At 33.0% G+C, this 144,179-nt stretch overlaps 6 protein-coding genes across 10 annotated transcripts; all 6 read left to right on the forward strand.

Annotated features, from left to right (window-relative positions):
- Positions 1 to 8,952: 8,952 nt before the first annotated feature.
- On the forward strand, positions 8,953 to 77,565 carry LOC137822699 (serine/threonine-protein kinase ATM). Of its 5 annotated transcripts, XM_068627644.1 has the most exons (78): positions 8,953 to 9,227; positions 9,671 to 9,779; positions 9,906 to 10,049; positions 12,154 to 12,315; positions 12,420 to 12,615; positions 12,701 to 12,857; positions 12,951 to 13,090; positions 13,214 to 13,301; positions 14,537 to 14,640; positions 18,149 to 18,247; positions 18,875 to 18,931; positions 19,125 to 19,209; positions 20,570 to 20,644; positions 22,508 to 22,549; positions 22,616 to 22,686; positions 23,524 to 23,572; positions 25,545 to 25,616; positions 25,774 to 25,929; positions 26,021 to 26,110; positions 26,187 to 26,374; positions 27,560 to 28,157; positions 28,286 to 28,357; positions 28,447 to 28,608; positions 30,657 to 30,779; positions 31,198 to 31,325; positions 31,550 to 31,706; positions 31,900 to 31,946; positions 32,016 to 32,079; positions 33,517 to 33,591; positions 37,167 to 37,286; positions 37,727 to 37,912; positions 38,527 to 38,648; positions 38,736 to 38,805; positions 38,917 to 39,044; positions 39,180 to 39,321; positions 39,438 to 39,575; positions 39,664 to 39,762; positions 39,859 to 39,905; positions 48,366 to 48,558; positions 48,659 to 48,880; positions 49,013 to 49,084; positions 52,122 to 52,191; positions 53,115 to 53,232; positions 53,374 to 53,497; positions 53,719 to 53,856; positions 56,685 to 56,795; positions 56,903 to 56,950; positions 57,043 to 57,147; positions 57,350 to 57,436; positions 57,805 to 58,235; positions 60,345 to 60,411; positions 60,486 to 60,560; positions 61,532 to 61,654; positions 61,782 to 61,946; positions 62,499 to 62,597; positions 63,689 to 63,840; positions 63,940 to 64,141; positions 65,511 to 65,558; positions 65,623 to 65,706; positions 67,263 to 67,346; positions 68,988 to 69,068; positions 69,181 to 69,270; positions 69,353 to 69,415; positions 69,652 to 69,792; positions 69,874 to 69,930; positions 70,068 to 70,127; positions 71,632 to 71,726; positions 71,819 to 71,927; positions 73,361 to 73,450; positions 73,995 to 74,074; positions 74,380 to 74,458; positions 75,276 to 75,322; positions 75,400 to 75,499; positions 75,865 to 75,996; positions 76,079 to 76,213; positions 76,300 to 76,365; positions 76,668 to 76,811; positions 77,185 to 77,565. In XM_068627644.1, exons 1-78 carry the CDS (start codon positions 9,153 to 9,155, stop codon positions 77,260 to 77,262), a joined length of 9,102 nt encoding a protein of 3,033 aa, XP_068483745.1. In that variant the 5' UTR covers positions 8,953 to 9,152; the 3' UTR covers positions 77,263 to 77,565. The 5 variants fall into 5 exon arrangements, 3 of the variants coding, with proteins under 3 accessions (XP_068483745.1, XP_068483746.1, XP_068483747.1); XM_068627645.1 differs by lacking the exon at positions 67,263 to 67,346; XM_068627646.1 differs by lacking the exons at positions 61,532 to 61,654; positions 61,782 to 61,946; positions 62,499 to 62,597.
- A 6,014-nt stretch (positions 77,566 to 83,579) lies between these two features.
- Positions 83,580 to 86,312, forward strand: LOC137822349 (serine/threonine-protein kinase ATM-like). The gene is made up of 6 exons (XM_068627233.1): positions 83,580 to 83,583; positions 84,238 to 84,326; positions 84,861 to 84,940; positions 85,243 to 85,321; positions 86,099 to 86,144; positions 86,221 to 86,312. The coding sequence occupies exons 1-6, from the start codon at positions 83,580 to 83,582 to the stop codon at positions 86,310 to 86,312; spliced, it is 390 nt and encodes a 129-aa protein (XP_068483334.1).
- A 6,275-nt stretch (positions 86,313 to 92,587) lies between these two features.
- Positions 92,588 to 99,187, forward strand: LOC137822700 (serine/threonine-protein kinase ATM-like). Its single transcript, XM_068627647.1, has 13 exons — positions 92,588 to 92,638; positions 93,257 to 93,351; positions 93,444 to 93,552; positions 94,982 to 95,071; positions 95,614 to 95,693; positions 95,999 to 96,077; positions 96,895 to 96,941; positions 97,019 to 97,118; positions 97,486 to 97,617; positions 97,700 to 97,834; positions 97,921 to 97,986; positions 98,289 to 98,432; positions 98,807 to 99,187. Exons 1-13 carry the CDS (start codon positions 92,603 to 92,605, stop codon positions 98,882 to 98,884), a joined length of 1,191 nt encoding a protein of 396 aa, XP_068483748.1. The 5' UTR covers positions 92,588 to 92,602; the 3' UTR covers positions 98,885 to 99,187.
- A 4,314-nt stretch (positions 99,188 to 103,501) lies between these two features.
- On the forward strand, positions 103,502 to 110,111 carry LOC137822021 (serine/threonine-protein kinase ATM-like). Its single transcript, XM_068626901.1, has 13 exons — positions 103,502 to 103,552; positions 104,175 to 104,269; positions 104,362 to 104,470; positions 105,904 to 105,993; positions 106,538 to 106,617; positions 106,923 to 107,001; positions 107,819 to 107,865; positions 107,943 to 108,042; positions 108,410 to 108,541; positions 108,624 to 108,758; positions 108,845 to 108,910; positions 109,213 to 109,356; positions 109,731 to 110,111. The coding sequence occupies exons 1-13, from the start codon at positions 103,517 to 103,519 to the stop codon at positions 109,806 to 109,808; spliced, it is 1,191 nt and encodes a 396-aa protein (XP_068483002.1). The 5' UTR covers positions 103,502 to 103,516; the 3' UTR covers positions 109,809 to 110,111.
- Positions 110,112 to 116,408: 6,297 nt separating this feature from the next.
- LOC137822523 (probable inactive poly [ADP-ribose] polymerase SRO5) lies at positions 116,409 to 119,397 on the forward strand. The gene is made up of 5 exons (XM_068627420.1): positions 116,409 to 117,121; positions 117,459 to 117,697; positions 117,803 to 117,939; positions 118,022 to 118,117; positions 119,075 to 119,397. The coding sequence occupies exons 1-5, from the start codon at positions 116,427 to 116,429 to the stop codon at positions 119,135 to 119,137; spliced, it is 1,230 nt and encodes a 409-aa protein (XP_068483521.1). The 5' UTR covers positions 116,409 to 116,426; the 3' UTR covers positions 119,138 to 119,397.
- A 7,481-nt stretch (positions 119,398 to 126,878) lies between these two features.
- Positions 126,879 to 128,238, forward strand: LOC137821840 (uncharacterized). Its single transcript, XM_068626615.1, has one exon. It carries the CDS (start codon positions 127,160 to 127,162, stop codon positions 128,015 to 128,017), a length of 858 nt encoding a protein of 285 aa, XP_068482716.1. The 5' UTR covers positions 126,879 to 127,159; the 3' UTR covers positions 128,018 to 128,238.
- Positions 128,239 to 144,179: the final 15,941 nt, after the last annotated feature.

Raw genomic sequence — 144,179 nt, forward strand, 5'->3', positions numbered from 1 at the left:
TAAAAAATATTTTTTTTCCTGAAATATGGACTCACTTTACAATTGGAAATTATATTATGTCACATCAAATCTGTAAACTAATGTCTTTTAATGAAAAATTGTTAAAATAACATTTTTTAAAACAATATTGCTCAATATAAAATAATTTTAGAAGTTCCCACGACATCCCTATTGTATTTGAGAAATGTTGCTAGTAGAATAACTTTTACAAATAAAAAGAGAAAATACTAATAAAAGGAATTATCTAAGTTACTCTAACCAAAAATAGAATTAAGCCAATCTCGCTCAAAATTATTAGAGAAATAATAGTTACAACCCAATAATAAAATAAAGTACATTGTAGAAATAGGCCAACACTTTAAATGTGATTTACTTAACTTTATTTTTGTTTGGGGTAAGTTAGACAAGTCTATAAAATAAATATGAATGTAATAAATAATGTGATGAAGAAGAAAAATACTTGTTTTGTTTCTCATACGTATTTTATTTCAAATTTAACCATGTGTGGTGGAAAAGGTAAAGATAAAAAAAAATGTTAATGTATTGTATTAGTTGTATTTATATAGAATTTAAGAAAATACAATCACTACTCATCTATATATCTATTGTACAGGCACACATTTAAAATAAGATGTTGTTATCTCTTAAGTAAGACAAATTTTTTAAAACACTACAAGAAAATTATAGCTCAATATTGGTAAAAAAAAAATGGATGCAAGGGAAAGGTAATAGACACTTAAGTGTTGTGTGTTGTCCTAGGAGTGAACACTAAAATCTTATAAGGTAATTCATTATTGTCGTCATTTGAAGTGATCCGTCAGTATTTTATTTTATTTTATAAGCATTCACTTAGAGTGAATTTGACCCAAATTACTTATTTTTTATCCGTCTAACGTGAAATTGGTCGACACTATTTACATCCCTCTTTTAATCTAACACTTGTCTCTAATCGTTAATCCATGTTTTTCTTGTAATGTCAGTCTAATACATAACTACTAATCTGACTCTTTCGTATCTTAACTCAAATTTTAACCTTGACAACACATTTATTTTTTTTAGTTAATTTCTTACATTATTAAAATATCACCTTTATTAATTATAGATTTTTTAGTATATATATAAGTTTATAACTATTTTTAGTGTAGATATTTTATTTTTGCAATTACATACAACATTTTGATTACTTCTTTTAATAAAAGTTGTTACTTTTATTTTGGCAACAATCTTTTTAGCATCTAAGAAGATGCGGACACACACATATTATATTTCTACTAATATAAATAAAGACAAGGAATGTCTCTCTTGACATGAATCATATTTCATCGACAATGATATAGCATTAAGCTTCTAAACCATATATATAAGAATAGATTTATGTGGTCCGCGTTATGATCTTGGTCAAAAATTGGAACGCTAATACCTCGTTATGGGTGCAGTCACTTTGGTTCTTTAGGTCCACCATGAGAGTTCTTTTGTGTCCATCTCAAAGTTTTCCTTTCATATGTACAGCAATGATGCATGCAAGAGAACAAAATTAAAAGGCCCTTAGAAGACCAATATTATTCATTCCTTGTTATAAAAAGTTTGGCATTATAGCACCACATATAATTCCGGATCCCGCTGCCAATAATTGCAATCAATATATTACGGAGAAGTACATTAATTCTTGGGTCCAGTGTGAGCTCTAAAGTAAAATACTCTCCACAGTTCAAAGCAAGATCTGTGTCTAGTCCAAATAATTGTCTGGTCCTGGTGTACTCATAGGGAAGCAAAAAACCACTTACACTCTCATTCTTTACATGTTTTTAGTTCTTCCATTTACTTATATTTTTAGATACTGCGTTAAATATTTTTTTACACAAATAACCTAAAATTCAGATAAAGTTATATATTTAGCATAAAAGTGAAATACAAAATAGTTAATGGGTTATTCATAACCAAATTTTATTTACCTTATGAGGAAATTAATCATCAAATATAAAAAAAATAAAAATGAGATCCATGTGGCTATTGATTGGTGTTTCTGTGTTGGAACTTGGCACCCACATAGGTTAACAAACCATGTGAAACTAGGCACCTTACCTAATGTGTAGAGAAAGAAAATTGAGTGCTTACCTAATCGAAGGCACAAACATATAAAATGGATACTAACAAACGTATACACGCATGCGCGACACTGCAACGTTTGACTGCGGCGCGCAACGAAATGGGAAAGAGATCTGAAACAAATTCTTATGGCATTTGATTATTTTGTACGACCAGAATCTACGAGACGGTGTGAGTGTGGACTATTTTTCTCAGTTTGAACCTTGTGTTCTTCATTGGTTGTCGTTCCATGATTTGTTCTCTGGCTAGCAATAGCTAAGCGAGAATGATTAGTGGTTATGATATTATTATTAAAGAAAATGCAGTCCCTTTGGGGACCCACCTACCCGACCACTTATATCCCTTTAAGATTTCCCTCCAATGGCACAGTCGTTTTCTAGTTAGATATTGTTCTGTCTTCTTCGGTGGGCTTTTGGATTGAAGATTGAATAATAAATTTTATTTTAGTTATCAGTAAAATTGGATGTATCAGATCAACTTTATTTCAAATAAAAAGTTATTAATTTATTTGGATTCACTAAAGATTTAACTAAAATTTTGATTCAATATGATCTATTTAGTTAATAAAAATATATTTAATACATTTATTAACATTTTGTATATTTAGATATGGATATTCAATTCATTCATAAAAATAGTAATATTTTTAAGAAATTGAAAATATATTTTTTAAGAAAATCAAAATTAAATTTTAAAACAATTTTAAACATATTTTTTAAAACATTTTTAAAAATGTAAATTTAAATAAAAAAAAATTGGTTGATAAGTTCATATATAATTATATATAAAAAAATTGTATGTAATTACATACAGGTTATTTCTATTCAATGTTCTCACACTGCACCAACTTTTTTGTACAATCCTTCACAATGAAACAATTTTCATATTGTACTATTATAAATAAAGAATTAAGATAATACAAAGGAAAAAAAAAAAGGAAGGCAAAGGATGAGAAAAAAAATTTCTTTTATTTTTTTTTTTCTTACTTATATCAAAGTAAAGAGTCTGAATATATACGAGTAGTATAATCAGTTTAGGTCTAATTAAAGAGACATCATGTAAAAAAAAAGTCAATAAATGTTAGAATAAGAAAAGACAAATTAAAGGCTAGACGTAAGTACAAAAGAAACAATTAAGAATTAGAAAAGACAAAATTAATATTAGTTTCCTTCTAGAAGCCTTGTATCCATATCCTTTGTTACTATATATGAGACCCAACTTGGAACAAATATTCTTGAAAGATTAAGGAATTAAGACTTTGGTATAAATGTCATCAAATTGCTTTGTGGTAGAAATGGGAAGCAAATGTATCAGACTCTTCTTCAATTTGTCCCTAACAATTTGACAATCTATTTTTATGTCATGAAACACTAGATTTGTTGCAATGCATCTTTCTGAGTCATTGTCACAACATAAAAGAGATGGTTGCTCAAAAGGATCTTTGAAATCTAGAAAAAGAAAAGTTAGTCATTGAATTTCACATGTAACTGGTAATTGCCTTGTATTTAACTTCCCAAAAACTCTTTAATATTGTTCCTTACTTCTTTTATTTAAAGGATATGAGGGAATTCTCAAGATACACACTAAAATCAGTCACTGATTGTCTCGAATCACTACAGGTGTCCAAAACACTATCACAAAAGGCTTTTAAATGAGCAAAAGTGTTGGAAGAGAAAAATAAACTAAAACTTGAAGTTCCTTTAATATATCCGAGAATTCTAATTGTTGCATTATATAGTGAGCAATTGTAAGCTTAGCAAGAAATTGAGAAAGTTGTTGCACAAAAAAGGTTATGTCAGGTCGGGTATTAATGAGATACATAAGTCTTCCAATCAATCTTCCATAGGCTTGAACATTTGTGAAAGGAACAATTCAGTAAAAGATAATTTTGCATGATTATCAATTAGAGTGGGTGCAGGTTTGCAGGCTAAAAGACTTGCATCTGTTAACAATTCTAGCTCATATTTCCTTTGTTTCATCATTATCCCTTTCTTACTTCTTGTTATTTCAAGACCAAGAAAATATCTTAAATTCCCAAGATCCTTATCTTGAATGTTTGATTCAAGGCTTGTTTGATTCGCTCAATCTCCTCCTTATTATTTCCTGTCAATATTATATCATCCATATGTTGGGTTTAATAGTGCCAAAGTTCAAGAGGGAGGGTGAATTGACCTTTTAAAACTTTCTCGCAGAAACAGTGTTTAACACAGTTTACAAAAAATAAATCGATTTATGTGAAAATGAACATATTTATTTCAGCACTGTTTTTGTTTGAAAAGCCTTTATACAACAAGGTTAATCACAAGATTATGCAGATAGATTTTCCAGATGCACACACACTGATATTAGAACGAAAACCAATGAAACACAAAACAGCAAACTTCAATTTCAAGCAAGTGATTAAGGTTCAATTGATAGCATGCCAATTAATTGAGTAACCTTTACAATCAACCTGTTCCAGTGACTTTTAACAAACTATGAGTGTTCTTCTTGATATCAAACAGTTTTTCAGAAATTAAGAACAATGCTTCACAGAACAGCAAACTTCAATTTTAAGCAATTGTTTAAGGTTTAATTAATAGCTTTGACAATTTCTTGAGCAACCTATCACAGTCAATCTGTTCTAGTGGCTTTTAACAAATTTTATATGTTCTTATCAGAATCAAACAACTTTTTCAGAAATTAAGAACAGTATGAAACGAGCCCAGAAAAAACAGATTTATTAATGAATGAACAAATTTATTTCTTTGCTGTTTTATCAATTATGCAGACTTAATTGCAGAGATTGAGAGAGAATGAACACAAGGCAGTTATACTGGTTCACTCAACTGAGCTACATCCAGTCTTCACCTAAAACCAAGGTGAAATTCACTAAATCACAGTACAAACAAACACAATTCCCACTGTTCTTGAAACCTACAAGAACTTAGGTACTCTTGCTGAAAAACCTATTTCAGCTCACACACACTCTTCAAGAAAACCTATCAAGAAGAGTGTTCAACCAAACTGTTACAAGAAATGAAAAGTGAAACGACTACACCTGATTGAGGATACAAAGATCTGCCTTAAACCAGTAGGCAAGATTGCTAGAACAGTAGCAGCACCTCACACCAAGCTTTTGGAACCAAACCAAGAACAAACACTTTGTGATTTTCGAAATCTTTGAAGAACAAATGCTAATCCTTTGTAAACTTTTAATTCTCTGCTGTCAAAACTTGTTTTTGCAAATGTATGAACGACGTTTAAACTCAGAAACAAGTTTTCATTTTATAGAAAACCAACTTATAACAGAATTTTGAAAAATAGTTAAAGCTGTTATAAAATGAACAGATTGAAAATAAAATGAACAGATTTATTTTCAAAAGCAGTTAGAGAATTTGTTAAGTGAGGAGACTTAGTCAACCATTCTGGTGCTGAGAGAAAACTGAAAATCGTTTAAGCTTGACATGGCATCAGAGACAAAAAGAATCTATTCATTTACAGATGAACAGATTTATTTTTCAAAACGAAAACAGAAAAGCTTAACTATTTGAAACACAGTCATTTTGAAAGATAGAAGACTTAGTCAAAATACATGATGCACAAAATCTAATTTTCACAAGACTTAGCCAAGGCATCAGTGTAAAAAATGAATCTGTTTATTTAGAAAATAACAAATTTATTTTTATGTAGTAAACGTGTTTTTTTGTAAAACATGTGAAAAACAGTTTAAGAAATCTTATGCTTGTTCTTATCACATGGCCAGTGGTTATGAGGTGAGTTACTCAGCAAAAAGCCCACTCTTAGACAACATCTAAGCACTACCTAAGACACACTTAAAGCAAAGCAAAATACACATGAAATGTACATAAAAGTCTTCATCATGAAATGTACACTCAATCTATGTACACACTTGAAGGGGCAGCAACCATCTTCAACACCATATACACAAATAATGTTGTAAAAGATCATTCAGAAGAACTAATAAACAATGAATGATTATTCATAGATTGAGTATATCCCATAGAAAGCAAAAAGGATGATAGTTTGGCAAACCGCTTTCCGTTGGCTTGCTTAAGGTCATATAAAGGTTTTTTTTAATTTACAAACTTGTCCTGGTTGAATAGAAGTCAATCCAGGAGGAGCAACCATGTATACATCTTCTTTCAACTCTCCATGTAAAAATGCCTTGTTTATGTCTAATTGTTTCAATTCCCAATTATAGATAGAAGCTAGATAAAGAAGCAACCTTATGATGGTCATCTTTGTTACTGGAGAGAAAGTATCAAGATATTTAATGCCTTTTGTTTATGTGTATCCCTTTACTACCAGCCTTGTTTTATACCTTTCAATTGTCCCATTAGCCTTATATTTTATTTGAATATCTATTTGCAACCTATGAATGACTCGTGATCAAAAATTTTTATCACCTACTGGACACAATTAATTAGACAGTAAACAAAATTTGATCATGAATGTTAGAACTGTTATTTTCATTGCTAGTATTTTGAACCCTTTGATATGGAAAAAACATTTTCATAAAAGACAACATCTCTAGACACAAAAATTTCTTTAGATTGAATATTCAACAGAACACATCCTGTTGTCCCCCTTTTAAAACAAAAAAAAACACATTTTGATGCCCTTTGATCAAATTTTTGTTTGTTTGTTGACAAAGTGTTATCATAGCACAAACATCAAAATACCTTATCAATTAAAATTTGTTGCAGTTTGGTAAAACATTTCATAGGAGAAGAATAATTTAGAATAGGCGTTGGAAGCATGTTTATAATATGCGCAACATGTATCGCAGAGTATGACCAATAAATTTTAGGTAAATGAAATTGTATCTTGAGAGCTCTTGTTATATTTAATATATGATCATGTTTCCTTTCAACTATGCTATTTTTTTTGTGGAGTATTGACACATGAAAATCTTTTTTGTTCTGCAAAATGACAAACATCACAAACAATTGATTTGTTATATTTAACAAAAGAAAATTTAGTCATTATAACATCTATACATTTGTTAGAAACATGTCCTAATTGAAAATGCCAAAGGGTTTGTAGATCACTAGCACTGACATTAACATTATTGATGATATGTCCATATTTGATGGGTTTGATTTGAAGTTTTTGTTAAGATGGGATCCTGAATATATAAAGTCTATCTTGCATATTAGTTGAACCAATTAATTTCAAGGAGTTCTTGTCCTAAATGTGACAACCATTAGAGTCAAAGGTAAGAGCACAAGATAAATTATCAATCAATTTTGCTACTGGAAGAAGATTAAAATTGAAACAAGGAATATACATAACATTGTCTATGACAAGATTTTGAATGAGAAAAATAGTGACTTGATTTCCATTTGGTAATTTGATATAAATAGGATTAATTTGATGATATGAAGTGAAATGAGTTAAGGATGAACAAATGTGATCAGTAGCACCACTATCAATCCAAGAACTGAAGGAAGAAAGAATTTTATTAACAGATTGTGTTGTCACGTTGGAAGGAATAATAAAGACTTGATTAGAAATATTGCCACTAGGCTTGGACCATTGTAAGAGAGCTAACAATGTGTGATATTGCTCAGGAGTAAAACCAATTTATTGAGATTGCACTTTTGTCTTTGAACTAACATGGTAAGGAGAACACAAATTTTGTGAGGGATCAACAACTTCACTAATGAGTAAATGTAGCAACCAGAGCTCTTCAAAGCTCTAATACCATATTATAAATAAAGAAGGAAAAAAAGGAAGACAAAGGATATGAGAAAGATTTTTTCTTCTATTTTCTTTTCTTTGCTTAAATCAAAGTAAAGAGTTTGAATATATACAAGCAATACACTCATTCAAGGTCTAGTGAAATAGATATAATGTAAAATAAAAGCCAATAAATGCTAGAATAAGAAAAGACAAATTAAAGGCTAGACATAAGTACAAAAAAGAAACAAGTAAAAATTAGAAAAGACAAAATTAATATTAGCTTCCTTAAAGAAGCCTTGTATCCATATCCTTTGTTAGCCTCTGCAAGCTGGGGGGACACATATTGATGAGACCCAACTTGAAACAAATATTTTTTAAAGATTGAGGACTTAAGACTTTGGTATAAATGTCATCCAATTGCTCTGTGGTAGAAATGAGAAACAAATGTATGAGACTCTTCAATTTTTCCCTAACAATGTTACAATCTATTCTATGTCATGAAACACTGGATTTGCTGCAATGTATCTTGCTGATTCATTGTCACGATATAAAAAAGATGATTGCTCAAAAGGAACTTTGAAATCTACAATTTTGCTTAAATGATTGATTGAATGATATATTTATCAAGAATTAATTGCTTGAAAAGCTTGAGAGTTAACTTGCTTCCTTTTATTGTTTTATAATCTCTACTTTATTTGTTCTGCACAACAATTTCAACCCCATTTTTTTCATTGTTATTTCTAACACTTTTGACTGCAGATAAGTTTTGAATATTGATTTAAATGAATTTAATATTGGATTTGTTGGGAGACAACATAAGATCATCCGATCATAATTGCATAGTTTTAATTTTTAATTTTTAATAAAGTCAATGGAGTAATTTTAATAAAGTCAATGGAGTAATTTTAATAATACAAATTTAGAGAATTTAAAATGTTACATTGTTAAAGGAATTTAATTAATATAATTTAAACTTTATTCTTAACAATTGTAATAATCTATGCCTAAGTGCAGTTAAAAGTCAAGGAATTTAGGATGCATTACAAATCTTCTTGTGTTTCATTTCAACCAATAAAATAAATTTGCAATTAAGCCAAATTTTAGATAGAGGTAATTTTAACCTACAACAAATAAAACCGTTTGAAACGTTAAACCGGTGCTGGTACCGAAACCCTTAATCGATCCATTTCTCTCCTCTAGTTTCAAAACAGTCCACTGAAAGGCGTGACCCTGCAGACTAAAACCCTTTCGTTTTCTTTTCCCGCCACATCTCTCAACGCCTAAAACCCCACTCCTACATTACCCTATCTACTTCCATTCCTCAGACTAGATGTGTAACCGTTGAGCGCGTAGCGATCATGGCGAAAGTCACTTCCAGAGACGTTCAAGAGATTGTGGAAAAACTCTCATCTGATAAAGTCAAAGCTCGCGAAGTCATTTTCCTTTCTCCAACTCTCTACTTTCCTTCGTTTTGTTGCTCTTTAATCGGCGATTTTGAATGGGAAAAGAACCTTCCTGTTAATGTTATGCATGTAGCGAAAAATTGAATTTAGTGTCGATATTATTGTTTTCGATCAAGAAATCTGTCTCGTGAATGGCTAATAGTTGCATTAATTTGAACTAGAGTAGTAGAGAAAGATCGTCTTAGCAAGTAGTTGTTATTGTTATAGCTTTTCTCTTTGAGTTCTACTTCTAAAAAAATTGGAACATTCTGGATAAAGAATGTTCATAACATTTAGCCTGTTTGTCAAGTAGATATTATTACACATTTTTTTATGATTGTGTTGGAATTTATTTATTGGTTTTATGAATTCTCTCTTTTGTGTACGTCCTGAGGACTGTGTTATTCAGTGGTATTGTTTTTGTATGTCAACAGGAAGGGATTAAGTTGTTAAACACTTGGTTAGAAGGAGAAAGGTCATATAACTTCTGTAAATTTATTGGACTGAATACTGCAAAGCTTAGACCAGATGAAATTCCTCACAGTAAGATTTTGTTTTCAAGTTAATTTTACAAGCATTGGTAGATGCAATATTTTCAATATTATCCAAGCCAAGATGTATGGTGTACACTTTTGATTGATTTGTTTATTTTAAATTTTTGTGGTGCAGCTGAAACATGGCCTTTTCTTGTTTCTTTACTTATTAAATCTGCATCAGCGGAAATATCCTCAAGTAAGCGGAGAAATCCAAAAGTGATATATGCGAAGACTCTTAGAATTGTTGTTCAACGTGCAGAGGATGGCAAGTGTTCAGGTCAGTCGGAGGTAGTTTAGTTCTGTAATGCTTGTTCTTTTGTCCGCTTTTGATTGTAAACAAACAATAGAATAAGAAGATTAATTAAAAATTAATTGTGTCCAGTAGGTGATAAAAAATTGTGAAAAGAAAAATAAATGATTTTTAGACACCAATGGTGACCACGAGTGTAAGACATCCTCTTTTTTTTGTTAAAATGAGATTGTGAACGTTTTTCTCCTCATTAACTGAATAATTCTTCAGGTTATAATACCCACTTTAGATATTTTTCTTTTCTTTTTTTTTCCTGTCTAGTCTTCAATAATATTTAATATTGGCCTGAGTAGGGAATTATTCTTTTCAGTGATACCCATTTTAGTATCGTAATGTTTCTTGGAATTTCACTTTTAGAAACTAAAATGATAGGAGGAAATATTGTGTTCTATATTTCCTTGATACTCACTCCCTTGAGACCTATCTTTTTAGGGACTAAAGTAAAAACTTTAGACTACATCTTTGAATGTCCTTGTGAACCAAGAATTAAAAAGAGAAGAAAAGAAAGGTTTTTATTGAGTAGAATGAAAAGAACAAGAAATAGGAGAGCACTATCTACCTCGAGGCCTTTCCCTTCACAAAGAGCCAATGCTCAATCTACAAAAGTCACCCCCTCCCCCTCTCCTTCTTTCCTATTTATATCTAACACCTCAAGTAACAGACTCCTGAATATTCTAACTAATTTCTCTTCTTTGTGTATCCTAACAATACACTCCTCCAAAAATCAACCTTGTCCTCAAGATGGAATAGTGAAAGCTTGATCCTGTGGCTCATCATTGCGATCTTTATCTACCCTTCTTGTTATGATACTGTCCTATCATAGGTAGGGAACCCACTGACTACTGCATGCAAATTCTGGCCTAGAGGCTTGGGTGGTGGTGGGATGAGCGAGGTTTTTGTATTAAAGTCTCCAAAGGAACAAGAAATAAGGAAAGCACTCTCTCCTTCAAGGGCTTCCCCTTCACAAATAACTAATGCTCAATCTACAAAATGCACCCCCTCCCCCTTTCCTTCTTCCCTATTTATATCTAACTAACACCTCAAGTAACAAACTCAAATATCCTAACTAATTTATGTTCTCTGTGTATTTGAACAGTCCTTCAATCCTATTGTTTTAAATTATAATCTAAAAGTAATTCCACAAACATGTGAGGAACTAATAGGCGGAGAAATTGTTTACTAACAAAATTTCAAATAATATTTGATTGTGGACATAGTCAAACTTAGGAGGAAGTCCAACAAGTGCAAGAACCATATAAAATTTCCACAGTATTCAAGATGTTTGTCTGCATCAATAGTGAAAGACACGAGGGCTTCAAAGTCAACAACTAAGGATCGAGCTTATCAAGATAGGCTTGTATAGTTTTACAAAAATAAGGTTGAAGACAATGCTGTAAAGACAATGAACGTCATTGGAATAAAGTTTTTTGGATTTGTTCTCGACATCATAACAGGTAGTAAAAATTTGGTATTGGGGTTGCAATTTGCCATGAATGGAGAACCAAAGAACGCTACTCAAAGAGGTATCAATTTGCTTCCATCAGGCTTGATTAGATTTGGGAATATCTATGGCTTGTTTGGTCAAGTGGTTTTAGACCTCAGAGCCACAACGGGAAAATAGCAGCCCAGGAGCTGTTGTTGCATGTGTTGATTGGTTTTTCACATGGAATCAATGGAATAGTGGTAAAAGTCACTGTAGAAGCGGTATTTGAGTGGGAGTTGTTGTAATTCATAGGATACACAAATACAATATTTTTTTTATAGAATAACTTCTATGCAAACAAATACAATTTTCAAGGATTCATTTACATGAAAATTTTAATCAGGGACCTATCAGCTAACACCCTTATCTTTCGGGGACCATTTTGGGTATTTACTCATTTTTATTACTTGTATGGAAATAACATAATTATTTATCACTTAATAATTGTTTGACACTTTTGAGGCTTTATTTTAATATCTTTTTTTTAATAGCCATCTAAATAACAAGCAAAAATATAGGAACATTAATCTTATATTTATACAGTGAATTTTGCTCCTTTTAATTATTTGTTTTTCCTTTTATTTTTAGGAAAAATGTTACCATTGTCATCTGTAGTTAAACTACTTTTTAATCATGTTTGGGATGTCCTGAGCAATGTCCTAAGCTTTCAGTCTGAATATGGCATTATCCTTCGGCATCTATTGTCAGTTAGGGATTATAGTTTCCAGATGAGGAGGCGTGTTTACTGCAGTAAGTTTTCTGTAAACTTAAGGTTTGCATTATCTCCACATCTCATCAACAATACCAGTTTAATTTTCTCACCCTCTTTTTTAATCAAATTGTTTTGTCTCTAGATCTGATGTTTCTGTACATTGAGAAAGTTGAAACCAGCTTGAGTGGAAAAAATATTAGCAATTGTACTTCCAAGGAGGAGGTCTTCCGTTATATCTTGACGCTTCATTCTCTTTTAAAATATCCCCCTGGGGACTACCCTGATAACGTAAGAGAAAACATTGTGAAGGGTTTTGTTAGAATATGTTCATTCATCAGGTATTTCCACTGCACTTCATTATTTTTTTTTTTCTATTATTCTTATCTGCTAGAGTGCAATACCATTTCTTTTTTACTTTTTCAGGGATGAGAGCAAGATAGCACGCAAACTTGTTGAGTGTATAAATACATATTTATTAAATGATGGTCCAAATTTAGGCTTACTGTTGCTTGAAATTCATAATGCCCTGCAACAGTTTGTGTTCCACTGTTGGCTGACAACACATGATCGCGTTCTTAAGGTCTCTTGCAATTGCCTTTTAAAGCAAATAGTAGCTTAAGTTATGAAATGTTTTCAAATTTTTCAAATTGTTCTATTAATGTTTCTGTTGCAGGATTCACTTGTGTTCTATGCAAGGATACAGTTGAGTTTAATGAGAGGTGCTGCTGATAGATGCTTATTGGTAGAACAGCTTTTGGATGTGATTTGTAAGGATCTTGACCAAGGTAGCATGTCTAGTACTTCAATGCTGCGGTATGTATTTCTAACAAGTTGATGTGCTTTTAGTGTTTGATTGGATATTTTAGTGTTTTACAGAAACATAATAAACTTTATAATGATGTTGTCCATGATGATCTTATTGACCTTTCTACTCAGGGGTGATGGAAATAAAGATGATAAATTAGGAGCTCTGAGTAGCTCACAATGTGGATTGGTGGAACTTGCAGCAGTTCTATTTTATAGGGTAGTTTCTAGAAACTCAGCTGTCAATCCCTAGATTTAGTATTTAAGTTTTTGATTTCAATTCTAGAGAATTTATATATCTTATCTCTGCCACTATGTTGATTGATTCTGACATAATTATTTAATTCCGTAAGAGCAAGAGTAGTCATGGTCTTTCTTATGGTTGCTTTTTTCCTTTATGTTTTTACATGGTTTGCTTGATGAATGTTACTTTTGCTGGTATATTGTGGAGCAGTTTCTAATTGTTTGTTTGAGAGGATTGAATAAAAACAAGGAGGCCAAAATCTTAAGGGTGTGTAGTTTTTTGCAGTGCCCTTGTGTGATTAATTGGAGCAGAATGCTTGCAATAGTATGAGCTCCCTCCCTCTTTGCCACTAGATTTTCCTTGACATTGTATTGTCTTTGTTGATATCTCTGGTTTTCTGCTAATGGTTTTTATAGAAGTTTCTTTCTCTGATATTGTTAGGGATATTTCTCTCTTGTTTTTCACAATTCACTTGTAATCTACTTGTTTCTGTTAGACAGTTATTACTGCCAGAGACAGTTAGCTATAACTGACACATGTCAGTGGTAATCCTCTGACCTTACATAGGACTTATGTTACCGAGGATCATCACCTTTGTATCAATTCAGTTTAGGTCAACAATATCAGAGTTGATTTTGTCTACTCAACTCTTGTCAAATCTGAATAGCTATGTAGATAAGCTGGTCAGCCTTCTTGTATAGCCCTTTATTTTCCTTATTATTTATACTTCTCTTTTGTATTTTATCCTTTCTCAATCTGGTGGGTTGACATAGTGTTTAGTTACTCTGCACTCATACGTTGTAGGGACAATGTATGTAGCGCATAACCCGTATTCAATATCCTACGTGTGAAATCTTGTTGGGTCAGCGACAATTATAGCATTACGAGTGGGATTAATCTTTGGTTAGGTTGGGAGAAACGAGTGGCAGAGCAAAAAAATGGATTGCCTTTTTCTCTCCCTACTCCCTAATTTTACTTAGTGTCATTTGCTTTTGTTGTTGGGATGATCCTTTTAGTTTGGCAGACTTTCTTGCTTGGGCTACTATTAATGTTTTCATTCAATAGAATACAACCATTCTGCCATTTATATAGAGTTATTTTTTATGTGATGTCCAGTAACGTTTATTGGTTGATAAACTGCCATGTACTAATTTTCATTTATTTTCTCCCCTATAAAATTTTCATACCGCTGGCTAATTATTATTCCTCAGGCATGCCTCAATACAACCAGATCTTCATTAAGTGAAAAACGGGTTAAGAGGGAGCCTGCTGCTATGATCCTGAGGGAGGCACTCATGCAAGGCAAATGGCTATGGTAATTTATAACACATTCTGTATTATGCCATGCTAGCACAGACTATTATATTTTTGTTCCTCTCTGTTAAGTACTTTTTTTTTACCTTATCTTTTTTAACTATTTTCTTCCCCTTTTCCTATAATAGTTGTCATTCTATCATAAAAGTCAATCATTTTGGAAAACTTCTATTTTTTAGTTGTTCTTTATACCAGTAAAATTTTGCTTTGGGTTTGGGTCTTCTCCATCTGTTGATCTCTGTCTTCTGTCTACTCGTATGTTCTCCTTAGAATATTTAGCTTTTCTTAACCAGATATATGTTTGATGGCAGAACAACTAATAAACAATATTATACATGTGCGTTATTGGTCTTATAGCATGTACAAGACCATTTTGTACTTTTTTGTGCACTCAATCTTTGATATATAATATATTCATAATATTGGAAGTTTTGTTGTGCTTAGGCCTTGAGCACAGACAATGAATTGATGCACTGACTTGTGTTTTATACTATACTATGCTTAGATTGTTTGGAAGCCTGGTGTTCTGATTTGGCTCTCAAATTTATCAGTTTAAACCTTGAACTTATGGTATCATGCAACTTAATTTGTGGGCTTATGGTTTCAAAGAGGTTAAAGGATTCCATGTTTTTGCTGAAATTACAGAGCTAGCAAGCAAATGAATTGAAAATTAAATTTTAGACCTGGGACTTAATCGCCATTTTTTTGTAAACACTCTTAGTTTAGGTAAAAATTAACCTTTTTAGTTGCTGCTCCATGAAAAGTTATGCTCTCAACTTTCCCTCATTTACTTATAAATTTTTTCAAGTTCTTAACGATGAAATAAAATCTGATGTATTAGGATGATGTTATTTGTTTGTATTATTATGCATTTGATTATTATCAATTGCTTTATCTACTTATACCATTTTTGTAGAAATGGAAATGTAGAGAGAAAAATGACTGGTCATGATGGCAATTGTGACTGGTTGGTCATAAAATGTGTAATGGAGCAATTATAAGACTTCAGAATGGAAATATAATTTTTTTTTCTAAGAGAGCTAATTATCTCTTAGCTGATCCATTCATATGTATGATTCTTATATCGGTACAATACAAAAAAGATACGATAATCTACACATAAGTGCTAGATAGGTAATACAAAGAGAGTTAACCTATTCTAACAAGTCAACCCCCTTCACATAAGTTAAGAAATTTTGACATCGCCTTTCAAGTTCGAGCATATAAATTGTATATACCAAGCTTGGAAATTGTAAATTGATTTTTGAGGTCCTCTTATGGATTTAGTCAAAATATTTGCAAGGTGATTATCGGAGTTGACAAATTTCGTGCAAATTTCCTTGGACAACAACTTCTACTTAGCAAAATGAAAATCAATATATATATGTTTGGTTCTCTCATGAAATACAAGATTGGAAGCAATGTGAATAGCTGTTTGGATGACATAGTAAATGCTCATTTGTTGTATCTTATAAAATTTCTGCACTTGAAGGAATTGTTCACAAGTTAGTGATGCCATCGACCTACATTGAGCTTCGACACTAGATCGAGCAGCCACATTCTGTTTCTTGTCTTTTTAAGAAATAATATTGTCTCCATTGAAATCACTATAATGCGAGTCTGTAAATAATTCCGTTCAATGAATATCACAATACCCAATTATATAAGTATTTCCTTATGTTCATGGAGCATTCTCTGTCTTGGAGCCTATCCGTGGATGCAAATGACAACACTCCAACTATTAAGGCAAGAAGGTTGAATAAACCGATTAACCACTCCAACTACAATAGACAAGTTAGGTCTAGTAATAGTTAGGTCATTAAGTTTCCCAACAAGTCTTCAGTATCTCTCTGGGTCTGAGAATGACTCATTATACTCTGCCTTTAATTTCTGATTTGGATTCAATGGACCATCCATAGGTCTACAATCAATCACACTTGTTTCTTTTAGAATATCTACGTCATTTTTCTGTGAAGCAACTATACCTTTTTTTGATTGGGTTGCTTCAATACCCAAAAAATACTTTAGATATCCAAAATCTTTGGTTTGAAAATGATTGCATAGATGCTTCTTGACTTGAGAAATTTTAGTGTCTCCATTCCCTATAATAACCATATCATCAACCCACAATTAAGAACACATATTTCTTTGAAGAGGTATGACAATAAAAGACTGAATGACTTGCTTCACATTTCAGCCCAAAAGTTATACAATGTGGTTGAATTTGCTAAACTAAGAACCAAGACATTGTTTAAGATGATAGAGAAATCAATACATTTGACAAACTAACCCATACTCTCTCTAAGCAACAAATCCAAGAGGTTAATCTATGTAAATTTCCTCATTAAGATTACCTTTAAGATAAACATTTTTGATATCCAACTGGTGGAAGAGCCATTAACGAATGAAGACCATGGCAAAGAAAAGTTGAACAACGATAATTTGCGTATAGGAGAAAAGTTGTTACCATAAAGAAGACAATATATTTTTTGTGTGTACCCTTTGAGAACTAGTATTGCTTTAAGGCGGTCAATTTGATGATCTAGTCTAAGATTTACAACAAAAACCACGCTTACTGTTGGAGATCTCACATCGACTAGAGATTAGGACATTTCATAGTATTTAAGTGGGTCCAAACCTCACTTTGTAAGCCGGTTTTATAAGGTTGAGTTAGACTTAAAGTGTACTTTTTAATATGGTATCAGAGCCATTTCGAGCTTATCCTAGTGATTTCTTGTTGGGCTTATCAGGTCACCCGCTATTTGGCTGTTATCAGACCACCCATAATATATAATCCCACGCATGAGTTGGTAGCTTCAACGTGAGGGGGTGTGTTGAAAATCCCACTTTCACTAGAGATTAGGACATTTCATAGTATATAAGTGGGTGACAATATAAATACGTCTTCTTTCACTATTCAATCTTGTCAAATGATGTTTTACTGTCATCCTCTGAAAAGTAAATGCTGACTAAGATAAGTAAAAGTTTGCCATTAAGCTTTGCTAAAGTAATTATGGAGGATCCAAAAATGGAGTGGAGAAATCTAGAAACAACTATTAGATCATAAAAGGAGAGGATAGGGGTAGAAAAGGAAACCTGCAAGGTGTTCAGGTTGGGTTGTAGTAGTGAAATGAGGTATAAGGGTTGGAACAAAGACAATCCAATGTTTGTGGATAGGATTAGGTATTTATTACAAATTTACCATAAATAAAAATGTAATGTTTTAGTAGAAATTGAATTGTTTTTTCACATTACTCTTTTCTTAGTGTTTAAGTTATTAGCTTTTTAAACAATTTTGGGTTTACTCCATTTGTTGTCATTTTATCTGATCTTTTATTATATTTGATCTTATTCTAGAATGTATTTTCCCCAGTAAAGTCCTTGATGGTATCGTTAGGCAGAAATCAATTTTGTTGTGACGTATTCTATTAATAGAAATTATTCTTTTTTTTTTTGAGATTTAAAGTAGCATTGTTGTGGTAAAATCTGATGAAGGATCTATGGTGTAGGAATGCTGCATTTTGTTGCCTGACTCGCAACTTCCATACCCGCATTTGCAAAGATCTGTTTCTCTACTGGTTTGAAGGCATATGTATGAGCTTTGAAAGGTAATTTTAGGAGTGAGAGGGTTAACAAAGGAACAATTACCATGCTCATTTGTGTCAATGTTGGCTCCATTCATAGCTTTCTTATTTAAAATTATTGTTGGTTTTCAGCATAAAACACTGCATAGAAAAGATTGGAGCTGAAAATTATGATTCCTAATTCTTTTGCCTTCTTTTATCTTTTGATGGTGTTTAAAAGTTCAACTTTTGTCATGCCATTTACATTTTTACTCATGCTCTTTGCTTCTTGGTCTATTTTTTTTTCATTGCAACAACTTTCTTGAGGATTTCATTTCTTATATCTGTATCTTCACTTCTACTTTAATGAGTTCTTTGCTTATAATTTTTTTATTCATGTACTTTCTCTCTCTGGCCCTCTCTTGCACTGTGTTTTTTAATATAGTCAAGTTACTCTTTTTCTCTCAAATAAAAAATTGTTAACATTATCTGTGGAAATATTGTGCATGCTTGGAGAGACAGTTAGAACTAATGGTAGATGATTTTATGGTTGGATTGTGGACTTTCTTAAAATTCCCAGTTACATTTCTCATGATTTTAATCGAATATTAATCTTTGTCAGAAAGAATGTTAATGATAAATATTATTAACAAAGTGGAGATAATATTGCAGAATCATGAATTCCTCAAATGTTGATCGTATCTATGATGGATTGTTGTGGACTCTGAGGTATTTACACCCTGTTCTCTTTGTACGGTTTTATTTTCTCTTGTTATGCTTGTGAATAAGACAGAGCAGTGCTCGTTCATTTCATATTCTCATTATAGGACTCCAATTCATCTTCCCATATTATTACATCATCTTGGTATATTTGAGTTGGTATTGTGAATTTCAACTTATGTATGTTCTGTTGAATTTAAAGGAGTTTGCTGGAACTTTCTTCTGTTCTGTTGCTTCCAAATTCAAGGATGGAGTTATCTGCAGTGTCGTCTTCTGGCTTTAAAGAGGTCTCTCTCTCCCATACACCTTTTCACAGTCCTTTGATATCTCACAAATGCTTCCAAATTTTAATGCTAAACATAAAAGTGTTCATCGTGGAAGATGAACATGTGAAAACGGTATTGGGTTGTAGAAGATACTATCTTATTCTCTTCACCCATAGTTATTTTCCTTCTTGTATTGAATTTTATCTAGGATAAACAAAATCTCTATTTTAGTTGGCTATTTAATGATCTTGGTTAAGACTAGTGAATGGATTATAGTAATTTGTAAAAAACTTGTTGGATATTTGTAAATAAGAAAACTTGTAATTTGGATATATTTTAGATATCCTTTGTGTTTTTCCTTAATTTTCTTTCATTATAAATTAAGATTGAATTTTTGTAGTTCCTTTTTACGTGGTATCAAAAGATCATGGTTCATTTATCTCTTGTTCCTTTCCTCGTATGAGGATGTTTGGGAGCTTTCTTGGTGATGTCTCACCGATGCCAATCCTTGACTATCGTTGCACAACTCCAGCTTACCCTATGTCACCAACCACTCTCTTATAAGCCATTGCATGTGTCCCCATGCGCGCCTTAGTTTTGGCATGTGCTGTTCGCATGTGCACACTAAAACCATGCATGGATACTTTTTCAGTGACACACTTTTCAATGGTGTCTTTCTGGCCATCCCCTTCCTTTGGTGAACCTACATAACCTCTCTACTTGCTTGTTTGGTCAACTTTTTTGATGGCCTACAGATTTTTCTTTGGAACTCGTTTCCAGTATGACATTTATGGATGGTCATGTCTTTCTGTATGATAAAATAGGTCTGGTGTGATGGGTTGGCCCGAAAAGTCTATAAAACAAGTAGGACTAGGTTGAATTTTTTTTGCCTAGATTAAACTAGGTTATTTTTGGCTTGGCCCATTTAGCTTGCGGCTCATATTAGCTTAGGTTGGCACAACTCGTAGGCTGACCCTTCAAAATTTAGTATGGACAAGAGCTGACCCTTCAAGTGTTAGTGTTGTATCCAGTTTGATATGGTTTATTATAGGTGTTTTCTTTTTATGAGTTGTTCTTTACAGCTCGATTTCTTTTCATTCTCTATACCAAGAAAATCCTTGTTTTCCTTTGTATATTTTATTAATACAAAAGTTACCTTTTCAGTTTCTTTTTTCTCTCTCTTCTCTCTCTCAACTCTAATAGTCTGGTTTCAAAACAATGCATATTCCCTACTAGTCATCCAGTCATTGAATTTTAACAGTTTTGTTGATAAATTGTTTGTTGTAGGGCTACTTTGGACAATTGTTTATCCCTTTTGCTTCCCTGAAATGTGATTTTCATGCTAAAATATGCATTAATTTGGTGAAACTAACTTTTGCAGTTTGTCAAGGGTTGGCAACTATTGTGGAGCACTATTGTGCATGGGTTACCGATTATTAGCAATATAAATGCTCTTGTAAGTTTTTTCTTGACAAAACTATATCCTTCTAATTTAAATTATAGTTGTTTACGGGTACCTAATTTGTCCTTGTAAATGCTTTCTATATAATTTATAATGCATATATGAATGTTCATGAAATAGCACAAAAATCCAAAATTAAAGAAATTTGTGATAAGTAATAGGCCAATTTAGTCAATGTTGGTGATCCCACATCGACTAGGGATATGATCAAATTATAACATATTAGTGAGTGCAAACCTCACTTTACGAGCCTGTTTTGTAGGATTGAGTTAGGCTTAAAGTTTGCTGTCTAAGATGGTATCAGAGTCTAGCTTAGCCAAGGTTTGTTGGGCCCATCGTGACACCCTCATCGGACCGCTATTAGGCAACCCATAAATATCTAGTTCCATGCTTGTGACCTTCATAAGGTCATACTTTTAAGAAATTACTTGATGGATTGTTTGTCAAGTATAAACTTTGTCGTTAGGGCATATCAGACGAAGTTTTGTGAAAAGATGTTAAAGAAGTTTTTAAAACACAATTCAACTCTCTTGTCGTGTTTTGACCTGTTTTGACAACAATGATATTTGTGTACCTCTTATTTGGGCTATATAATACATGTACTTTAGTGAGACATAGAAATAATTATCCTAATTGTATGTGTTTTTGTTGATAATATAGTTTTGATGAAAAAGAGTCAAGGGAAGTAACTTTATCTTTGAGCTTTGAAGATAAACTTTGGAAGCAAAGTTTTTTTTGTTAAATCGGTGTAAAACATAGTATATACATTGCAATTTAACAAGAGACAAGAGGAATACAACTTGGAGTTTAAAATGGGAGAAGATGCCATATCAGGTTTGAAAGTTTAAATATCTATGATCAGTAATTCAAAATGATGGGGAAATGTTACACACAAGATACAAGCACAATAATTAAAATGGAGAAAGCCAGATAATTGACAAGCTTGAAGGCAAGTTTTGTTGTATTGCTATATGTCCAACTTACTCTGGGGTATTGAGTGCTGCACTTTGAAGCTACAACAAGAGAAAAGGGTGGGAATAACAAAATCTTCATTGTTAAGATGGATGTGAATCCAAACAAGAAAGGACAAGATTTGAAATTACTGTATACCTGGAGATATTGATGCAGTACCAATTGAGGAAAGGATGACAAAATCAGTTAGGGTGATTTGGACATGTACAAAGGTTACTGAATGCACTAATAAGAAGAGTAAATTTGCATGGTTTTGTGGCATGTGGAAAGGGGGAGAAGGAGACCAAGAAGGACATAGGGAAATGTTGTTAAGAGAGATCTCATGGCAAATGATATAAGCAAATTGAATAGTGTTGTCATCTGCTTGGTTTACTTAATTATCTTGTTATTAGTTGTGAGCATTTTTACAATAAAAATTGATAAAATGATTAATGGATAATGCATAGTTAACCTTTTCTTTTCATGGATATTTTATTTTTTATCCTCATCACTATTTTAATGTGAAAAATTATAAATTGTTTATGGCAAAGAAATTGCGTGTGTAGAATGGATAAGAGAAGGTAGGGTTCTTCTACAAACCATTTGAGCTAAAATTGAATATTGTTGTTATACAGTTCAAACTATTTATGGGGTTTTAGGGATAAAGGTTTGGATATTTTCTAAATAAAGAAAAAGATATTATTTTTTCTATTAAATGTGCTATATTGATTTTCTATAAAATAATATACAAAATTACTCGATTTTTATTCTCCAAAATTTATCTATTTTATAAGATTGAATAAACTTAAATATCAAATTAATCATTTTATTTAGTATTGCCATGCTTCCCCCTTGGTTATTTTTTTGTAAGTTTCCATTTTAAATTGACAAGGACACATGATGCAGGTGGATGCTGCTTTGCTGCTGCTTAGTAATATAACCTCAAATGTGAGTTATCTATTTTACAACTCGAGATTACTGTTAATAAATCTTACATCACATGCTTCTATCCAGGATTTTGTGAATACAAGTGTGATACCTCAAGATGTGTGGGATCTTCAGATTTTCAAACGACCAAATTCAATGTAAGTGTCTTTTGTCTAGATTGCATCAATTACAAAATATGGTTTAAGGTTGTTACTGAATAATTGAAAGTACTTTAACAGTCATGAATAACATCAATCATAAGTTATTTCACTCCTCAAAGAACTAGTTGGAGCTCAAGTGATGAATTTTTTCCATGAACGTTTAGAAAACATTCACACTGCTTAGTAATGAAGCTGGAACATTATCCCAAGTAAAATACCTTGAGATTTGTATTTTAGTTCAATGCCAACATCATGTTTGGACCTTCACACTAAAGTTTAAAGTATTAAACCCTGGCTCAAAATCAGAGTTTCTAATTTCTTTTAATCGAAATTTCTAAATATTTAACTGACGATTGATGATTCTTTTTAAATGCAAATATTAAATTAATATTAATATATAATAAATTTAATAGAAGAATATTTATTATAAGTTTTAATATTATTTTATTATTATAATATTAAAACTTTGGCAATCCTGATATCCGCCATCCCGGTAGACCATCTGTTGGGGTAAATTACTCTCTGCTACTATTTCAAGTCTATTATGTAAACAGTCTCACATCCTGTGAAAGAGAACAGTAGCTACCCTTTTATAGTGCGTTGTTTATGCTGTAGGTTTATACTGAATTGGAATGAGTGGTTTATCTGAAGCTTTAATTGAAGTTGTGAAGCCGGAGTACCAATAGAATGCAGCAACTAATAATTCTGAATTTATTGATTTTAGATTATTTTACTTCCCTTTTCTATTTTTCTTTCTTTATTTTCTGAGTTTGAAATTTGTTATAACATGATACTTTACTGCATTCTTATTTAGCTCATTTGCTTTTTATGCAGATCCATCTTGTATTTCTTCTCATGTTACTTTTCACGAAAAAATTCCCATGTAAGTTGCTAAGGAAGTATTGTGATTTTTTCATGTCATTAATTTACTTGATGTTAGATTCTTAATTAAATTAAGATTGACATCAGCAGAGCTATATCATCAGTGAGTCAGTGCATATAATAACATTGACATGAGATTCCTTTTTGTAACCTGGAAAAGCCATGCAAGACCCAAGACTACCTTTAACCTGAGATAGGTCCTAGTCAGAACAAATACACCCAAAAGCATGACGTGGAATGCTGTATAAGGACTTTTGGGTACTGACAGTGAATGAGGATCTCAGTATTGGCAACAGCAGATGCGACATGATTGATTAAATTACATGTAATTAACATGATATTAGCTAAAGAACATAAAGACATGTTTGCTTGTAGCAGCAAAGCATGAGCTGTTTCTACAAGATGTTTCTTTCTTTGTTAGAGTATGAGTAAAGTCTATGGAAAAGTATTCTTATTCATTGTAACTAAGTAACACCTTAATCTACTTGCCGTACTGATTTTAAATTTAATGATAAAAAAGCTTTAATATGTAAAATATCTGAGATTGTTCTTTCATATGAAATAATCCATTATGGTGTGAAAAGTCATCAATCAAGGTACAATGCACTAAAGATCTCAATGCGTAGAGACATTACTCTGACTCATATATAAAAGTATGATATAAAAAAAGTTTTGACTCTTCTGACATTTATGCAATGAAAGTCCGAATATGTTCCCCAGCCTAGAAAGTAGATTTCAGTCAAAGGTCAATCAAGTCAAATGATTGTTATCTTTCAACTTCTCTGAGGAAATTATAGGGGTTCTTTAGAAGGCATAAGTGAAAGGAATTCTTGGAGACATTTTTTTGACACCAGATGGGGGGATTCTTGTCTTCAACCAGAGGTAGCATATATGTTCAAATAGGTGTGCCTGGATTAAAAACTAGCCACTGATGTGTCACAAACATTTAGACAGCAAGAAATGTGTGTGAACACCCAAAATGTTTGGGTATCAATGGCCACTAATAGATACTATCTGGTTTTGGACCCCAGAATAGGACAAGGAGGTTATGATGTGGAGATGGCACAAGCAGCATGTCAACTGGAGGCTGCAATAGGTGCCACTTATGCATAATGAGTCAACAGAGTTGCTGTTGTTTGGTGTGTGTTTGGACAAGAGATGCAGCCTCATGGGTGAATGGTATATCTTGTTTGTTGTTGTGGCTCAGGGCCTTGAACTCGCAAGCTATCATGTTGAAATAGATTAATCATATGCACATGATTTACAATCTCTAATATTAGAAGAAGGCCTGAAATTAAAGAAATATAACAAGGTAATCTAATTATGTTATTTATTTTCAGAAAATGTGTTCAATATAACAACACATAAATATTGGATACTTTCCACTACCCTTTCAATTTCTTTTTATCATATTTTGGAGTTAATTATTTGTCAGTTTACTGATACTTTTGACAATATCTCAAATTAGTTTTATTTTTTAATAAATCATGCTAGACATATGCCAAGAAAGAGAAAACTGTCCCAGAAAGCTAACAAAATCGAATTTCTTGAATGTTAAAGCAATTCCTAAAAAAACCAGTGTTTACCATAGGGGGTAAAGAATCAAGCCAAAAGAAGTCCTATTTATTATCAACCCCTATGTTAGCCCTAACATCATTATCTATTACCTTCCTGGAAGATGTGGGAACCTTGAACGGCAATAGTAGCAGAAGTCTTCAACATTTTATTCCAATGCTTTTTGGACAGGGTAAGGAAAATTAGCTTTGGGGAGAGCAGAGCAAGATTTAAGCTTTCATATGGTTTATTTCTATATTGAGTCATAATCCTTGGTTATACTTTCTGTTTGTTGTTGCATAATAAAGACGATGCTTTGCAAATGTGTATATGGGTAAACTTCTGGCTTTTCTCACTTAAAAGTTAAAAATATTTCTGTTCTGATGAGCCACTTTTGCATTTTATTTATTGTTCTGCAGGCTGACCTCCAAGATATGTTACATCTGAGAAAAAATCTTTTAAGAGCAACTTTGTTGCATCTTAATTGGAAGGTTTGTTTACATAAAATTGTTATGAGCAAAGTATTTTAATCTTCAATATGTATGAAGAAAAATATGGGTAAACAATTTTAATGGCCAAACCCATACATGTGGGGAGGGCATAATGCACCATTTCTTTAGTTACATTTATTTGTTCCTTATTATGCAGGGTTGTTCTATGTTGAATGAGCAAATGGCTTTACTCATTCCTAGTGCTATGTATGCACTTTGTGTAGGTTATGTTCCTTTTACTCAATGTTTTAAAGAAGTTCCTTTGGTTCACAATTATTTTGATGTGACTGATGCTCAAGATGATTCTCATAAGGTATAGCCTAGCCACATCTGCCTGTATTAATATTTTATCTTAGTTTTTATTAAAGTGTCACTAAAAATCTTAGTCATGATGTTAACTGTAGTGTGAAGACCCTAAATACCAATGTGTACTTGAGTTTTTGGATTGCTCTGTGGAAGTTCTCGCAGAGATTGAAAAGATTTCCGAAGTTGAGGTTTGGTGTTCTCACTTAAAGTAGCTTGTCTGTGTTAACATTTCTGATTTTTGGCTAACAAAATTAAATTATTCAGGCTGCACAAATGAAGATATGCCCACATGTGCGGGTTTCACGGGAAACAAGTGATCAGCTATTGCGTGAGATGGAGGCCTCTATTCTTGGAGCTTTGGTTGAAGAGGAGATTAACAAGAGGCATTTGCCTGATACTTTATTAATATGTTCTCTCTTCTCTAACCTGCTTTATGGTTATATTTTCACAAGGTTTGTCTCATTTGGGTCATCCATTATCTATTTTGTATGCATTTGGTACCAAAGCAATGGTGTATATGCTCCCTAAATTGATAGTGTAGAACTGTAAATTATGGAGTTAATTATTGTATTGGGTATTGAAGTTAGTAATTAGTATGAATGCGAGTGAACTATCCGAGGAAGGTTATGGTTTGCTACTTTGGAGTACTTGAATGAAATGTAATTAGAAGTCTTATTTTAGTTTATTATTATAGTTTTGAAAGTAATTTTAGCTTGTAGGAGGAGGAATGACACCATACTTTTGGCTTCACTAATACTTTTAATGCTCATGGAAGGAAATTGATTCCTTCTATTCCACGAATATCTCTGGTTCAGATAGATATATATATATCCATCCAAAATGTGAACCACATTAAGAATATTTTCTGAACAATCCTGAAAATCCTCTTTTTAGCCTGCCTCTCCGGATTGAACTTAATTGTACCAAAGAATTGTCATCACAAATCGGCTGATCATTATTCTGACTTAATTCTTTCATGAACAGTCTCTTTCATCCATGAATTCTCAACTGAATTTTGAATTTTCCATCCAGTTTTAACCTCCTTTTCCTCTTTCTTGAGTTTATCAATCCTGTTATCTTTGATTGCTAATCTTCTGCAATGTCTTTGAGCATGTCCTATGGTTTGACAGTGATCACAAAATACAGGCAATCCTTCCTTTTCCACTAGAATTTACTGGAGAAGCTACTCATTTAAGTCAAGATGAATTTGGTTGAGTGGATCAATAAATTTAATTTTGGAAATGAAGACAATGAACATAATAATGTTTTCTGAAAACCATACAGGCCCATGTGGTGATTAGTTTAGTGAAAATACTGCACAAGGAATTAGTTACAATTTTGTGTTTTGAAGAGTAATGAAAAATAGTAGGTTAAAATTTGTTTTTCTGCATTTACATTTTCTAGGACCTGAAAAGTAGGAGGTTTAATATGATAACTTATTCGTAGTTTGTCTTATGGTTTAGTGTTTTTTTTTCTCTTCATCTTTTATACCTGCTGGATTATTCCATATAATGCAGTGCTGCTGTTAAGAACCCAAACTGTAATTGTTTTTACTCATATCACTCCTTTTACTTGATTTTTACTATTTTACCCTATCCCTTTGTTTTTGACTTTTATACATGGTTGTGTTGTTTCAGGAAAATTAATGTTTCATTTTGTTCAAAATTAAGCCAATACTTGCAACTGATGCTTGACAATGCTGTAAGAATTATTCAAGAAGACATCGACCTCCAGGTTTTTAGCTGCTTAGGTTGTGATCCTACTTGTGATGATACGAGTCCTCTTGTTTCTTCCGTGCATTGTTTTCTTTCATCTCCTATATGTATCGAATTGAGGGATCAAAATTTGATGGACTTTGCCCCATTTGGTCAGTTAATCCATTCTGTAGAGAGACTATTGAAAGCTTTTGTTAATCTATATGAAAGTTATTCTCAGCATCTGATGTACCTTCAGTCTGATTCCATCACACAAGATATAGCTGCTACTGATAATATTCAAAGTTCTTTTCCAAATGACAGAAGTATAAGCAGGATTATGGACATGGAATTGGATGTTAATGATGATTCTAGAGAGGTTGATACTTTACCTGTTGGGAAAAAAATAGGCAGTGATGATTCATCTTCTGCAGAGAAAAGGAAAATGGGCATGATATCCCTTATTTCCAGTTTTTTCTCTGCTTCTCTACTTACCTGGGATATCCTCTTTAAGTTAATGGAGAAAGAAAATGATCATAAGGTAGGCTTTCCATACAGTAATAACCCAATAGTGTTCATGAATTTACTGGTACAGTAATAGTATTAATATTTTCTTTCTGATTGAATAGTTTATTTATTTATTTTATTTTGCTTCTTTTCAAAATTCAGGTGCGTGGAAAAATATTGTATCATCTCTGTCAACATCCTCTCTGGTCTTCTTCCGGACAATTTATTGATTTGGTATGAAAATAATCAAGTATAAATTTCTTTAAACTATATCAAATTAAACAAAAAACATAACCTCTACTTTCCTTGTGCTCTTTCTGTAGGTGAATGTAATGAATGATATCATTATTGAGCAAGTTGGACTCCGGCTTGCTTGTGATTCTGTATTGCTTTCTGCTCATACTTTGCTAACTAACTTATCTGCCCTGGATGCTGTTGGTAAGGAAAAATGTGGCTTGTATTTAACGGAAGTGGAAACTAAACAGGTGCTTCTTAATTTTAATGCTTTTGGATTTTAGTCTGGATTGGTTTTTAGGGACCACAAGTCTATTCATTTTCTTTAATCAATTATACAAAATAAATATGAATTGCAAAAGAGAATTTTAGTTATAAGATTGGTAATAGTAGCTAGATAGTAGACGGGCACCTTCCTAAACCACTATAGCGGGATAGTGGCAGTAGGATGAGTGGTATTTCATCTTAAGTATGTACTTGAGGGAGTGCATGAGAAAAAGAGTTTTAGAGATCTTAACTTGGGTCTCTCTGCCATATATGTATGTATGTATGAATGTATTTATATAAGGATCAATGGTTTACAACGGAAGCTTAGGAAAAAAGAAAAAAAATATACTAGAGTTTATCCCTAGCATTCTAGGTTACAAGAAGATACAACTCAAAAAAAAAAAAAAACTTTTTTACAGAAAATAATATAAACTATTCTAATACTCCTACCCTAGATGGAGCATACAAATTGTATGTTTCGAGCTAATTGAATTTGAGGGTCCTCTTAAGGATTTTGTCAAAATGTCTTTAAGTTGATCATTGGAGCCAACAAACTCAGTTCAAATTTCCTTTGACAACAACTTTTCTCTAACAAAATGACAATCATTTTCTGTGTTTTGTTCTTTTATGAAACACTAGATTATAATTGATTTGACATCAAAGGTTACAAAACAATCTAATAATTTAGTTAATTGACCTAAAGAGATAAGGTTAAAGGGGCTTGCAAGATTTAATAGAAAAATGGAAACTTAGCTAACTTGTTGAGAAACAACTTTGGATCCATTTTCTAAGGTTGAGTTGGGCAAATTTTGGAGAAGAGAAGAGACAAATGAGGTATTACCAAAAATATGATCACAAGCACCTGAGTCTATTATCCATGGACTTTGACTTTATATGGATTGTGAGATGCAGAAGGTTGACAGATTAGGAATTATGGAAAATTGTGCTTTGGTGCTTGATTTTAACCTCAAATATTCTTGATATTCTTCGTCTTAGAAATTTGGTTAGCTGTTTGAATCATGGAGATATTTACTATCTTGTTAGGAAAACCATGCAAAGAGCAACACTTTTCCTTAGTGTATGACTCATTCTTTTACAGTAAGAGCATTGAGTACGTCTTCGACCACCACACCCTCCTCTATTGTCATGACCTCCCCTTCCACGAGTAGATAACTTGAGATAAATAAAAAGAGATGATATTATTTTAGAGATCTAAATTCCCCTCTCTTAAGTTTTCATGCTTGTAGTAACAGTGTAGTTCATAGATACAATTAGGAGAGGGAAGAGTAAAAATCAAGAAAAGTCATATCTAGAGTACTAGGTAAAGAGACAGCTACAACACAAGACAACTTTTCAATAAGCCTATTTAAGACTTATTCTAACACTCCCCCTCTAGTTGGATCATACAAATTGTATGTACTGAGCTTGGAACATATAATTTCAATTTGAGGCGCTCTCAAGGATTTTGTAAACAGATCTTCAAGTTGATCATTGATTTCGACAAACTCTATACAGATGTCCTTCGACAACAACTTTTCCCAAATGAAGTTATCGTCAATTTTGATGTGTTTATCCATTTTTGGGACTTTTCAATTGTTGGCTGAAAAATTCTGCAAGTTGACACTGGCTGAAGTATGACAACAATTAAATGGTGAAGTATAACAGAGAACAGTTAAAAGGTGTTGTATGACAGAGAAATAGGTAGAATAGGGAGAACTTTTTGAAAATTGGAAATTGAGTTTTTGTGAAATCTGAAGAGGGTCTAAAGCCTAATGTGTGTATGTGTATGTATTTGATTTTCAGACTTCAATACAGACATATCTCTTTATTATGTGGTAACTGGCTTTTTCTATTACCACATTATTGTCTTTACATTGTGATAATGGAGCCTTATACTTTTGTTACTCTAGCCTACTTCTCTTTTCATTCCAGACTTAATATCTTCATAAACAGGGTTTTTGGTTAGAAAAGTAATGAAAGAAATTCGAAATTTTTTGTGCAAACTGACATGGCAATTGATTTGTTTTTGCAGTGCTTTCTTTCTCTAGGAAATGTTGTGCTTAAACTCTCGGAGGTTGATCTTGATTGGTTTGGACGGGTGAAGCTTATTGATTCCATTTGCAATCTTGTTTTACTCGATCCTCAAATTGGTCAGGTGACTTTTAGATTTTTCCTGACTAGAATTTCCATGGTTCTACTGGGCCTACTGGACATCGATATAGTCTTAATTGCATGATAGAGAGAATAAACGTAATGAATAAATAGATATGGACAGAGGGTGGAGTGGAAAATATTTGCTGTGCCATGCTACCCTATGGATTTTTTAAAGGCATTTCTCTTACCATGTTGAGGGAGTGGATAGCTTTGCTTCCATGATATTTTCTCTCTCTGATTTTCTTTTTCCTTTAAGGAAGATCCTTTACCATCCTAATCTTGTAACACTTTGTGGATGAGACCTTTTGTGAAATGCTGTTTCTTTCTAGGTCTGTATCTCTCATTTAGTTTGCTGATAACTTTTGGAACTGGCTTTATTTCTTTCGACTTCAATGATTCCATTACTTCTGTTTTTACAGACTATGATAGAACGATTACTTTTTATGCTTAAAGATATGGACTATCGAGTTCGATTATTCTTAGCAAGGAGGATTGGCGTTCTTTTCCAGACATGGGATGGTCATGAAGAGCTTTTTCAGGACATTTGGTGGGTTGCACTTTAAGTGCCCCAAGCAGTTTAACTGTCGATGATATCAGTCATTTTGAATAAAATGTCTTCCTTTGCAAATGGCTTTTGGGAAGTTTTGGTTATTGGTTTTTTTCTATTAGTTAAAATCTATGTGTTTTCATGTGAGCATAGGTTGTAGTCAGTCATTAAACCTTCAAGGTTTAAGGAGATTCATTGTATCATTTTTTTGGTGGTTCTTGCAGTGTGAATTTTGGTGTTCAGATGGTTGTCTATTCCAAAGGAAAAGTCATCCATGCAAAGGAGGTGCTAGCTGCTGGTCCTCAGCCTCAACCTATAATGGAAACTGTTGTGATTACTCTGATGCATCTTGCTTTACACAGTGAGAAAATTGAGTTAGAGGTAAACTATTGATTATGGATTTGGTTTTTATTTTCTTTTATTGTTATGTACCCTCTGTGCCTGGGAAATGTTTTTCTGATGTATGATACAAAATGTTCTGGATTTCCTTTTATATAGCTATATTTGGATATACATTGATATGGATTATACAGAGCCCGTTGAGTATTTGGTGACCCTTGATACTATTATGCAGGCTGTTTTCATGATATGTGTGGTTTCGGCCATTGATCCTTGTCACAGGTAAAAATAATTTTACTTACCATTTTAAAGCTTTTACTGTAGCTTCTTATGTTGTGCAGTTTCTTTTAGGGAATTAGTCAGTGCAGTGCTCGACAACCTTTCTAGAGAGCTTCAGTATATGACTAGAGTGAAGGTAATTAAGGCTATGCTATGACTCTTGTTGAGATTGTAGTTACCTATGCTCTGCCTCTATGTCTGCAGCTTGGTATTTTTAAAATGTGCTTAAGATCCAAAGGCTTTTTTGCACAAAAGACAATTTATTGTTACGAACAAATTAGGTTGTAGTATTTTTCATGAACAAATTTTTTAGATGAATATAGCATATAGGGGACAAAAGGTATGTGCTCTAAAATGGTAAAGGAGAAAAGAAGTATAAATAAATAATCAAGGATGAAAGCATTGTCATGAGCTAAACACAAATGAGAAACCATAAATGAACATAATGTGGATGTGCATTCTTGAATTCCTAGAGTATAACAAAGATTTCCTTTAATTAATATTTAATGATTGGTTTGTTGGCATGATATGATAGGATAAGAGAATAACATGATAAGCTAATGACATGATAGGATAACAGCAGGATAAGTTATAATCTTATCGTATATAGTGCTTGATGCACAAAAGGTAACAAACTAAGTAATATGCCATGATATAAATTATGTTAAAATGATAAATTTTCTTTACAATTACATATATTTTTATAAAGGTTGACTTTTAATTTATATTTTACAAATTATGAAAATTATAAAAAAACATAAGTTTAACTATACCATACAAAATTGTATTTATTTATATAGCTTTTTTTATATAATAATTTTTTTATATAAGATTTTAAAATTCTAATTAATATTTTAATAATAGTTATTTAATTTTAATATTTTAATATATCTGTTATGAGATATAAGATAATATGTTAAATAAAAGTTATTGTATGTATTATTATATACATTACATTCTCATATATATATATATATATATCTATTAAATATTAGTATTAGGAAAATTATATTTTATTTATACAGTTGCTTTTTCTTAAAATTATGAACAAATTATATGTTTTCTTAAATATGATTCATATACTTTTCTTGAAAAGTATTTGAATAATTTTTTTTAATAATTTATTTACCATTATAATTTAAATTTAGGTGTCAGTGTTATATATATAATGAGAGTAAGAAATTTTATCCTATCATGTTGAACTTAATCCATATCCTCCTTTAGGATTAGATATACATCAAAGTGACCGGATAATATAAGTGATTAGATGGTGCTATCATATCATGTTGGTGCAACAAACAACTAATGGTTATCCTATCATATCCTACTTGCCAAATGGTGCTATAATCTGATTCAGTTTCTATCAGTGTAATATAACCTTAGTTGACTTGCATTATAGCTACATTCTAGCTTCTGTTTTCTCTTAAAGCTGGGTATGCGAAAGCCTTGTTATATAGATGGGATACCACATTCTAGTTTTGATACTGGTTTTTCAAGAAACTATTATGTTATGCTTTCAAAGATTAAAAACCTTATGAATTGTTTTCTTTGAATTCAAATTTCTTTTATGCAGTACATAGAAGAGCTTTTGGGATCAATTCTCTTTTGTTGGGTAGCATGCGGCGTAAGCTTAGCTGCACTTGTTGAGGTAATATATGAGGTGATGTGCAAGGTATACCTTGTTTTTTTTATTTATGTACAATGTCACAAAGGCTGTTAGTGGAAAAGGCCGAATGTGTCACCTATATATATAGGTATATAACATCAACAAGGTAATATATTCTTCTTAGGTCTAGTCCATAAATTTTTTACTAAATCTTGAATGAGTTTGTTGGAGATCCCATATTGACCAGAAATATGACTAAATTATAGTATATAAGTGGGTGCAAACCTCATCTTACAATTCATTTTGTAAGGTTGAGTTGGGTTTAAAGTACATTTTCTAAGAGGTGAAGTACTAGGACTTGAACTCTGGAAGAAAATAAGTAATTATTTTATTGATAAGAATCACATCAATTACATTCTCATCATCCTTAATGTAATAATCAAAACCTTTAAAAAAGGAAATAAAAATATGTTGAAATAAATAGGAAGATTTTGAAGATATTTTTTCTTCATTATTATGGAGGTTTTGAGAATATTTTTTATCCTAATTGGCCACTCTATCAACTAGAAATCAAGAATGCCTTCCTAAGTGGTGAACTAGAAGAAGCGCATATGAAAATTACCTCGTGACTTGAACCATCCAGAACCTGAAGATGGTTTGTAGGCTCCAAAAATCTCCCATTGGCCATAACCAATCTTTGACAACGTGGTTTCATAGATTGACTCGAGTTGTCATGGATGACAGGTTCAACTAATGTCAATCAAATCACACTATTTTTGTCACACACTTCGTGGAAGGGAACCTTGTACATTGTTTATGTTGCTGATATCATTATCTCAAGTAATTATTATGATCGAATCTAGCATCTCGAGGGACTTTTGACCAAAGAATTCAAAGTCAAGGACTTGGGTTGGCACCAATAATTTCTAAGGATGGAAGTTGCTCGGACAAAGAATGGTATTTATCTATCAGAAAGGACTTTAAGAAACCGACATACTTGTGTGGGAAGCAGGTAATACTCCCATAGAATTGGAAAGGAGAGGTGAAGAAGAAATTCCACCAGCTCATAAAAATAGATATCAAGCCTAGTTGGGAAGCTAATCTACCTAACTCACTAGGCCCAACAGTGGGTTTGCTTTGAGTTTGGCTAGTCGTTATACATCTAATCCAACTGAGGCCCACGTGAAAACAATGAGCAAAATTTTGCAATACCTGAAAGGTAAATTAGGTCGAGACATGCATTGAAGTCTATACTGTCTCGATTTGGGTAGGATGCCGCTCTGATAAGAAATGAACTACATGCTACTGCTCCTTTGTGTGGGGAAACTTTGTGATTGGAGAAGCAGGAAGCAAGCTCTGGTGAAAAGGAGTAGTGAAGAAGCTGAATTTAGAGTTATGGCTCAAGGTATCTGTGAAGAAATCAGACTTAAGAGGATGCTGGATGAAATCAAAATCCCTATCAATTGCACTAGGATGATTTTATGTCACAATAAAGTTGCTATAATCATTGCAAAGAATCCAGTCCACCATGATAGGACAAAACATATGGAGATTGATCAACACTTCATTAAAGAAAAAATTGTCCATGGTATTATAAGTGTTGACCATGTTCCACCATGCAGACAAACATTAATCTTCCTGACAAAGGCTTTTCCAAGGAACATATATGAAAAAACTAGATCCAATATGGTATAGACATCTACCACCCAAATTGAGGGATAGTGTTAAAGATCAGAACATATTAATTGAAATCTGTTGGAGATCAGTACATAATAATCAGAATCATCCAATTCTGATTTGTATAACCTATAATAGGATTTAATGTTAATAAGATCAGTTTTATTTCCTTATTTAGGTACAACATTTATATGGACAATTGTTTCCCTGATTTTCAGGGATAGATTAGTAAACTTGTTTATTCCCCAGTATTCTATTTATACCTCTTTTATATTTTTCCGAAATCAGAAAATATACATCATACTTTCCACTTGAAGATATTTTTTCCTAATTGTTATGAAGATATTGAAAACATTTTTTATCCTAATGATCTTCTATTGACAACGCTAGATTATACCTTGTTTTTGCTTTATGTATTATGTCGCGTAGCCTGTCAATTGAAAAGGAAGTTTGTGCTACCTACATAAGAACATGAACAAGCTTAGTGTTATATTTTAAATTCGATTTTATTATAAAAAATAAAAGGATATTGATTGGCTTTATGTTATCAATATAACACTTACATAAGCCTTACCTACCCATCACCAAATTTTTTTTAGCTTTTAGGCAAGTTGGTTGTTGAAATAATATTAGAGTCTCTATGATTCAATGGTCATGAGTTTTATGGTTGCCATCCTTGTTATTGAAGTAAACAAATAGTCAAATTCAGTATCTGATAATGTCATTGGTGGGTGGTATTCATGATTTATGTTGTGTACTGGAGATCCCACATCAACTAGAAAAATGAACAAATTATAGTATGATGATTTGGTGCAAACCTCACCTTATAAGCCGATTTATGTAAGGTTGAGTTAGGCTTAAGTGTATTTTCTAATAGAGACAAAAGCCTTAAGAGATGAAAAGGTAAATTGTATCTCAGGAAAACTAACTATAAATGAAGAGTATTTAGCAGTTTATATCTGACTAAGAATGCTAACTAAGTCAACTAACTCTAACTAACTGAGTAACTATTTGAGTCTAACTAAAAGTTATGTAACAGCTAAACTTATTTACATTACAAAATGTATCAAGAGTATAAACTATGGTAATAGTTAGTGATAAAAATATTGAATGTCATCTAAAAGTTCAAATTTTTGAATATAATAAATATTAAATAATAGTGATGCACTGGCTGGTGGTTTTGTACCAAGTATTGCTGGAATTTGCTGTTGGAGATGGTGGAGGTCGCACCATGAAAAGAAGGATGGATGTGTTTCTCAGTGTGATTGTGTTCGCTGAGGGGAGAAGGGTGTATTGGAATATTTAGGGTTTTACCATCTTGTGAACGTGGTGGGGGCTTTACAACTTTGTTCTCCTCCAAATACCCTAATACAACACTGCTTGGAGCAGACACACTGCACAACTATTCACTTGATTTTCCCCACTTGCCTTACTACTCACCAAAGCCACAACCACCTCTACTAGTCACTGTTGTAAACCCACCAACAGCACCAGCCCCCCCATCCACCACCTTCCTTCATAGGGTAATTTTGTTGTTTATTTATTTATTTATGGTTTATAATACTATTCATTAGACTATTGGGTACGAGGCAAATGCTGGATAGAATAAGAGCTTACGTGACAAGTATGATCATATCATTTATGATTTTGATCCTCCTCTCTAATTGTATCATAACAATCAAACACAGCCTGAACAGGAATGTTACTTGAATATGTGTTGCGCTTGTTCTTCTTGTGCTGTGTCATGTTCTGATTTATTTCTTGCCAAGCATAGTTTTTTCCACCCTCCTTATTTGTTCCCTGAATTGAGATAAGTTTCTTGTAGATAAACTCTGCAAATCTAAAATTCGATTTCTATGTTTTTATTGTGATAATGGTATTCTTTTGCTGTACTCTGTTAAAAATTTCTTTGGCATAAATAAAAAAAGTTTGCTTTGCAGACAAGGCACCTTTTCTTACCTGATGTAGATCCTGGTTATTTCCTCCAATATTGTTGCCCATGGCTACTTCCTGCTCTTCTTATCAATGAAAACAGTTCTGATCTCAATTGGGTTTCCAAGGTATGAGCAGTTTCTCTTAGGGATGATATCTTTGATACTATTAGTGAAGCTTCTATCGTTTAAAAAATATTAAGATGCTATTGCCATGGAATATGATTTAGTAGTTGTGCTGCCTCATTTATTGTATGTCAGGATACTGACATTCTAGTAATTGTTTATAGGTTTGTTTGGAGGAAATTTCTTCGCAATTTCTTCTAATAGAAAAAAATAAGGAAAAGTGAAATTAGCATCATTAACTATAATTAACTTATGCATGAGTTAAAATCAGGTTTTGCTGAAGATAATCAACATCATTAACTACAAATTAGCTTATCCATGGGTTAATTTTAGCTTATGGAGAAGCTAATTTCATTTTTTCTCCTAGTAGTACAAATGAAGAAATTTCTCGAAACTGCCACTATTCTTGTTTATTCTGGATCTGACAGAATTCTTTTATGCAGGTCACTTGTCAACCTTTGACAGTTCTTATAAAAAACCACTTCACTTCCATATTTTCAATTTCCATGGCTTTGCACTGCAGTAAGAAACCAGGATCAGAGAAGGGAACAGTAGTGCTTCAGAGTTCCATTTTGCATTTTGCTCAGATAACTGAGAAAGAACGGGACAAGCTCATAAAGAGACACATGGTATGCTTGACTGCACTGTAGGGCTTTTGTTTTAAAGAAAATATTCTTTGCGTTTGATTATGTGTTGACTACAAATCAATCTTCGTCCATTTTGAAGTTCCTCTCAGTAGCTTTTTTATTTTACTGAATTTTGACATGAAAACTGGTATGTGGTGTCCCAAATAAACCATGGAAAACATTGTCCTACCTTTGGTATAGTATTTAGAGGAAACTATTTTCTTTATTATTTATTACAAGTCATCAAATGATAGAAAAGTGACTTCTTTACAAATCTACCTATAGATTTTTTTATAAAAAGTGTAGGTTTTTAATATTCAGATTAAAATATCTTTTCCATGAAAATTTCCATACATCAAAATTTTTCAGGAATAGTTTCTACTAACATGTTTTTTTTTTCTGCTATTTTCCTTGAAAACTTTTAGGCCCTTAATTTTGTTCTTACCTTCAGTTCAATCACATGCACTTTGCCATCATATATGTGCAGTGTTGCAATTAAGATACCAGCTGTTGACATGTGCAGTAGTAATTTTTTTCTAAATCTTTTTTAACTGAAGTTGTTTAAGGATACATTTCTTCGCTATTTAATATTATATTCTTGAACTTTGTCTGTCTAGGTCTCTATTGTCAGCTGTATTTTATCTTTGTGCTCTTGTTCATCGAACGCCATAGCCCCTTATTTTTCAAGGGATATAGTGTCTCTTGAAATTCAAACAATTGTTGATGGATTTTTGGACTCGTGAGTTTTCTTTTATTCCTTGGTGTTTATCTTCTGTTCCAATTTGAGTTTGTTCTTAAAATGAAATATATAATTGTTGAGATGTAGGGATGATAATCATGCAAGTGCTTCTGTTGTTGACAAGATCAACATTTTTCGCCCAGATAGGGTTTTCATGGTAATTTTTTGACATAAAACTCGACAACCATTTTGTTATCCTTTTCCCTGCTTACCATTTTCTTTGTTTTCCAATTGTTTCTAATAAATTCAACACTTTTGGAATTGGAAGTTTTTGGTAGAAGTTCATTATAAAATTGCAGCAGCAGCTCATTACAGGCACAAGTGCCACCGGTTGGCAGGAATTGAGGTGCTTATGAGTACTCTTGGTCAGAGAGCTGCTGTTTTAAGCACTTCCAAGTAAGTTCTATGGCCTGAAATTTATCTATGGCTTTTAAATTACATTGTACTCAAAATCTAGTGTACCTGTAGTGTTGGTGGGTTTGATATTTGACCTTGGTATTGATCATTTACTTACATGTTGAGTAAATGTAGTTACCTTCTCAACTTGATTGGGTCATTGATTGATTGTCGTCCTTTACAAGACCAATGTTGTCGAATACTCAGTGCATTGTTGCTACATCTTAAAAGGAATATATCTACAGATGTGACCGTTATGCTTGGAGAACAGCTCCAGGTATACTCTTTTTCAATTTGCACTGTTTTTCCAGTCTTGTTTTTCATTTTTGCACTGTTTTCAAATATTCTTCTTCCCTATTTAAACTTATGTTCTGTAGAACGTGTTCTATCCAGTTTCTTGTTTCGAAGTTGGTGGCATGCTGCATTCCTTCTAAAACCAAAGTATTGTGTGATACCACTGTATCACAAGCTTTATCTCTGCTCCATATGTTAACCGTGGACTCTGATTCATCTATGTATGATTATGTTAAAGTGAGTATCTGAAATTCAACTGGTATCTGTGGTATTAAGGATATGGTCTATTACAACTTTGGAGATATATGAAAATAATTTCTTATAGGAATTGGAGCCATTCCCTGAACTAAAATTATTGGATGAGATAAGGAAGTTCCACAAAGAATTATGCCACACTTATTCTATACGTGACCACTTAATGAAGGTAAATAAATATCATTTTCCATTGCATTTTTATGGCAGTACGACATGAAGTTTAAAGCTAATTTTTTCTTGTTATCTGGTACTTTGTTATTTTCAGTTTGTGAAGAAGTCTTGCTACCTTCCACCAAGGTTGCTTTTATCAAGGTTGCTTCCTTTTCCAACATACATTCCTATGCTATTATCTTCCTAGTTTTCAATGATTATGGCCTTAGATATCTTCTTTCTTTTAAATATAATTAAAAAAAGTATTGGTTGCAAAGGAGTATTCTTATTTCAGATATAACGGGTTGAACCCTTTATATGTTTCTTATCTATAAATACATAACTCTATTTGTTCTTTATAACGGTGCGTCTGAGTCCTTTTTTGACGGGGATTACCAATGTGGGGATCACCTTGTCGTTCTTGTTTTGAATATGCCTTTTTCATCCTGATCAAAGTTCGTTTCCTTTTTGTATGGCCTTTCTATTGCCACTGTGTAATCCATCCATCTTCACTAATTATGTCAATGTTCATCTATCTATTGATAAATTGGATGGAACTTATTATGATATTTGGGCATTAAAATTAAACCATGGGTTAAGAGTTAGGACTATTTTGATCATCTTACCCATAGTGTGATCATTATTGTTGAAAATGAAGTTTGCCATTGGTTGAAAATTGATGTTCAATTATGCATTGTCCTCATGTCTACTATTCACTCATCTTTAAAACAAATATTTCGTGCTTATTAGTCATGTTCAGAAGTTTGGGATCAGGCCAAATTATTGTACACCATTGGTACTCAACATTTTTATTGTGTTTGTCAAAATCTCCTTAATGTTGTCTTGATGGTACAATGACTGAATATCTGGGTAACGTTCATGCTCTTCACAATTTCAACGAGTTATTGCCTTTTGTCTCTATTACTTCTTAAGAACTCGGACAAAGGTCAAAGTTCTTCATGTTATTGGCTTTACGTGGGCTTCCTGATGTTATTCACATATCCATGATCAGATTTTCGGATCCCTAGTTGGGCCTAATTTTACTTCCACTTATTTCACCCTTTTGCGTGAGCCAAGTAAGCCAACCACTGATACACCTGCTTCCGCTACTGACTCTTCTACTTTGGTATCTTACGTGATGATCGCAATCGCTCTCGCAAGTCATGTAAGGGTGTCACAAGTGTGAACATTATCACAAGCTAGGCCACAAAATGGAGTGTTGTTATGTCTTACATGGTTGCCCTCCTTGATCAGCTGCCGTTGCCCTAATTTTTTTGCCAATTGTCTACTCTAGGCCCTACTTCAAGTGATTCCTCAGGACAACTTGTTTTCAATAAATTTCTCGAATTGTATGAAGATCGTCAAAACTCTAGGTCCACTGCTTTTGTTTCACACACAAGTACATCTTTTGCTGGCCTCACTCACTACAATTTTCTTGGCCCATAGGTTCATGATTCAAGTGCCACAAATCACATTACTGGTGACAAAATCTATTGTTTCCTTCTTTGTCTACTTCTGGTTATTTACCTGCCATTATAATGGCCAATGGTTCTAGGGTCTCATCACATGGTGGTGATACTATTCATCTTCTTTCTTCTTTTTCTATTGATAATGTTTGTTATGTCCTTGTGTCTATATTTATCTTATTATCCATTAGTCGTCTCACCTGTTCCCTTGATTGTATTATTTCTTTTATCAAAGGTTTTTTTTTTTCTATACAAGACTTGAGTCCGGGACAAATAATTGGCACTGGTTGTGAGTACAATTTAGAATTTCATTATTTTGAAATGTTTATTGATGATTATTGAAGATGTACTTCGTTATTTTTAATTAAAAATCGTTTTGAGTTGTTTTTTAAATTACAATCCTTTTACAACGCAATTAAAAATCAATTTGTAGTTTCTATTCGAATCTTATGCAGTGATAATGCCCGTTAGTATCTTTCTCATTGGTTTCAAAATTTTATGGCTTCGCGTGACATTCTTCCTCAAACATCATGTGGTTATATACCTCAACAAACATCTTGTTGAAACAACTCGCCCAATTTTAATCCACGGTAAGATTCCTCAATGTTTTTAGGGTGATATTGTTTGTAGTGCGTGTTATATAATTAACTGCATGCCATCCTTGGTTCTAGATAAGAAAATTCTTCACTCTATTTCATTTGCTGATGAAGCTCTCCATCCCTTATCTCCTAAAGTCTTTGGATCCACATGTTTTGTTCACAATTTTAGTCTTAGTCTTTGAAATTATTGCTCTATAGAATAGTGGAACTTGAGAGCTTGTTCCTTTACCTTCTGGGAAACATGTTGCTTGTAGGTGAATTTTTGCTATCAAAGTTGGTTCTAATAGTACTGTTGATCGTCTCATGGCTAAAGGTTATATACAAATTATTGAGTTGGACTATGGTGACACTTATTCTCCATTGGCAAAGATTGTCTATGTTCGCTTATGCCCAACCATAGTTGTCCTTCAACAACGACCTCTTTATCAATTGGATCTCAAAAATGTTTTTTCGTGACGAAGATCATTTAGTTTTTTACCATCACTCGAGTTTTAGGTGTACATATCTAGTAATATTAGTGGAAAGAAATAGATGAAATATATTTCTGAGATATCTTACAAATGTGATTACAGTCTCTATTTATAGACTGTTTTACAACCTAATTAAAGAAAGAAATAATAGGCAATGAAAGCCAGAAATAATGAGTGTTTAAAGCTGTACAAATCAAATAAAATCAAATCACTAACAAATCTGTCCTAATAAATATAAAATGGAATCTGCACTTAATTATAACATAATTCTCCTAATTATGCAACACTCCCCCTCAAGTTGGTGAATGTATATCTATCATTCCCAACTTGCAAGTAAGATCTTCGAATTGTTTTATGGGAAGTCCCTTTGTAAACATATCTGCCAATTGGAGTCTTGAAGGGATGTAGTCAGTGGCTATAAGACCATCATCCAACTTCTCTTTAATAAAGTGTCGGTCTATCTTTACGTGCTTTGTTCGATCATGTTGAACCGGATTGTGTGCAATACTGATAGCGGACTTATTATCACATGCCAAACCCATAGGAGCTTCATATTTTATTTTTAGGTCATCAAGTATGATCTTCATCCATAAGAGTTCACACACCCCTTGAGCCATGGCTCTAAATTCTGCCTCTGCACTTGATCTTGCAACTACATTTTGCTTCTTGCTCCTCCATGTTACCAGATTTCCACCCAAGAACATGCAGTAGCCTGTGGTGGATCTCCTATCAACAATCGATCCTGCATAGTCAGCATCAGTATATACTTTCATAGATAAGTTTTCCCCCTTTTTGAATAGCAATCCTTTTCCTGGAGAGGCTTTTAAGTACTGAATAATTTTATCTACTGCCTGCAAGTGTCTTTCTCTTGGATCATGCATAAATTGACTAACCACACTAACTGCATAGGCTATATCTGGCCTAGTGTGTGAAAGATAAATGAGTTTTCCCACAAGTCTTTGATATTGTGTCTTCTCCACTTTTGGGTTTTCCTCATCATTCCCAATCCTATGATTTTGCTCTATTGGTACTCCAGTGGGCTTACAACCCAACTTACCAATCTCTTTGAGAAGATCAAGGATGTATTTCCTTTGAGAAATAAAGATGCCCTGTCTCGAGTAAGCAACCTCTATCCCAAGGAAGTACTTCAGCTTCCCAAGATCCTTCATTTCAAATTGAGCAGCTAGTCTCTCCCTCAAATTTTGTTTTTCAATCTCATCATCACCTGTAATAATCATATCATCTACATAGACCAAAAGTAGAGTGAGTTTACCATTCTGAGAATGTTTTATAAACAGAGTATGGTCACCTTGGCTTTGTCGGTACCCCAAAGATACCATAGCTTGAGTAAACCTTCCAAACCAAGCACGAGGTGATTGCTTAAGACCATATAGGGCCTTCTTAAGTCTGCACGCCTTATTCCCTTCATTAACAATACCATAACCAGGTGGAATCTCCATGTATACTTCTTCCTCCAAGCTTCCATGCAAGAAGGCATTTTTAACATCAAATTGATGCATTGCCCAACCAAAGTGTGCTGCCAGGGAGAGAATAATCCTGACGGTATTCATTTTTGCCACTGGAGCAAAAGTCTCCTCATAATCGATCCCATAGGTTTGAGTGTACCCTTTTGCAACCAACCTTGCTTTATACCGATCCAGTGTGCCATCAGACTTATACTTAACTGTGTATATCCACCTACAACCCACTGCTTTCTTATCTTTTGGTCTCTCTACAATCTCCCAAGTCTCATTCCTTTCTAACGCGCTCATTTCTTCATTCATGGCTCGAATCCAGTTCTCATCTTTTAAGGCTTCTTGTACCGATGAAGGGATTTTGATAGAATCAATAGCTGAAAGAAAACTCTGGTGCTGCATAGAAAGTTTTTCTGTAGACACAAATTGGGATATAGGATATTTGGCACAAGATCTTTTTTCTTTTCTCAAGGCAATAGGTAAATCATTTAGGTTAGGTTCAAAAGCAGTATTTAAGGTGTCCTCAAGAGTCTCACTGGTATGAGTTCTTACCTCCGGTTCAGACAATTGAAGTTGCTGTTCGACCAGGACGGGTTCTTGTTGCCTTCGCTGATATTGTTTTCCAAAATATTTGTCTTCATTATTCTTCTCTGGTAATGATGTTGGTGCAGGGTCTTTGTCATCCTCCCTAAGAACGAAATCCTGCAACAAAGGAAAAGGTGGCAACTCAAGGTCCTCAGCTTCTTGAATACTCTCCCCCTGAAGCTGAGAACTAGGAAAGAAAGACTCTGTTTCATGGAAGGTGACATCTTTGGAAATATACACTTTACGACTTTGAGGATGATAACATTTGTATCCCTTTTTGTTGGGGGCATAACCTATGAAGACACATTTGATGGCACGAGGATCTAACTTACCTCGATAAGGACTATGAACATGGACAAAAGCAGGACAACCAAAGACACGATTCTGAAGACTATTCAACATGGGAATAGAAGGATAGAATGTGGTCATAACCTGAATAGGAGTAACACCCTCTAGAACCCGAGAGGGTAATCTATTAATCAAATAAGTGGCAGTCAGGACTGCTTCCCCCCAGTAAGATCTAGGAACAGATGTTTGGAAAAGTAAAGCTCGAGTAACCTCAAGGAGATGACGATTTTTCCTTTCAGCAACCCCATTTTGTTGAGGAGTCTCCACACAGGTTAATTCATGAACAACTCCATTTTCCTCAAGGAACTTGGAAAGGTTTTGGTTCACATATTCTCTTCCATTATCAGAACGCAATCTCTTAATTGGACTTTCAAATTGTGTTTGAATCATTCTGTAAAACTTTACAAACAAGTGAAAAACTTCAGACTTATCTTTCATGAGGAATATCCAAGTAACCCGAGTACAATCATCAATAAATGAAACAAACCATTTTGCACCCGAGATATTAGGAATAGATGAAGGTCCCCATACATCTGAATGAATAAGATCAAAAGGTTTAGAACTTTTATTACCATTGGGAGGAAAAGTTGTCCGATGGTGTTTAGCAAACTGACAAACATCACAATGAAATGACTCAGCAAACACTTTTGTAAATAAAACAGGAAATAAGGACTTTAGGGTACTAAATGGAGGATGACCAAGACGTCTGTGTTGAAGCCATATCTGAGAGGATGACCAAGATTCACGACCTTGCTGAAGATTAGAAGTGTGTGCCTGTAGTCTAGCATCCTTTTTACTTTCTTCATGCTGTAAATAATATAACCCGCCCTGCTCTTTAGCAATTCCAATAGTCTTCCCCGTGGCAAGATCCTGAAAAACACAATGGGAAGGGAAAAATACCACTGCACAATTTAAATCTTGGGTAATCTTTTGAATAGACAAGAGGTTATTGGATAGTTTGGGAACATGAAGCACATTTTTTAAAGGAAATGAAGGTTGAAGGTGAATGTTACCACGACCATTAATGGGGGTAGTGGAACCATTAGCAACAGTAATATATGGCTTACCGGATAAAGTAGTGTAGGATGAAAAAAAAGAGGAATGAGGTGTCATATGATCAGTAGCACCAGAGTCTATAATCCAGATATTTTCAGTACTAGAAGCATTAAAGGATAAAAAACTAGAACTCTTACCACTCATAGTAAAGGAACAATAGCTAGATGGCTTACTAAGGGAGTCCATGAGAGTTCAAAACCAACTTTTTTCAGATTGGCAAAATTTGATCCTGTTCACGCACACACAAAAAAATCTGCCGGAAAAATTTTCCGGTGGCGGTTTCCGGCGGCCGGCGGCGGTTTCCGCGCGAGTAGTGACAGTTCCGGCGAGCGGTGCAGTTTCCGGCGAGCGACGGAAATGGTGGTCGGTGGTGGTGGTCGGCGGTGGTCAATGGCGGTGGCAGTAACGGTCAATGGTGCAAGGTGGTGGTGGTGGTCAATGGAGAAAGGATAAGGAAAATAGAAAGTTGCAGCAATGAAGGCTGTCCAAAAAAAAAATAATTGCAGCAATAAAGGCTGTCAAGGAAAATGATTACAGCAATGACGGCTGTCAAGGAAAATGATTACAGCAATGAAGGCTAAAAAAATTGCGGAAGCAGAGTCTCCTAGATCAGGAGCTCTGATACCAAGTGGAAAGAAATAGATGAAATATATTTCTGAGATATCTTACAAATGTGATTACAGTCTCTATTTATAGACTGTTTTACAACCTAATTAAAGAAAGAAATAATAGGCAATGAAAGCCAGAAATAATGAGTGTTTAAAGCTGTACAAATCAAATAAAATCAAATCACTAACAAATCTGTCCTAATAAATATAAAATGGAATCTGCACTTAATTATAACATAATTCTCCTAATTATGCAACAATATTTGTTTATGATATTATGCTTACAGATTTATCGGAAAAAGTTTATATGGAGCAACCTTTAGGTTTTGTTTCTGAGGAGGAGTCTTCTGGGTTGGTATGTCACTTTTGCATATCTTTATATGGCCTCAAGCAATCCCTAGAGTTTGGTTTGGAAAATTTTGTAATGTTGTTCAACTATTTAGTATGACTTATAGTAAGGTAGATCATTTACTTTTTTACTGTCACTCGAGTACTAGGTGGGTCTATCTAGAAATATCTATTGATGACATTGTTCCTAACAGGAAATGATCATCATGGCGTCTCACAAGTAAAACAAATCTTTGGTCACCACTTTTAGACCAAAGATCTTGGCAAACTCAGATATTTTTTGGGGATTGAGGTAGCACAATCCAACAATGGTATTGTTATCTTTCAAAGGAACTTTGCATTGGATATTTTTGGAGGAAACTAATTAACGAGTCTAGAATCTGTTGACACACCTATGGATTCCAATGTCAAACACCTTCAAATCAGGGGGAGCCTCTCTCAGATACTACGAAGTACAAAAGATTAGTTGAAAAATCAAAGGCTTAGTTACCTTTTTAGTTCCTATATTGAGGACCAAAAGTCAATTTAGTTTCGAGATTATTAAAAAGTTCAATATGGTCCCAAATTTTCTTAAAACAGTTTAATGTGGTTCATTATGTTAGATTGCTCTCATTAAAACAGATTTACCTCAACAATTGAACCAATGAACATTGATTAATGTGTTGTTACCATGTTGAATTGTTTGGAAAAAGTTGGGACCAAGTTGAACTTTTTAAGAAAAGTTGGGGCAACATTGAACTTTTTAAAATTTGGAGGATGTAATGGATATTTAGTACTCTGAGTCATTAAGACATTTCCTTTCCAGTCAGTGTGGTGAGTCAATTTCTTAATTCCTCATGTGTAGATCATTGCAATGCAATCATTTGTATATTGAAGTACATTAAATGTTGTCCTAGAAAAGGTTTTCTATATGGTCACAATTATCTATATTAATGTTGTCTGTTATTTAGATTGTGATTGAGTAGGATCTCATTCTGATAGAATTTCCATTGCTGGAGCTTGTCTCTCCATTGATGATAACTTAATCTATTAGAAGAGCAAAAAACAAATTGACTACTTCTATGCTTATTTGGTTTCAACAATTAATGATAGAATTGCAATTGGAGAGGTCACTCAAATGACACTTATATGTGACAATCAACTCTTCATAATAGCTAAGATCCCGTCTTTGATGAAAGAACCAAACATATTGAGATAGATTGTCATTTTATTCGAAAAAAAAATTCTATCTGGATACATCAAGACTAAGTTTGTTAATTTGAATAATCAATTAGCATATGTTTTCACTATATCTTTATGGGGACCTAGAATTGATTATATTTGTAACAAGCTTGGTACATGTGATTTATATGCACCGACTTGAGGGAAGCGTTAGATGTAACAGGCTTAGCCCATACATTTTGTTTGTTTCTTATTTGTAAATACATAACCCTATTTGTTCTTTATACTCAAGGGATTGATCTCTTTTTATTTTATTTTAACATTTATAATACTTTGTACTATATGTTCATGAGTTTGTCTAGCAAGAGAGACAATTATTTACCATGTATTTGAATATATTGATTGAAATATTAAATGGTCAGCATTATTGAATATATTTATCATGTATTTGAAATATTGCTGGAAAGTTTCCGTGATTCTTCATTCCTGAATCGGTTTTTTCTCAGTCTCCAGGCATTGCATAAGAAGTTATTGAATGTAGAAACCCTTCAAAGAGGAGGCAAGGTAGAAGGTTTTTCTAAAGACATATATTGGCAGGGTGATCAAGAAATTGTGCATGCAGTCTGGAAACTTGTTCACATGTGTGGTTCTAATGATGCAAATGAAGTTCGGGAATTGGTTTCAGATTTCATTTCCAGGGTAATGATTTTATTAGTTTTAGATTTTTCTGATTATATGCAGTTACACTTTTTCTCACTTTTGGAAATTTGGTTCCTTTGTTCTTCCTGTGTTGCTATAGGTTGGCACTGGAGACCCATACTCTGTCGTATTCCATCTTCATGACAAAACTAGTCTTATTAGTGTTGGTAAATCTATTGATACCAGTAGTGCGATAGAAATCAGTTCTGACATGGATGCATGCTTATCTGAAGAACATTTGGTTGTCCTTATGAAAATCCTCATGAAATATCTGATGGATGATTCTGTGAAAATTGTTGATATGGCATCACAAACCCTTCGTGTAAGTCTTCTAAATCGCAATAGTCTTCTAATCAAACTTAATATATGGCACTTTTAAAAAATAATTAAGGTGGTTAATATGTTATCTTTCTTCATTTTCTATCTAAATAATTTCATTTGGTTGGATTTGTAGGGAATACTTTCAACTAAAAGAGGCCAATGTGCTTTACAGTCATTCGATTCATATCAGAGGTCTCTGATTGAGGTAATATTTAAATCCGAGAAGCAAATAATATTTTTATTCTTTTGATAAATTTCATTTTAAAATATGTTAATTGGACTTTGATGTATTTTTTAATATTAGTGTTGAAAGATTGGTGACATGAGAATCATATGTTAGTACATGAGAATCCGTAGAGAAAATCGAGAAAGAGGAATGCAAAAAACAAGAGGACCAAAATGTAACAGTTCATATTTGAAACCATAGACATTGAGAAGAAATATAATTAATTTCAATCATATACCTAACACTTTCTCTCAAACTAGACCATATGTGTCATATGACACAAGCTTGTTACAAATGCCATAAAAAACAGACCCTTTGAGATAATTTGTAAGACAAAAGCCATACTTGTGTTGTAGAGCCATACTTTTAAATCATATATTTAACTCTATCCCTCAAGCCAGAACATATCTATATGAGTTAAACTTGTTAAAAGTGGTTGGAGGGTATGATGATAGAGACCAAAAATGGGAAGATGACACAATTGGGCTGCTTAAAAGAAAAAAGTGCTTAGAAGACACAACAAATGATGAAAACGATTAGAGGACACATTAGCTTTTGGAAAGCAAAAAAGCTTAAAGAGCATAATAGCTGGTGGGAAGAAAAAATGGTTAAGATGGCATGACAACTATTGAGGAGCAAAATATGGCCATCACATAGTATGTCGATGCTAATGGTGGCAGTGATCGGCCAAAAAAAGACTCGTTGGAAAAACTAGAAACTTTTTGGGAAATTTTGGTGAACATTAATGATGTTTGGTAAAAGCTCGATGAAAAGAGAATCTGCTTGGAAAATTGTTGGCAATAAAATAATACTCATTGGAAAACATTGATACTAAACAACACTCGTGGGTTGTGTTCACACGTTTATTTAAATGAAAATAAGAATTCTGAATCATTTGTATACAATCTATAATCTTGACTATGTTAGCTCTGTAATCGATACCAATCATCTACAATTTGATACCTTTGGATACCATATATGGAAGTTATGAAATAAAAAAGTGAGGGGACCTAAAGAAATTCTGCTAGGAAAACCTAAACTGTGGGAGCCCACATCCATCTCTACAATAATCATAGCAAGTGCAAGGTGCCGAATTCCAGTTTCATCATTACCAACAATGACAATGTGATCATCATAAACAATAAGATAAAGGCACTTGCTAGAAGGAGAATGAGGGAAGAAGACAAAATGATAAGACTCATGCTCAAGGAAATTGTTTAAAACCATAGAGACTGATTAAGCTTACAAACAAGATGAGAAATACCAAAAGTAGTAAAAGTAAAGGGTTGATCCATATAAACCTCTTCCTACAATGTATCATGCAGGAGGACATTTTTCATATCCAGCTAATGAAGTTACAAATGATGAATAGTTCTCATAGCCGGAAAGAGAAAGATAGAATTTATTTTGGCGACAACGAAGAAAGCATCCCCATAGTTTAGACCAAGCAAGCTTTTAGGTCCAAATTTTAACTCAACCTTATAAAACTGGCTTATAAGGTAAGGTTTGCACCCACTTATAAACTAAGAAATGTCCTAATTTTTAGTCGATGTAGGATCTCCAACACACTCCCTTCACGCCGAGGCTACCAAGTGGTGTGTGGGACTATATATTATGAGTGGTCTGATAATGGCTAAATAGCGGGCGGCCTAATAAGCCCAACAAACACTCGTTAGGATAGACTTTAAATGACTATGATACCATATTAATTTGTGGAATTTTAAGCCTAACTCAATCTTATAAAACCGGCTTATAAGGTGAGGTTTGCACTCACTTATAAACTATGAAATGTCTTAATCTCTAGTCAATGTGGAATCTCCAACAGAACCCAATTACAACCTATAATTTTCTTGCCAGGAGATATAAAGGAACATGTTCCCGAGTGCCACTATAATGTAAAGCTACTATCTCCTCTATCATTGCCTACTACCATCTGTGATCAACCTTCATTACTTTGTAGTCTTAGGAATAGACTCAGATTCCAAAGAAGAAACAAAGGAGAAATAAGATGGAGACAAATGATCAAATACCTTTTCATATTGTAATTGGAAGTTCAAGTGCAGGATGCATGGGTGGAGTGTGACATCCAAAATTTATAATGTAATAATTTCTAGACAATGTATTGGAGTTATATTAGTTATCAACATTATATTTATAAGTAATTAATTTTTATAATAGTGATAATATTAATAATAAAGTATAAATTTCAAAATAATATTAATAATAATAAAAAGTAATAAATAATGAAGGATTAATCTCAAAATAATAATGATGAAAATAAAGTGTATATATATATGTATATATATAGAAATTTATATAACATAAATACATATATATATATATGTTTATCTCTTAAACACGTTAAAGGGATAAGGTACTTGTCTCTTAAGGAAGTGATAAGCCGTGCAGTAAATGAAATTTACTGTTCTATCCGGTACATCTAATGCAGAACATTGAATGTGGGGTATAAAAGGAGATGTGTTTAGGTCATATTAGGGTGATTATTAAATTATGATATTTATTTAGATAACTGAATAAAAAATGAAAATAAATATATAGAAAATAAAAGTATTCTTCAATTTGATTTTGAATTTTATTCATTATGTTTAAAAACTACTGTTTTAATGATTTTGTATTTGATAATGAAATACATAATTAAATAAAAAATTATGTTGAAATTTTATACTATGAATGGAATAAATTAAAATTAAATGACCAAATTTTTGTCCCAATTTCTATGCTTTGCATGGTGGTCATGCTAGTTTTTTTACAAAATCTAATTAATAATATAAAAGAGCTGGCGTCTTAAAAGCTTGGGTTGCTAAGAAACTTAGATCACATAGTGATGGCCAATAGACCTGTAAAAATACATGGATAAGTATAGATGCGGCACACATTCCTTTGGTTTGATGTTTAGGTTTAAACTGTAAGTTGGGCAGAATTGCAAGCATGTGATGCAATGTTTATCCTTGGAACTAGTTTTTCTTGTTATGAATTTTATTGTCTTCTAATGCAGGTTCATTCCAAAGGTGTCAATATTGAACTTGTGGAAAATCTCCTTTTGGACCTAGATAGGAAGTCAAAAGGTATATTGGTTGACGTGTGCACCATGTTATTGTGAATTCCCGTAAAACTGATCTGGTCAGAGTTAATATTTCTGGGTCATTATTAATCTAATAGTTTAATTAGACATTGTGGTAGGATTGATTCTTATAATCTTTTGCCTTTCATTGATTTTTATTCCAACGTTGATATTCTGGCTTTAAATGATGGAAGATGTTTTGCCATGTCATTGACTGTGCGAGGTTGAGTCTTTGAGATTTAGTTCTTTCCAAACTTATGAAGATTGAGAAGTGCTAAATGGTTTCCAAACATTGCTTCTTATTAGTAGTGGGGCAAGCCACAACTTTCTCTCCAAGGTGAATTTCTGGGGTAACCAATCACTTCAACCAAAGGTTTTTGGGGTCAGTTTTAGGGCAGCAGTAAATGCTTCTCTTTCTTCCTAGGCATGTTTAATGGCCAGTGATCTGATTGAGAGAATTAAGTTACAAATACAGGCCGTTTTTGGGGGGTTGATCTTATACTTGGCCTGGAATGGTTGGATACATTAAGGTAAACAAGGTCTTATACTTAAACCTCACTAAAAGCTCATACTTTCAATGTGGGACTCGTGTCCCATACCTTGCAATTGGATCCTAACATTGAATCTAGGCTAGTAGATATTCTAAAAAAGTAGTCTAAGTAGCAATTTAGAAACATTAATTTCAGACGAGGTATTAATATTGGGTACTTCGAAATCAAAATCAGAGTTCACACCTCCACCCGGTACTTGAAATTTCTTTCTTTGAAGGAATTCATGCTAAAGCTTATAAGTAACATTTAGTCAGTGCGTTTTCTCTCATTCTGACCTCAATATTTCTTTCTGACATTTTTCTGTTTTTATTGTTACTAGCCATTTCTTTATAACTAAAATATTAACTATTTTTGTGTTAATCTTTAATTTTTTCAGCTGAAGCAATTTCATTGGAGAAGTCCACTGTTTGGGTGACAGATGGTAAAACTTTTGAAATGTGGATTTGCCCATTGGTGTATTCACTTATTGTTTACTGCAGTGATGTGATACTAAGGTATTGTGAACTTATCTAATTACTTAATTGTGACAGTTCAAGGGTCATTAGTTGTTATCATTATCTACTAGCAGACCTTTATCAGGTTTCTTTTTTTCTTCTTTTTTCACCTCTCATTTTCATAGCCTATTTTAATTCCAGACTTTGTCAAGATATTATAATGTTTAAAGGCGAAGTGGCCGAGTTTCTTCTGCCAAGTATTTTTGTCAATATCACTACAAGGAAGGATCTGGAGATCGATCTTCACAAATTGATCTGTCTGCAGGTTGTATTCTAAAGATGTACTGCACCTCCTCCCTTTCTTATTTTTATAGTGCTTATTTAGTCATTTAATTTTGTTATATGACAGATCGTACTACCACCTAGATTGTTGGATTAAAGTTAATAAGCTTGTTATTTAAGTTGTTGTGAATATATGTACTTTTGACATGAAGTTCAACTACATTTTGTCTTTTGCATATTAAGTTAATGTGTCGAATTTTGCAGTTGACGGAGCATATATTTACAGAGTCAAATAAGTTGATGAAATCCATTCAAGTGGTTTTGAATTGTCTTAATGAACTTCGTATTCGTTATGTCATGCAAAGATCTTCATTTATACCGTCGAAGCGTGAAGTTTCTAAGGTGAATGTAATTCAACTGTCCTATTTTAAATATATTTTGACTCTTTTTTTGTATGTTTGTAAACACTTCAAATAGGGAAATTATGAGGTTTAAGTGAGAAGTTTGCTTTGAGAGAAAGAATATTACAAAATACAAAAAAAACATCATTTTAAGTTATATTTTGAATAAATACAATCATAACCGAGGGGAAAAATATTATTGAAAGTTTCAAATATATCTTTTAATATATATTTTGCTCCGAAAATAAAAGTTATCTACTGGAAAATGCCCTAAAATCTTCCATTAGATCTGTAAGGATTATAAACATTGTAAAAGGATTTGGTCTTCTCATCTTAGTAATTATGGCAATGTGTGCAACTGATAGTAAGGGATACTCTCCCGTATTAGCCATTATTAGGACTTTGAATGATTAGCCATTAAACACAAAAGTTGAAATTTCAAATAAACTCTATGGTGTCATAGAGCTAGGTTTTCCTTTTTCCTGTATATTTCTCTTTTTTTCCTAGTGCATTGTTCAGATTGAATTGTTCATGCATCACTACTTAGATAGTCTTATGTTTATATTTTGGTTTCCTTATGTTTGTAAACACTTTAAGGTATCTTTTCCTCTTCAAAACCGCAAAACTGTGGCATGCTCTTTGTAAAAGAGAGACAAACTCGTTTGTAAAATCACTTTGAAGATTGAATGGAATTTTGCTTGTCAGTTCAATTTGAATGTCTTGAGAGTTCCTTACTCTTGTTTTGGTTCTTATCATGCAAAGCTTTTTTGAGTGGCGAATTTCCATGCACTCTATCATATCAAATTCAAATGTCTGCGCTCCTCAAATCTTCATTTTATTGTACTTATATAAAATGCACCCTAGGAATGATGTTAGTTGAACTTTCATGAGATATATGGTAGGTGCACCCTAGGAATGAAGTAGGCAATGTGGGCTTTCCAACAACACAAACATAATGGAAATGGCGTTTCTTGTCTGAAGAAAACGGGAAGTGGAAAGAAATTTTGTTATCAAAATATGGAAGGGAATCAGATCAAAGGCAGATCAATTCTAAATATCAATCGTGGTGGTAGAGAGACTTAACTAAATTATGCGGTGAGGGAGAAGAAGGAGGTTGGTGTCATAAAGCAATTTGATGGAAAGTTGGTATTGGGGATAAAGGTAGATTCTGGGAGGACACCTGGATTGGTAGAAATAGTCTTTTCACTCTGTATCCTAGGTTGTACTCTTTATCTTTTGATCAAGGGAGAATGGTGGGAGAGGTTGGTATGTGGGAAGAATCAGAATGGCATTGGAGGTTAAGGTGGAGGAGAATCGGGTTTGTATGGGAATCACTACAAGAAGATGAAATGTTCAAGACTATCTCTGTGGTCAATTTGAATAGGGAGGAAAAGGATCTACAGGTTTGGGATGGTGATGCTTCAGGGGTATTTTCGGTAAAATCAGCTTATGGATACCTATCTAATCAGGTAGGAGGGTGCCACAATGGGGTTTTCATACAACTGTGGAAGGCCAAAGCTTTTCCTAATGTACTATCTACTGCTTGTAGGATTCTTCTAGATAGAATTCCAACTAGAAGCAGTTTAAATAGAAGGGTGTTGGTTAGTACAACTTCTTGTGCTTTATGCCAAGGTAAGATCGAGACAGCTCAACACCTATTCTTAGAATGCGAATTTGCAAGTGTGTGTGGTCTATGTGCTTTAGATGGTTTTTGTCCAACATAAGGACCTCAAGTGCCACTTTGAGAACTTTTACTTAACATTTCTTAGCCCCAAACAGAATTTGGTGTGGAAAGGTATTTGGGCAGCTATAGTATGGTGTATTTGGGAACAAAGAACTCTTATAGTCTATAAGCCAGGGGTTGTGGACGTGGAAGAAATATTTCTTAGGGCACAACTCAAATCCTAGTTATGGATTAACATAGGTTATGCTTTCTCAGCTACTCCTTCCCGGATTGGCATTTGAACCCAATACAATGCTTAAAAAGTTATTTGTAATGGAGAGGGGTAGTGACTAGGAGTTGCTGGCTGCTGTAGAAGTCTTTGAAGGAGAGAAGAGTGGGGAACAAAGCTGATATCATGGTAAGAAGTAAGACTATGAGAGTGAATGCTGTGTGACTGCAGGGTTTTAAGGAGGATCTTGGATTTGTATCTAGGTGCTATTAATCACTTTTGTAGCACTGTTTTCTGAATGAAGATGTAGGAAAAATGATGGGAATGCATGTTTGATTGTGAAGCTGCGGTAATTGCATCTCTTGGTAGTGGAGGGGGTGTGCTGATCAAGACTTACTACGTGTGATTTGCAGAATTACAACAGCACAACGTTATTCGAGTGGAGGGCCAGGGTGGGGCAGGGTGAAAGCTGGAATGAGGAGGGTTATGGGAACTTGTTGCTGTTTTGGTACATACACAAAGGGTGATGCAGATTTGGAAATAGTTAGGTGTAGTGTTTATACAGCTTTTTGCTCTGAGCCTCTTGCTCTGTATTTTTCTGTGTTTTTTCTTTTTGTATACGGGTTTTTAATTCATTTAATTCTTTGCTGATAAAAAAAAACATATATGTTCTGTTTTATTGTGTATTCATTGTCAAACTGATTTAATACAACATATTGATGTTTTTTAGATTGCTCTTATTTTTATTCACTTCTATGCCAAATTTGTCAACATCAATAAACCGTCTTCATTCTATTCGCAACGAAAACATTTATTACACTTATATTTCCTATCTAATCAATAATTTCTTTCCTCCAAAATCTTGCCACTTGTGCTCTTGAAATCATCTCCAAGGGCCAATCTTAACAAAACCCTATTTTATTTTGTTAATTTGCAGAATTCAAGGCCTTCAAGTTATAGTTCTAAAACCCGGTCCACTTCTGCAATGGCAAGAGAATCTGCAGTTGTTTCAAATTCCATGGCAAAGTCACCATCCTCATGGGAGAAAGTATTATCTTCCTGGCGTACTACCTTCATACATAAATTATTTTCTAAAAAGAATAATCTATGGAATGCAAAAGTTAACAGATTTTATTTTTCCTTTAATCTTCCAAGGTTTATTGGCTCTCTATTGACTATCTTCTTGTTGCCAAGTTGGCAGCTGTAAGTGGCAGATTCTATGCACTTCACTTCTCTTTTCCTTTGTCTTCTCATGTTTTCTATTTATCTTTCTATATTTTCTTTTTCTATTATAGAGTTGTGGGTCATATTTTACTTCAGTTATGTATGTGGAACATTGGTGTGAAGACCAATTTAAAACTTTAACAGTTGGAGGACCTGATTTCTCACATAATGAAATGGTAAGTTGTACTGAATGTTTTTTATTTGCACATGCTATTTTGCTTTAGTTGTATACTATATTACACTTTTAAATAATTTTTGTACAATTAACTTGTTTCTTGGCATAAGTATAAATTTGTAAACTATTTATGGAGATTGCTTTGGTCCATAATCATGTCCGTTTCTTATTTACATTTGATTGTTTTGTTGGCTTCCTTTCAGTTGCCAGAACATATTGAAATTCTTGTTTCGGCAGTCACTGGAATCAACGAACCAGATAGCTTATATGGAATTCTTCAGTCTCACAAGGTTAGCGAGCCTGATTTTTCCTTCTCATAGCCTTATTACATAACGAACGATATGCATTGTCTCAGACTGTGAATTCTGTCAACACTACCAGACAACTCATTAACTGAATGATAGGAACCAACAAACTGAGCCCTAAACAGACACTAATACAGAGCAATACAAAAGCAGAAAACTATGTATAATAGTCATCTTTACGTAAAATTCAATTTTTATAGTTGCATTTTTTTTAATTTTATATCGATGTACATGTGTAGTAGATCTTTAAAACTGGTATGCCTTTTCCTAGTACCATGTGTGTATGCATGCAAAGATAGGCCATGCATTTGTGGTTTTGGACTCATGTTTATATTGGTTGATGTAAATAATAGTTGAATTCTCAAATAATCACATTTGAGCATGAGGGAAATTGGGGAAAGGCCCTAGAGTATTACGACTTGCAAGTGCAATCAGATACCTCAGTACTGAATGATGGCAGTTCAAGAGGTCTGCCATTGGAAAAAGCAGGATCTGCACATCCTTCATCCTTTGCATCTGAGACAGATGTGATGAGGCAGAGTAGACCTTACAAAGGGTTGATTAGATCCTTGCAGCAGATTGGCTGTGCACACGTGCTTGACATGTATTGCCGAGGCTTGACTTCAAGCAAGAATCTGCATCAGCATGATTTGGAGTTTACTGAATTGCAATATGAATCTGCCTGGCGTGCTGGGAAGTGGGATTTCTCTTTACCATGCGTTGGAACTAATTTTCCTTTGACTCCAAATATCAAATGTGATCATTTCAATGGAAATTTGCACAGGTAATATGATTTTATTTATTGTTGAGTTTATTTTAATTTGAACTCCTTTGTTCAATTGCTATATTCTTTACTTAGTCGCTCATTTAGAGCTATACACATTCTTAACTATTGCATCTTTCATGTAGGCTAAAAGATATTCAGTTAATGTACTCTGTATTATGAGAGAATGGACTAAGTTTTTTCTCGTTAACAGAAAATGAATTCCAATCAGTTGCAGAAGTTGAATACAATAGGGATGTTAATACTGTAACTAACTCACTAACCATAGGGGTACTACAGCTATTGCTAACTAATTTGAGTTAGTAACTGACTGAGCTGAAAAATAACAGACTACTTCTAAGGACTCGTTTGGTGGCCAGATATAATAGGATAGGCAAAGTACCTATCTTGCTATAATCAACTGTTTGTTCTACCAACAGTTTATGATTTTCTTAGCCATTCCCTATCTTGTCTTGTTAGTTTATGTATTTCTTATCCCAAGAGGTGAATGTTGTATTACATGTGTAAAGTAGTTTGCCAAGAATAAAATATTATGTAGTTTGTTTTTCTAGTAGTTATTTACCTGCTACACTTTTCTCTTTCTCTATAAACAGCGTCTCCACAATTATTGTCATTTCCATTGTAGCAACTTTCACCGAATAGTCACCATCATAGTTAGTGCCACCACCACCCCACAATTGCTATAGTACCCACAACCACTCTTACCATCCAGACTAAAATTTTCTCCCCCTTCCACCTTTATCATCATCATCATCATTGTTTCCATAACTATTAACATTTCATCTCCACTATAGCTACTACCGCTACACCATCACCACTTTTAACACACCACTTGTGATGTCGTCCATGGTAGTTAGAATCGTTCGAATCGTAAGATTCGAATCGCGATTCGAGTCAAAACTTGACCTTGCTGATTCAAATTGGATCATGACTTGTTTTTGGGTGTGAATCATGACATGAGTGAATCGTGGGATTCTCGATTCTGTTCCGTTATTTCCTATTCAATCACATTCTAGAAAATATGAAAAAGGAGATGAAAGATCTGTGATTCATTTAATTTTTTCCAAAAATCCCAAAAAACTTAATAAGAAAACGAAACGGACAGTCACAACGATAATCAATTTGCCTATAAATCAAGTTAAGAACGCAGTGGAGAATAGAAGAGATGAAGAAGAAAAGTGAGGAACACGAAAAATATAAATTTACCAGTGACGGAGGTGAGAAGAAGAGTAGTGGAAGAAGAAGAAAAGTGAGGAACCGAAAAGAAGTTCCGTCACCGTAGAAGAGAGGGTCACCGGAGAAGAAGAAGGGAGAAGATCTTCGATTCAGAGAAGAAAATTTATTTGGTAGTTACCCTCTGAACTTAGTGAACCATTCTTTAAAAAGCACCTTTTTAAAAAAGTTGAGCAACTTTCAGAACTTTTAGAAAAGCTGATGTCATCATTAACACACCACTTTTTATCACATCATTAACATACCACTTTTGATCTCATCATTAACACACCAACACTTCTACAATTTTTTATACCTTTCTACCCATCATCATCACCACCACCATCTCACTATTACCATTTTCGCCATTGTCATCACAACTATCATTGTTGTCATTATCACCATCACTATATGCTACCATTTGACTATTTGTTAGAGTTGTCAAAATGGGTGCCTCAGCAAAACCTTTCTGACCTAACTCATGGTCCAAACCAATTTTGATTTAGACCCAACCTTTTGTCTTGCCGATGGACCATTTTGACTCATTTTAAGAAATGAGAAAAAACTAAATCTAACAGATTATAAAGTATAATATTTGTTGTCACTGTATTGCCATTATTATTACCACCATAATCACCTCACTATCACCACAACTTATTTTCTAGTCCTTTTCATGGTGTGCACCAACCATCAAATAAGTCTAATTTTTATCTATTTTTTATCCTATCATATCCGTTTCTTATCCTATCCTTATATCATATCATATATTTTTTCTTATGTGTTATTTGGTGATGAATGATGTGCAGTTCATCTTGGCTATTAGGAATGAAAGTCAATTTATACCATAGAAAAACGAATCTTTTCATGAAATATCAGTTTAATTATTCTTATATTCAGTTGTTTAAGGGCACTTGAGGAGGGTGATTTGAGTGATTTCCAGATAAAACTAAGAGATTCAAAGCAGGTAATATTTCTTTCCTAACTTGTCTTGATGCAATTGAGGACATTATGCATATATAAATGTTTTATGTGTTCTAGGAGCTAGTGTTATCTGTTTCTCATGCAAGCGAAGAGAGCACTGAGTACATTTATTTGACTATCATCAAACTACAGGTATCCACTTGTCTAATATGTAGATTCTTAACATGATATATATTGCCACTACATCATATTTCTTATTGTTGCCCTTGAACCCCTTTTGGTTTCTACTAAGATCATTGTCATGGAGTATGGTCAAAGTAGTCCTTATAAGGTCCAATACATATTCCATCTTGCGTAAATGAAATTAAGGACCTGTTATCCCACAATGGTTATGAATGTGGCCAAACTATTCTTTATAATGCTTTGGTCCCCTACTTGAGATATCTTTTCAATTAAGTTAGGCCAAGTCCTTCCGTAGTGAGGGTATCTTATCCTCCACATCAAGTAGCCTGTATACTGTTATAAATTATACACAAATTAAAGAAATGTTCCATGGAATATATGCACCTATGTAATGTTGCTGCAATGGGATAGATAGCATTTTATGGATTTTATTGGTTAGCTTGCATGTTTGATTTTACTTGTTCTTTTTCAAGATGATGGATTGTGTAATTCATATAGTAATATAATAACTCATATGTGTAATTCAAGTAGAATCGAGATACAAGTAGTGTATCGGAGAGCTGATATTATGAATCGTAAATCGTTTCGTATCGTGAATCGTAAGATTCATAAACATTAAAAAGTTTAATATATACTTAAATATATAAGATATGTATACATACAAGATACAATAAATTATATATATATGTATATACCACACAATTTCACCAAAACAACCTCTATGGTGCATACATGTTATTAAACAAATTATGTCTATCTTTTTTTATTTACTCATTTTTTAAAATCTACACTGATTCGCACAATACGGAATCGTTTCATTTCGGGATTCAGCGATTCTTTGTGCGAATCGCATGATACAGCTAAGATTCAGGAACGAAAAAGATTCTTCACACGATTCGTATCGTGGGAGGGTGAAACCGTATCGTTTCGTACGATACATATCGTGAATCGTAAGATACTAACTACTTTGAATTCAACAGATGCTTTATCATCTTGGCATGGCTTGGGATTTACGCTGGACAACTTGCCAAGATAATAGCACAAAATTTTGTATGCTGAAGCCAAACAATTCTTCTGAGCCTGTGATTCCTTCCATTGAGCAGGTGTCTAGTGTACCTCAGTCCTTCATGGAAGAATCTTTATTTTCTTCACTCTGCAAAATATATTATGACTTTCGCACAGTGATTACTATCAGCATCGAAGCCTTGAACTGTTTTTATTGTCTACTAGTTGTCATGGCTGGATATGGAGTGGTGCTCAATTTTGCAAAGGACGCAATTGCATATGAATTTGCTAGAACCATTTATAGCATTTCGAAGAGTTTTACTTCAAATTTTAAGCTCTAGAGACTGTGTGCTGCAACATCTTCTGCAGTCTGCCACCACACTCCGCAAGGTATTTCCTTACTGTTACTATTAGACATAGACATATAAATTTTCCCTTCTCTTGTAAATAGCCTTTCTTATGATCTCTTGTAGTCTATCTATCTATATATAGGATAGACATTTCAAGTCTAATAATATAGCTTTCAATTCTCTCTTTCCATTCTGCAATCTCATATTTGCGTGAATTCTATCAGTTAGAGATAGAAAAAAATCTATTCCTTTGGATGTTACAAACACTTGAAGATTTTAGGAGATTTGGTGCTTGACATGGTGTTAAAAATTTATAACCCCTTTACAAAGTGGGAAGGGATTCTATCCTTGGCACTGCCATTCTAATTAAAATTATTTAAACGTATAAAGTGGCCTGTACATTGTTTATTTATACTTCAAGCTTCACAACTTTTGTATAACAGGATATGTTGAGGTAAAATTATTATTGGGTTGAGTTGGGTCTCTAACTAACAACCTAAACTTTTAGGGAAGTTGGGCCTTTATAATTTTCTTGAAACCATGAAACAGATTTATTTTTAATTTTTAATTTTATGTTATTTCCATTTTACAGGGATGTAGGTTCTCTCAAGCAGCCTCTGCTCTGCATGAGTTTAAACTCCTTTCTATTGAAACCAAAGGGCAAAGCTCATCCTTATATTGGCTTGGACGGGTAAGGGGGCCGCTACTATGTTGTGTGTGTTCATCATATCTGGAGATAGACAGTACTGTACTGGTCCTTTCCTCAATGCCAATTTCCAAAGCAGTAATTTTGGGTGTATGCCCTGGACTAGTGGACAAATTCAATGAACTGCATTTCATCTGCAAATGAAGACAAACTTTGAAATATGATTATACATTAAACCATTAGTATGTTTTGCATTGAACAACATAAAATACAGGAGAATTTAAAATATAGAGGAATAGAATTGTAGAAATTTAAATTCTTTAGTTTATAAAACCATTTGTTTTGTTCACAATTCCTAAGGAAATCAAATTTTCATCTCAATTACAAGAAGCAAGTGAGAAATATGAGCTTTGCTCATGCTATAGCATAACGATGTTGGTACTCATTAGCTGTAACAAGATGCGAACATGAATTTTGGTGATTATACGAGTTAATGGAAGAGCCAAGTTTTCCGAGAGTCCATCATGTCTGCATGTATGATAAAGTAGAGTGAGACAAAGGGAGAGCTGTGAATTTGGAAAAGAAGGGATTTGTGCAGCAGATGGGGGCCGCTGTGATGGCACACATAAGGAAGAGTTGGGAGGATTTCACAAATTTTATTGTTATCAATACCCTGTTTTGGATGCAAATCATCTATAAAATTCAACAAAAATATTACATTCTCTACTTTAGTTCTCTTTTAAACTTATTCTTATGCTCTGTTCTTCTTAAGACCTGATTGGCTTGGTGCACTTGAATTGTTGTCCAGTATAGTGCTAAATATTATTAAAAGAAGGTAACAATATATGCATGTTTGCTTCTGCTTCTTGCTTTGTCGATTCTCACCATTTGATATATGTATAGTGGATCTAGTCCATGCCTCGTGTCTTTTTTTCTGAGTGGGCCCACAGAGGGCCAACACATCTCTGGATATAGTCAGTCAGTCTATTCAAACTGTTTGTAAGGAATTCTGTTAGCTGCCATGTCAATAATAACTGTCTCAACTCTTATTACCATGAATTCTAACACTTACAAATTAGTCAGTAGTAGTATGATTGTCATTAACCTTGCCAAGTAATTTACCTTTTGCGTTGCAGCTTGAAGAAGCAAAGCTTTTCCGTGCTCAAGGTCAAAATGTGATGGCTATCAACCTTGCAATGTATATATCACAGAATTACCGCTCTGACGAGGAGGCTTCAGATGCATTTCGGTTAATTGGGAAGTGGCTTGCAGAAACTAGATCTAGCAAGTTATGGAAGAAAACTTAATTCTGTGTAATGTTTTAATAATATGCTTTCTCTTTATGCTCACTTGGTTGTTATTTCCCTATTTTGATGTAAAATTGCAGCTCAAGAACAATTTTGGAGAAGTATTTGAAACCTGCAGTCTCTATTGCCGAGGATGTGAATGCTACAGCTAAGAATGCCATGAAAAGGAAATGCCAAACTCATTTTCATCTTGCACACTATGCTGATGCTCTATTTAGAAACCATGAAGAAAGACTTAACTCAAATGAATGGCAAGCAGCAATGCGTTTAAGAAAGCATAAGGTACCTAATTGTTTGGTTTGAATATGTGGCAAGCACAAGATGATGGGAATTATGGATGACATTTGTTGGGGTTTTCTTATTTTGTATTTTGTTATTTAGGAATATGAGTAATGTTTGTTGAGGTTTCTGTATTTTCTATTTTTCTAGATTCTTATTTCCTTATGCACTCTGATCTGTTTCGCTGTGTGTGTATATATCCATGTGAAAGGGAATTGTGAGTAGTTGCTGTATATTCATCTAATCCATAGAATATTGGAGAGGGTGTGATTAGAAGGGTGCCGTGGGGAGCAGCTTGGAAAACTGGTGAAGAGTGTTAGGATTTTTTAGGTGTTGCTGTGCTGTTCTTTGGACTGCAGTTGGGTGTTGGGTGCTGTTATTTTATTGGTTCTGTCATTTGGTTCTTTTATAAGTGCTGGTTTGGGTTTGGCATTCCCTTTTGTAGGCTTAGGTTTTTGGTTATACTTTCTTTTGTGGAAGTGTAACTTTGTGGTTGTGGTACACGGGTTGGGATACCCTTTAAGTATCCCCTTAATTTTATTCATTTATTGCTGATCAAAAAAAAAAAACAACTTCATGCGACAGGAGTTAGCAAATCCAGTCCCTTCCAAAATCTGTATTAGATCTTGTATTAGAAACATACTGAAAATATAAAAGTTCCGTTTCTTTCAAGTGATTAGGATGTTAGACTTTGAGCCCATTAATACTACTTATATCTGGATGTTAAACTTATAACAGATCTTGGAAGATATTAGATTGTGGAAAGTTGAACCTTCTTGTTAGTTAGTTACTAAAGATAACTGCAATCGACAGAACTGTAAACACAGTAATTAAATTTCTTAACTCTGCCAATGATTCAGATGCAGTGATTCAAATCTTGAGAGTAAAATATGAGAATAGACGCAAAATCCATATTTTGTTTGTGCAGATACAGATTTGGTTGACTTTCCAAGTGATAGACAGATAACTTTTGCTTTCTACTTGGAAGCAATCATGCCTCATGAAAAAGTAAAAGTAAACGCATATATAGCTAAAAGAAATAGGTGGGTAGTCTTATGCATTGCTTCTATGGAGAAATTACTATGCCGTATGTGAATGCTATTGATCAATTAGTAGATATTACATCTCTCTAGTGCCTATTCTTTATCTTAAATATATAGATACAAATACAAGTACACATAGATACAAGAAAATTCTGGATAGTTCATCCTAATCCCTGAATGGTGAAATATTGTGATTTGAGTATGCAATGAAGTAAATAATAATTAAAAAGCTGAAATCTAACCCCTCATAAAATTCACTAATTAAGTTTTTTTAATGCGAAATGCTATTACTTATTGTCATGGACCTCATGCTATTGTTAATTCTACAGACAATAGAGTTGGAAGCACTCATAAAGAGGTTAAGGAGTTCAACAAAGGTAGTTAAAATATTTTTTTTACTTCTTCATTCTCCTATGCCCTAACTCGTATAGTATAATTTAGGGGGAGAAAATTGACTACTCAATGAAAATCCAAGAATTGCAAAAGCAAGTAACAATGGACAAGGAAGAAGCCCAGAAATTGCAGGTATTTATTTTGTTTGACGAGTTAGTGTTGAGTTATGAAAATATAATGTTGAGTTACAAAGACATATGATCAATAATTGTAACTAATAGCTCTAAGATACTATAGGATACTAAAAGAGATATTATTGTCATTATTATAGGGGTGTAGAGCTCTATGTAAACCCTCTTTGTACTGATTTATAATTGAATTAATAGAATCAGATATGTTTTCCTCATATATCTAAACTCTTTCCCTTTTGGTATTAGAGTTCCCAATCTTGGGGGCTCTGCTTCCTCGTTCTTATTCATCCTAGACTTAGTTGTGGTTCTTTTTAGGCTTGCCTAAAGTACACCCATTTTCTTTGTTTATTTTGGTTGCATGATGTGCACCCTGGACTTTTCACGCTGTACCACTCGCTCTCTTTGCCACTATCATCATGACCAATACCTCCATTTTGATCGATGAGTGTGCCAAGAAGTTCTCCACACTCCAAACATATTGAGATTTATTGTCATTTCATTCGAGAAAATATTGTGTTTGGCGACTTAAAAAGAGTTTGTTGCTTCAAATAATCAATTAGCAAATATTTTCACTAAATCTTTATGGGACCTAGAATTGATTATATTTGTTATAAGCTTGGTACATACGATTTATATGCACCAGTTTGAGGCAGAGTGTTGAATGTAACGGGCTTAGCCCTTATTTTTTGTTATTGATAGGTTCCTAAAAAGAAAAACAAAGACTCTCTCAATGAACAAAGATAAAAGAAAGAATAACTCTGTTTTTATTCCAGCACTTACAGAACACTCAAAAGAATTACAAAGGAAAACAGTTCCTTTCACACAGGTATTATCCTGTCAACACTTTACACATACAAATTAGCTACCCTCTCCCATATCAGGTTGGTCTTTATTTAAAGACCACCCGTAACTAACTCACTACCCCCTTAATCCTTTATTTTTGAATTTTCTTCTGTGATACACCCTCCATATACTGTCCTTATTTTCTTGCCTAACAATAACCCTATGTGTATATTACTCAAGGAATATTAATCCTATATTTATTTTCTTTATTCTTAATATATCCGCTCACCAACATGAGGGGAGTGTTGAGTTATGAAAAGATATTTTTTGGAAACAAGGAGATATTATCGATCTTTGTAATTACTACATGTAAGATATTGTAGGATACTAAAGGAGATATTGCAATCATTATTCTAGGGGTGTAGAGCTCTATATAAACCCTCTTGTACTAGTTTACAAATTGAATTAATATGGTAAAATCTTTTTTTCTCATATATCTAACCTCTTCTCAACTGTTAAGAAGAAACTTCTATATGATTATGTGTGGAACTAAATGAAAAGGTTTGGTAAATAGATTTAAACATTTCAAATTGGTAAATAATCCCCAATTAAATTGCTAAATAAACTTAAGTTGTGAAATCTTATATTAAATCTTGCATATTAATTTAATACAATTGTCATTTTCCTATTGATAAATAATTCTACTTTTTCTTATACTCATCCCAACCTTGAATGTATAATGTAGTAAATATTTTCTGCCTCTCAAAATGCCAGGATGACCGGGACAATTTTCTTAGCCTGGCATTGGAGGGGTATAAGCGGTGTTTAGTCATAGGTGACAAGTATGACTTGAGAGTGGTACGTAATTCCTCTTAGTTTCCTTCATTACTAATAATTTGTTGAATGTGTGCTTAAAGCTTTGATTGAACTTATCATATGACACCTGTGTCTATCTCTATTCTAAGATATGTTTATTTCCTTATTTCTGATTTTGTACAGATTTATTTTTAAATTATTTCTAAATAATTAGTTTTCTTGTATTTATCATATTATCTTTTTCCGGTAATAACTAGGTTATAATTCATTAGACAACCTAAATACATTTGCAATTGATGGAAGATGGCATGGGTGTCGGTCCCCATAAGTCTCAGAAAATTAACTTAAAGGAACAAAATAAACATTATTAGAGATATAAGAATGAAGCCTATGAGACTTGCCCATGGCTAAGGTGGCTAATTCTATTATGTCACTGGGACAACAAAGTGAGAGGGTGAATTTACAATGTTTGGAGGAAAAGGGAGAAGAAGTATGTATGGTTGATGAAACAATAGAATTGTAGACTTCACTTGTGATGGCACAACCCTCTCAGAAGAGTTTAAAAGTAAATATAGCAAGGTTATAGGCCATTAGAACTGAGAAGACCACTTAGCAAGATATTGTGGTCAACCTGAGATTTGACAACAAAGCAAGTAGGGTGAGACTCAAAGCAAAGATGATTGTCACCAGAAAATTTGCTCACACTTACTAGATTCTTAGTGATAGAAGGAACAAACAACTTAATAATAACATAGTATGAGTGTGGTAAGAGGGAAGGATAAAAACTGAACCAACTAATTTAATGTGCAGACCTTGATAATTTCTTAAGGACACTTGTTCTTGAGTGGAAAAAGGAACTTGGAGGTGTTGGAAGTGTTCTTCATTGTCAGCAAAGAAAAAACTTGGAGGACTGTCAAGCTTAATAGAGGAACCTCCAATGCAATGACAACAAGAAATGGGTCTTCAAGGGATCAAACACTGGAGGAAAGCCCTTTGTAAAAGAAGATTGTAGAGAATATTGTTGATACTGTAAAAGGTTTGGCGTAGTAAGGAAACATGATTCAAACTCCGTGGGAGAGATAAAGACTGGAGCCATGGGAGGCAACAATGGGCAGGCAAACTGCCTTAGAACATGAAGAAACAAATCAACGCAATATCCTCCTCAGCCAGATCATGACATGAAAGCCTATAAAGAGGAACTTGATCATCTAAGAACAATGATTTAATAAATGACTAAGTCCTCTAGATTGGGTACCCTGTCCATGAGAGGAAAGAGTTCATTCGATACAGCTGGTATGTGTCTCTAGGTGATAAGGGTTGCATCAAAGATAATCTTAACAGGGATCTGGTGGTTACAAGACATGTTCACTAAGGGACTTCCTAAATACAAATTCCAATATCTTATAGGCAAGTTACGAATTTACCAATGAATAATAATAGGATAAAAATATCCTAATATCTCCATAGTAATCAGGAAAAATATTATTAGAAAATTCACATTAATTCCTTCAAATTTTATTCCCATTTTTATGAGAATGTGGTTGTTCCTAATAGAGGAGTAGAAAATGTAATTAGCATGATTGTTATGAATAATATTTTTTTTATTCCCTCTCATTATTCAAGCCATACCTAATATGTGTTTGCCTGTCAATGTGATTTCCTTTAACGTGTTTGTTTGCTCAGGTGTTTCGAATTGTTACGTTGTGGTTCAGTCTCTCTTCAAAAAAGGATGTTGTAAATAGCATGCTTAGCACAATTGATGAGGTATATAGTAAAACCTTTCCAATCAATCATTCTGATTTATATGACTTTTACCCATAGCTTAAGATTGTTTTTATTGGTTTTGTATGTTGATTCCATTTTAATCTGTTCGAAGGTTCAATCTTTCAAATTTATACCTTTAGTATATCAAATTGCCTCTAGAATGGGTAACGCAAAGGATGGTCATGGACATCTCAATTTCCAGGTTGTGGTTTCTCCAACTCTATATATGCTTTACTTATTTCTCGTTTATAATTTCTTATTTAATATGAACATGGAGTATGCAGTTTGCATTGGTTTCTCTTGTGAAGAAAATGGCCATTGATCATCCATATCATGCAATACTTCAAGTAAGTAGTTCCTTTATCCATTAATAGGCAATTATTTACATGCGAATGATTCTTTTATTTTTAAAAGAAAAATTTGAGATTAAGGGAAAACATAAACCATCCTTGTTCTGTTTGACTGTACTTGTTTCAATATGAAATTATTTTCTGTGGCAATTTTTGAATATGTTTTAGGCATTAAATGCTTCTAACAATAATTGTCTGATGAAAAATATTTTCATCATCTATTCTCTATTTAGCTTCTGGCTCTGGCAAACGGTGACCGTATCAAGGACAAACAGCGTAGTAAAAGTTCATTTGTGGTTGATATTGACAAAAAGCTTGCAGCGGAAAATCTTCTAAATGAGTTGTCATCTTATCATGGAGCTATCATTCAACAAGTAACATCACTCTTTGTATTCTATATTTTCTAAGTTCCAATTAGCAATCAATTAACTTCAAACTGTTTGTTACATATGTAGATGAAACAAATGGTGGAGATTTATATCAGACTTGCTGAGATGGAAACAAAGCGAGAGGTGACATGTTTTTATATTTTTCATATCCATTCTTTCTTATGTCCATGAATGCATTTTGAAGTTATTTCTATCATTGGCTTGCCTAGTGACCTGAAAATCTTTAGTTTTACAGCGTTCTGATTGGACTATTTATGCAGGATACCAATAAAAAGGTGACCCTACCAAGGGACTTGCGTAATCTGCCGATGCTAGAACTTGTAAGTGGCTTGCTAAATTTCTATGTGATAATGTAGCTTTCTCGTTGATGCAATGACTGAATGGTGGTTTTTTGGGGACAACTTTCGGAGACTGGACAGTGGGGAAAATTAATAGCTATATTGTTGCTTGCCCAAAATGGTGACATTTCCAATAACATTTTCTAGTATGGGTAACGTTCAAATGTCATTTCTTCAAAAACTTGTTCTGGATGTGTTTTGTTACGAAATAGTACATACACAGTTGAGGTCCATATACAATAATTGGAAATGATATCAACAGTTAATGTATGTAATATTTACTCTAAAGTATTCTATTATCAATTTTACATTTGGGATTTTAAAATATGATCTGTATTTACATCATGTTACTTTTGGGATTTTAACAAAAATATTTCCAAAAAAAATGAAGTTCTAATTTTTGCATAAAATAAAAAATCTATTATATTTGAAAAATAATAAAAATCCTGTGACCATAATTTAATTGACTTGTATTGTAGGGTAAACAACATGTATACTTACATATCAAAATATAAATATTTTGTCAAACCAAAATATTAATTGGATTAGGAGGTACTGAAACAAATAAGTATAAAGCTTGAAACATGTGTGTAATACTCTGGTGAATATATTTAAATATTTCTTTGTAATGTAATTCAAATCATAATAACATGTGTTGATCAAATCGGTGAATTGCTCTAAGATTTTGGATTGTGGTATATTTGAGAATGTTGGTGATCGTGGTATCAAGTGTGCAGGAATAAACAAACAACACAGAATGCACATGGAAGAAAGAACACAAAAATAGTTTGAGAAAAGAATTCTCTTTATACTAGATGAGTCTACTGGATGGCTACAGAATTGCAATCAACAGAGGAAAAAAATGTGAGAGATTCACTTAGAGGATTGCAACAAACGCTCCAAGAATTACAAACTTCTTGTATACTAGTTAGTTACACAAGCAACCTTATATATAATGGGCCTGCAAAGATAGTTGACAGAAAATAACTAACTCCTAAGTAACTAAAGAAATATCAAAAAACATCTTCAAATCATTGGACGACTTCAGCTATTGAGCATGTCTAACATATGAAGAAGATTCTAAGGCATAAACTCAGAATATTTAAAAACTTCAAATAGGAAGTTATATTTTAAAATGAAACAGTTGTGCTTAGGCATCACTACACTAGCTACAATCCCTACCAGGTTGTCACTCTAGCTTGTAACAATCAGTTGTAGCATATCTAAATATTATTTAAAAAGAAAACAGAACAGCAAACCTGGAGGTCATACCAAACCCACTAAGAAAATCTAATTTAGAAAGACCAGACCGGTTAAAATGTCATAGTGCAGAAGATTTTAACTTATATTGATCTTTTTTTCGCATAATTTTTGCCTGCCTGTGTATACATTTCCTATTACATTTTGGTTGTATATATTTACATGAGCATTGAAGATACGTTGTCAAAGCTAAACTTGTATATTTGCATGTACTTCGGACATTTAGGTACCTGTAGTGACAGCTACAGTATCAATTGATCATAGTTGTCAGTATCGTGAAGGAACTTTTCCTTACTTCAAAGGACTAGCAGATTCAGTTATGTAAGTATCAAACATTTGTAGCATTGAAAGAGCATTTTTGTAGGATGCAAAATTTGATGCATCAATCTACTTTGTGCTGGTTTGGTGTGCAGGATAATGAATGGTATAAATGCTCCAAAAGTTGTTGAATGCTTTGGTTCTGATGGCTGCAGATATCGACAACTGGCAAAATCTGGAAATGATGACCTAAGACAGGATGCTGTATGAATTTCTTTAGCTTATGCTTTGTAATCTTTTTTGCATCTATTATTGAAGTTGTGCCAAATTATTTATTTGTCCATGTTTAGAAAAAAAATCAAATTTGAAGCCTTATTAGAGAAATTTATGTTTCAAAACACTGCTTTTTGTTAATTGTAATATTAAATTAAAGCTTTAAATACATTTTTAGCCCATATAATTTACCTCAATTTTTTTATTTTGGTTGCTATACTCTAAAGTATTAGTTTTTGCTATTCATATATAATTTTTTGTTCTGGTTTTAGTCATTTGATATATGTTGCATGATTAGGAGATAATTATTCCATAATTAGTACAGATTCCGTTTTTTCATTTGATATCTTTTGGAGATTTGATTTGATTTGTATAGCTTTAATTACCTATTATTTCTTTCCTTAATTAGGTTGTAAATAGTCTATATATTTAGACTGTTATCACATTTGTAAATTGTTGAAAATCCCACATCCACTAGAGATAAGGAATTTTCATAGTATATAAATGGGTGTGAATCTTACCTTATAAGCCAGTTTTATAAGGTTGAGTTAGTCTTAAAGTTCACTTTTTTATATGGTATCAGAGTGATTTAGAGTCTATCCTAGCGAGAGTTTGTTGGATTTATCAGGCTACCCGCTATCGTACTACCATCCATAATATATAGTCCCATGCACGAGTTGGTAGGTCTTGGCGTGAGCGAGTGTGTTGGAGATCCCACATCGGCTAGAGCTAAAAAAATTTCATAGTATATGAGTGAGTGCAAATCTCACCTTATAATCCGGTTTTATAAGGTTGAGTTAGGCTTAAAACCCATTTCTTAATATAAATGAGAAGGGACCATGTGACGCATGACAAAGATAAAGGACCTTAAACCTAATTTTGAAAAACCCTAATAAGTTTGGGCCTTTGGCCCATTCCAATTTTTAACTAATAAAACCCTAAAACCCTAATTATTCAAATAAAATTTGAATGTGTTGCATTTGCATGAGCTGTTAAACCTAATTAAGAGTCAAAACCTACACTTTTAAAATTAGTTTTTCTGGACCTATTTTTGACCCATTTAAAACATTATACTTATTGCAATCCACAACTCATTTTTTTATCTCTGCCACAACACCTTCCGCCATAACCCATTATGATTTCCATTATAGCTTTATAAAGTATTTATGGGGTCTCCGATGATCCATTATCCGATATCGATAACACTACTAAAGATATTAAGTCTATATATCCTATTTTAGAAAACTTTTTTGGCTTGTCCAAGTTAGAGATTTCGGTATATATTATTAGTAATAGTGTAAGACATGTTATCTCTTTCTTTATTCACATTTTCTACAAGGGAATCTGCATGTCTAAAGGAATCTTATTTTTCTCATATATGTTGTTTATTTTGATGGTTATATTAAACTGCTGATTTCTTGTAGGTAATGGAACAATTCTTTGGTTTAGTCAACACATTCCTCAGGAACCATCAAGATACATGGAAAAGAAGACTAGGAGTTCGGACCTACAAGGTATATTCTGCTGTTTTAAAGTTCTTGGTCTTTAGTGCTGGTGATTGGTTTGTGAATTGTAACAATGTCATTGACAGAGTCAATCAACTATCTGTAAACAGTTTCAGGGAGTAACATGTAAAGTGAGATGGGAATTTCATTAATTTTGCATTACTCTTGAATTAGAATTGCCTGTTTACTATGCATAATATGCTTTTGCAGAATGATCTTGTTCCCATGACAGTTTTTTCATATAATTTTTTCCCTTGCACAATAAAGGCTACTTCCTAAACATTTATGTTCTGCTTCAGACTTGCGTAGGAATTTCTTGGCCTGGAAAATAAAATCCTACTCTATATTTTTTCTGCCTAAAAATCAAAAGAACGTCCATTTCTTCTTTGTTGGTTAAGCATTTATAAACTTAACTCCGAAAAGGGATGTACTTGAGGGTTATATGAAATTATTTTTTCCTTCAGATTGTCTATTTTGTACTATAGTTTTGAAGTTATGGCAGGAAGAGATTAAGTTCTTAAAATGGTTTAGAATTTTAACTTTCTATGAACAGGTTGTTCCTTTTACTCCAAGTGCTGGTGTTCTTGAGTGGGTTAATGGAACTCTTCCTCTCGGTGAATACCTTATAGGGAGGTCAGTCAAAGAAAGACAAGTTTTGCTGCACAATTTCTTGATCTTTTTATCTTTGAAGCAACTGATTCATGTTGTCAACCAACTATCCCAAAAGCTATTGCGTGAAAGTACATGAATGGTTTTATATTAACCCCTTCTATCAAAAACCCTTTGGGCTTGAAAAATGGACAATGCACTCTTTACCCTACCTTTGCTAAAATATGGCATTTATTAGGGAACATGGATCAATTTCTAGACCATATGGTCATAGACTAATACTGTACCATGAATGGCTTTATATCTAACAGTTTTTCTTCAACTTTCAGCATGAGAAATGGAGGTGCTCATGGTCGCTATGGAATGGGAGATTGGTCATTCCTTAAATGCCGAGAGCACATGGCAAATGTAAGAAGATAATATTTAAGTACTTATGTCAACTTAGTTATCATATACTGTTTGTTTTATAGTTTTCTAAGGTGATGACAATCTGAATTTATATCTGAAAAGAATTGAGTGGGAGGGGACAAAAAACTGTTTACTATAAAATATAAAATGTCTAGTTTGGATTAAAGACCTAAATTAAATACTACATAACTGGGCTGTAAGGTGTGCTGGAAATAATTCTAAAGATTGGATTTGTCTTTAGCCGCGGAACGGACTGACTCATTCATCTTATCAAGTTTGATAAACTTGATAAAAAGCCAATAGCTTGAGAAGAAAAGATATCATGTAATGATCACTATAGAGTAAATAAACCATCTTTTTTAACTAAACAGGGGCGGTGAAGAGAATGGGAACTGGTTAGACTTTATAAATAATTCCTGTGGAGTAAATCTCAGAAAAATTATCATTTCTGGACTGGTTGAAACCCTTTCATTCGTGCTCAAATATTTATATCTTCATCATCATCATCGTCAAAATAGCTTTGACTTAGGCTACAATTATAGTTTGTATTGAAATTGGTGAAGCAGTACATTAGATAATAATGTTGGGGATCTTTTAGTGCTTATGCATGATCAAGTGAAATTCATTTTTCAATTCTTCACAATCGTTTAACTTATTCAACTAATAAACTATGCATTGACAAATTGCATGCAAACCAAAAAAATGAAAAAACAGACTGATAGCATAAATATATAACAAAGCTATTTATTTTAATACCTTTTATTTTTTTTATGTCAAATAGAATAATACTATACTACGTTTGATGTTTTCTTGATAGGAGAGGGACAAGCGCAAAGCATTCCAGGAAGTTTGCAATAATTTCAGGTAACTTTCCTGTCCTTATCTTTTAGATGACCCAGATCACGTGATCGGCTTCATTGCTTAATCATATTTTCATGCAGGCCTGTTATGCATTACTTTTTCTTGGAGAGATTTCTACAGCCAGCTGAGTGGTTTGAAAAGAGACTTGCGTATTCTCGAAGTGTTGCTGCTAGTTCTATGGTAATAGCATTATACTTTTCCATGCATGCTTATTTTTTCAACATATGGATTGTCAGACCTGAATATGGCTCATAGGTATCAAGTGCGCCTGTTTGAAGGGTCTATATTTTTTTCCTCAATTCTGAAGGGAAATATCTAATGTTTTGGGATAGTGCAACCATGTTGGAATGAATACTACTCTGACTTCTGAACTAGCCGTTCATATGTTGCCCATTCATGTCATCTCGATCCACTATCATATATGATTTCTGTTTTATTTTAAAATAGCCTTTAAGTAAAAAAAAAAATATCTGGAAGATCACCAAATCACATCTACATCAATGTATTACAATCCTTGGTATACTTATTAGTTGATTCATATTCAGGTTGGCTATATCGTGGGCCTTGGAGATCGACATTCGATGAATATTTTAATTGATCAGGCGACTGCTGAGGTTATTCACATAGATCTTGGTGTTGCTTTTGAACAAGGCTGGATGCTTAAGACCCCAGAACGGGTATGTACTTGATAGTCCTTGAGTCATGCCCTTTTTTCCATACTTCATCTGGATTGTTGATATCACCTGTAACTGCTGGCAGGTTCCCTTTAGGCTTACAAGAGACATAATTGATGGAATGGGTGTAACTGGAGTAGAGGGGGTTTTCCGGAGATGTTGTGAGGAAACACTGTCTGTCATGCGGACAAACAAAGAAGCATTGCTGACGATTGTGGAAGTAATCATACTTCAGTCAAATTTTTGTAGTATGAATTGAACTTCCTTTTCTATAATCTCTTCCTAAAAGATGAGTGTCCTCTGCAGGTTTTCATACACGATCCTCTTTATAAGTGGGCTTTATCTCCTCTGAAAGCCTTGCAGCGTCAAAAGGTACGGTGTCTGCAGGTTTTTAGACTGTCTTATGTTAGTTTCTTTATTTAATAAATGTTCAGCATCTCATGAGTGTTCGTCGACTAGCATAAATTAGCACTTATCATAAATTGTGGAAATAAGTATATAACAGGAGGACTGCTAACCTAAATTAGCACTTAGCATAATGACTTGGATATTCTATTCTTTTTTGGGTTCTCAAGAATGTTGCTGGTTCTCCTCGATTTTGATCTGGTTGTAAATATGTTCAACTTGTATTACTTGATTTACATACAGCGTGACCTTTCTCCTTTTCTCCCCAGGATTTGGATGATGATTTTGATACAAGTTTGGAGGAACCACAAAATGATTACCAAGGAAATAAGGATGCTACACGAGCCCTTCTACGTGTCAAGCAAAAGCTAGATGGGTATGAAGATGGTGAAATGCGTAGCATCCACGGGCAGGTATTTTGTTGGCATATCTCTGCCAAATGACTAAATAAGGACTATTTCGTTTTCTTTCTTTTTTTTCTTCATCCAATTTTAGCTGATAAAGTGGGTTGGATAATGTATATTCATCCAATTTGAAGTTGGAACATAAACTTGTCAAAATGAGTGGTGTTACGCTTTAAGAGTTTAACCTGCTAGATACATTGTGCATTCATATTCGACCCTCATACCATACAGTTACATCCATCTTAGTGGAGAATATAGTTCATCAATTGCCTGCAATTTGTAAATACCATCTGGCTACTTGTACTGTTGTTTGCAGTCTAAAAATGTACATATTCTAATATCCCATGAAAAATAAAATTATGGTTGGTACCTTTACTTGCAGGTGCAACAACTCATCCAAGATGCAATTGATTCTGAGCGATTGTGTCAAATGTTTCCTGGTTGGGGAGCTTGGTTGTAATTGGCACCCTTCTTTATACCCTTTGATACTGAATCATCTTGTATAGGCGGCGGTTATCTACTTCGTTGGACTTTTCCTCCTCGATTAGCATATGCTGTGACCAGTTTCTTTCGCTTTTTTTGTTGTATTATTTTTTGAAATTTTGTTCGGTGAGTTGTAAAATGGTTGCATGTTAAAGGATGCGAAAGGAATAGCTTTTTCGTATCACCTGTTCACTTAATACATCCCTTCCACCAACCCTTCAATTAAAAACAACTCTACAAGAAAATCTCTTATAATAAGTGGTGACATTCTTAGTTTTTATTGCTGATAAATTTATTAATTGTGGGGTAGAAAATGGATCAATTAAGTTAGTTTTGTTTCACAATACAATTTTTATCTTATGGTTGTGTAAGCACCCATCAAAATATTATTTCAAATTATATTTGCATATTATGAACTTCTACCATGGGATTCGTGCCTCCAGACCCACCTACATGCAATGCGCTTATGAACTTGATCTTGTCCAACTCGAAGAAAGCTACGACTTTGAAGAATGGAAAGATCATGTAGATACCTTTGAGCTTTAGATGAAGCTCAACGTGTTGCTACGACACCGCCACAAATGCTACAATGCGATCAAGTTGTATCAGCAACGTGTTCTTTCTATCATTAGACTCTCTTTTATACTGTAAACATTTTTCTTCTGAAATTATAAAACAGTTCTGAATGTTATTATATTTTTAGTATATATTAAATTTCTACTGTAAAAGTCTATAAATTTCGTATTCAGTACTTAATTAAGGACTCGATCAAAGTAGAATCTATTTGTATTTTTATATAAGTGTGTTGGAATGCTTTCAATGTAACTTGGCCTATTGATCTTGACCAGCCTCGACAGGTTCCACAGCCAATGTAATTAGCCTTCTAACTATTACCTCACTCTAAATTAACTATCCAACCTATATCTATATATAAAAGCTGTAATGAGCGTCTATCATTTCATGTATAGTTATAGAGAGCATTTAATGTTTATTCTACAGCGTCTAATCAGCTTTACATGGAACTCTGTTAGAAAGTTCTTTGATTAAAAACTAGTGGTTAGATAGTTTAAAATCAGACTTTATGAATATATTTTAGTGCGTACAAGTATTGTAGTGTCTAATCAATAAATAACTAGACAATTTAAAATAAGAGTTTATAAATATGTCAAGGTTTAGTCCAAGTTTGATTATCTAGTCAAGGTTTGACCGTCTAATCTAAGTTTAACCTGTCTAAAGTCATGTTAATAGTCAATTCGAGGGACTTATCTTTATTCATTTATTATCGTAGATGATTTTATTATTTAGACTTATTAAATGATCCTTTGTTCTGAGAATGGTATAAGTTTGTAACAAAGTCAAATAAAATGTATATATATTCTAATAGAAATTTGTATAACTGTAAAATATATTAGACGATTGGAATGTCTAACATGTCATTATTTTATAGGAAATATTATAAATTTTTGGATGTTACACTCAAGACTTGCTTGAGACTCCCAATTTTACCTTCAAATCTCAAATTCAAGCTCCTATTCTTTAGACTGAGAATGTTCATCTAAAGGCTGATTTAGATGTTGCTAGTGCTTTACTTCAACCAACACTTCAAGCATATGAAATATCCCTTGGAGAAGTTCCCAATTGAAGGCAATGACTACCTTTTTGCTCAATCTTAGACTCAAGTCTATCTTACCCACCTCTTTTTTTGCACCAATGGTGTTAACTTTAAATACGTAAACTAAGTCTAATGGTTCAGTTTGTCCACCCTTTATTGATGTTTCTTAAAAAGGGAAGAACATAGCATATTGGGAAAATATATCTAGAAAATAAAAGGAGGAGTACAAGTTAAAGGGAAGCTTTAAGGAAGATAGATGCACAAACTTAGGGGGGGAGTAATTTCAAGAATATGTATTGTGTTTTTTTGTATTTAAAAATGTAACAAACTATGTCATGAAGTACGATTCTAAGTTTTTGTTCATCTTTTCAAACATACTATAATATGTATTCAGATGGTCAAAGAATATATCCTAATCATATAATCTGAATAATGAATATTTTGTGTTATTGAAAAGTTTGACAACCCATCAAATTTATGTTTTATGATATTTTAAAAGCTTGTTAGTTTAGGGTTTAGGGTTTATCTAAAAATATTTGTAAAAACTAGATGTGTTGCTATCTCTTTAAGAAATCTCATGTTTAAATTTTATTGCTTTAAGAACCATAAAAAATGAGGAGATTGTTATGCCAAAAGTCCAATGGCCCCATAATATTGATTAAGTTATTGTCACAATAAAGTAAGAAACATGAAGAAGCTTTGTCCGAAGATGTGAAGATATTGTAAGACCTGAGTGCTTCGTCTACCAGATGATACATCACCTTGCAATTTTCACTTTGTTTAATAAATGGAACATTCTTCACTGCGTACAGACCTAAAGCTTACAATTATACCTAACAAAATATTCTTTAAGTTTACTACTGCATTGCAAGGAATGTCTTCCTCTTTTGTCTACCTAGATGATTCACACAAAGTACAACTCTACGAATTTGTAGTGAATCCTTCTTCGAATATCTATGTAAAGTTATTCGTTAAATAAGGAAACAAAAGATATATTCAACTATTTGATGCCAAAATGTTGTCAAATTCTTTTGTAGCCTTAAAAACTTTATAGAAGAACATTATTTTGTGATCTTTGTGATCACACTTTCATACAAACTTTATTTGTGTTAGGCAGAAGTGACTAAGTTTCAATAATACTCAATGTCTTCTCCATGAGTGGCTACTATTTAAAGAACATTGTCTTGGTCAGAAATGGTTGTTGTCCAAAAAATATTGTCTTAACCAGCATTTCAAATAATAATTTATATTTATCCAGGAGTGGTTAGGATCCAAACAATGGCTTATCGAAAAATGGTTGAGGTCCAAACAATATTCAGTTTTTAGCCAAAATGGGTGTGTTACAAACAATTATCTCTTGTTTAATGGTTAAACCAAAAAGTTGGAAAACCATGTCTCAACAATTTAATTGATTAACATGTGCAATAATCAATTAAATATGAAATGTAATTCATTTTCAAAATAATAATTAATTAAAAGGTTATATAATCAATTAGATATTTTAGTATCAGTTTTAATTACTATTTTCTAAACTCAATAAATAAAGTACTTGGCTTGATGTTTTAAAATACACATTTACGATCAAAAGCATTCAAAACGGTTTTTTTTCAAAGCATTTTCTCACTCTCATTTATGCTATCAAGATTTCCTAATCAAGGTTGTGCATTATTGAGCCTTGTGTGCTTCTACTATGAACGTTTGGTAATATTTTTCCTTGTATTATTTGTTGTTGTAATTGGATTATTCTAGTGTTTGGTTCTTGGTGATCAAGAGTTGATAAGGCATGCATCATTTTGTGTTGAAAATAGTTGATAGACTTGTTTTGGTTTATATACTATTGAAAGTGTTCAAGAGTTCATTGTATTGTAATAACTTTTGAAGTTAATGGAATCAAAAAAATTTAAGGTTGAATTGTTGAGAGTGAATATAGGATCTTGTTGGTCTGAACTAGTATAAACCTCTTATGCAAATTTTATTTGCTTATCTTATTCTATTTGTGATACAATCTAATCTTGTGTCAATCTTGCTTTCAATATATTTGCATTCAGTTTTCTAGTCTTAAAAGAGTTTTAAAAGGAACTTCAAGAAAGAAAACTTTTATGAAAAAGATTTGAAAAACAATTCACCCCTATAGGTTTCAAATAGTCTCATATATTATATTAGTTTAGGCATCTAAATTGGGCAAAATAGAGAAGATTTAGTCTTAAAACTACTTTTTCCACTTAGAATGATTACTTTGATGCATTAAATGATCTTATGGTCAAATTATTGGAATCTTGTAGGAATTAAAGGAAAAAGAGCAACAAAAAGATAACAGTGAATTAAGACCATCCACTGAGTGTAAGCATGGAGCGGTGAGTGGATTAATGGCAAAGGACACAGTTGAGGTCCATATACATAATTGGAAATGATATCAACAGTTAATGTATGTAATATTTACTCTAAAGTATTCTATTATCAATTTTACATTTGGGATTTTAAAATATGATCTGTATTTACATCATGTTACTTTTGGGATTTTAACAAAAATATTTCCAAAAAAATGAAGTTCTAATTTTTGCATAAAATAAAAAATCTATTATATTTGAAAAATAATAAAAATCCTGTGACCATAATTTAATTGACTTGTATTGTAGGGTAAACAACATGTATACTTACATATCAAAATATAAATATTTTGTCAAACCAAATATTAATTGGATTAGGAGGTACTGAAACAAATAAGTATAAAGCTTGAAACATGTGTGTAATACTCTGGTGAATATATTTAAATATTTCTTTGTAATGTAATTCAAATCATAATAACATGTGTTGATCAAATCGGTGAATTGCTCTAAGATTTTGGATTGTGGTATATTTGAGAATGTTGGTGATCGTGGTATCAAGTGTGCAGGAATAAACAAACAACACAGAATGCACATGGAAGAAAGAACACAAAATAGTTTGAGAAAGAATTCTCTTTATACTAGATGAGTCTACTGGATGGCTACAGAATTGCAATCAACAGAGGAAAAAATGTGAGAGATTCACTTAGAGGATTGCAACAAACGCTCCAAGAATTACAAACTTCTTGTATACTAGTTAGTTACACAAGCAACCTTATATATAATGGGCCTGCAAAGATAGTTGACAGAAATAACTAACTCCTAAGTAACTAAAGAAATATCAAAAAACATCTTCAAATCATTGGACGACTTCAGCTATTGAGCATGTCTAACATATGAAGAAGATTCTAAGGCATAAACTCAGAATATTTAAAACTTCAAATAGGAAGTTATATTTTAAATGAAACAGTTGTGCTTAGGCATCACTACACTAGCTACAATCCCTACCAGGTTGTCACTCTAGCTTGTAACAATCAGTTGTAGCATATCTAAATATTATTTAAAAAGAAAACAGAACAGCAACCTGGAGGTCATACCAAACCCACTAAGAAAATCTAATTTAGAAAGACCAGACCGGTTAAAATGTCATAGTGCAGAAGATTTTAACTTATATTGATCTTTTTTTCGCATAATTTTTGCCTGCCTGTGTATACATTTCCTATTACATTTTGGTTGTATATATTTACATGAGCATTGAAGATACGTTGTCCAAAGCTAAACTTGTATATTTGCATGTACTTCGGACATTTAGGTACCTGTAGTGACAGCTACAGTATCAATTGATCATAGTTTCAGTATCGTGAAGGACTTTTCCTTACTTCAAAGGACTAGCAGATTCAGTTATGTAAGTATCAAACATTTGTAGCATTGAAGAGCATTTTTGTAGGATGCAAAATTTGATGCATCAATCTACTTTGTGCTGGTTTGGTGTGCAGGATAATGAATGGTATAAATGCTCCAAAAGTTGTTGAATGCTTTGGTTCTGATGGCTGCAGATATCGACAACTGGCAAATCTGGAAATGATGACCTAGACAGGATGCTGTATGAATTTCTTTAGCTTATGCTTTGTAATCTTTTTTGCATCTATTATTGAAGTTGTGCCAAATTATTTATTTGTCCATGTTTAGAAAAAAAATCAAATTTGAAGCCTTATTAGAGAAATTTTATGTTTCAAAACACTGCTTTTTGTTAATTGTAATATTAAATTAAGCTTAAATACATTTTTAGCCCATATAATTTACCTCATTTTTTATTTTGGTTGCTATCTCTAAAGTATTAGTTTTTTGCTATTCATATATAATTTTTTGTTCTGGTTTAGTCATTTGATATATGTTGCATGATTAGGAGATAATTATTCCATAATTAGTACAGATTCCGTTTTTTCATTTGATATCTTTTGGAGATTTGATTTGATTTGTATAACTTTTAATTACCTATTATTTCTTTCCTTAATTAGGTTGTAAATAGTCTATATATTTAGACTGTTATCACATTTGTAAATTGTTGAAAATCCCACATCCACTAGAGATAAGGAATTTCATAGTATATAAATGGGGTGTGAATCTTACCTTATAAGCCAGTTTTATAAGGTTGAGTTAGTCTTAAAGTTCACTTTTTTATATGGTATCAGAGTGATTTAGAGTCTATCCTAGCGAGAGTTTGTTGGATTTATCAGGCTACCCGCTATCGTACTACCATCCCATAATATATATCCCATGCACGAGTTGGTAGGTCTTGGCGTGAGCGAGTGTGTTGGAGATCCCACATCGGCTAGAGCTAAAAAAATTTCATAGTATATGAGTGAGTGCAAATCTCACCTTATAATCCGGTTTTATAAGGTTGAGTTAGGCTTAAAACCCATTTCTTAATATAAATGAGAAGGACCATGTGACGCATGACAAAGATAAGGACCTTAAACCTAATTTGAAAAACCCTAATAAGTTTGGCCTTTGGCCCATTCCAATTTTAACTAATAAAACCCTAAACCCTAATTATTCAAATAAAATGAATGTGTTGCATTTGCATGAGCTGTTAAACCTAATTAAGAGTCAAACCTACACTTTTAAAATTAGTTTTTCTGGACCTATTTTTGACCCATTTAAAACATTTACTTATTGCAATCCACAACTCATTTTTTTATCTCTGCCACAACACCTTCCGCCATAACCCTATGATTTCCATTATAGCTTTATAAAGTATTATGGGGTCTCCGATGATCCATTATCCATATCGATAACACTACTAAAGATATTAAGTCTATATATCCTATTTTAGAAAACTTTTTTGGCTTGTCCAAGTTAGAGATTTCGGTATATATTATTAGTAATAGTGTAAGACATGTTATCTCTTTCTTTATTCACATTTTCTACAAGGGAATCTGCATGTCTAAAGGAATCTTATTTTCTCATATATGTTGTTTATTTTGATGGTTATTAAACTGCTGATTTCTTGTAGGTAATGGAACAATTCTTTGGTTTAGTCAACACATTCCTCAGGAACCATCAGATACATGGAAAAGAAGACTAGGAGTTCGGACCTACAAGGTATATTCTGCTGTTTAAAGTTCTTGGTCTTTAGTGCTGGTGATTGGTTTGTGAATTGTAACAATGTCATGACAGAGTCAATCAACTATCTGTAAACAGTTTCAGGGAGTAACATGTAAGTGAGATGGGAATTTCATTATTTTGCATTACTCTTGAATAGAATTGCCTGTTTACTATGCATAATAGCTTTTGCAGAATGATCTTGTTCCCATGACAGTTTTTCATATAATTTTTTCCCTTGCACAATAAGGCTACTTCCTAAACATTTATGTTCTGCTTCAGACTTGCGTAGGAATTCTTGGCCTGGAAAATAAAATCCTACTCTATATTTTTCTGCCTAAAAATCAAAAGAACGTCCATTTCTTCTTTGTTGGTTAAGCATTTATAAACTTAACTCCGAAAAGGGATGTACTTGAGGGTTATATGAAATTATTTTTTCCTTCAGATTGTCTATTTTGTACTATAGTTTTGAAGTTATGGCAGGAAGAGATTAAGTTCTTAAAATGGTTTAGAATTTTAACTTTCTATGAACAGGTTGTTCCTTTTACTCCAAGTGCTGGTGTTCTTGAGTGGGTTAATGGAACTCTTCCTCTCGGTGAATACCTTATAGGGAGGTCAGTCAAAGAAAGACAAGTTTTGCTGCACAATTTCTTGATCTTTTTATCTTTGAAGCAACTGATTCATGTTGTCAACCAACTATCCCAAAAGCTATTGCGTGAAAGTACATGAATGGTTTATATTAACCCCTTCTATCAAAAACCCTTTGGGCTTGAAAAAATGGACAATGCACTCTTTACCCTACCTTTGCTAAAATATGGCATTTATTAGGGAACATGGATCAATTTCTAGACCATATGTCATAGACTAATACTGTACCATGAATGGCTTATATCTAACAGTTTTCTTCAACTTTCAGCATGAGAAATGGAGGTGCTCATGGTCGCTATGGAATGGGAGATTGGTCATTCCTTAAATGCCGAGAGCACATGGCAAATGTAAGAAGAAATATTTAATACTTATTCAACTTAGTTATCATAACTGTTTGTTTTATAGTTTTCTAAGGTTGAACAATCTGAATTATATCTGAAAAGAATGAGTGGAGGGACAAAAAACTGTTACTAAAAAATAAAATGTCTAGTTTGGATTAAAGACCTAAATTAAATACTACATAACTGGGCTGTAAGGTTGCTGGAAATAATTCTAAAGATGGATTTGTCTTTAGCCGCGAACGGACTGACTCATTCATCTTATCAAGTGATAAACTTGATAAAAAGCCAATAGCTTGAGAAGAAAGATATCATGTAAGACACTATAGAGTAAATAAACCATCTTTTAACTAAACAGGGGCGGTGAAGAGAATGGGAACTGGTTAGACTTATAAATAATCCTGTGGAGTAAATCTCAGAAAAATTATCATTTCTGGACGGTTGAAACCCTTTCATTCGTGCTCAATATTTATATCTTCATCATCATCATCGTCAAAATAGCTTGACTTAGCTACAATTATAGTTGTATTGAAATTGGTGAAGCAGTACATTAATAATAATTTGGGATCTTTTAGTGCTATCATGATCAAGTGAAATTCATTTCAATTCTCACAATCGTTTAACTTATTCAACTAATAAACTATGCATGACAAATTGCATGCAAACCAAAAAAATGAAAAAACAGACTGATAGCATAAATATATAACAAAGCTATTTATTTTAATACCTTTTATTTTTTTATGTCAAATAGAATAATACTATACTACGTTGATGTTTTCTTGATAGGAGAGGGACAAGCGCAAAGCATTCCAGGAAGTTTGCAATAATTCAGGTAACTTTCCTGTCCTTATCTTTTAGATGACCCAGATCACGTGATCGGCTTCATTGCTTAATCATATTTCATGCAGGCCTGTTATGCATTACTTTTTCTTGGAGAGATTTCTACAGCCAGCTGAGTGGTTTGAAAAGAGACTTGCGTATTCTCGAAGTGTGCTGCTAGTTCTATGGTAATAGCATTATACTTTTCCATGCATGCTTATTTTTCAACATATGGATTGTCAGACCTGAATATGGCTCATAGGTATCAAGTGCGCCTGTTTGAAGGGTCTATATTTTTTTCCTCAATTCTGAAGGGAAATATCTAATGTTTTGGGATAGTGCAACCATGTTGGAATGAATACTACTCTGACTTCTGAACTAGCCGTTCATATGTTGCCCATTCATGTCATCTCGATCCACTATCAATATGATTTCTGTTTTATTTAAAATAGCCTTTAAGTAAAAAAAAAAAATATCTGGAAGATCACCAAAATCACATCTACATCAATGTATTACAATCCTTGGTATACTTATTAGTTGATTCATATTCAGGTTGGCTATATCGTGGGCCTTGGAGATCGACATCGATGAATATTTAATTGATCAGGCGACTGCTGAGGTATCACATAGATCTTGGTGTTGCTTTGAACAAGGCTGGATGCTTAAGACCCCAGAACGGGTATGTACTTGATAGTCCTTGAGTCATGCCCTTTTTCCATACTTCATCTGGATTGTTGATATCACCTGTAACTGCTGGCAGGTTCCCTTTAGGCTTACAAGAGACATAATTGATGGAATGGGTGTAACTGGAGTAGAGGGGGTTTCCGGAGATGTGTGAGGAAACACTGTCTGTCATGCGGACAAACAAAGAAGCATTGCTGACGATTGTGGAAGTAATCATACTTCAGTCAAATTTTGTAGTATGAATTGAACTTCCTTTCTATAATCTCTTCCTAAAAGATGAGTGTCCTCTGCAGGTTTCATACACGATCCTCTTTATAATGGGCTTTATCTCCTCTGAAAGCCTTGCAGCGTCAAAAGGTACGGTGTCTGCAGTTTTTAGACTGTCTTATGTTAGTTCTTTATTTAATAAATGTTCAGCATCTCATGATGTTCGTCGACTAGCATAAATTAGCACTTATCATAAATTGTGGAAATAAGTATATAACAGGAGGACTGCTAACCTAAATAGCACTAGCATAATGACTTGGATATTCTATTCTTTTTGGGTCTCAAAATGTTGCTGGTTCTCCTCGATTTGATCTGGTTGTAAATATGTTCAACTGTATTACTTGATTTACATACAGCGTGACCTTTCTCCTTTTCTCCCCAGGATTTGGATGATGATTTGATACAAGTTTGGAGGAACCACAAAATGATTACCAAGAAATAAGGATGCTACACGAGCCCTTCTACGTGTCAAGCAAAAGCTAGATGGTATGAAGATGGTGAAATGCGTAGCATCCACGGGCAGGTATTTTGTTGGCATATCTCTGCCAAATGACTAAATAAGGACTATTTCGTTTTCTTCTTTTTTTTCTTCATCCAATTTAGCTGATAAAGTGGGTTGGATAATGTATATTCATCCAATTTGAAGTGGAACATAAACTTGTCAAAATGAGTGGTGTTACGCTTTAAGAGTTAACCTGCTAGATACATTGTGCATTCATATTCGACCCTCATACCATACAGTTACATCCATCTTAGTGGAGAATAAGTTCATCAATTGCCTGCAATTTGTAAATACCATCTGGCTACTTGTACTGTTGTTTGCAGTCTAAAAATGTACATATTCTAATATCCCATGAAAAAAAAAATTATGGTTGGTACCTTTACTTGCAGGTGCAACAACTCATCCAAGATGCAATTGATTCTGAGCGATTGTGTCAAATGTTTCCTGGTTGGGGAGCTTGGTTGTAATGGCACCCTCTTTATACCCTTTGATACTGAATCATCTTGTATAGGCGCGGTTATCTACTTCGTTGGACTTTTCCCTCCGATTAGCAATGCTGTGACCAGTTTCTTTCGCTTTTTTTGTTGTATTATTTTTTGAAATTTGTTCGGTGAGTTGTAAAATGGTTGCATGTTAAAGGATGCGAAAGGAATAGCTTTTCGTATCACCTGTTCACTTAATACATCCCTTCCACCAACCTTCAATAAAAACAACTCTACAAGAAAATCTCTTATAATAAGTGGTGACATTCTAGTTTATTGCTGATAAAATTATTAATTGTGGGGTAGAAAATGGATCAATTAAGTTAGTTTTGTTTCACAATACAATTTTATCTTATGGTTGTGTAAGCACCCATCAAAATATTATTCAAATTATATTTGCATATATGAACTTCTACCATGGGATTCGTGCCTCCAGACCCACCTACATGCAATGCGCTTATGAACTTGATCTGTCCAACTCGAAGAAAGCTACGACTTGAAGAATGGAAAGATCATGTAGATACCTTTGAGCTTTAGATGAAGCTCAACGTGTTGCTACGACACCGCCACAAATGCTACAATGCGATCAAGTTGTATCAGCAACGTGTTCTTTCTATCATTAGACTCTCTTTATACTGTAAACATTTTTCTTCTGAAATTATAAAACAGTTCTGAATGTTATATATTTTAGTAATATAAATTTCTACTGTAAAAGTCTATAAATTCGTATTCAGTACTTAATTAAGGACTCGATCAAAGTAGAATCTATTGTATTTTATATAAGTGTGTTGGAATGCTTTCAATGTAACTTGGCCTATTGATCTTGACCAGCCTCGACAGGTTCCACAGCCAATGTAATTAGCCTTCTAACTATTACCTCACTCTAAATTAACTATCCAACCTATATCTATATATAAAAGCTGTAATGAGCGTCTATCATTTCATGTATAGTTATAGAGAGCATTTAATGTTTATTCTACAGCGTCTAATCAGCTTTACATGGAACTCTGTTAGAAAGTTCTTTGATTAAAAACTAGTGGTTAGATAGTTAAAATCAGACTTATGAATATATTTAGTGCGTACAAGTATGTAGTGTCTAATCAATAAATAACTAGACAATTTAAAATAAGAGTTTATAAATATGTCAAGGTTTAGTCCAAGTTTGATTATCTAGTCAAGGTTTGACCGTCTAATCTAAGTTAACCTGTCTAAAGTCATGTTAATAGTCAATTCGAGGGACTTATCTTTATTCATTTATATCGTAGATGATTTATTATTAGACTTATTAAATGATCCTTTGTTCTGAGAATGGTATAAGTTTGTAACAAAGTCAAATAAAATGTATATATATTCTAATAGAAATTGTATAACTGTAAAATATATTAGACATTGGAATGTCTAACATGTCATATTTATAGGAAAATATTATAAATTTTGGATGTTACACTCAAGACTTGCTTGAGACTCCCAATTTTACCTTCAAATCTCAAATTCAAGCTCCTATTCTTTAGACTGAGAATGTTCATCTAAAGGCTGATTTAGATGTTGCTAGTGCTTTACTTCAACCAACACTTCAAGCATATGAAATATCCCTTGGAGAAGTTCCCAATTGAAGGCAATGACTACCTTTTTGCTCAATCTTAGACTCAAGTCATCTTACCCACCTCTTTTTTGCACCAATGGTGTTAACTTTAAATACGTAAACTAAGTCTAATGGTTCAGTTGTCCACCCTTTATTGATTTCTTAAAAAGGGAAGAACATAGCAATTGGGAAAATATATCTAGAAAATAAAAAGGAGGAGTACAAGTTAAAGGGAAGCTTAAGGAAGATAGATGCACAAACTTAGGGGGGAGTAATTTCAAGAATAGTATTGTGTTTTTTGTATTAAAAAATGTAACAAACTATGTCATGAAGTACGATTCTAAGTTTTGTTCATCTTTTCAAACATACATAATATGTATCAGATGGTCAAAGAATATATCCTAATCATATAATCTGAATAATGAATATTTGTGTTATTGAAAAGTTGACAACCCATCAAATTTATGTTTATGATATTTAAAAGCTGTTAGTTTAGGGTTTAGGGTTTATCTAAAAAATATTTGTAAAAACTAGATTGTTGCTACTCTTTAAGAAAATCTCATGTTTAAATTTATTGCTTAAGAACCATAAAAAATGAGGAGATTGTTATGCCAAAAGTCCAATGGCCCCATAATATTGATTAAGTTATTGTCACAATAAAGTAAGAAACATGAAGAAGCTTGTCCGAAGATGTGAAGATATTGTAAGACCTGAGTGCTTCGTCTACCAGATGATACATCACCTTGCAATTTTCACTTTGTTTAATAAATGGAACATTCTTCACTGCGTACAGACCTAAAGCTTACAATTATACCTAACAAAAATATCTTTAAGTTTACTACTGCATTGCAAGGAATGTCTTCCTCTTTTGTCTACCTAGATGATTCACACAAAGTACAACTCTACGAATTGTAGTGAATCCTTCTTCGAATATCTATGTAAAGTTATTCGTTAAATAAGGAAACAAAAGATATATTCAACTATTTGATGCCAAAATGTTGTCAAATTCTTTTGTAGCCTTAAAAACTTTATAGAAGAACATTATTTGTGATCTTTGTGATCACACTTTCATACAAACTTATTTGTGTTAGGCAGAAGTGACTAAGTTTCAAATAATACTCAATGTCTTCTCCATGAGTGGCTACTATTTAAAGAACATTGTCTTGGTCAGAAATGGTTGTTGTCCAAAAAATATTGTCTTAACCAGCATTTCAAATAATAATTTATATTTATCCAGGAGTGGTTAGGATCCAAACAATGGCTTATCGAAAAATGGTTGAGGTCCAAACAATATTCAGTTTTTAGCCAAAAATGGGTGTGTTACAAACAATTATCTCTTGTTTAATGGTTAAACCAAAAAGTTGGAAAACCATGTCTCAACAATTTAATTGATTAACATGTGCAATAATCAATTAAATATGAAATGTAATTCATTTCAAAATAATAATTAATTAAAAGGTTATATAATCAATTAGATATTTAGTATCAGTTTTAATTACTATTTTCTAAACTCAATAAATAAAGTACTTGGCTTGATGTTTTAAAATACACATTACGATCAAAAGCATTCAAAACGGTTTTTTCAAAGCATTTTCTCACTCTCATTTATGCTATCAAGATTTCCTAATCAAGGTTGTGCATTATTGAGCCTTGTGTGCTTCTACTATGAACGTTTGGTAATATTTTCCTTGTATTATTTGTTGTTGTAATTGGATTATTCTAGTGTTTGGTTCTTGGTGATCAAGAGTTGATAAGGCATGCATCATTTTGTGTTGAAAATAGTTGATAGACTTGTTTTGGTTTATATACTATTGAAAGTGTTCAAGAGTTCATTGTATTGTAATAACTTTTGAAGTTAATGGAATCAAAAAAATTAAGGTTGAATTGTTGAGAGTGAATATAGGATCTTGTTGGTCTGAACTAGTATAAAACCTCTTATGCAAATTTATTTGCTTATCTTATTCTATTTGTGATACAATCTAATCTTGTGTCAATCTTGCTTTCAATATATTTGCATTCAGTTTCTAGTCTTAAAAGAGTTTTAAAAGGAACTTCAAGAAAGAAAACTTTTATGAAAAAGATTGAAAAACAATTCACCCCTATAGGTTTCAAATAGTCTCATATATTATATTAGTTTAGGCATCTAAATTGGGCAAAATAGAGAAGATTTAGTCTTAAAAACTACTTTTTCCACTTAGAATGATACTTTGATGCATTAAATGATCTTATGGTCAAATTATTGGAATCTTGTAGGAATTAAAGGAAAAAGAGCAACAAAAAGATAACAGTGAAATTAAGACCATCCACTGAGTGTAAGCATGGAGCGGTGAGTGGATTAATGGCAAAGGACACAGTTGAGGTCCATATACAATAATTGGAAATGATATCAACAGTTAATGTATGTAATATTTACTCTAAAGTATTCTATTATCAATTTACATTTGGGATTTTAAAATATGATCTGTATTTACATCATGTTACTTTGGGATTTTAACAAAAATATTTCCAAAAAAAATGAAGTTCTAATTTTGCATAAAATAAAAAATCTATTATATTTGAAAAATAATAAAAATCCTGTGACCATAATTAATTGACTTGTATTGTAGGGTAAACAACATGTATACTTACATATCAAAATATAAATATTTGTCAAACCAAAATATTAATTGGATTAGGAGGTACTGAAACAAATAAGTATAAAGCTTGAAACATGTGTGTAATACTCTGGTGAATATATTTAAATATTTCTTTGTAATGTAATTCAAATCATAATAACATGTGTTGATCAAATCGGTGAATTGCTCTAAGATTTTGGATTGTGGTATATTTGAGAATGTTGGTGATCGTGGTATCAAGTGTGCAGGAATAAACAAACAACACAGAATGCACATGGAAGAAAGAACACAAAAATAGTTTGAGAAAAGAATTCTCTTTATACTAGATGAGTCTACTGGATGGCTACAGAATTGCAATCAACAGAGGAAAAAAATGTGAGAGATTCACTTAGAGGATTGCAACAAACGCTCCAAGAATTACAAACTTCTTGTATACTAGTTAGTTACACAAGCAACCTTATATATAATGGGCCTGCAAAGATAGTTGACAGAAAATAACTAACTCCTAAGTAACTAAAGAAATATCAAAAAACATCTTCAAATCATTGGACGACTTCAGCTATTGAGCATGTCTAACATATGAAGAAGATTCTAAGGCATAAACTCAGAATATTTAAAAACTTCAAATAGGAAGTTATATTTTAAAATGAAACAGTTGTGCTTAGGCATCACTACACTAGCTACAATCCCTACCAGGTTGTCACTCTAGCTTGTAACAATCAGTTGTAGCATATCTAAATATTATTTAAAAAGAAAACAGAACAGCAAACCTGGAGGTCATACCAAACCCACTAAGAAAATCTAATTTAGAAAGACCAGACCGGTTAAAATGTCATAGTGCAGAAGATTTTAACTTATATTGATCTTTTTTCGCATAATTTTGCCTGCCTGTGTATACATTCCTATTACATTTGGTTGTATATATTTACATGAGCATTGAAGATACGTTGTCAAAGCTAAACTTGTATATTTGCATGTACTTCGGACATTTAGGTACCTGTAGTGACAGCTACAGTATCAATTGATCATAGTTGTCAGTATCGTGAAGGAACTTTTCCTTACTTCAAAGGACTAGCAGATTCAGTTATGTAAGTATCAAACATTTGTAGCATTGAAAGAGCATTTTTGTAGGATGCAAAATTTGATGCATCAATCTACTTTGTGCTGGTTTGGTGTGCAGGATAATGAATGGTATAAATGCTCCAAAAGTTGTTGAATGCTTTGGTTCTGATGGCTGCAGATATCGACAACTGGCAAAATCTGGAAATGATGACCTAAGACAGGATGCTGTATGAATTTCTTTAGCTTATGCTTTGTAATCTTTTTTGCATCTATTATTGAAGTTGTGCCAAATTATTTATTTGTCCATGTTTAGAAAAAAAATCAAATTTGAAGCCTTATTAGAGAAATTTATGTTTCAAAACACTGCTTTTGTTAATTGTAATATTAAATTAAAGCTTTAAATACATTTTTAGCCCATATAATTTACCTCAATTTTTTATTTTGGTTGCTATACTCTAAAGTATTAGTTTTGCTATTCATATATAATTTTTGTTCTGGTTTTAGTCATTTGATATATGTTGCATGATTAGGAGATAATTATTCCATAATTAGTACAGATTCCGTTTTTTCATTTGATATCTTTTGGAGATTTGATTTGATTTGTATAACTTTAATTACCTATTATTTCTTTCCTTAATTAGGTTGTAAATAGTCTATATATTTAGACTGTTATCACATTTGTAAATTGTTGAAAATCCCACATCCACTAGAGATAAGGAATTTTCATAGTATATAAATGGGTGTGAATCTTACCTTATAAGCCAGTTTTATAAGGTTGAGTTAGTCTTAAAGTTCACTTTTTTATATGGTATCAGAGTGATTTAGAGTCTATCCTAGCGAGAGTTTGTTGGATTTATCAGGCTACCCGCTATCGTACTACCATCCATAATATATAGTCCCATGCACGAGTTGGTAGGTCTTGGCGTGAGCGAGTGTGTTGGAGATCCCACATCGGCTAGAGCTAAAAAAATTTCATAGTATATGAGTGAGTGCAAATCTCACCTTATAATCCGGTTTTATAAGGTTGAGTTAGGCTTAAAACCCATTTCTTAATATAAATGAGAAGGGACCATGTGACGCATGACAAAGATAAAGGACCTTAAACCTAATTTTGAAAAACCCTAATAAGTTTGGGCCTTTGGCCCATTCCAATTTTTAACTAATAAAACCCTAAAACCCTAATTATTCAAATAAAATTTGAATGTGTTGCATTTGCATGAGCTGTTAAACCTAATTAAGAGTCAAAACCTACACTTTTAAAATTAGTTTTTCTGGACCTATTTTTGACCCATTTAAAACATTATACTTATTGCAATCCACAACTCATTTTTTTATCTCTGCCACAACACCTTCCGCCATAACCCATTATGATTTCCATTATAGCTTTATAAAGTATTTATGGGGTCTCCGATGATCCATTATCCGATATCGATAACACTACTAAAGATATTAAGTCTATATATCCTATTTTAGAAAACTTTTTTGGCTTGTCCAAGTTAGAGATTTCGGTATATATTATTAGTAATAGTGTAAGACATGTTATCTCTTTCTTTATTCACATTTTCTACAAGGGAATCTGCATGTCTAAAGGAATCTTATTTTTCTCATATATGTTGTTTATTTTGATGGTTATATTAAACTGCTGATTTCTTGTAGGTAATGGAACAATTCTTTGGTTTAGTCAACACATTCCTCAGGAACCATCAAGATACATGGAAAAGAAGACTAGGAGTTCGGACCTACAAGGTATATTCTGCTGTTTTAAAGTTCTTGGTCTTTAGTGCTGGTGATTGGTTTGTGAATTGTAACAATGTCATTGACAGAGTCAATCAACTATCTGTAAACAGTTTCAGGGAGTAACATGTAAAGTGAGATGGGAATTTCATTAATTTTGCATTACTCTTGAATTAGAATTGCCTGTTTACTATGCATAATATGCTTTTGCAGAATGATCTTGTTCCCATGACAGTTTTTTCATATAATTTTTTCCCTTGCACAATAAAGGCTACTTCCTAAACATTTATGTTCTGCTTCAGACTTGCGTAGGAATTTCTTGGCCTGGAAAATAAAATCCTACTCTATATTTTTCTGCCTAAAAATCAAAAGAACGTCCATTTCTTCTTTGTTGGTTAAGCATTTATAAACTTAACTCCGAAAAGGGATGTACTTGAGGGTTATATGAAATTATTTTTCCTTCAGATTGTCTATTTTGTACTATAGTTTTGAAGTTATGGCAGGAAGAGATTAAGTTCTTAAAATGGTTTAGAATTTTAACTTTCTATGAACAGGTTGTTCCTTTTACTCCAAGTGCTGGTGTTCTTGAGTGGGTTAATGGAACTCTTCCTCTCGGTGAATACCTTATAGGGAGGTCAGTCAAAGAAAGACAAGTTTTGCTGCACAATTTCTTGATCTTTTTATCTTTGAAGCAACTGATTCATGTTGTCAACCAACTATCCCAAAAGCTATTGCGTGAAAGTACATGAATGGTTTTATATTAACCCCTTCTATCAAAAACCCTTTGGGCTTGAAAAATGGACAATGCACTCTTTACCCTACCTTTGCTAAAATATGGCATTTATTAGGGAACATGGATCAATTTCTAGACCATATGGTCATAGACTAATACTGTACCATGAATGGCTTTATATCTAACAGTTTTTCTTCAACTTTCAGCATGAGAAATGGAGGTGCTCATGGTCGCTATGGAATGGGAGATTGGTCATTCCTTAAATGCCGAGAGCACATGGCAAATGTAAGAAGATAATATTTAAGTACTTATGTCAACTTAGTTATCATATACTGTTTGTTTTATAGTTTTCTAAGGTGATGACAATCTGAATTTATATCTGAAAAGAATTGAGTGGGAGGGGACAAAAAACTGTTTACTATAAAATATAAAATGTCTAGTTTGGATTAAAGACCTAAATTAAATACTACATAACTGGGCTGTAAGGTGTGCTGGAAATAATTCTAAAGATTGGATTTGTCTTTAGCCGCGGAACGGACTGACTCATTCATCTTATCAAGTTTGATAAACTTGATAAAAAGCCAATAGCTTGAGAAGAAAAGATATCATGTAATGATCACTATAGAGTAAATAAACCATCTTTTTTAACTAAACAGGGGCGGTGAAGAGAATGGGAACTGGTTAGACTTTATAAATAATTCCTGTGGAGTAAATCTCAGAAAAATTATCATTTCTGGACTGGTTGAAACCCTTTCATTCGTGCTCAAATATTTATATCTTCATCATCATCATCGTCAAAATAGCTTTGACTTAGGCTACAATTATAGTTTGTATTGAAATTGGTGAAGCAGTACATTAGATAATAATGTTGGGGATCTTTTAGTGCTTATGCATGATCAAGTGAAATTCATTTTTCAATTCTTCACAATCGTTTAACTTATTCAACTAATAAACTATGCATTGACAAATTGCATGCAAACCAAAAAAATGAAAAAACAGACTGATAGCATAAATATATAACAAAGCTATTTATTTTAATACCTTTTATTTTTTTTATGTCAAATAGAATAATACTATACTACGTTTGATGTTTTCTTGATAGGAGAGGGACAAGCGCAAAGCATTCCAGGAAGTTTGCAATAATTTCAGGTAACTTTCCTGTCCTTATCTTTTAGATGACCCAGATCACGTGATCGGCTTCATTGCTTAATCATATTTTCATGCAGGCCTGTTATGCATTACTTTTTCTTGGAGAGATTTCTACAGCCAGCTGAGTGGTTTGAAAAGAGACTTGCGTATTCTCGAAGTGTTGCTGCTAGTTCTATGGTAATAGCATTATACTTTTCCATGCATGCTTATTTTTTCAACATATGGATTGTCAGACCTGAATATGGCTCATAGGTATCAAGTGCGCCTGTTTGAAGGGTCTATATTTTTTTCCTCAATTCTGAAGGGAAATATCTAATGTTTTGGGATAGTGCAACCATGTTGGAATGAATACTACTCTGACTTCTGAACTAGCCGTTCATATGTTGCCCATTCATGTCATCTCGATCCACTATCATATATGATTTCTGTTTTATTTTAAAATAGCCTTTAAGTAAAAAAAAAAAATATCTGGAAGATCACCAAAATCACATCTACATCAATGTATTACAATCCTTGGTATACTTATTAGTTGATTCATATTCAGGTTGGCTATATCGTGGGCCTTGGAGATCGACATTCGATGAATATTTTAATTGATCAGGCGACTGCTGAGGTTATTCACATAGATCTTGGTGTTGCTTTTGAACAAGGCTGGATGCTTAAGACCCCAGAACGGGTATGTACTTGATAGTCCTTGAGTCATGCCCTTTTTTCCATACTTCATCTGGATTGTTGATATCACCTGTAACTGCTGGCAGGTTCCCTTTAGGCTTACAAGAGACATAATTGATGGAATGGGTGTAACTGGAGTAGAGGGGGTTTTCCGGAGATGTTGTGAGGAAACACTGTCTGTCATGCGGACAAACAAAGAAGCATTGCTGACGATTGTGGAAGTAATCATACTTCAGTCAAATTTTTGTAGTATGAATTGAACTTCCTTTTCTATAATCTCTTCCTAAAAGATGAGTGTCCTCTGCAGGTTTTCATACACGATCCTCTTTATAAGTGGGCTTTATCTCCTCTGAAAGCCTTGCAGCGTCAAAAGGTACGGTGTCTGCAGGTTTTTAGACTGTCTTATGTTAGTTTCTTTATTTAATAAATGTTCAGCATCTCATGAGTGTTCGTCGACTAGCATAAATTAGCACTTATCATAAATTGTGGAAATAAGTATATAACAGGAGGACTGCTAACCTAAATTAGCACTTAGCATAATGACTTGGATATTCTATTCTTTTTTGGGTTCTCAAGAATGTTGCTGGTTCTCCTCGATTTTGATCTGGTTGTAAATATGTTCAACTTGTATTACTTGATTTACATACAGCGTGACCTTTCTCCTTTTCTCCCCAGGATTTGGATGATGATTTTGATACAAGTTTGGAGGAACCACAAAATGATTACCAAGGAAATAAGGATGCTACACGAGCCCTTCTACGTGTCAAGCAAAAGCTAGATGGGTATGAAGATGGTGAAATGCGTAGCATCCACGGGCAGGTATTTTGTTGGCATATCTCTGCCAAATGACTAAATAAGGACTATTTCGTTTTCTTTCTTTTTTTTCTTCATCCAATTTTAGCTGATAAAGTGGGTTGGATAATGTATATTCATCCAATTTGAAGTTGGAACATAAACTTGTCAAAATGAGTGGTGTTACGCTTTAAGAGTTTAACCTGCTAGATACATTGTGCATTCATATTCGACCCTCATACCATACAGTTACATCCATCTTAGTGGAGAATATAGTTCATCAATTGCCTGCAATTTGTAAATACCATCTGGCTACTTGTACTGTTGTTTGCAGTCTAAAAATGTACATATTCTAATATCCCATGAAAAAATAAAATTATGGTTGGTACCTTTACTTGCAGGTGCAACAACTCATCCAAGATGCAATTGATTCTGAGCGATTGTGTCAAATGTTTCCTGGTTGGGGAGCTTGGTTGTAATTGGCACCCTTCTTTATACCCTTTGATACTGAATCATCTTGTATAGGCGGCGGTTATCTACTTCGTTGGACTTTTCCTCCTCGATTAGCATATGCTGTGACCAGTTTCTTTCGCTTTTTTTGTTGTATTATTTTTTGAAATTTTGTTCGGTGAGTTGTAAAATGGTTGCATGTTAAAGGATGCGAAAGGAATAGCTTTTTCGTATCACCTGTTCACTTAATACATCCCTTCCACCAACCCTTCAATTAAAAACAACTCTACAAGAAAATCTCTTATAATAAGTGGTGACATTCTTAGTTTTTATTGCTGATAAAATTTATTAATTGTGGGGTAGAAAATGGATCAATTAAGTTAGTTTTGTTTCACAATACAATTTTTATCTTATGGTTGTGTAAGCACCCATCAAAATATTATTTCAAATTATATTTGCATATTATGAACTTCTACCATGGGATTCGTGCCTCCAGACCCACCTACATGCAATGCGCTTATGAACTTGATCTTGTCCAACTCGAAGAAAGCTACGACTTTGAAGAATGGAAAGATCATGTAGATACCTTTGAGCTTTAGATGAAGCTCAACGTGTTGCTACGACACCGCCACAAATGCTACAATGCGATCAAGTTGTATCAGCAACGTGTTCTTTCTATCATTAGACTCTCTTTTATACTGTAAACATTTTTCTTCTGAAATTATAAAACAGTTCTGAATGTTATTATATTTTTAGTATATATTAAATTTCTACTGTAAAAGTCTATAAATTTCGTATTCAGTACTTAATTAAGGACTCGATCAAAGTAGAATCTATTTGTATTTTTATATAAGTGTGTTGGAATGCTTTCAATGTAACTTGGCCTATTGATCTTGACCAGCCTCGACAGGTTCCACAGCCAATGTAATTAGCCTTCTAACTATTACCTCACTCTAAATTAACTATCCAACCTATATCTATATATAAAAGCTGTAATGAGCGTCTATCATTTCATGTATAGTTATAGAGAGCATTTAATGTTTATTCTACAGCGTCTAATCAGCTTTACATGGAACTCTGTTAGAAAGTTCTTTGATTAAAAACTAGTGGTTAGATAGTTTAAAATCAGACTTTATGAATATATTTTAGTGCGTACAAGTATTGTAGTGTCTAATCAATAAATAACTAGACAATTTAAAATAAGAGTTTATAAATATGTCAAGGTTTAGTCCAAGTTTGATTATCTAGTCAAGGTTTGACCGTCTAATCTAAGTTTAACCTGTCTAAAGTCATGTTAATAGTCAATTCGAGGGACTTATCTTTATTCATTTATTATCGTAGATGATTTTATTATTTAGACTTATTAAATGATCCTTTGTTCTGAGAATGGTATAAGTTTGTAACAAAGTCAAATAAAATGTATATATATTCTAATAGAAATTTGTATAACTGTAAAATATATTAGACGATTGGAATGTCTAACATGTCATTATTTTATAGGAAAATATTATAAATTTTTGGATGTTACACTCAAGACTTGCTTGAGACTCCCAATTTTACCTTCAAATCTCAAATTCAAGCTCCTATTCTTTAGACTGAGAATGTTCATCTAAAGGCTGATTTAGATGTTGCTAGTGCTTTACTTCAACCAACACTTCAAGCATATGAAATATCCCTTGGAGAAGTTCCCAATTGAAGGCAATGACTACCTTTTTGCTCAATCTTAGACTCAAGTCTATCTTACCCACCTCTTTTTTTGCACCAATGGTGTTAACTTTAAATACGTAAACTAAGTCTAATGGTTCAGTTTGTCCACCCTTTATTGATGTTTCTTAAAAAGGGAAGAACATAGCATATTGGGAAAATATATCTAGAAAATAAAAAGGAGGAGTACAAGTTAAAGGGAAGCTTTAAGGAAGATAGATGCACAAACTTAGGGGGGGAGTAATTTCAAGAATATGTATTGTGTTTTTTTGTATTTAAAAATGTAACAAACTATGTCATGAAGTACGATTCTAAGTTTTTGTTCATCTTTTCAAACATACTATAATATGTATTCAGATGGTCAAAGAATATATCCTAATCATATAATCTGAATAATGAATATTTTGTGTTATTGAAAAGTTTGACAACCCATCAAATTTATGTTTTATGATATTTTAAAAGCTTGTTAGTTTAGGGTTTAGGGTTTATCTAAAAAATATTTGTAAAAACTAGATGTGTTGCTATCTCTTTAAGAAAATCTCATGTTTAAATTTTATTGCTTTAAGAACCATAAAAAATGAGGAGATTGTTATGCCAAAAGTCCAATGGCCCCATAATATTGATTAAGTTATTGTCACAATAAAGTAAGAAACATGAAGAAGCTTTGTCCGAAGATGTGAAGATATTGTAAGACCTGAGTGCTTCGTCTACCAGATGATACATCACCTTGCAATTTTCACTTTGTTTAATAAATGGAACATTCTTCACTGCGTACAGACCTAAAGCTTACAATTATACCTAACAAAAATATTCTTTAAGTTTACTACTGCATTGCAAGGAATGTCTTCCTCTTTTGTCTACCTAGATGATTCACACAAAGTACAACTCTACGAATTTGTAGTGAATCCTTCTTCGAATATCTATGTAAAGTTATTCGTTAAATAAGGAAACAAAAGATATATTCAACTATTTGATGCCAAAATGTTGTCAAATTCTTTTGTAGCCTTAAAAACTTTATAGAAGAACATTATTTTGTGATCTTTGTGATCACACTTTCATACAAACTTTATTTGTGTTAGGCAGAAGTGACTAAGTTTCAAATAATACTCAATGTCTTCTCCATGAGTGGCTACTATTTAAAGAACATTGTCTTGGTCAGAAATGGTTGTTGTCCAAAAAATATTGTCTTAACCAGCATTTCAAATAATAATTTATATTTATCCAGGAGTGGTTAGGATCCAAACAATGGCTTATCGAAAAATGGTTGAGGTCCAAACAATATTCAGTTTTTAGCCAAAAATGGGTGTGTTACAAACAATTATCTCTTGTTTAATGGTTAAACCAAAAAGTTGGAAAACCATGTCTCAACAATTTAATTGATTAACATGTGCAATAATCAATTAAATATGAAATGTAATTCATTTTCAAAATAATAATTAATTAAAAGGTTATATAATCAATTAGATATTTTAGTATCAGTTTTAATTACTATTTTCTAAACTCAATAAATAAAGTACTTGGCTTGATGTTTTAAAATACACATTTACGATCAAAAGCATTCAAAACGGTTTTTTTCAAAGCATTTTCTCACTCTCATTTATGCTATCAAGATTTCCTAATCAAGGTTGTGCATTATTGAGCCTTGTGTGCTTCTACTATGAACGTTTGGTAATATTTTTCCTTGTATTATTTGTTGTTGTAATTGGATTATTCTAGTGTTTGGTTCTTGGTGATCAAGAGTTGATAAGGCATGCATCATTTTGTGTTGAAAATAGTTGATAGACTTGTTTTGGTTTATATACTATTGAAAGTGTTCAAGAGTTCATTGTATTGTAATAACTTTTGAAGTTAATGGAATCAAAAAAATTTAAGGTTGAATTGTTGAGAGTGAATATAGGATCTTGTTGGTCTGAACTAGTATAAAACCTCTTATGCAAATTTTATTTGCTTATCTTATTCTATTTGTGATACAATCTAATCTTGTGTCAATCTTGCTTTCAATATATTTGCATTCAGTTTTCTAGTCTTAAAAGAGTTTTAAAAGGAACTTCAAGAAAGAAAACTTTTATGAAAAAGATTTGAAAAACAATTCACCCCTATAGGTTTCAAATAGTCTCATATATTATATTAGTTTAGGCATCTAAATTGGGCAAAATAGAGAAGATTTAGTCTTAAAAACTACTTTTTCCACTTAGAATGATTACTTTGATGCATTAAATGATCTTATGGTCAAATTATTGGAATCTTGTAGGAATTAAAGGAAAAAGAGCAACAAAAAGATAACAGTGAAATTAAGACCATCCACTGAGTGTAAGCATGGAGCGGTGAGTGGATTAATGGCAAAGGACACAGTTGAGGTCCATATACAATAATTGGAAATGATATCAACAGTTAATGTATGTAATATTTACTCTAAAGTATTCTATTATCAATTTTACATTTGGGATTTTAAAATATGATCTGTATTTACATCATGTTACTTTTGGGATTTTAACAAAAATATTTCCAAAAAAAATGAAGTTCTAATTTTTGCATAAAATAAAAAATCTATTATATTTGAAAAATAATAAAAATCCTGTGACCATAATTTAATTGACTTGTATTGTAGGGTAAACAACATGTATACTTACATATCAAAATATAAATATTTTGTCAAACCAAAATATTAATTGGATTAGGAGGTACTGAAACAAATAAGTATAAAGCTTGAAACATGTGTGTAATACTCTGGTGAATATATTTAAATATTTCTTTGTAATGTAATTCAAATCATAATAACATGTGTTGATCAAATCGGTGAATTGCTCTAAGATTTTGGATTGTGGTATATTTGAGAATGTTGGTGATCGTGGTATCAAGTGTGCAGGAATAAACAAACAACACAGAATGCACATGGAAGAAAGAACACAAAAATAGTTTGAGAAAAGAATTCTCTTTATACTAGATGAGTCTACTGGATGGCTACAGAATTGCAATCAACAGAGGAAAAAAATGTGAGAGATTCACTTAGAGGATTGCAACAAACGCTCCAAGAATTACAAACTTCTTGTATACTAGTTAGTTACACAAGCAACCTTATATATAATGGGCCTGCAAAGATAGTTGACAGAAAATAACTAACTCCTAAGTAACTAAAGAAATATCAAAAAACATCTTCAAATCATTGGACGACTTCAGCTATTGAGCATGTCTAACATATGAAGAAGATTCTAAGGCATAAACTCAGAATATTTAAAAACTTCAAATAGGAAGTTATATTTTAAAATGAAACAGTTGTGCTTAGGCATCACTACACTAGCTACAATCCCTACCAGGTTGTCACTCTAGCTTGTAACAATCAGTTGTAGCATATCTAAATATTATTTAAAAAGAAAACAGAACAGCAAACCTGGAGGTCATACCAAACCCACTAAGAAAATCTAATTTAGAAAGACCAGACCGGTTAAAATGTCATAGTGCAGAAGATTTTAACTTATATTGATCTTTTTTTCGCATAATTTTTGCCTGCCTGTGTATACATTTCCTATTACATTTTGGTTGTATATATTTACATGAGCATTGAAGATACGTTGTCAAAGCTAAACTTGTATATTTGCATGTACTTCGGACATTTAGGTACCTGTAGTGACAGCTACAGTATCAATTGATCATAGTTGTCAGTATCGTGAAGGAACTTTTCCTTACTTCAAAGGACTAGCAGATTCAGTTATGTAAGTATCAAACATTTGTAGCATTGAAAGAGCATTTTTGTAGGATGCAAAATTTGATGCATCAATCTACTTTGTGCTGGTTTGGTGTGCAGGATAATGAATGGTATAAATGCTCCAAAAGTTGTTGAATGCTTTGGTTCTGATGGCTGCAGATATCGACAACTGGCAAAATCTGGAAATGATGACCTAAGACAGGATGCTGTATGAATTTCTTTAGCTTATGCTTTGTAATCTTTTTTGCATCTATTATTGAAGTTGTGCCAAATTATTTATTTGTCCATGTTTAGAAAAAAAATCAAATTTGAAGCCTTATTAGAGAAATTTATGTTTCAAAACACTGCTTTTTGTTAATTGTAATATTAAATTAAAGCTTTAAATACATTTTTAGCCCATATAATTTACCTCAATTTTTTTATTTTGGTTGCTATACTCTAAAGTATTAGTTTTTGCTATTCATATATAATTTTTTGTTCTGGTTTTAGTCATTTGATATATGTTGCATGATTAGGAGATAATTATTCCATAATTAGTACAGATTCCGTTTTTTCATTTGATATCTTTTGGAGATTTGATTTGATTTGTATAACTTTAATTACCTATTATTTCTTTCCTTAATTAGGTTGTAAATAGTCTATATATTTAGACTGTTATCACATTTGTAAATTGTTGAAAATCCCACATCCACTAGAGATAAGGAATTTTCATAGTATATAAATGGGTGTGAATCTTACCTTATAAGCCAGTTTTATAAGGTTGAGTTAGTCTTAAAGTTCACTTTTTTATATGGTATCAGAGTGATTTAGAGTCTATCCTAGCGAGAGTTTGTTGGATTTATCAGGCTACCCGCTATCGTACTACCATCCATAATATATAGTCCCATGCACGAGTTGGTAGGTCTTGGCGTGAGCGAGTGTGTTGGAGATCCCACATCGGCTAGAGCTAAAAAAATTTCATAGTATATGAGTGAGTGCAAATCTCACCTTATAATCCGGTTTTATAAGGTTGAGTTAGGCTTAAAACCCATTTCTTAATATAAATGAGAAGGGACCATGTGACGCATGACAAAGATAAAGGACCTTAAACCTAATTTTGAAAAACCCTAATAAGTTTGGGCCTTTGGCCCATTCCAATTTTTAACTAATAAAACCCTAAAATCCTAATTATTCAAATAAAATTTGAATGTGTTGCATTTGCATGAGCTGTTAAACCTAATTAAGAGTCAAAACCTACACTTTTAAAATTAGTTTTTCTGGACCTATTTTTGACCCATTTAAAACATTATACTTATTGCAATCCACAACTCATTTTTTTATCTCTGCCACAACACCTTCCGCCATAACCCATTATGATTTCCATTATAGCTTTATAAAGTATTTATGGGGTCTCCGATGATCCATTATCCGATATCGATAACACTACTAAAGATATTAAGTCTATATATCCTATTTTAGAAAACTTTTTTGGCTTGTCCAAGTTAGAGATTTCGGTATATATTATTAGTAATAGTGTAAGACATGTTATCTCTTTCTTTATTCACATTTTCTACAAGGGAATCTGCATGTCTAAAGGAATCTTATTTTTCTCATATATGTTGTTTATTTTGATGGTTATATTAAACTGCTGATTTCTTGTAGGTAATGGAACAATTCTTTGGTTTAGTCAACACATTCCTCAGGAACCATCAAGATACATGGAAAAGAAGACTAGGAGTTCGGACCTACAAGGTATATTCTGCTGTTTTAAAGTTCTTGGTCTTTAGTGCTGGTGATTGGTTTGTGAATTGTAACAATGTCATTGACAGAGTCAATCAACTATCTGTAAACAGTTTCAGGGAGTAACATGTAAAGTGAGATGGGAATTTCATTAATTTTGCATTACTCTTGAATTAGAATTGCCTGTTTACTATGCATAATATGCTTTTGCAGAATGATCTTGTTCCCATGACAGTTTTTTCATATAATTTTTTCCCTTGCACAATAAAGGCTACTTCCTAAACATTTATGTTCTGCTTCAGACTTGCGTAGGAATTTCTTGGCCTGGAAAATAAAATCCTACTCTATATTTTTTCTGCCTAAAAATCAAAAGAACGTCCATTTCTTCTTTGTTGGTTAAGCATTTATAAACTTAACTCCGAAAAGGGATGTACTTGAGGGTTATATGAAATTATTTTTTCCTTCAGATTGTCTATTTTGTACTATAGTTTTGAAGTTATGGCAGGAAGAGATTAAGTTCTTAAAATGGTTTAGAATTTTAACTTTCTATGAACAGGTTGTTCCTTTTACTCCAAGTGCTGGTGTTCTTGAGTGGGTTAATGGAACTCTTCCTCTCGGTGAATACCTTATAGGGAGGTCAGTCAAAGAAAGACAAGTTTTGCTGCACAATTTCTTGATCTTTTTATCTTTGAAGCAACTGATTCATGTTGTCAACCAACTATCCCAAAAGCTATTGCGTGAAAGTACATGAATGGTTTTATATTAACCCCTTCTATCAAAAACCCTTTGGGCTTGAAAAATGGACAATGCACTCTTTACCCTACCTTTGCTAAAATATGGCATTTATTAGGGAACATGGATCAATTTCTAGACCATATGGTCATAGACTAATACTGTACCATGAATGGCTTTATATCTAACAGTTTTTCTTCAACTTTCAGCATGAGAAATGGAGGTGCTCATGGTCGCTATGGAATGGGAGATTGGTCATTCCTTAAATGCCGAGAGCACATGGCAAATGTAAGAAGATAATATTTAAGTACTTATGTCAACTTAGTTATCATATACTGTTTGTTTTATAGTTTTCTAAGGTGATGACAATCTGAATTTATATCTGAAAAGAATTGAGTGGGAGGGGACAAAAAACTGTTTACTATAAAATATAAAATGTCTAGTTTGGATTAAAGACCTAAATTAAATACTACATAACTGGGCTGTAAGGTGTGCTGGAAATAATTCTAAAGATTGGATTTGTCTTTAGCCGCGGAACGGACTGACTCATTCATCTTATCAAGTTTGATAAACTTGATAAAAAGCCAATAGCTTGAGAAGAAAAGATATCATGTAATGATCACTATAGAGTAAATAAACCATCTTTTTTAACTAAACAGGGGCGGTGAAGAGAATGGGAACTGGTTAGACTTTATAAATAATTCCTGTGGAGTAAATCTCAGAAAAATTATCATTTCTGGACTGGTTGAAACCCTTTCATTCGTGCTCAAATATTTATATCTTCATCATCATCATCGTCAAAATAGCTTTGACTTAGGCTACAATTATAGTTTGTATTGAAATTGGTGAAGCAGTACATTAGATAATAATGTTGGGGATCTTTTAGTGCTTATGCATGATCAAGTGAAATTCATTTTTCAATTCTTCACAATCGTTTAACTTATTCAACTAATAAACTATGCATTGACAAATTGCATGCAAACCAAAAAAATGAAAAAACAGACTGATAGCATAAATATATAACAAAGCTATTTATTTTAATACCTTTTATTTTTTTTATGTCAAATAGAATAATACTATACTACGTTTGATGTTTTCTTGATAGGAGAGGGACAAGCGCAAAGCATTCCAGGAAGTTTGCAATAATTTCAGGTAACTTTCCTGTCCTTATCTTTTAGATGACCCAGATCACGTGATCGGCTTCATTGCTTAATCATATTTTCATGCAGGCCTGTTATGCATTACTTTTTCTTGGAGAGATTTCTACAGCCAGCTGAGTGGTTTGAAAAGAGACTTGCGTATTCTCGAAGTGTTGCTGCTAGTTCTATGGTAATAGCATTATACTTTTCCATGCATGCTTATTTTTTCAACATATGGATTGTCAGACCTGAATATGGCTCATAGGTATCAAGTGCGCCTGTTTGAAGGGTCTATATTTTTTTCCTCAATTCTGAAGGGAAATATCTAATGTTTTGGGATAGTGCAACCATGTTGGAATGAATACTACTCTGACTTCTGAACTAGCCGTTCATATGTTGCCCATTCATGTCATCTCGATCCACTATCATATATGATTTCTGTTTTATTTTAAAATAGCCTTTAAGTAAAAAAAAAAAATATCTGGAAGATCACCAAAATCACATCTACATCAATGTATTACAATCCTTGGTATACTTATTAGTTGATTCATATTCAGGTTGGCTATATCGTGGGCCTTGGAGATCGACATTCGATGAATATTTTAATTGATCAGGCGACTGCTGAGGTTATTCACATAGATCTTGGTGTTGCTTTTGAACAAGGCTGGATGCTTAAGACCCCAGAACGGGTATGTACTTGATAGTCCTTGAGTCATGCCCTTTTTTCCATACTTCATCTGGATTGTTGATATCACCTGTAACTGCTGGCAGGTTCCCTTTAGGCTTACAAGAGACATAATTGATGGAATGGGTGTAACTGGAGTAGAGGGGGTTTTCCGGAGATGTTGTGAGGAAACACTGTCTGTCATGCGGACAAACAAAGAAGCATTGCTGACGATTGTGGAAGTAATCATACTTCAGTCAAATTTTTGTAGTATGAATTGAACTTCCTTTTCTATAATCTCTTCCTAAAAGATGAGTGTCCTCTGCAGGTTTTCATACACGATCCTCTTTATAAGTGGGCTTTATCTCCTCTGAAAGCCTTGCAGCGTCAAAAGGTACGGTGTCTGCAGGTTTTTAGACTGTCTTATGTTAGTTTCTTTATTTAATAAATGTTCAGCATCTCATGAGTGTTCGTCGACTAGCATAAATTAGCACTTATCATAAATTGTGGAAATAAGTATATAACAGGAGGACTGCTAACCTAAATTAGCACTTAGCATAATGACTTGGATATTCTATTCTTTTTTGGGTTCTCAAGAATGTTGCTGGTTCTCCTCGATTTTGATCTGGTTGTAAATATGTTCAACTTGTATTACTTGATTTACATACAGCGTGACCTTTCTCCTTTTCTCCCCAGGATTTGGATGATGATTTTGATACAAGTTTGGAGGAACCACAAAATGATTACCAAGGAAATAAGGATGCTACACGAGCCCTTCTACGTGTCAAGCAAAAGCTAGATGGGTATGAAGATGGTGAAATGCGTAGCATCCACGGGCAGGTATTTTGTTGGCATATCTCTGCCAAATGACTAAATAAGGACTATTTCGTTTTCTTTCTTTTTTTTCTTCATCCAATTTTAGCTGATAAAGTGGGTTGGATAATGTATATTCATCCAATTTGAAGTTGGAACATAAACTTGTCAAAATGAGTGGTGTTACGCTTTAAGAGTTTAACCTGCTAGATACATTGTGCATTCATATTCGACCCTCATACCATACAGTTACATCCATCTTAGTGGAGAATATAGTTCATCAATTGCCTGCAATTTGTAAATACCATCTGGCTACTTGTACTGTTGTTTGCAGTCTAAAAATGTACATATTCTAATATCCCATGAAAAAATAAAATTATGGTTGGTACCTTTACTTGCAGGTGCAACAACTCATCCAAGATGCAATTGATTCTGAGCGATTGTGTCAAATGTTTCCTGGTTGGGGAGCTTGGTTGTAATTGGCACCCTTCTTTATACCCTTTGATACTGAATCATCTTGTATAGGCGGCGGTTATCTACTTCGTTGGACTTTTCCTCCTCGATTAGCATATGCTGTGACCAGTTTCTTTCGCTTTTTTTGTTGTATTATTTTTTGAAATTTTGTTCGGTGAGTTGTAAAATGGTTGCATGTTAAAGGATGCGAAAGGAATAGCTTTTTCGTATCACCTGTTCACTTAATACATCCCTTCCACCAACCCTTCAATTAAAAACAACTCTACAAGAAAATCTCTTATAATAAGTGGTGACATTCTTAGTTTTTATTGCTGATAAAATTTATTAATTGTGGGGTAGAAAATGGATCAATTAAGTTAGTTTTGTTTCACAATACAATTTTTATCTTATGGTTGTGTAAGCACCCATCAAAATATTATTTCAAATTATATTTGCATATTATGAACTTCTACCATGGGATTCGTGCCTCCAGACCCACCTACATGCAATGCGCTTATGAACTTGATCTTGTCCAACTCGAAGAAAGCTACGACTTTGAAGAATGGAAAGATCATGTAGATACCTTTGAGCTTTAGATGAAGCTCAACGTGTTGCTACGACACCGCCACAAATGCTACAATGCGATCAAGTTGTATCAGCAACGTGTTCTTTCTATCATTAGACTCTCTTTTATACTGTAAACATTTTTCTTCTGAAATTATAAAACAGTTCTGAATGTTATTATATTTTTAGTATATATTAAATTTCTACTGTAAAAGTCTATAAATTTCGTATTCAGTACTTAATTAAGGACTCGATCAAAGTAGAATCTATTTGTATTTTTATATAAGTGTGTTGGAATGCTTTCAATGTAACTTGGCCTATTGATCTTGACCAGCCTCGACAGGTTCCACAGCCAATGTAATTAGCCTTCTAACTATTACCTCACTCTAAATTAACTATCCAACCTATATCTATATATAAAAGCTGTAATGAGCGTCTATCATTTCATGTATAGTTATAGAGAGCATTTAATGTTTATTCTACAGCGTCTAATCAGCTTTACATGGAACTCTGTTAGAAAGTTCTTTGATTAAAAACTAGTGGTTAGATAGTTTAAAATCAGACTTTATGAATATATTTTAGTGCGTACAAGTATTGTAGTGTCTAATCAATAAATAACTAGACAATTTAAAATAAGAGTTTATAAATATGTCAAGGTTTAGTCCAAGTTTGATTATCTAGTCAAGGTTTGACCGTCTAATCTAAGTTTAACCTGTCTAAAGTCATGTTAATAGTCAATTCGAGGGACTTATCTTTATTCATTTATTATCGTAGATGATTTTATTATTTAGACTTATTAAATGATCCTTTGTTCTGAGAATGGTATAAGTTTGTAACAAAGTCAAATAAAATGTATATATATTCTAATAGAAATTTGTATAACTGTAAAATATATTAGACGATTGGAATGTCTAACATGTCATTATTTTATAGGAAAATATTATAAATTTTTGGATGTTACACTCAAGACTTGCTTGAGACTCCCAATTTTACCTTCAAATCTCAAATTCAAGCTCCTATTCTTTAGACTGAGAATGTTCATCTAAAGGCTGATTTAGATGTTGCTAGTGCTTTACTTCAACCAACACTTCAAGCATATGAAATATCCCTTGGAGAAGTTCCCAATTGAAGGCAATGACTACCTTTTTGCTCAATCTTAGACTCAAGTCTATCTTACCCACCTCTTTTTTTGCACCAATGGTGTTAACTTTAAATACGTAAACTAAGTCTAATGGTTCAGTTTGTCCACCCTTTATTGATGTTTCTTAAAAAGGGAAGAACATAGCATATTGGGAAAATATATCTAGAAAATAAAAAGGAGGAGTACAAGTTAAAGGGAAGCTTTAAGGAAGATAGATGCACAAACTTAGGGGGGGAGTAATTTCAAGAATATGTATTGTGTTTTTTTGTATTTAAAAATGTAACAAACTATGTCATGAAGTACGATTCTAAGTTTTTGTTCATCTTTTCAAACATACTATAATATGTATTCAGATGGTCAAAGAATATATCCTAATCATATAATCTGAATAATGAATATTTTGTGTTATTGAAAAGTTTGACAACCCATCAAATTTATGTTTTATGATATTTTAAAAGCTTGTTAGTTTAGGGTTTAGGGTTTATCTAAAAAATATTTGTAAAAACTAGATGTGTTGCTATCTCTTTAAGAAAATCTCATGTTTAAATTTTATTGCTTTAAGAACCATAAAAAATGAGGAGATTGTTATGCCAAAAGTCCAATGGCCCCATAATATTGATTAAGTTATTGTCACAATAAAGTAAGAAACATGAAGAAGCTTTGTCCGAAGATGTGAAGATATTGTAAGACCTGAGTGCTTCGTCTACCAGATGATACATCACCTTGCAATTTTCACTTTGTTTAATAAATGGAACATTCTTCACTGCGTACAGACCTAAAGCTTACAATTATACCTAACAAAAATATTCTTTAAGTTTACTACTGCATTGCAAGGAATGTCTTCCTCTTTTGTCTACCTAGATGATTCACACAAAGTACAACTCTACGAATTTGTAGTGAATCCTTCTTCGAATATCTATGTAAAGTTATTCGTTAAATAAGGAAACAAAAGATATATTCAACTATTTGATGCCAAAATGTTGTCAAATTCTTTTGTAGCCTTAAAAACTTTATAGAAGAACATTATTTTGTGATCTTTGTGATCACACTTTCATACAAACTTTATTTGTGTTAGGCAGAAGTGACTAAGTTTCAAATAATACTCAATGTCTTCTCCATGAGTGGCTACTATTTAAAGAACATTGTCTTGGTCAGAAATGGTTGTTGTCCAAAAAATATTGTCTTAACCAGCATTTCAAATAATAATTTATATTTATCCAGGAGTGGTTAGGATCCAAACAATGGCTTATCGAAAAATGGTTGAGGTCCAAACAATATTCAGTTTTTAGCCAAAAATGGGTGTGTTACAAACAATTATCTCTTGTTTAATGGTTAAACCAAAAAGTTGGAAAACCATGTCTCAACAATTTAATTGATTAACATGTGCAATAATCAATTAAATATGAAATGTAATTCATTTTCAAAATAATAATTAATTAAAAGGTTATATAATCAATTAGATATTTTAGTATCAGTTTTAATTACTATTTTCTAAACTCAATAAATAAAGTACTTGGCTTGATGTTTTAAAATACACATTTACGATCAAAAGCATTCAAAACGGTTTTTTTCAAAGCATTTTCTCACTCTCATTTATGCTATCAAGATTTCCTAATCAAGGTTGTGCATTATTGAGCCTTGTGTGCTTCTACTATGAACGTTTGGTAATATTTTTCCTTGTATTATTTGTTGTTGTAATTGGATTATTCTAGTGTTTGGTTCTTGGTGATCAAGAGTTGATAAGGCATGCATCATTTTGTGTTGAAAATAGTTGATAGACTTGTTTTGGTTTATATACTATTGAAAGTGTTCAAGAGTTCATTGTATTGTAATAACTTTTGAAGTTAATGGAATCAAAAAAATTTAAGGTTGAATTGTTGAGAGTGAATATAGGATCTTGTTGGTCTGAACTAGTATAAAACCTCTTATGCAAATTTTATTTGCTTATCTTATTCTATTTGTGATACAATCTAATCTTGTGTCAATCTTGCTTTCAATATATTTGCATTCAGTTTTCTAGTCTTAAAAGAGTTTTAAAAGGAACTTCAAGAAAGAAAACTTTTATGAAAAAGATTTGAAAAACAATTCACCCCTATAGGTTTCAAATAGTCTCATATATTATATTAGTTTAGGCATCTAAATTGGGCAAAATAGAGAAGATTTAGTCTTAAAAACTACTTTTTCCACTTAGAATGATTACTTTGATGCATTAAATGATCTTATGGTCAAATTATTGGAATCTTGTAGGAATTAAAGGAAAAAGAGCAACAAAAAGATAACAGTGAAATTAAGACCATCCACTGAGTGTAAGCATGGAGCGGTGAGTGGATTAATGGCAAAGGACATATAAGTTCAAGACCTCTAAGCGTTAAGCATTTGAACAAACCGTTGAGCAGATCTGGGCCAGAAAAGAGCTCAAGCTTAAGAATGAGGTTTAAGCGAAGGCCATGAAGCGCTAAGCGAAGAGAAGCTTTGAAGTCAAGGAAAATCAATTCGATGGGATTGGTTGGAGGTGAGATAAGCACATGCAATTAATTTATCAAAAAAGAATAAATTTGTTAAGTAGATGTCATGCGCTGATAAGTTCAACTAAACACTCATCATTATAAATAGATAGGTTTGGTTCAGAGAATGGAGGTTTTGACAAGGAGAAGAAATAAGAGGTCAAAGCTGAAGCGCATCATCCAAAGTCATATGTCCTTAATTGCTAAATATTCGATCTTGAGTTGTCTTGTAAACATTAACATGGGTAGTTAAATTTCTCTTTTTGGGATTGAAGAATAATGTAACATTTCTATGCTTTGCTATTTATAAATGCAAGCTCTTTAAGTTCCTTGATTTGATTTTGCGCTTAAAGGTTGATAGGTAAAAAATTACTATTATTGATCTTAGAAATTGAATGATATGGGGAAATACTTTCATCTTTTGAACTCAATCAAATCATCTAAATAATTTAATGTTTGATAATGAAATTGAGTGTTTGACTTGAACTACTCCAACTATAATGCAGTAAACAAACTATTATAAGTTAAGGAATTGATTATGTTGGTTTGATCTCTAGATAATCATGATTTGGAGCCTTATGAAATAATGAAATTGAGTCTCACGTTATTTATAAATATTAGTTATAACTAGTTAAGTATAAGATATTTACAAAGTTTATTCAATCCCAACACTTTCATAAATATAGGAATAATTTTCTATTAGGAAATTAGGGATTATGAATTAATTGAAGATTGAAATAAAAAGTAGTTCTTAAAAAATAAATATAGACATTTTTTATTATTACAAAATTTTATTAGAATAAAAAAAAATTGGAGATACTTATCAAGACCAATATTTAATGTTTAGTAAAAATAAGCACAATTAGTTTATATAAGAACCATTGCAAATGGGTTATCTCAATAAATAAAAACATCAATAATTTTAAGAGACATTAAAATGGAAGATACTAAATATATGACTAATTATATTTCAAGATGTAATTAATAAATTAGAAGTAATGGATAACTAACTGTATTTTTAAAAAAATATTAGAGATAGATCACACGCCAATGAAAGTGGTTAATAGATAGTTGGTCAACTCTATTTTAAGTGCATTCAGATATACACAGGAATGATTTATTTACAACAATTTTTATTTTTTTTTATTCATTCCTCTTTCATATCTTTAGTTTGAAATTTATTAGGCTTTTATTTACCATAATTCAAAATTAAAAAAAATTAAATATATGTTATTCATAATTTTTTATTTATTTTATTCATTTAAATTTTTGACAATTTCATAAAAACTAAAATAATAAATAGTATAACTTTTTCAATAAGGTTAAATATATATTTGACTAAGTTTTTGTCAATTATCATATTCATATAAATGGGATCCTTATCATAAAAAACTTCTTTTTATACCAAAGAGGTGGTTTCTTCTCCCAAGCTATACACACAGAATCAAAACTCATTCATTAATCACATTCTTATTCTATTCTTTTCATATGTATAAAGTCAAAATTGTTTATAGATGGAAAATTTTCAGCTTGTATAATTTAAAATTATGTAATCTAAAAATATATTTATATAATAAATTATATAATTTAAAATTTAAAAATATATTACAAATTACATAATATTTTATAATTTATAATTCAATTTTAAATTTTATAATTTGAATTGTGTAATCATAAATATAATTTTAAATATAAAAATATATTTTAAATTATATCTTTCTCAAAGAACTAACATAAACGTACTTTTAATTACGTATTTTTTATTACACAATTTAAAAATATTTTTTAATTATAAAATTTAAAATGTACTTTTATATATAAAAACATAGTTAATATTGTATAATGTAAAAGTATATTCTCTATAATATAATTTAAAATATGTAACTAAACTTTTAAAATATATTTTAAATTATAAAATTTACAATATATATTTAGATTATATAATTTAGAATTTATTTATTTTTTTAATTATACAATCTAAGTATCTTAAGTAGACTACTTAGATTTTTGTTATATATCTCGAACTCCCATGAAAAGTACATAAAGAAACAAACCTATTAGAGGGGAGGAGGGAAGAGACTCAGCCTATCAAAGCACCCCAGTTGCATGTAATCAAAGAAAACTTAACTCCGATTTTTCCTTTTCTTGGAACCCAAACAAAAGAAACATTTATACAGTGAATCTTTTTTACAGTAATAATTTAGATTGAATTTTTAATTTTCATAATTTAAAAATGTTTATTTTTAATTTTGTATCTGACTTGATACAGTTAGAGGTAACTTTATTTTATTTATGTGTATTTTTGATAACTTACATTTATTATTTATTAATGTGGTGTATGTTGTATTACATTATTTAGAACTCCACTTGTAGCAACTATAATTGAAAGAAGGTGAATACTACACAAAGCCCAATGCAGACGTGGAGAGGACATAATGGTATTCATTCCAATTTGTGAATCTGGATGTTTCTCTCCAAAACAAGCAGCGCCCAACACTCTCACTCTCTCCCTCTCTTCACCGCCCATCGCAAACCAAACTAAACCAAACAACACAACACAAAACCAAACAAAACCACTTACATCTAAATACTATAATAATAACAAGCATGTTTCTTCTTCTTTCCACTTTTCTTCATATTTTCCATCACTTGCTAAAACTCACACTTCTTTTCTACCTTCTTCATCGGATACTACTATGGAACAAATTGCACTCTCTCAACAGGAGGAAGATTTGCTTGTTTCAGATTGCGAGAGCATTGTTTCCGGCACTGAAACCACTGAAACAATGAGACAAGAAGACGCTTCTTTCGTTAGGCTTCCAGAAGGTGATGTGCTTCACGATCTTATCAAGAGAGGCTTTGTTCGTGGGCTGGGCCATCTCGGGCCCAAAACGGAGGTTCTTTCCATTCACCGAAACACCTGTTCTGGCGCGGTTTCGCAGGCGCGGCTCCAGTCGTTTCAGCTTCACGCTAGGGCGGTGGCCAAGCTACGTGAAGGAAATTCCAATGTGAAGTACGCTTGGTACGGAACTCGCGGCGAAGACGACATAAACGACATCGTTTCTCACGGATTTGCCCACGTTCACGGCCCTCAACTACTTCTCTCCCCCGATGACGCTCCTCTCCAAAGGTTCGTCCATGTTTTAAAGCTTTCGGGTTCAAATTTTCAAGTTTCATGTTAAAATATTTCGTAATATAATTCAAAGTAATTTTGTGTGTTTAGGTTTAGGTTGAAATTGAGGAATTGATTCTGATTACATAAGGAGTTGAGACTATTTTAGATGGTTAATAGATTGAATACAGTGTTTATTTAACTTCTATTGCTATTTTTAAAACATCTAAACTTTAATCTCATCATAGTTTGTTTTATAAAATTAATTGGATTGAAAATGAAATTTGTCATCCAAACTCACAATTTGTTATGTTGATTCTGAATCAAATAAAACTATGGTTTTTGTTTTCCGCAGTGTTAGAGGGTGCGTGGTTGGGAAAGACGGTGTGAGGCATGTACTACTGTGCCGCGTTATTCTGGGGAGATCGGAGCTTGTTGATGGTGGCACAGAACAATGTTATCCCAGTTCCCAGAACTATGATTCTGGGGTGGATAGTTTTTCAGCTCCTAGCAAGTACATAATTTGGAGTAACCGCATGAACACTCATGTCTTGCCTGCATATGTTATAAGCTTCAGGGTTCCTTCTTTCAAAGGTGGGTATCCATTTTGAATCCAAAACATACATTGATGTTTGTGTGTTTTTATTTTACCATGGTGTTTGGTAATTTTTAAGATGATGGGTGTCTTCTGGTTTGTAGGGATTGAGAAGAAGAGTGAAGAACTACTGAGACCTAGTTCCCCTTGGATGCCATTCCCAACTCTGATTTCTGTGCTTTCAAAGGTTTTGGCTTCTCGTGATATTGCTCTCATCTCCAAGTTTTACAAGGATAAAAAAGTAAGTGCTTTTTCTTGTTTGCACTTGTGTTTGAGTGTGTTGCTTGTTTGTTTTTCTCATTGTGAATTAATTCATCTTACAGGATAAGAAGATTTCACGACATGAACTTATACAAAGAGTGAGACAAATAGCAGGGGACAAGTTACTGTTTGCAGTCATCAAATCTTACAGAGAAAAGGTAGGATTATTCCCTTTTTAATGATTTTGATCTCTCTCAGTCTGGGGTTTTTAGAATTCTTCTTGAGAATGTTATGACATAACCTACAATTTGTGGCTTGAGGAACAATTATTAAAAGCAACAAGTTTTTTCTCCCCTCTGTGCATATACTAATTACTAGATGTGTCTGAATTAATGGGATAATCCTTTTAGAATTCGCCTGCCTAATATTAGAAAATAGTACTGATAGAGATTGTAAATATATAAAGTGGATGTATAGTGGATTGTACAGCCAATTATTCTTTCTCCTTGTGGATTAATTAATCTAGAAATTCCTTAAATGGAACTAGTTTCTGTGGGAAAAAAGAGATCTCATTAGTATTAATTTAGGTGGTTGGAACAATATTGTCAAAGAAAAAGTAGGTACCAAAATAGTATTATATTACCTGTACTTCCAACCCTATGGGAAAAGTGGCAACTGAATTTAAGAATTAAAAAATGTTAGTGCCATCGTCAGTTCAAGAGTGTAGCAACCATCCTCGATTGTTTAGATTTGGTACGCTTGATTATGATGTCTTTGGGTGTACAAATAACTGTGTGAAGTGTTATTATAAAGTGCTCACCGATGTTAATAAGCATATGAAACAGCAAGAGTTATATGATATTAGAGTGATGGAAAGTTAACAATCCTTCAATTTTATACAACCAAATTACAATCAATTTAATTATTTTTTTCATTAAATAGTTTAATTTATTATTTTATCCTTAAAAGGAAAGGAGTTGTAATATGTAGAATAAAAAGGTAATTGGAAAAATACTTTATTTCCATTATAATAGACTAAAAATTATTATTTTTGTTAGTAGTGTTTTTTTGTTGTTGTGTCAATTGTTTTTGTCACGTGTTTACTCTTATTTTTCTTTGGCTTTGTGTTGTATGCTTAGAATAATTTAACTGGGTAAATTTGTTCTTTCTTTCAGAAGAAACAAAGATTTCAACATACAAGGTCAAAGAATGGGCAAGCAACGACACATGAGTTCTAAAGCTGATAACCAAACTTACATAGAAGATCCACAAAACTTCTTTTGGAGAAATGTTTTTTCTCTTTCTTTTGTAATTTCTACTTTCCTATTCTAAGGTTGATGTAGCATAGATAGGCATAGGAGAAGGAATGGATTTTTCATCCATGAATATGAATACAAATAGGTTATGATGGACACATTCATTCCTTCAAATTGTACATACTAATTTTGTTGTGCCTTTTTCTTCTCTTGGAATATATTATTTCTTAGTTACTACATAATTTTGCAAATTTTTAGTATATTATTATAATTTATTCTATGCTATTTTAACACTTGTAGCTTAATTAAGAGGGGAAATTATCTTTCTGTCATCCACACAATCACTTAACAATTTTTGTAAAGGCAACATAGTCATTAAAAAATCTTTTATAATTATAAGAAAATGAGTCTCAACTAATTGTATTACTTTGTTGGATTCTATAATATTATATAGCTTTAGATTAAATATTGGTCCATGACAAGTTCAACGTTTTCAACTCCTACTCATCTTCTGCTGTAAAGTGTAAGTTCCTTTATCTTCTTTTTTCAAAACAACTGTTTCATAATTATATCTGGCATTGAGTTTCATCTTTCACTCTTTCCTTGTGATATCTGTGTGCTCCATGTTCTTTGACAACAAATTTTCTTTTTCTTTTTTTGACCAAAAAAATAAATTTTGTCAGGTCAATTTTCCCGTGAATTCCATCATTTTTACAGACCATGGGTTTCCTTGTTCTGCTCTCTTATACTCTGGTCTAGGGAAAGTGGTTTTCTTCCCTCTGTTTTAACCCAAAAGGAAAAAAAAGGATAAATGCAAAACAAGAAATATTTAATATATAATTAATTATTATTAGTTAATCATCAATTAATTAAAGTAGTTCATATTAACCAATCAATTACATATGGTGATATGTTTTGGATTTGTTCCATTTTTATCTGTTGATGGTTTTGTTGGATAGGATTTAGAGATGAAACTATTTTCACAACCTTCCTAAACTATAGTTCTAAAAAGAAGTCCAATGACTTTCCTGCTTTGGATGAAAGAATGAAAATAACAGTGAGATAATAATTTGAGTTTGTGTAAATATCTATAAAACTTCTCTTAAATGGCGCATTTCTTAAATGGCGCGTGTCAGTGTCGAATACTTATATTGGACATCGACACTTGTAGGACACGTATCCATAAAGTGTCTAATTCAAAAAGTATTTATTGAATTTCTGAAAATTTTAATATGATTTTAACACAATTTTTTTAAAAAAAATACATTAATTTTTTAAAAACTCAAACTTATTATATTAATTTTTTAAAAATTTAAATTTATTATATAAATTTTTATTATGATTATAAAAGTAAGAAATAAATCTTTTTGAACTAGTCATGAAAAATACTTTTCTGTTTTAGAAAATAATCTGGAACATACTTATGTACATAGATATTTGTTGTCAATATATAGATCCGTGTCTCTGTGTCGTATGTTTTAGATATTATACGTGTTCGTATTGTATTAGGGCAAATGCTCCCTGCACCCAATCATTTTTAACCTGCACCCAACATATTTTTTTAATTTCCAAAAATGCTCTTAATTTCGGAAATAAAAATCCGGAATTGAAAATAATATATTCCGGAAAAATAAATCCAGAAGTAATTATTGAGTTTTGGAAATAAAAATCCGGAAACCAAAATTAAAATTCTATTTCGGACAAAAAAATCCGGAATTGAAAAATAATATCAGAAAAAAAAAATCCAGAAAAGAAATAATTGTGTTTCGGAAATAAAAATCCAGAAACAAAAATAAAAAATCAATTCCGGATAAAAAAATCCGTAATATAAAATTTCGTTCCGGAAAAAAATATCCGGAACACATATTTCGGAAATTTTTTTTAAGGACAGTTTCGTCTTTTCCGCTAAGATCGGGTGCAGTGATATGGTGCAGGAAGCAATTGCCTTGTATTAGTGTATGTGTTAAATAGGTAAATATACTTTAACTTCAAGAATACAGCTGTCTTAGCAACAAAAATATGTATATATTTGGGCAGATTATCCAGTGAAGAAGCCCAAATTTAATTGTGTGGTTAGTTATCCACTTATCACCCCTACTTCTTGTACTCACATAAAATCTTCATGCACTTCATGATGGGTGAAAACAAATACAACCTTTTTTTATAAATATTAGTGACTGTCGTGTGTGTGCGTAGATTTTAAATATTTTAAAAATTTTATTATGTTGTTTTTTTAAAATATTATATATAAATTTATAATAATTTTAATTTTATTAAATTAGTATATTACATAAATTTACAAATATTATTATAAATTTTATAATTACATAAAAAAACATTAATTTAAAGATAATAATTTATAATTTTGTAACAATAAATTCTTCCTTAATAGAAGATCATACAAATTTATGAATCTATTCCAACTTACCTACTATCTTTGAGAAATAAATTTTTTGTTAATAAATATATTTATTAAATTATAAGAATAATTGATCTTTAAATATAAATTATATATATTAAAAGATAAAAATTATTATATATAATCATTATTTCTAAAAAGATGAGTTTAAAATTAAAATAATATTAAATTAAAGAAATTATTTTTTATTAAAAGATAAATAATCTATATAGGCTACACTTTTTTTTGAAAAAGAATTACTATTATTATAGTAAGTAGAAACACAAGTGTTTTTGTGTTGTGTATCCGTATTTTTGTTTTTATTTTTATTATATATTATTATATGTGTATTTATATTTATTTAAATGAAATATAAATTTATGTATTTGTATCTTAAATATCAAATTATATATATTACACTAAAAAAGTATTAATTTTTTTAAAGAAAATATCAAATAAGAATAAAGATGATATTCAGGATGTTTTTTTTTGCATATTATTTAAAAGAAATAAAATTATTGTTAACGAGCATCTTCATTAATTAAATTATAATTATAATCAAATTGTATAAAACATATTATTCATAATTTTTTAATTTTAAAATTTAAAAGTTTTATTTATTATTTTTTTATTTATGTATTTTTATTGAGATTAAAAAAAGTAGATTGTTAAGTATTATGATTTATGTGATTCTCATAAAAAATAAAAATTGAATTATAACGTAAAATAAATAAATAAAATTAATAACAAGGCATAATGAAAATGGAAGAAGAAAAATCAAAAAGAGAGAAAGAAGCTAAAATTAAAAAGAAAAAGCACTCAAAGGCACACAATAATTCAGTATATGAAATGTAGAAGCTAAAATCAAGAAACTTAGAAATTATGATATATAAGGAAACAACATGACATTAGACAACAAGAAATAGATCATCAAATGAAAATTAAACAATTATCAATTGTTTTAACCATACAAAAAAAAACAAGACTCAAGTAAAAAAACAAAAACACTTGATTCACACAATAGAAGTCCTAAAAGCACAAACAATGGAGATAGAAGTCCTAAAAGCACAAACAATGGAGGTTCAAGAACGAACAAGTGATTTGAACCGAATTAGAAGACATATTCATCAATTTAATTGATGAAAAATACTAAACAAGTTCAAGACAATAAGGAAATTTAGAAGACAACACAGATCAAGATAGAAAACAAATAGGAGAAGAAGAATACTTAACTTTCAAGACAAACCAAGCTCTATACCAAATGATGACTTTCTTATGTATTTTGTTGTTTATCTATGGATGAATGAGAGGAGCTAGCGGAGATGTGGAGGAAGTGAAACAAGGAACCGATAATTTAGAGTGGAAGTGGTCTAGTGAAAGATTAGGCCAATTCACTAGAAAAGGTTCTAGAGCATGCTAAGAGGAAGACTACCATAGAGAGAGCTTAGACAAGTGTTTTGGCTACAATTTGGAAGCATAATATTAATAAATTCCAAGTTAATTTTACAAGAGGCTAGCACTTTATAGTGTTAGGGTCAACTCAAAAGAGAGTCACAATCCAAAAAATCAAATTTAAATTACAACCCTAGATCTAGAAGAGCCAATGAAAGTGTGCCTTGATCCTCTCAGATGAAAGATTGACTAGTGTCAACCTCTCATTTGAAGTGTCACTTTTTCATTAATGCAAATCCTCTCCATAGAGGAAGTGTCATGTGGCTAGTCACACAGTCCATGCCTAATCACACTTTCCATGTCTTCTCCCATGTGTAGCACATGTTAATTTTGTCCTCCTTTTGGGTACAGCTCCTCTTGAACATCTAGGGTTTACGTTGGGCTTATTATATAAACCCAAATGTAACCCTAGATGTTTTATAACATCATATTCTAACTCTATTCTATCATTGGCACAAATACAAGGCCCAAAATCCTATTCTACTTGACCCAAAATACAATACCTAATTATTTTATGCTACTAGATCCGATACATGACCCATGAAATACTAAACTACTTTATACAATTAAAGAAACTAAAGTTTGGCCCCAAAATGATGTTGACTTGTCTCCTCTGAAGTCAGCTGAGACTTAGTCTTCTTGTGTTTTTCTGACCAATGCTCCAGTTGATGTTGGGATGACTTGGAGGTCTTCTTGAATATGTTTTATTCCTTTCTTCATCATAGAGTTGTCCTATTTAGTGAACCTACAAAAGATAAGAAAAATCTCAATTAGACTTATATGTGTAAGGAAATGCTTAGAGAGACTCTAGATCTTCATCTTCCTTATTTTGTGGGTATTTGTGACTAGACAATTTTTATCATCAACCAATTGTCAATAATGATGATGATTCATAATTTATACATGAAAATATCTCTCAACTCATTTAAATGGAATAACTAAAGAGTGGAATTTCATACACATTCACATTCTCACCAAACAAAGATGAAGAAGATTAGAAAATACCTTGAATTTACCCCCTCTTTATGTTGGAAACCCCGACCATTGAGCACATCAAAAAATAAAAAATGCAAGTCAACCTCTATACTAACAATAATACAATTTTATGTAAGGTTTTATCCAATAATTTATTTTTAATTTTCAAAATTTCAGTTTGGTTGTATCACACTTGAAAACTGTTAATAATTTTCTTCTGATCCAAATATATGAACCCTTGAATCGAATTCATCTATTTCTTGACGCTTAGTAATTTCTGATGTTATCAGATTGGCTTCAATTAGGATTTCTTGGGCATAAACTTTGAAATTCAAAATTTGATTACTGCAATGCGACCCAACTTCGATCGATATTCATAACCTCTATTAGAAAAACAATTGAAATGTGGTCAATCTCAAAATGATGAAGAGGGATGAAATCGATGGCACAAAATACTTATTTTGAATGATAGGAAGCTAGTAAAACAGATCACGGTGTTTGTTGTTTGGCATAAATTGTGGGTGCCCCTTACTAACTCACAAAGTTTAGTCTATGTCATGTGATCATGTAATAAACTATAGCAATAAAAATGCAATGAATGAGTTAGAGTTTTTATTATTCTTTACATCAAGGATCTATTTTATGCAAGTTGTTAAGAAACCTTCAGATTGATTTAATCATAACTCTTACCAATTCAATTCAGCGTGAGCAATAAACAAGCATATATTTTGCCCCGTGCTTTTCTCACCCATATTTATTAATCCCTACAATCATAATTCATTCTCTACCATCCTTCTCCATCGGTTTAAAAATTCATCTTTTTCCCCTTTTTATTTTATAACTCATTCAACTTCCATTCATGATATGTAAACTCTTGCTTTAGATATGAGATTTAAAACAAAGAGTATGGTTGGAGGTAAAGCATGTTTTTAAAGATTGAAGTTGTTTATTCTCTTTAAATAAGTTGTTCATTCTTTTTCCCCAAGAGATTCAAGTAACATTAAAAATGATGTTGCAATCATTATACGGAGTAGATAAATTTAAGACCATAACTTTATAGTTGTTGTAGATAAATTAGAATATACATATTAGATAATTGAGAAATATTTATATGGTTATGACAAAAGAAAGATGTTGAATATATACATTAAGAAATATAATAGTATTCTTTATGAATGGAATACTGTGGAAAAGAGGTGATTTTTCTATCCAGAATCATGGTTATAAATATTGTTGGAATGCTTGATATCACCCTGACAGTACAAATGACATCACATAGAAAATGATGGAAATTGTCACCGAATCGGGTCATGCCACGTCATCAAGTGACAAAGTAGCCATGTGGGTGGTGAACATCACACAGCACTGGTTTGTGGCATCCACGGCGACCTCTTATGTAATAACCCAATTCGAATGATGTTTTGGTAATCTTTTTGATTCTGGACTAAGTAGCCACTTTCGTTGCTTTGTCTTTCACACCTTAATTAGACGCTTAAACAAGAGAATTATGAGGCTTTTGAATGATTCCTATGAAACTACATGTGAACAAAGTGGTTGTATTTGTCAACTTCGCCCTCCTTCCTCACATGACGAAACACCAACATTTGCTTCCTGTTTTGTGCACAAAATCAAATATATTATTACTTTTCGATTTCTGTTCGGAAATCTCACTGCGGTCTCTATTAGTTGACCTTCTTTTTTTGCTTGTGGAACAAGCAAGCAAGCTAATTGCATATAATTATAAATGCCAAACTTAGTGTTTTCACATTTTAAAATTAAGGGTACCCAAATGCTTAATGATGTCGCATTAGAAAAAAAAAAAGTATCTGATCGTTTTCAGGTTTTGTAATGAGTTTTTAAAACTCAATCTTCGGCTTGCAAGAAACACTGTATATGAACACTAGACTACACACTGCGGTGTATTTGATATTAAAATTGAATCTATTATATTTTGAAAACCAACCTCACTTCAGTAGTTAGGGTACTAGAGAAGAAAGTCTTTTTCGCAGTAAATGCTTGGTTATGTATTTTTTTGGTTATAAAAAATTGTGATGGAGAAAATGTTGAATCGGAAAAGAGTGGGATGTAGGAAGAAAAGGATGAAGGGGAAAGGTTGTGACGGTGAGCATATGAGTTGTCTTTTTCCCGGAAAGAGGAGAAAATTGATTGTGAATGTGATGGTGGTTTAGGTTGCAATTTGTGTGATGAGGGTAGGATTGGTGGTGTTTTACCTTCCACACACGTTATTCTTTATCATACTAAGCTCATCATGTGCCACCAAAACACTGATCTTCATCACATCACACATCTAGCTTTGGGGCTCAAAATCCGTGACCACACTGCCTTTGCCTTTCGCTTTGCACCTTCAACAAACAATTTGCATAATCACCGTCCATTAACCTCTTCTCACAAACACAAACACAAACACAAACACAAAGATAAACTAATAGATAAATCCTAAATCCACCCAATCATCTGTGGGTCCAAATCCTTCCTCAATCCTTAATCAATCATCATCAACCACCTCCTTCTCCATCATTATTTCATCCCACCGCCGTTATAACTTTTTCCTCCCCTTTCATTTTTCACCTTTTTAACCCACCCTTCCTTCCTTCCACCCAATACTTACCCACATGCCTACACGTGTCATGCTACTCCACGCGTCACCATCGGAACCCGTGATACGTGTCAATGAAACAACAACCTCCCAAAAATATATCTACAAGTTTATTATATGGAAGTAGCCGATTTATTGGGCTCACACTTACCAAACTTCACCTTACCCAAATGTCTATTCCACCTCTCCCTTTCCTTTATGCGCGTATTTATATTTATATTTATTAGAAAGTAAAATAAATAAATATATAAACATATACACTAAATTATAAAGTAGATAAAGGTAGGAAAAAAATTGTAGATAATATAAAAAATGAACCAATACCAATAAAAGCTATATTTAGAAAAAGAAAAAGAAAAGGAAAATCTTGTCTGCAGCAGCACCACAACTGATCCCGTCCTATATATCCCACACCCGAACCGCCCAACACACTTTCCTTCATTTCACCAATATCAAACCCTTTCTCTTTCTCTCTGTATACCACTTTGTCTTTTTCTTTTTCTCAATTGGTGCGAAAGAAAAGCGAACGGATTCGCATTTCGAAGGTGGAAAGATAGAAACGATGCAGCGTCAGCAGGAGGAGGTGGAAGAAGCTTCTTCTCATCATCATGAAAACCCATCCCCGTCTCCCAGTTTCAGCAGCTACTCCTCGGAGACACTGGCGGAGATCGCCGCTAGGGTAATTGAGGAGCTCCGCCGCGACCCTCATTCCGACGAAGACGCGCTCTTTCCGGCGTGGGAAAACGACGACGAAAGCGATTTCACCGAGCAAAACGACGAGTCCAGGGTGCGAAATGACGACGAAGACGACAACAGTTTCGAGTTCGAGTTCGCGTTCGTTTCCCAGGACTTGGGCTCGCCGGTTTCAGCGGACGACATTTTCTACAACGGCCAGATCAAGCCCATGTACCCAATCTTCGGCGTTCCCTCACACGACGACGTTTTGAGTGTTCCGAATAGTACTAGTAGTACCGCTGCAACTCCAGAGGGGACAGTGAGACGGCGTCGTCTCCCTCTAAGGAAGCTAATGTTCGAGGAGGGTGAAACCGCGTCGTGCTCGTCGTCAACGGACGAGAGCGTTGACCTGGAGGGGGCAGCGGAAGGCGCGTACTGTGTGTGGACGCCGAATTCCGTTGGAAGGGAACGGAAAAAGAGCAACTCAACAGGGTCCGCATCGAAACGGTGGAAGCTTCGGGATTTGCTTCTGAGGAGCCACAGTGAGGGAAAAGATAAACAACAAAAACAACAACAAGTGGTGTTTCAGATTCCGACGAGCAAAGTGAAGCCTCAGAACGGAACAGTTGGAACGGAGAATCATGCCGAACAGAACAAGAAGAAGTCTTTCTTGCCTTACAGACCAGAATTGGTTGGACTTTTCACCAATGTCAATGGGCTTAGTCGTAATTTGCGCCCCTTTTGATTTTTCAACGCTAATCAAACAATATTAGTACTTGTTAATTATTTTAATATTTTTCCCCTTATTTTTACCAGATCATTATATTCCCTGTTTTATTACTACTCTATGTTTGTTTGCATGTTTTGATAGTTTGGGGGCGAGTATATTTGTAATTAAAGCGGATGAGATTGTTGTAGTATTTCTTCTTTTTATGATATTCTATAGAATTACAAGGTTTTTTCCCATGGTTTTGCTTTCTTCAAGTACTCATGAGTTTTTAACTTTGTGGTGGGACTACCTGGTTCCTGTATATAACAAATGGTGTGGTAGTGGGATTTCTACAATGTATATATATAAATAAATATAAAGGGTGAATTGCTTTACAAGTTTAATCAAATTATATTCCATGGTCTTTCCTTTTTTCTATTCTTTTGTCCAGGTTTCATCTATTTAACTTCATGTGATAATTGGTCATTATCGTGTTACGCCTGAAAATATCATTTTGTGGGAAGGAAGATTTAGAAAGACTAAGTTTAGGGTTTGGATTAGTTTTCTAAGGTTACCCTATCTATCACTTATATTAGAAAACAACTTCACTTCTTGTATGCATATGGATTTACGCTTAATTTATGTGGAATCGTGCTTAACTTAACCAATTGTAACTCATCAACAATTTTGTACTCTGTAAACAATAAAATGAAAATTTTAAGTTATCTTTCTACCAACTCTTTCATGTTTTCTCTTTTTCTTCTCTTATACATTTTGAATGATCTAGTTTAAGTGAGGATTAGGGTGAAGGATGAGGTGAGATTTCTTCCCTATCTCCCACCATATAAAAATAAACAAGAAAGTTGTTGGTGTTTGTGTTGTTAAACTTTGATCCATGTTGTTCATGCATTTGATTTCACCATTCATAAAAATTCTAATTGCAAATGTTGAATATGCTTCAATACAGTGTTAGTGACCTCAGTAATTGTCTGTTCCATGCTTGAAGGAGCTAACTCAGTTTCGAGTGAGATGAGAGAAGGTGGAAGCGTTGAGTGAAGTAATATGATATTGAGATTTTCAAGGATAAATTAGAAAACGGAAAGAAAAAAACAAAAAACAAATAAAAAATAATAATCTCAATTTATCCCACGCTAGAATTGGCCAAACCATTGCTTACATGTTTTATGCTTCTGTTTCCATGGGGTGAAATATTTTAATTCTCATGCATAGTTTTTTTTTTTTTTTTTTATCAGCATTCTCATTAATAGTAAGTACTTTTTGTTCTCTTTTCATGTATAACTAACTTTTTTCGAATTTGGAAAACAATTCATCTTTCCCATGATGTTTAATCTAGTACACAAAAAATGGATTATATATAATATGATGCATTTGATACACTCCACTAAAAAAGATATCGAAGGCACCTTTAAGTGGCTCTTTAGCATAATAATAACATTATAGGTAGGAATTGTGTGTAAGGGTGAAGGTTGTAATGAATGTTTTTTAAAAAAAAAAGATAACGTGTTAGATAATTTTTTTATAACCATTTGTCATGCTTGTCTAAGGAATCATACCATCAATAATAGGTTTTATTGAGTATCATTTACTCAATTTATATATATATATATATATATATATATATATATATATATACACATATTATGAGATATTGGTGAGCTATTAGTTACTTAGTAAATAACACAACATTTAGCATACTTCTTTTCTTTAACTTTGAGACCATAAAACTAAAACAAGGAAATCACTTTAAAAAATTAGTAATTAAAGTATACTGGATACCTAGGTCAACTCCAAATTGTAGTTAAATTTTTCTTTTAAATAAAATGTACTAAAATTGGTATCGTTTTAGTGAATATTAATTTCTAATTTTATGTAATTTTAAATTTATATTTATTTAAATTAGTATGGATTAAACTGTTTAATTTATTTTTAAAAATTATTTAAATTATCTTTAAATATAAAAACACTTATATAATTTATTTAGTATTTATAAACTTAGTATTCATAAGTTTACTTTATCTTTAAGTTAATGTCTCATTAACTATGTAAATGTACTTTATTTTTAATATTTATTTAAGTTAGTGTTGATTTCCTAATATAATTTATTTTTAATATTAATTTAGTTTATGTTAATATTATTTTTTAATATTTATATTTATGTAAATTAGTGTAAGATATTTTATATATATTTAATATTCATGTAAATTAGTTGGTCTAACTATTTGAGCAATTATAAAATCATTTTATAAATCACAATTTATCACCATTTTTGTCTCAATCTACCTACATATATTTAATTTACAAAATTGAAAGTAGAAATACAAAAATAACATTAAGTTGATTCACGTAACACATGAAAATCCACCTATTACACCTCAGATATGACATCTTCATTTTTTTTTTTTTTGCTAAAAATGATGAATTATGGGTCACATGTCACGTGACCATGTCTCATTTTCCTCTATAGGTTGTTTTTAATAAAAAAAAAATATTATAAGTGCATAAAGTACATGAGGTACTCTAACCCATAAACACAAAACTGTACGTATAAATAAGACGTCCTCCTATTGTTGTTGTTAGTAAAAAATCTATTATTACAAATGTGAACTACTAAACAACAACATATATCATACATAAACAAAAGAAATTCAGCTTAACACAATAAAAAAAATAGTCTCTACCATATATTTTGAGCATTGAAACTTGATCTGTGTTATTTCCTTTTTACATTCAGAAAAACTTAAATTTAGTACTTGTATGGTAATCTGATTATGGGTAGTTCTCGATTTTGTCTATCATTATCTGAAAAGTACTTTTCAAGGAGAAGATGATGTGTTAAGAGCTACTCTTTGAGCATATCTCCCGTCCATCACTACTTATGGCCACTGTACATAAAATGTAATGCCAAAACACAAACAAAGAGATATAAAGAAACCTAGCATCTGAACATAACGTTTGTGAGACACTCCAATCATATAATCATAATTAGTTACCTCATTTAATACTTCCAACTCCTAAGTAGAACACCTGACACACATTATTTGTGTTACTTTGTTGGCAAAGAAAAACTACCTTAAGAGCTTATCTTCATGGCGTGACAATCACCATATTCTTCTCTTATGTTTTTTCTATTTGATTCATCGTGCCAACTTGTCTTGTGCTATTCGAAGAGCCCATTAAGAAGAAGGGAAGAAGTTATCTAGGAAATTTAGGAGCCCATAAAAAAATACCATAGCTCACATTAAATATTTGACCAAACTTGTGCTTCCCTAACGAGACAATAACCATTTAGATGATTAAATGGTAATAGATTGTAAGCATGTAATACGACTTAAACACCAATTCGAATATGAGAATGTCCTTTTGATATTTATTAGTTATCCAAGCTCATGCACCTACTTGTGTTAATGAAAACATTACCTCACATCTACGACGAAGTTCCTAAATTGTTGTTATTCATATCTTTCCAAAGACTCTAAATTAATTACCTTTCACATACATTTTCAAATTGTGTTACCTATTTTACTTAAACCTAGATTATCAAACTTATAAAAATGGATTGATGCAATATTATGTTATACATATACTATCCCAAACCACAAATCACAACTCCAAATGTGCTTATACTATATGAAAGTAAAGAAAAGGTGGTTGAGTATTTCACTACTCAATCCATATATATTACATATGTTTTGTTTCTCACCAATATCCTCTCTATAGTAAGTTGTCTTAGATTGCCACTTTATTGATTTATACTCTCCATCCAAAGGTATTGACCTAATGGAAGTGATTTAGTTTTTTTTAGAGTAGTTGTTCTATTTGTAGCTTCTTATGTTGTCCTATTTGTAGCTTCTTATATGCAAATTTCACGATTTATTTTGTATCGTAATTCATACTCTCTATTGAAATATAATATTTTGCCCTGTACCTCTATCAATAGTTCATTCACCATTATTTTGTTCCATTCAAACCATTTTTTTCTTCATGGTATCAAATAAACTTTTGATGTTAAATATTAGTCTCTCTTTATCTGCAATTGTGCAATTAAAAAAAATCTATTTGAAATATATTATTTATGTCATTTTCAACAAAATATATTTTTCCCAATGAAATACGATTATTTTAATTAGAAGAAATTATAAATGAAACACATGCAGAGGACAATATTTGAAATAAAGAAGGATGAAGCGTATGCCTCTGGTTTTGTGCCTTTATTTGAAATTGCAGTTAATATGTGAAGGCATTAGTTGACAATATTTGTAATTTGTGCACTTTTGTGAGGTGTTTAACGCGCTTTAAACTTGGATTAAAAGAATTTGCTCCAATTAAGAATAATAGTCGAAGACGCGGAGAATAGTAAGAGAAGGAGGTTGGTGGATCCGTGTACGTTATAATTTTCTCACCAAGTTTTAACACATGCAAATTTGTGAATTAACTATTTTATTACTTGATTAAGGCTTAATCTAAAAATAAGACCAAATACATCATTTTTCTGTGCAAAACAAGTGTAATTACGCGTTTAGATAATTTATAATCGTGTTGAAATATCAATTGGTAGGATTTTAAATAAATATTAACGTGTTTAGTTTCATCATAAAACATTCATTTTAAATAAAAGCTGTATATGTATATAACGAAAAAAATTAATAGATTAATTAAATAAAATGATACACATTTATATATAATTTCTAAGCCTAGCAATAATAAATTTCAGCTTATGTCTCAACGAAAGCAATGGTCTCAAAACTAAAAACGGAAAATTCGAATGAAATGCTACTAGTAACGGTTTTACACGGCATAGATAGTACTCACATTCTTCATTTTAAATCTAAAAATAATTTTTTTTAAAATATATGTGATGTAAGGGCAAATTATTAGATAAATTAAAAATAAATAGTTCATTTGATATTTTTTTTTAATTTATAAGAAATTCATAATTTTAAGTCTTTTCTTCTTCTTTTAGAAAATTTTATCATGGTATATTTTTATAATAATTTTCTATCCTTATGTTTCTACCACTTTTCCAGAGTTAGATATTTCGTGTTTTTCTTTCTAATCAATTATGGCTACTAATAATTATAATAGAATCTTCGACAACCTTATGAATTTTACAAGTCTTTATTTTTTTTTTCAAGAAAATTCAATCCTCATTCTTATTTTCCCACAATTATTAAGAATAGATAACATTTTGTCTATAGCAGTTTTGGAAAAAGATGCAATTGAATGGTAATATACACATTATTTTTGGTAAAGAAAAGTCCCATAGAAAAATCTCTAAAATATTTTAAGCTTTTCTTTTTATCTAGTTAGTCTCCTTCGGTGTTGTATAAAGAATGTATTAAAGATTCCAATAGCCTTTCCTTAAATCAATAGCATAGAAGAATTTGGTGTGGGATTTAAGGCTTTGAACAAACTAATGTTGAAAAATGACCATAAAAAAGTGTCATTAATCTTATATAATAGTATTAATCACTATCAGTACCTAATTCCACTCTTTCTGACCAAAGAAAAGAAGAAGAAGAAGAAGAAGAAGATTGTGAGAAGTTTACCTTCTAAAAACCATAATGTTAAACTTTAGACTTTTGTTCTCTTTGTCGATACCGAAATATAAACATAACCTTTTGAATTTTAACTCTTTCGAGATTCATACTTTTTCTCTAGAAATTTGAAATTTCAGAATGATTTTATATAAGAGAATGATTTGATCCTTCTATTTGCAAATGGAATTCTTTAGCAATTGGTAACTTTATTTCATTATAAATTTAACTTAAATGTAAAATGTTTTGAAGTTATATTTCATATTCGGTAAGATGACCATTTTTATGATAACTATTTCACAGTTCATGTTGAAATTTTTCTAAGTGGTTGATAATATAAAAAATTTAAATAAGTCAAAGAAAACTTAACTCCATGTAAATAATTAATACATACAATTAAGAACTAAGAGTTAAATTGTAATATTTTGTTAATATAAAAAAATTTACACTATCGAGTGCAATCAATTAAAAACCATTTTTAATTTATATTTTTTTAAAATAATTATTACAAAAATCAACACATTTATTATAAATGATTATATTTGATGGAATGAGATTATAGAAAAATTCTTTTTTATACATGTCCATTAAGGTTTTATGGAAAATGATGACATAACATTTAAAATTAATTAATTAATTAATTGTGAAATTAATCTCAACAACGTTACATTGCAAACAAAATTTTAATATTATAGTATTTACTCATACATTGTCGTGTATATTTTTCCTAACTAAGGTATTGGATAAAACAATCATATGCGAGATACATATGGTATAGAACCTGATTTTATTTTTTCAAAATCAAGTTAATTAATATTGTTTTACCTCTTAGGTAAAACTTCTAAATATTTCCAGAAACTTTAGTTATTTTGATTAAATATGAAAGTGAATTTTGGTGTGTAAATTGTCCAAATTTAAAATAATTTATTTTTCTATGTTTTATATTGACGTTAGGCATGCATGTTTCTTTTTAAGTACCAAAATCTACTTCCAAACTATACACATAGAAATCTACTATCCCTTACGCATGAGTCATTAGCGAGGAGAGTCTTCACGAAACATTCTTATGACAGTTATTTGTTGAACATGGAATTCATTAAAAACGTGGAAAAACTTGTGTGAGCTTTTTCATGGATTGTGTTGAGAAAGATATTTCACCAAATCATAAACGTAGCTATCTCTTCGAGTAACCTACCTTAGATAATGGGATTATAATGTTATATAAATAAGATATTATTAATAATCATCTTTAAATAAAGTTTAACAATTCATATATTTACAATTATATTTCTAATATACTATTTGTATAAAATAGGATGATATGATTTAATATGATGATATTATTAATTAAAAGATAAAGTATAAGTTTATATAACAACACACTCATAATAAGATATTTAATTCATTTTCAATCATTATATTTTTATTTATTTACTTACTTGAGTTTTTTTATCAGCACTTACTTGAGTATTTGAACGTCAGTTAGAAGTGAGCCTCCATTTATTGTTGTACTCAATTCTCACTGTAACTCAACTCTCGATTCAAACCTTATTATGAGATCTTGACAAGAAGTAAGAAATTTCCAAACTTATCAACAATTAAGATTGACGAAGGAAAAATTATCAGCAAATTCTTATTATAACACGTGAACAACATGTCAAAACACACACAAAAAAGCTTAACTTGTGTTTTAAATATTTTTTAGTTTTCTTGCATATATCGTTTTATGTATCCACAGACAACGGTTTTATATTTCACAAAAGATTTGTAAAAGAGATTAAAAACAATAGTTTAAATATCTTTTTCTTAAGTTAACAATGTGATATTATTCAATTTTTATAAAATAAGAAAAGAAAGATTACTTACAAATTCGAGTTGATAGGTATTATTTACAAATCAATTTAAATAAAACCTACATATTGAAGTTTAGTGAGGATTTTTTATATACTAAAGTTAGTAAGTATTATACGTACAACAAGAGTGGATTATATTAATCAAAGAATAAAATTAGTAAATATATATTATTAATATTATATTTAATAAAATATTATTACTTTTCATAATATTAATAAAAAAATTATTTTTAATAATATTAATAATATTAAAAATATAAATAATATGGTATGAATAATATTAATTATATTATTAATATTAATTAAAATAGTCATAATAATAAATATAATTACAATAAAAATAATAATGGTTATAATGTGAGTGCTTCCTACCTTAATATTAAGTTAATCACCATAAAATTTCATTTGACATTAATACTATGTCATTTCTATAAATATTTAAAAAAATTAAGATGATTTAATATAAAAAGAAATAAACACAAATTAAGTTTCCACACACTAATTTACTTATAAACTTTAATAATTTTTAATATAATTAAATTATAAATTATACTTTTAAAAATTAATTAATTAAAATGTTGAATATAGTCTTAATTTTATGTAAATAAAATTAATTTAATTTATTAAATATTATTAAAATAACTGGTTTATAATTTAGTTTTTGAGCTGCTGAAATCTGAACTATTTTAAAAGAGGTTTGTTTGTATAAATAAATTTTAAAAGGTTTGTGTATATTTTTTGGCAAATAGAATTTTTGGTGTAAAAAATTGTACTTCAAATGTCCAAGTCCAACTGATGTTACATGATATTGACGTGGATCCACTCATGTTCCATGTCTTTTCTATTTTTCTTCTCTCTCTCTATAATCGCGTATTTACTTCTCTCTCTATAACCGCGTATTTACTTTTTGTGGTTGACACAAACTTTATCAAGTATATACACGAATAGGAAAAGATAAAAATAGTAAATATGAAAAATAAAAAATGTTAAGATGTAAAATTTGAATGTAAAATCAAATTAAGTCTTTATTTATTATTATTGTTATAATAATAATAAGACGAACAAAATTTTTATAATACTATATAACTATAGATATTAAGTCTTGTAAGTATAGTTAAATTTTATTTTAATCTCTCTAATTATTTATACTATTTTTAGTTTCTCTAATTTTGAAATGCATTTGTATTTGTATAGACTAAAATAGTCTTGTACCGGTAGACACCGGACGGACGTGGCCGACCGACCGAATGTATAATAAATGTAAGGGCATTTATGTAACAAGCCAAAGTAGTTAAGATACACCCTCGAAAAATAAGGAGAACGCGCTTAGAGAAGATATGTTCTCCGGGCATTCTGGAGCACGACTGGCAAGACCTATCCACAACCACCCTGAGCCCAAGGGATAGAAAGCCCATTAGGCAATCCTATAAATACTGTGCTCAAGCCAGAGAAAGGTACGTTTTTCATTCACTTACTAAACCACACTTACAATCTCATACTTACTTGAGTGTCGGAGTGCCTTTGCAGGTACCCTCCCCCGCCCGACCGACCGAAGGAGACACCAAGAAGGAACGACCGACCGAAGGAGAAGAAGATCGACACGTCAGCAATTACACCACGTCAACCAACCGTGCCTGGGCCCCATCTCTCCGTTCAGGTACAATTGGCGCCCACCGTGGGGTCGAGGCAAAATTTCAATTTTTAAAGCTATAATGGTTGCGACAAGGAACAACAACGACGTTATGGCAGAACAGATGACTATGATTCAAACCCTCCAAACTCAGATGGAGGAACTGCGGCAAAAGGGGATGGAAGACTGTGGTCAACACGAAGAGAATAGACGCCGCCAAGAGGAAGAAATCACCTTATTGAGAGAGCAGAATGCACAACTCCAGCGACAAGTCGATAATCCCGAACGAGAAGGCCAATCCCATATGGCCGACCGAACCGCCTCTCGCATACCTACACCGGCCGACACCAATCCTGCTTCCAGAGCTGAAACAGTCGAAAGAAAGTCAAGTAAAAGGGGTCATCCTTTTACATACGAAATCATCACCACACCACTTCCTGACAAATGGAGAGGCCTCGCCATTAAACTCTATGACGGCTCGACCGACTCGGACGAGCATTTAAATGTTTACAAGACGCAAATGACTTTGTATACCACAGATAATAATGTGTGGTGTAAAGTATTCCCCACGTCGCTTCAGAGATAACCTCTTACCTGGTTTACAGAGCTACCTCCGAACTCCATTGACGACTTTGACATCCTAGCCGCAAAATTCTCCACTCAATATGCCACTAGCCGACCGCATCACATGTCCTCCATGTCTCTCCTAGCGGTACAACAAGAAAAAGGTGAATCTCTCAGAACCTTTTTAGATAGATTCAACAAGGCATGCATGAATATCCGAGGGCTCAAACAGGAAGTCGCGTTACACCATTTGGTTTCGGCCATCCGGCCGAGCCGTTTTACCGAAAGTCTCATCAAAAAGCCGCCTCAAGACATGGAAGATCTTCGAACTCGGGCAACCAAATTCATGCAAATTGAGGAACACATTGACTATCACCAACGGTTCAAAGACGTCGGATCCGGAGTTCTCAAAGATCAAACCCCGAGCAAAGAAAGGGAATTCGAGACCGAACGGACCGTTCGAACCACCCCAAGGTCCGACCGGAACAGAGGAGACCGAATCCCCAGGTTTAACAGTTACACCCCTTTAACTGTTCCGAGGGGACGAGCCCTAGATGAAGCACTGCAAACGGATTTAATTCCGACACTAAAACAGTATCAAACACCACCAAATGCAGATACTGCTACGCGTTGTCAGTACCATCGGAATTTCGGTCACACGACCGAAGGATGTCAAGCGTTGAAGGACAAAATCGAAGAGTTCATCCAGGCTGGCCATTTGCGGAAGTTCGTCAAGAGGACAAGAAATTCAAGATCCCCACCACGGGATACCAACCGTCCATCCCGTGGTGTCGACCAGTCATACCGTAACGATTACAAACGCCGAACTGACCATAGCCAGGCTTCGCGGAAACGCAGTGAAAGCCCCGTTCGGCGTACACGCGCCCGCAGCACAAGTCCTGACCGAAACGCCCGCCCTCGCCAACGAGTCTGCGAAGTCATCAACATGATTGCCGGACCCGTTACCTTGGGCGAACCGAACCACGAAGTAAATTACATAGCCGGGGCCTTTGCCGGTGGCGGGTGCTCAAATTCCATCCGAAAGAAACATCTCCGGGACATCCAGTCCGCTCATGCTACCACGAGGAGGCGTCACACATACCTCCGATCACTTTCACTGACGACGATTTCACAGCCATAGATCCAGCCCAGGACGACCCTATGGTAATCACCGTGGAAATTGACAAGTTCGCAATTGCCAAGACTTTGGCCGACCAAGGTAGCTCGGTCGACATATTATACTGGGAAATCTTCAAGAAAATGCGCATCCCAGAATAAGATATTCAACCCTATAACGAACAAATTGTAGGGTTCTCAGGTGAACGGGTCGACACTAAGGGGTATATAGACTTATATACAACCTTTGGTGAGGAAGACGGTCTCCACAAAACAATAAACGTATGATATCTTCTGGTGAACGCCCAAACTTCCTACAACATCCTGCTCGGTCGTCCGTCCATCAACAGATTGAAAGCCATTGTTTCCACCCTACACTTAGCCATGAAATTCCCTTCGGCAAATAACGACATTGCAACAATCCATGTCGATCAAAAAACCGCTAGAGAATGTTATGTCGCAAGTTTGAAAAGTGAGTCAACTCGACGGCTCTACACGATCAATCCGGACGACTGACCCCTGCAAAAAAGAGGACGATCCCCGACCCGACATTCCGGACGGCGCATGTCCCGTCGACAAATGATAGCCCTTGTTGATCTCGACCCTCGTATGGACGACCCCCGTATGGAGGCAAGAGAAGACTTGCATCCGTTCCCACTTCGCGACGATCGCCACGCTACACATATCGGCACTTCACTGAAGTCGGACGACCGAATGGCCATCGGCACGACACTTGTAAAAAATGTTGATCTGTTCGCATGGACGGCTGCTGACATGCCTGGTGTAGACCCACAGGTCATCACTCACCGATTATCACTGTATAAAGAGGCTAGGCCAATAGCTCAAAAGAAAAGACATCTGGGCGAGGAACGACGCCAAGCCGCACTTGACGAAGCCGATAAATTGTTACAAGCTGGATTCATTCGGAAAGCCCATTACACCACATGGCTAGCCAACGTGGTTATGGTAAAGAAAGCCAACAGAAAATGGCGAATGTACGTTGACTACACGGACCTCAATAAGGCATGCCCAAAAGACTCTTACCCTCTGCCTACCATTGATCGTCTCGTTGATGGGGCGGCCAGACATCACATCCTCAGCTTCCTTGATGCCTACTCAGGCTATAATCAAATCCAAATGCACCCGGCCGACCGAAAGAAGACAACCTTCATGACTGATTTCGATAATTTCTACTATGAAGTTATGCCCTTCGGACTCAAAAATGCCGGGGCCACTTATCAAAGACTAATGGACCATGTATTCCACGACATGATCGGCAAGAATGTTGAGGTCTATGTCGATGACATTGTTGTCAAGTCCGATTCATGTAAGCAACATATTGCTGACTTAAAAGAAGTTTTTCAGGCCCTCCGCCAGCACCAGATGCGACTCAATCCTGACAAATGTGCGTTTGGCGTCGAGGGGGGGAAGTTCTTAGGTTTTATGCTTACCCACAGAGGCATAGAAGCGAACCCTGAGAAATGTAAAGCTATCTCCGAAATGAGAAGCCCCAACTCCATTCAGGAAATTCAGAGACTCATCGGTCGGCTCACCGCCTTATCCAGATTTGTTCCTAAACTTGCAGAACGAACAAGACCCATCGTCCGATTATTGAAAAAAGCATCTCGCTTTGAGTGGTCGGCCAAATGCGAGGAAATTTTCCTCCAATTGAAATCTTTTCTATCTTCCCCGCCGGTTATCCAGAAACCGGACGCCCGAGAGCCCATCATAGTCTACCTCGCCGTTTCACACGAAGCCGTTAGTTCCGTCTTAGTGCAAGAAATTAATTTTGAAGAACGACCAGTTTATTTCGTTAGCCGCGCCCTCCATGGCGCCGAAATTCGATACCAAACGATCGAAAAGGTGGCTATGGCTCTCATCATTACCGCCCGACGAATGCGTATGTATTTTCAAAATCACCGTATTATTGTTCGAACAAATTATCCCATTGTAAAGATTCTCACTAAACTAGATCTAGCCGGACGAATGATCGGATGGACGATAGAATTATCCGAATTCCATATTCAGTATCAACCACGAGGAGCCATCAAGTCGCAAACTCTTGTTGATTTCGCTGCTGAACTCACTCCTTCCTCAGCCGAAACTGAACACTCATCATGGATCTTATACGTGGATGGCTCCTCCAACGAAAGGTCGTGCGGCGCTGGAGTCGTTTTGGAAGGCCCCGACGAGATTGTCATCGAGCAAGCCCTCAAATTCGACTTCAAAGCTTCAAACAATTAGGCCGAATATGAAGCCATTTTAGCCGGTCTACGCCTCGCTCAAGAATTGGAAATCACAAAGTTAATCTGTAAAAGTGATTCCAGGCTTGTCATCGACCAACTTAATGACGAATATGAAGTCCGAGAAAGCTTCCTACAGCGATACTATCACTTAGTCAAACAGTCGATGAACACCTTTTCTGAAATTTCCATGCAGCACGTTCGACGCGATCAAAATACTCGCGCGGACGCCTTGTCCCGGTTAGCAACCACGAAGTGTAAAGGATTGCATAGGTCGGTCATCCATGTTACGCTTGCATGCCCAAGCATCGACCTACAGGAATGCCTAACGACCGACGCAGAATCTACTTGGATTACCCCAATTAAGCAATATTTACTCGACGACACATGTAGTCCTCTCGGCGAAAAAACCATGAAGCTGCAGGCCGCCCGTTTTGTCTTAATTGGCGACGACCTTTACCGCCGAGGTTATACCCGACCACTCCTTAAATGTTTGACACCCGACCAAGCTTCTTATGTCGTCCGAGAGTTGCACGAAGGAATTTGAGGAACTCACTCCGGCGCACGAACAATGGCAGCCAAAGTATTCCGGGTCGGATACTACTGGCCGACCGTCCAAGGCGACTGCACCAATTTCGTCCAAAAATGTCTTAAATGCCAAGAGTTTGGCACTTTGTCCCATAAAAAACCTGAGGAACTTCATTTTATGCTATCACCTTGGCCGTTCGTCCAATGGGGTATGGACATCATTGGCCCTTTCGCCCCCGGTAAAGGCCAGTGTAAATTCTTACTGGTCGGCATTGATTACTTCACCAAGTGGATCGAAGCCGAGCCTCTGATTGCGATCACCGCCCGCAATGTTCAAAATTTCGTATGGAAAAATATTGTTTGCCGCTTCGGGCTTCCACAGATCATCATCACCGATAACGGTCGGCAATTCACCGACCGGACGTTAGCTGAATTTTACGAGAAGCTCCACATCAAACATATCGCCAGTTCAGTCGAACATCCGCAAACAAATGGACAAGCAGAAGCTGCAAACATGGTCATCCTGAATGAACTGAAGAAACGTCTCGGCCCAGCAAAGGGTAACTGGACGGAAGAACTCTTAGAGGTCTTATGGGCATATCGCTGTACTCCTCAGACGACTACACAAGAAACGTCGTACAGCCTGACATATGGTACTGAAGCTATGATTCCCGTCGAGATTGGAGAACATTCTCTCTGCCGACAAACCCTTGATCTTGATCTAAACAAGGAAAGTCTCTCGGTCGGCCTCGATCTCATCAACGAACTTCGGGACAAGTGTAGAATTAGAGAAGAAGCATGCAAAATTCGGGCGGCCAGACGATACAACTCCAAGGTCAAACCGAGACTGTTCCACAAAGGCGACTTAGTATGGCGAATGCGGAGTAGCGCCAGGAAGGAAGGAGGCAAGTTCTCTAGCAATTGGGAAGGACCGTTCCGCATAGCAGATATGGCAGCTGGTGGAGCCTATTACTTAGAACATTTATCTGGGAAGGACATACCGAGAACGTGGAATGCCACGCATCTCAAATTTTATTACAGTTGAACTTAATAAAAGTGTACTTTTTCCTCGCTCAGTCGGTTTTTCCCTAAGGAAGGTTTACGACCGAGAAGGTTTTAACGAGGCACTATAAATTAAAACCCTAGTCTCCTATTCCTTTTATTGCTCTCAATCTATGCCTCGTTACATTATTATTGACGTAATCAGAATTATTTATGCCTCGTTCGGCATCAAAATTATCTTAATCAGAATTATTTATGCCTTGTTCGGCATCCGAATTATCATTACTTTAACGTAATCGGAATTATTTATGCCTCGTTCGGCATCAGAATTATCTTAATCAGAATTATTTATGCCTCGTTCGGCATCCGAATTATCATTACTTTAATGTAATCAAAATTATTTATGCCTCGTTCGGCATCAGAATTATCTTAATCAGAATTATTTATGCCTCGTTCGGCATCCGAATTATCATTACTTTAACGTAATCGGAATTATTTATGCCTCGTTCGGCATCAGAATTATCTTAATCAGAATTATTTATGCCTCGTTCGGCATCCGAATTATCATTACTTTAACGTAATCGGAATTATTTATGCCTCGTTCGACATCATAATTATCTTAATCAAAATTATTTATGCCTCGTTCGGCATCATAATTAACTTATTACTTTAATGTAATCGAATTTATTTATGCCTCGTCCGGCATCAGAATTAACATTAACGTAATCGAAATTATTTATGCCTCGTTCGGCATCTGAATTAACATTCACGTAATCCGAATCATCTATGCCTCGTTCGGCATTCGAAATTACCTTATTCCTTCGAAAACCGAAATTACCTATGCCTCGTTCGGCACCCGCATTCATACATCATTACTTATATAAATCAAACCACGTGTAGACATTATATAAATAATCGTTCGGCCTACGCACTATACATACTAGCTGAAAATATTAAATATTCAAAATGCAAGTGTGTATTGCCCACATGCCGGGCCCAACAATTTTTATGGCACATTGTTCATCAACTCTTCAAAAGAGGCGTCCGGCTGTGGGCCGGGGGTCTCCGCCTCGGCCTCCTCATCTAAATTTTCATCGGGGTTGGCCGGCACCAACTTTCCATCAACTACTATTTTCTTTATATCGTACCGGTCGTCCTCCAAGGGTGCTCCATGCAGGCAGGCCGCTTGACCGATGCCTAACCGAAAATATTCTTCGCTAATGCGAAGCATGAAATCTTGACACTTAGCCACTTCTGCTTTCAACGCCTCCTCCCGGTCGGCACCCTCCTTTAGTTGCGCCTCGAGGTTCTTCGTCAGTCCCTCTTGCGCTCTCACGGCCGCCTGTTTCAACTCCACTTGGGCCTTCAACTTTTCGACCATCTCGGCTGACGCCTTTGTAGCTTGATTGGCCTCAGTTACTTCCTTCTTCAAACGAGGAACGGTGACGGTCGTAACCCTTTCGAGCTCTTCAATCACCGTTCGGCTCGCCACGAGCGCCCAACTTTGCAATTCTAATGTCTCCACCATCAACTTTTTCGTAGGGATGGTAGAGAGCACTTCGTTCTCCTTGGCCGTCAGCTCTGTTTGTAAATGGGCCGCTATTTCCAGGCCGGCCGTCAGCAGAGACGATTCAGCAACCGTTCGAGAGGGCCCCGGTCGGCCTTCTTGATTTCCCTTAGGGAGTCGACCCCTTTTCTTCGCTGCGG

This window comes from Phaseolus vulgaris, chromosome 9 (genome assembly GCF_000499845.2).
Source record: "Phaseolus vulgaris cultivar G19833 chromosome 9, P. vulgaris v2.0, whole genome shotgun sequence".
Lineage (NCBI taxonomy): Eukaryota > Viridiplantae > Streptophyta > Magnoliopsida > Fabales > Fabaceae > Phaseolus > Phaseolus vulgaris.

What these genes read in the sequence shown, in the direction of transcription:
- LOC137822699 (XM_068627644.1), top strand. Translation starts at nt 9,153, where the DNA reads ATGGCGAAAGTCACTTCCAGAGACGTTCAAGAGATTGTGGAAAAACTC. An exon ending in AGAAAGAAAATGATCATAAG is followed by an intron (nt 28,158 to 28,285) that starts GTAGGCTTTCCA and finishes TTCAAAATTCAG; the next exon opens with GTGCGTGGAAAAATATTGTA. An exon ending in GGTGAATACCTTATAGGGAG is followed by an intron (nt 74,075 to 74,379) that starts GTCAGTCAAAGA and finishes TTCAACTTTCAG; the next exon opens with CATGAGAAATGGAGGTGCTC.
- LOC137822349 (XM_068627233.1), top strand. An exon ending in GGTGAATACCTTATAGGGAG is followed by an intron (nt 84,941 to 85,242) that starts GTCAGTCAAAGA and finishes TTCAACTTTCAG; the next exon opens with CATGAGAAATGGAGGTGCTC. An exon ending in GGAAGTTTGCAATAATTCAG is followed by an intron (nt 86,145 to 86,220) that starts GTAACTTTCCTG and finishes TATTTCATGCAG; the next exon opens with GCCTGTTATGCATTACTTTT.
- LOC137822700 (XM_068627647.1), top strand. Translation starts at nt 92,603, where the DNA reads ATGGCTACAGAATTGCAATCAACAGAGGAAAAAAAT. An exon ending in GAAGTTTGCAATAATTTCAG is followed by an intron (nt 96,942 to 97,018) that starts GTAACTTTCCTG and finishes ATTTTCATGCAG; the next exon opens with GCCTGTTATGCATTACTTTT. An exon ending in TGCGTAGCATCCACGGGCAG is followed by an intron (nt 98,433 to 98,806) that starts GTATTTTGTTGG and finishes CTTTACTTGCAG; the next exon opens with GTGCAACAACTCATCCAAGA.
- LOC137822021 (XM_068626901.1), top strand. Translation starts at nt 103,517, where the DNA reads ATGGCTACAGAATTGCAATCAACAGAGGAAAAAAAT. An exon ending in TAGGAGTTCGGACCTACAAG is followed by an intron (nt 105,994 to 106,537) that starts GTATATTCTGCT and finishes TTCTATGAACAG; the next exon opens with GTTGTTCCTTTTACTCCAAG. An exon ending in GCCGAGAGCACATGGCAAAT is followed by an intron (nt 107,002 to 107,818) that starts GTAAGAAGATAA and finishes TTTTCTTGATAG; the next exon opens with GAGAGGGACAAGCGCAAAGC.
- LOC137822523 (XM_068627420.1), top strand. Translation starts at nt 116,427, where the DNA reads ATGGTATTCATTCCAATTTGTGAATCTGGATGTTTCTCTCCAAAACAA. An exon ending in CAGGGTTCCTTCTTTCAAAG is followed by an intron (nt 117,698 to 117,802) that starts GTGGGTATCCAT and finishes TCTGGTTTGTAG; the next exon opens with GGATTGAGAAGAAGAGTGAA. An exon ending in TCAAATCTTACAGAGAAAAG is followed by an intron (nt 118,118 to 119,074) that starts GTAGGATTATTC and finishes TCTTTCTTTCAG; the next exon opens with AAGAAACAAAGATTTCAACA.
- LOC137821840 (XM_068626615.1), top strand. Translation starts at nt 127,160, where the DNA reads ATGCAGCGTCAGCAGGAGGAGGTGGAAGAAGCTTCTTCTCATCATCAT.